Source organism: Dermacentor albipictus, chromosome 2 (assembly GCF_038994185.2).
Source record: "Dermacentor albipictus isolate Rhodes 1998 colony chromosome 2, USDA_Dalb.pri_finalv2, whole genome shotgun sequence".
Taxonomy (NCBI): Eukaryota; Metazoa; Arthropoda; class Arachnida; order Ixodida; family Ixodidae; genus Dermacentor; species Dermacentor albipictus.
In genome coordinates, this window is record NC_091822.1 from 44,135,087 (window position 1) to 44,279,265 (window position 144,179).

General features: G+C 47.8%; 4 protein-coding genes across 5 annotated transcripts; all 4 read right to left on the reverse strand.

The window, feature by feature from the left end:
- Positions 1-5,471: 5,471 nt before the first annotated feature.
- LOC135912798 (endothelin-converting enzyme 2-like) lies at positions 5,472-42,266 on the reverse strand. Its single transcript, XM_065445346.2, has 8 exons — positions 41,788-42,266; positions 36,184-36,411; positions 31,701-32,052; positions 20,683-20,799; positions 14,967-15,242; positions 9,297-9,587; positions 6,882-7,073; positions 5,472-6,169 (listed from the first exon to the last, which is right to left on the reverse strand). Exons 1-8 carry the CDS (start codon positions 42,045-42,047, stop codon positions 5,801-5,803), a joined length of 2,085 nt encoding a protein of 694 aa, XP_065301418.2. The 5' UTR covers positions 42,048-42,266; the 3' UTR covers positions 5,472-5,800.
- A 4,950-nt stretch (positions 42,267-47,216) lies between these two features.
- On the reverse strand, positions 47,217-60,715 carry LOC139055928 (neurofilament heavy polypeptide-like). 2 transcript variants are annotated; one of them, XM_070533582.1, is made up of 5 exons: positions 60,207-60,715; positions 59,944-60,061; positions 54,602-54,853; positions 48,482-49,578; positions 47,217-47,881 (listed from the first exon to the last, which is right to left on the reverse strand). In XM_070533582.1, exons 3-4 carry the CDS (start codon positions 54,777-54,779, stop codon positions 48,491-48,493), a joined length of 1,266 nt encoding a protein of 421 aa, XP_070389683.1. In that variant the 5' UTR covers positions 54,780-54,853; positions 59,944-60,061; positions 60,207-60,715; the 3' UTR covers positions 47,217-47,881; positions 48,482-48,490. The 2 variants fall into 2 exon arrangements, with proteins under 2 accessions (XP_070389683.1, XP_070389682.1); XM_070533581.1 differs by having other exon boundaries at positions 47,217-49,578.
- Positions 60,716-98,673: 37,958 nt separating this feature from the next.
- LOC135912779 (uncharacterized) lies at positions 98,674-106,689 on the reverse strand. The gene is made up of 3 exons (XM_065445325.2): positions 106,317-106,689; positions 101,362-101,592; positions 98,674-99,168 (listed from the first exon to the last, which is right to left on the reverse strand). Exons 1-3 carry the CDS (start codon positions 106,629-106,631, stop codon positions 98,800-98,802), a joined length of 915 nt encoding a protein of 304 aa, XP_065301397.2. The 5' UTR covers positions 106,632-106,689; the 3' UTR covers positions 98,674-98,799.
- Positions 106,690-112,826: 6,137 nt separating this feature from the next.
- Positions 112,827-117,723, reverse strand: LOC139055929 (uncharacterized). Its single transcript, XM_070533583.1, has one exon. The coding sequence runs from the start codon at positions 117,664-117,666 to the stop codon at positions 116,485-116,487; it is 1,182 nt and encodes a 393-aa protein (XP_070389684.1). The 5' UTR covers positions 117,667-117,723; the 3' UTR covers positions 112,827-116,484.
- Between the last annotated feature and the right edge of the window lie 26,456 nt (positions 117,724-144,179).

Here is a 144,179-nt window from a genome sequence, read left to right on the forward strand (position 1 = left end):
TTCGGCAGAACAAAGAATACAGGGCGTAAATAAAAGGGCGAAGCAAGTATCCTTTAGTGCCTTATTTACAAGTGAATGAGACATTCATGGATCAACATAGGTAGGCCCTGAGGATGTGATCGGTATCTTCAGACACCCCTTGAGCGCTCTTTTCTGGAAACAAGCGTTTAAATTTGTTCGAGCAGTTATGTTGTGTGTGAGCATATAACTTGTTACATCCATTTTTTTTCAGAGCACAGCCTGAGTGGAGATAACTCCACCTCCCCTGAATTTGTGCCTCGTCTGTGTCTGGTTATGCGAAATGTTGTGTATTCAGCCTTTCAACCAGCCTTGTTTAGTAATACTTTTTGCATAAATATTCACAAAAGTATGCTGTGACAAACGATTTGATTTTGTACGTTTGTCCCATTCAAAACAAAATAAAAAAGAAATACTTTTGCAATTCCCAAAATGTAAGAATCTTTGTTGTGTGCTGATGCGCCTATAGAATGTTGGGGTTGTACTGTAATTATACGAGATACTCACCTCTGTAATGTTGCTTTGTGTATTGAATCTCTTGCTGGTACAGCATTTTCGAATAAAACGCAAATAACGCACATTTCTCTACCTATATTTGTCCTCCCGAAACGCAATAGCCGCGCGCTATGGGGTGCTTGCTCTCTCTATATATAGAACAGAGCAGGCACGTTCCCAGGATTTTTTTTTCGGGGGGGGGGGGGGGCCCACCACCTCCATCATCATCATCATCATCAGCCTGTTTTATGTCCACTCCAGGACGAAGGCCTCTCTCCCTGCGATCTCCAATTACCCCTGTCCTGCGCCAACCGATTCCAACTAGCGCCCACGAACTTCCTAATTTCATCGCTCCACCTAGTGTTTTGTCGTCCTCGATTGCGTTTCCCTTCTCTTGGTACCCATTCTGTAACCCTAATGGTCCAACGGTTATCTAACCAGCGCATTACATGACCTGCCCAGCTACATTTTTTCCTCTTGATGTCAATTAGAATATCGTCTATACCCGTTCCCTCTCTGATCCAAACCGCTCTCTTTCTCTCTCTTAACGCTATGCCTAGCAATCTTCGTTCGATCGCTCTTTGCGCGGTCCTTAACTTGCTCTCAAGTCTCTGCCCCATATGTCAGCACTGGCAAAATGCACTGATTGCACACCTTACTTTTCAATAATAACGGTAAGCTTCCAGTCAGGAGCTGGCAATGTCTGCCGTATGCGATCCAACCTATTTTATTCTTCTGTGAATTTCCTTCTCATGATCAGGGTTCCCTGTGATTAATTGACCTAGGTAAACATACTCCTTCACAGTCTCTAGTGGCCGACTGGCGATCCTGATCTCTTGTTTCTTTGCTCAGCTATTTATCATTATCTTCATCATCTGCATATTAATATTCAGCCCCACTCTTACACTCTCTCTGTTAGGGTCTCCATTCATTTGTTGTAACTCGTCTACATTGTTGTTGAATAGAACAATGTCATCGGCCAACCGAAGGTTGCTGAGATATCTGCCGTCGATCTTTACTCCTAAGCCTTTCCAGTTTAATAGCTTGAATTCTTCTAAGCACGCAGTGAATAGCTTTGGAGAAATTGTGTCTCCCTGTCTGACCCCTTTCTGTATAGGTATCTCCATGCTTTTCTTCTGTAGAATTAAGGTAGCTGTAGAACCTCTGTAGATATTCTTACGCGAAGGACGAGTCAGTAAGACGAGAAACTATTTACAGAATATATTTACAACAACGGTTGCAGCGCTGACCGGTTAGATTCACAGCGCGAGCCCAGTTCGTTCTTCCTCCTCTTTTCTAGAGTGATGGCGCCTATGCGCCTCGTTCAAACAAACAAATACCACACGCATGTAGCAATACTTTCCAAGCTTTTTACGTAAGCGTTCTGTACTCCTTGATTACGTAGTGCCTCTATGATTGCTGGTATCTCTGCTGAATCAAATGCCTTTTCGTAATCAATATAAGCCACACAGAGAGGCTTATTGTAATCTGCTGATTTCGCGATAACCCGATTGATGACATGGATGTGATCCATTGTAAAGTATCTCTTCCTGAAGCCAGCCTGTTCCCTTGGTTGACAAAATCCAGTGTTGCCCTTATTCTATTGGAGATTATTTTGGTAAATATTTTATATAATACTGCGAGCAAGCTAATGGTCCCATAATTTTTCGATTCTTTAACGTCTCCTCTTTTGTGGATTAGTATAATGTCTGCATTCTTCCAGTTTTCTGGGACCCATGCAGTCGATAGACACTTCGTATAAAGATCCGCCAGTTTTCCAAGTATTATGAGTTCTCCATCTTTGATTAAATCAACTGTTATTCCACCTTCTCCTCCCGCTCTTCATCGTTTCATGTCTTGCAGGGCCCTTCTGACCTCATCGCTAGTTATAGGAGAATTTCTGTATCCTGTTCACTACTGTTTATAAGTGAGGTATCGTGACTCCTCTGGGTACTGTATACAGGTCAGCTTAGAATTTTTCCGCTGCTTTTACTATATCTTCAAGATTGCTGATGATATTATCCTTCTTATCTTTTAGTGCATACATCATGGTTTGTCCTATGCCAGGTTTCTTTTTTACTGATTTCAGGCTGCGTTCATTCCTTACGGCTTCTTCAGTCTTTCTCATGTTATAGTTTCGAATATCAGTTATTTTCACCATGTTGATCAGTTTTGACAGTTCCGCGAATTGCTTAACGCTGTGCGGCCGCCAGTCCCATACAACCGCGTAGAGCGCAGGACTCTGCGATTCTAGACGTACTGCGCTCACCGCGAAAGGTTAGAAAAATACCCACATAAGCAGAGCAGAGAAGTGGCTACGTGAGGCGGTTCGACCGATAACTGTAGAAGCGTCATTCAAAACAAGTAATTGTCGTCCACTTCCGGCGGTGTTTTCCCTACTTCCTTCTTAAATAAAAAGATGTTGATCCGTAAATATTCTCATAAACAACGGTTAACTTTTTTATTATTCGCTTTTGCTTGCAGTTTGGTTGTTGCCTTGGCTCTCTCCCTTAGTAGATCGCTTAATTTCTCAACTCCTCGCGATTTTTGTTTCCAGTTGCCAATTTTGCGCGAAAAGTGCTATACAGTTAGCGAAAAAACAGACGAGGTAACGGGCGACAGTCATCTTGCCTATGGGTTTAAGGGTTATTGCAGGTTTTCATGATGGACGCTTTTTCACATTATTTTATTTCCCACCTTATCTAACCCATATTACGTGTATATGGTTCCGGGCATCTGCCAGCGTCGCGGCGAGCCGTAACTCAACAAAATTATGAAGCAAAGGGATAAGTTGAACGCAATTGGCGTTTTCTCCGGTCGCAACTCGTTCCGTGAGAGTACAGACCAGCTGAGTAACAGCCGCATCCCTCTCCTGGTCCCAGGATCAGCCTAAACAAAGATGGTTGAACTAACAAAAGCAACAGCTATGCGCGTGATGGTTGAATAGATGGTGACAACTGAACGCATCTCGTGTTAATCGCGCGGGTGCGGAATCTATGAGAAAGCTGTCCTTCACATTACAAGAGATGCCGATAACTACCGCCATCTAAAAGGAGTGAAAAAGGCCGCATAATGCTGACCGATGAACAGCTGCCAAGTCTCAACATTGATCTGGCGGCGCTTTAGGAATGTGTGAGGAATGGTGGCGTGGGTGGGGAGGGGGGGGGGGTATGCCACTTGATTTCGGGGGGGGGGGGGCGGGCCCCCCCGGGCCCCCCCTTGGGTACGTGCCTGGAACAGAGTAGGGTAAGTATCTAAGAAGCATTGTTGGTGCTGCTGGCACTTAGTTAATACTTGAACAATCATACACTCAAAAGCAAATTGCTACTGCAAGAAAGTAGAGGCTGAAAATGACAGCTGTTAGAACAAGACAGACTGCAACAGCGAGCTGCAGCTCGTGTTCGCTTACTCTGGCGCCTGCCAAAAAAGTCGCGGCCTTGTCGAGCGCATAGCGGACGACCAGCGGGATTGTGCCTCCCCCCTTGCGCACCAAGAAAAGCGTTGCCAAAGAGGCGCTTTCATTTCGTTTTTTTTTCTCTCAGAAGCATGCACTACGAGGCACTTGGGGATAAAGTGATGCAATTCTAGTTTGCCTGGGGGCATGCCAGCTGACATAGCCGTGGTATGAATTTGGGCTGGTTGGTTCACGACTGCATGTGCTGAACAGCGCAAAGACAGAACACAGCAAGAGTGACAGAAAACACACCAACAGACATGTGATTTTAGTGCCGCCCCTATGACCTTACATACATGGTGTGCATCGGTTGCAGCAACCAAGAAAAAAATAAAGACGTCAAGCTATAGCAAGCTGCACGCCATTAACACATGCCCCTATTTCAGTGTTCCGTCTTCGCACTATTTAGCCGCATGTAAAAGAGCGGTTCCACGCGTTTGACGTTGTTTTGTGTGCACTCTGAACCAGGCAGCACAGCTTGAATGCCTTAAACAATAAGGTATCTCCATACTGTAGCAATATAATGGCGGACTAACCGAGCAGTTCTGAATAAAGAAACATTAGTGAGAACAGAACAGGCGAGAACAAAGAGTGAGTGGCATAGTGAGTGCAACAAATGTTCGCGACAGTAAAATAAGAATTCTGGTAGACTCTATGTCACCAAGACTGTCGATGTTAGTGCGACTGACATAAAAGCAATGTAGGGACACACCATATTGCTGAAAACGCCTTTATAGAGGATCTGCAAGGAGACAGATGACTGCAAAGCGACAGTAGGGTGACGACGTGTGTATAAGGATGATGGCGCGACGACTGTAGGATGACAGTTGTGTGACGATGCCGGCCTACAACAATGGTGGTAGGCCGAGATTTGGATGACTATGCTGGAATGACGATGATTGAATCACCACAACGGCGTCAGGACGACAGAATGGCCGCGAATGCATGAACGACCGTATACAACGACTCTATGATGAAAACTGTACGACAACGATGACATGGAAACGCGACATAATCACGATTCAATGACGACAGGATGGTTGCGATGAAATTATGGCGGGATTACGTCGATGGATTGACGAAGGCGGTAGATGACGATCGCATGATGACAGTGCAATGAGGTTTCTGAAATGATGAGATGGTACGAAGACGGCGGGACCACAATGGTGCACGACGTTAATGACGATGACGCAATGACGAGAGTCGAATGGCAAAGGTGGAATGACGACGATGGAAAGACCGCAACGGCAGCACGTCCATGAGCACAAGCCTGCTGGCCCAAGCTTGTAAACACGTTGGGCCACTGGTTTGCCGCAAGAAGGCTTTGCGGTTAATAAAGACACAGACACACATACACGAACACACACACACACGAACACACGCACACGCGCACACACGCACACAAGCACAAAACAGGTAAATATGCAACTGATCAAGCTTTTTGAAGAACGCACGTTTGGTGTCACTCAAGTACAGTTCATTACCAGATGACAGCTGGAAGGAATACCGTAAAAGAAGGCTTTAATAGCGCGCGCATTGATGTTCATTTCGCCAAAGGGAAAGCCGAATAGCCATTTCTTCCCTGTAGTAATATTTCTATGTACATATGCCCTACGTGGACAGAAACATCAGCGCACCGATGTGTCGAAATGAAACATGGCCGAAACTTGTTGGTTTTTCGCGTTAGCGTGTGACAACGTGCCATACACTTTCATGCGTCAGCACAGCCATTATGCTTACTTTGGTTTCGGTGGTGCGTACATCGGCTCTTATCGTTAACTTGGGCTCATTAGCTCTGTTCCGTCACGCGTTAAATAGATTGGGGGAGATGTATTAGTGGAAGTTGCATCGAATGATGGGATTCATTGGGGCGCCCTGGGCGCAGCCGAATGCGACCCCGAATTCGCGCGTGTTCATCACAGGCACGTTGCAGCGCAGGAACGGGGGCGGGTAGATGGCGTTCTGACTGAACGTGTAGCCTTGGCCGGAGCAGAACATTAAGCAGCCGCTGACGAAGAACAGCTGCTGCGCTGTGTAGCCCAATGAATCTGCCAGCCTTTCGCCACCCAGCTTCACCTCGGACTCTTGGCGCAGCAGCGCCTTGAATGCCAGCTGAGCCTTCTCGAGGCCCGCGTTGTCGGCGAATGCCTCCGAGATGGAGTTGTTTCCCAGGGTCTGACTGCCCGAAGCCTCGTTGATCTGCTGCAGCGATCGCGAACGCAGGGGTTTTTAGGGAAAGTGCAGGGAATGAGTGAACATGCAAATGGTAAAAAAGAAAACCAGGAGGCCGCCTAAGCTTCGCCTTTAAGCGCGGAACGGAAAGCATTCAAAGATCCCTGACTGCTACTCACGCATCTCGACAACTGCAGCTTATGCAACCGTAATGTTTACCCGGAAGCGCTGGTCGCGAACGCTATGCACGAAAGCAAGCTTTCCGTGCTTTTTTCTTTCTTCACCTCCACGTGCCGCTGCCACGGATGCGCGGAGGCGAGCGCCATCTGGCTGGTGTCGCAAGGAACCTAGCGGGGTGCGGCACTTTGTGAATGGTGTCAACACTCGAAAAGGGGCGTGTGCTTGAGTTTCCGCATCACAGAATTACGTGTTCTCGTATATTCAGATTACAATCCGACGCTATCATGTCTGTTGGTTGTATTTAGGTTGAACTTTACAACTTTTTCACGCATTTTACTTTGAGAAATTCAATTAGTTCAGTAACTCCTCTGCGCCATGCGAAGGGCCCGCGTGGTTCGGTATCCGTGGTTCCGAATAACCTTTCGCGCACAAAACGGCCGGCGCCGAGGCCGTACCCCAATATAGTATTTCCTGCAACACTTCATCTTATCGCGTTAAAAAGTGAGCCGAAGGTTTAAGGAAACGCCATTTCACTCAGGTGTTACTCGGTGAACTAAATCACCTGTTTGGCAAGGCAGGCGAGGCGGGTGAGGAACTCCTTGCGCGAGGACGGGCTGTAGAGCGTCAGCGGCTGCACGTGCTGGTCAAGTGTCGAATAGGTAGCGTCGAACGCGTGGGACAGCTCGTGCCCGATGACGCGGCCCAGGCTGCCGAAGTTGATGGCCGGCACATCAGCGTCCATCGCGAACGGCGACTGCGCCGTACGAAGAGCATGCGATACGTTCAAAGTTTCCAAACGAATTTCCACGCCAACTTTCGGTGTTGTCCTCGGAGATAATCGATTAAATTTAACGCGCAAGTTCGGTTGTGGCAAACCGCATGTAGTAGTCAGTCGAAGCCGCACCTCTCACCAGCCAGCAATATTGCTGTGTTGCTAATCACAGTTTCATATGCGAATTTTGTAGCAAACGAGAGAAAATACAGGAAGTCTAAATAGCGGCAATAAGGGAATTACTTTCGTAGAATGTAAACAGTCTTAATAAACAGAGGATATGAAAGAAATAGGGTGCGGCAGGCAACCGAGAACGAACACACGAGTAAAGGTAGAACACTCGCACTTGTTGCCATTGTGTTCGTAGCTGATTTCCTACAAGAGTCATAATGACTGCGCTACTATAGTTTATTTTATTAAGCTATCAGAGACATCAATGACGGTCATGATGCGGTTCAAGAAAGCGTTAGTAAACATTGATGTGGCGAATCGTTTGAGTGTGTGCTACTGTGTTTGCAATGGCTGCCTTGAAATAGCGCTGATGTTCGAGGTTCATTGTTTGATTCACTATCACCAAGTTTCTGCACGCAGTCCATAAGGTTTAGGCCTGGATACTTCGGCAGCACATCTTAGCAGTCAAGTCATCACGACTGCTTGTAGACGAAGGAATGTGCGCATGCGCAGACTCATACTTGAATTCGCATGCTTATTTCACAACATGTTCAGTGTTCATCTGAGTGAGTGTCTACTAACTCATTTCCTTCAACGTGCATCGAAACACTGCATCTGAGGCTTTCAGCATAAAATGTTGGTGGCATGACGTAACCCTGCTGTAGAAAACCCTAAAGCCGTCACAGACAACTGAAAGTTCGTCTGCAATTTTGTGAGAACTGACATATAGGGCTAGAACCAAGCAGGTAGTCATTTATTTTGTTGGGTTTCTGAACTCACAGACACTAATTCGCCTGCAAAACGCCCAAAGCATGGCTCGCTTTCGGAATGCTTGAACTTTTTGAGCGCGAGATTGTACATAATTGTTCGTACATAAATCATTGTACAGAATTATTTGCCAGTTTGTTGGTCAAGAATTGCCCCCTTTCAATGATTTAAGGCTAGTACCAGTTGGTTTTGTAAACGACGGGTCAGGCGGTACGCTCATCAACTTGAAGTTCTCCTCTGATTATTTGCAGTGACTTGCTGGGTTCGTCATCAAAGGTCTTCTGTACCGGTTGGGAAGTTCAGCTGCCGTAAACCTACCCGCTCGTTGGCGATGGCATTTTTTTTCGGCAACTGATTTTATGTGTCAATCTGGGTCGACCCGCTTTATTTATCCTTAATATAAATGATTACCTTTTAAGCACTCGAAAGACAGAAAGCAGTGAGAATAAACTACCTTCAACGTACTTTGCAAACACGCAATTGCCACGGCTTTTGCTGCTTTGGCCAGCAGAAACGTCCAGCAAGATCAGCATTTCATGCGTCCGCCAGCAGAGACCTGCGACCGTATCTTCGGCCTACAAGAGCTTGCGCACACCGCGGACGCGAGCCTTAGCATTCCTGCGACGAGTTGTACCTGTTCTGCATCCCCACGGTCCCGTCGATTCAGAACGAATCTACTATTCCTTTGCAGCGTCCGTCGACAAGAAGGGCAAAAAACTAGTCGCCATGAGAGTGGCGTGTACTTTGAAAGTTAGTAGCTATAAATTCATCGATGTTTCGTTAGTTTTTTTCATATCACGTGATGTTATCATCCTTTCCTCATTGAATAACGTTTTGCTTGTAGAGAAGCCGCTGACTCAATTCTTGCCAGAATTAACAATGTTACCACAATACATCATTCGCGGCGGTTGTTTCTAAAAGAAATACAACATAACCATCTCCTGCAGAACGGCCTCGTCCATGCTCTGGCGTACATTTTACGATTCTTTGACCTTACAAAAAATTAAAGAAGTATGTCATGACAGACGCGAACATGATCTCGCAAGACTGAAATGGAGTCACCTTCGAGATCAAGGTGTTTCCCATTTTAACACTCGCTTAGCTATATTGCATTGCTGCATTACAAGAACTGTTAAGTAATAAACAAATAACTGACATGTTTTCGGAAAGAGGCCGAAATATCGAATGCTTCTTTTTTTCTTTTTAGCAGCGGAAACAGCACCTAACACGTGCTGAAAACTCGTGGAGACGTCATCCGTGACTCGCCTGCAGTATTGTCCCGGAAAGGACGACCACGTTGAAGACCGGCATGTAGTAGGCGTTCACTGTCATGACCGGCAGCAGCATCTCGCTGCGGCGCTTGATCTTCTCCGGGTCGGTGTACATGAGGCGCCGGAGCTTGTGGAAGCGGCGCCGGCGAGCCTCGAGTAGCTGGTCACCGAAGGCGCCCGCGTCCCTCGAGAAGGAAGGCAGGAAGTCGTAGCTCTTGTCGGCGGCACCCGGCTGGAGCATGTGAGTCGTGATTCCGTCTACAATCAAGAGACTCGTCATCCTGTCCTGTGTGTCGACATGCGGGGACATCAGAGAGAGAGGGAGAGAAAATCCTACATAAGTTCGGAGGATTTCTAACGGTGCCAATAGTGTACTATTACACTATTATAACGATTAAATGCGGTAAGTTGATCAATTAGGCATTTATTTTGCAGATGTAAGCCGTCACGGAACGGACAAATGTTGCTGGGGTACTCACCTGAGAATAAACAGGCATTAAGTACTACTAGGCAGCGCGTGTGTTGGCTAGGGCAGCCGAACAATTTCACAACCCCATCGTAAGAATTGCTCTCGCAAACGAAAATGAAGTATAAAATGTCACCACCGTTATACCAGGACCCAGGTTATATTAGTCAGTAAAGGCTCGCGTTTTTTTTTTTTTTGCTGACTCCAACGCTTTCCTTATTGACGTGTTTGCATAGTGGTGGTCTCTTATGAACAAATATTTTCACTGCTTGGCGTTCAACTTTCTCATATCTGTTGATGAGCGGACACCCTATTGTATGCTCCCTCGGATGAAACCCCTCGAATAAGGAGCAGTTATAGCAAGGATATAACTGTTTATCAGTAAAGCTCGAATTCAACGAGACGGTAGTGGAATAGTCATGGGACGTGGCACGCAAGGTACGCATAAGTTGAAATGTAGTTTCCACTTAGTGCCATCTGTGGATACCACGGGTGCCACTTGACTCTATATTTATCGTTGTTTGCAACAGCACATGTCGAATTTTTCCCGATAATACTGCCAGCCTGCGTCTGACGTAAGAAGTATGTGCGGACTTATTTTAGCGTGTAATGTATAATGGCTGAAAACATAGAAGTGTGTGCTTTATACTATACCGACCTTTACTAAATATCTGTGCCACACCTGTCTTTGCCTATTTTTCTCGGATTTTCACACACTTGCTTTGATAGTGTAGGCAAGTGGTAGATGGCGATGCTGAACCTGTAGTCGACCAGTCGCATGCTCGTGTCTGTGGATTTCCTTTGTAGCTTCGCGTTACATTCTGGTGCACGACAATTTTTCCCTTTCACAGATTCTTGTCGAGCCTCGCTAATTCAGTGTCAACCTGCTTCCACTACAGTAAACTAGAAATAGAGTTTTCAACCATTCCAAATGTGCTAATTCATCCAATCTCTTATTGCGGACCTTTGCTGGTGGAGACTGGCTTTGTCTCTGCCTGAGGTGCGGTGGTCACATGGCGGGATCACTTAATACACCGCATGCGATATACAGGCAAGCAGGAATTATAATGGTGTCGGGAAGAGCTGCGAGTTTTCCCAAGAAGTTAGTATTGACAGGCGGGTTGAGTTAAGCTTGGGCCAAAGCCAATAAGCGTGCAGCTCATCGGATTAAGTTCAGCGTGCTGGTCCATGTGGTGCGCTCTCAAGATGGCGCTGCGTGACGTCGTTCGGTCGCGTTCAGTGTCCCCACGTTGCGCATTTGGTCAGCGGCCTCTCGTGTGCGTGTGCGGAAATATAATGACAGGAGCACCTTGTTGTCGTAATGTGTGTGTGTGCGCGTGTGTATGTGTGTTATGGTTTTTCATCTAGGAGAGCGTGATTGCACTATTTGAATTCCGGTGCAACTCACTCACTCTTTCGCCTCGTTGATGGCTTGCATACTTGGCACAACATAAGGTTTTATAAATTATTGCCCATACCATCAAATAAATTACGAATCTTGGTTTCCTAAAAGAACAGCAATTGTGCATGGTTGGTGTGATGCTCTTTTTCATGGGTCGTGACAAGTGCAACGAGTTTCTCTTCCGGGCCCCTTTTAGTTGCGTCATGTGTAAACCATTTAGTCCCGTGGGCAGTGGTAATAGAGAGGTCAAATTCAGTCTTTTGACAGTAAGTACCTATTGCCATTGGCCAGTCGGCGTCGGTGACAGCGTGTCCGACATCATGATTGGCTGACATCATATCTTATCAACAGGTTTTAGCGTAAGAACTTATTGTGAATACGGGCCAATAATCTTTAAGGGATTCCGCACGCTAAGCTAATTAAGTCTAATTTGTTCTCTCAATTCACTTGCTTTTTGACGGATTTAATCTTAAGGCAGCGGATATCGCGATAAGTTGAGTGGCTGGGGAGTGGAACTAGTGAAAACAGAAGTCAGAAGTTCCTGCGTGCGTATCTTATTCGGATGATTCTAACTACCGCAATATTGCGAACTGTTCTTATTCTCTCTCCATTACTCGCTACCTTTACATAACGTGGCACACAAGAGTGCGAGATCCAGGCAGCACAAACTTCGGCGTGGGCGCTAATCGCATCTTGTGCCAACTGCAGGACTGCGAGGAACGGGGAAGCTGCTACGCGGTTTACCGTGAGCTACGAACAGGGCGTTGACCTCGGAAGCTCCATTGCTGGTCGTAGGGAGCCTGGAAACAAGGCTACGAAAGGACCGTGCCAGCCACCAATGTGTCAGAACAGTGAGCGATCCAGGCAGAATAAACTTCGGCGTGGGCCCTAATCGCATCTTCTGCAAATTAGAGGTGAGGTGCATTTGCTTAATTGCTCGCTCTCCGCAATGACTAGTGATAAATCTCCAATCTTGATAAAAGAGCTGCTAAAATATGTGAATGACGCTTTCGCGAATCTGCGACTAGAAACTGCTGATCTGAAGCAAAGCGTAGTGTAAATAAGCGAAGCCTTTTAAGAACTTAGAACTGAACAAGAAATGACAGCACTTATATAAGTGTATGCTGCCTTTAAAAAAAAAGGACCAACTAGAAAGGTCACTTGCTGGCACGATGAATGAACTAACACAGATGAAGCAATATAGCTGAGCAACTAATAATCAAACCGAAGGAATCAAACTCCACAGGTGCCCGCGTGGCATACTTACGTCCACAGTATTAAAATACAGAAAAATTGTGCCCTCAACAGAAAGGACCTTAGGAGAGTAAGTAGTTATTTTTATCCATATAGATACCCACGGGACCATAGGCGTTGCATGCTAACCACCGAATTCATATCTGAAGTCTTTCTTGGCAAATTAAAAATGAAAACTTGAATGTTTTACAAATAGAAAACATAATGTGGTACTATGTGAGGATTTTAATGTTGACGTGGGTGACCATTCAAGCACACAGTATCGGCATCTAAATTAAATTATCGGGCTTTACGTGGCAAAATCGCGATCTGATTATGAGGCTCGCCGTAGTGGGGCATTCCGGAAATTTGGACCTTCTGGGGTTCTTTAACGTGCACCTAGATCTAAGTACACGGGCGTTTTCGCATTTCGTGCGCATATAGATGTGACCGACATGGCCGGAGTTTGATCCTGCTACCTCGTGCTTAGCAGCCCAACACCATAGCCACTAAGCAAGCACGGCGGGAAATATCGGCATCTACTCGCGTGGTATGGTATTGAAAATCCTATCAGAGATCTTATGCGCGTAACGGAAGCTACACCATCCATATTCAATGATATAGTAACAAACATTAATATAGGAAACACTCTTGCGGAATTCTGACAGGTCATGCCATTAACCATTTTCCTACATTCACTAGGGTTGAGGATTGGGCGAGTTGGTATTGCATTCTAGAACTTGTAGAGCGCAACATACAAAGGAAGACACAAGCCTGTTTATCTGGCCGGCTCGGTTTGTTTCTTCTTTTGTATGTTGCGCTGTACCATTTATAGAATTCCTACATTCATTATTATCCCTAGAAATGATGACTGTGCAAGGGTGTCAACCACATGCATTTTATATTTTTCATTCCAATATTGCAGCACGCCAGCATCAAGAAAGATGTAGCTCGAGCAGAAACGTTTACCTATCAACTCCTATACGCCGTGGAGGACGAATGTCATGTTAACAGTAATTAGCCTCAAACAGCCATTGGCTGTGGAAGATGAAACAAAATCCAGGAAACACCTACTACAAAGAACCATGCAATATAAAGAAGAATATATTGGTCTCGCTCATGCGCAAACGATAGAAAGCTGGAGTGCCGCAAGGTTCCGTACTCGGCCTTCTTGACTTTTCCTTATTGGTTGATGATTACCCTTCATATCTCGCGCATCAAAAGGCTGTACTCTATGCCGATGACACTGCATTTCTGTAACGCACCGCTCAATTGAAGCAGCCGCAGTTCTTGCGAACGAGAACCTGAATAAGGCAATGAAGAGGCTTGACAGCAATAAATTAGCGATGAGTACAAACAAAACAAAATTGATAGTTTTCACCTCAAATCGCAAGCTTTCCCTAAATAGCTGCAGTCTCGACCCTAATGGAGTTGCTACAGAAGGTGTCGATGAATAAAATAGAAGCGACACTTGACTCGGTGTTTCATTGGGTGTTCCACATCGACCTCCTATGTAAAAATTTGTCCTTAGGCTGTTTGGAATTAATCAAGGCGCGATGACATTTTAGCAAAGAAGTACTGCGACTAATGTATTGCAGCATTTTTCACTGTTATATAACCTATCGTAGAAAACCATTGGGTCACACTTACCTGTCGCATTACGCAGCTGTAGGAACTTAGAAAAAGAGAGCGCTGAGAATTTTGACTTTTACTCTATCTTCAAAGATTTGAACATTATCCAGTCAATCAAGCTCGTCATTATAAAGTTGCAGCACTAATTCACTACGTAGCATGCACTTACATTTACTTTCCGTCATCGTACTTAGTGTAGCACGAACGTAATTCAAGGCTGGTCATGAACATGAGATTAAAGTTGTCGCAAGACAACAATGTGTGTGGCCGTCATGTGATATGCTTAGCTGGCCCCAAAATCTGAAATGCAATACACCTGTGGAATAAGCATACCAAGAATTTTACAGCCGATTTAAAAAACCACTTATAGCTACAGAATTTCTTTTCTTATTAACGTTAGTCGTCAATGTATATGGCCTGTAAACTATACGTTAACTTGATTAAATTTTACATGTATCTGGGAATATCTATTATATATTTTGCATTCATTAGGCATGTATACACTTCATATTATATGTTTGTGATGCGTGTGTCTTTTCGTTTGTGTTTCGCTTCAGTGTCGTCTAGAATATTTTTATGTAATGGATCTATTACCAGCCGAATTGGCCGAGGGTCCAGATGCAGGATCACAATATTGTTGTACCATATACTTTTGTCAATAAAGGGATTTCAGTTCAATTCATTCCATCCACACTAATCAATCCTTACATTTCGTCTGTCACACTGCATCAGTTTAGATGAGACCCACTGTGGTGGCTGTGTGGTTACAACATTACCATGCTCAGCACGAGCTCACAGGTTCGGTTCAGTGTCAGCGGACTGCATTCTAATGGGGCCAGATTCGAAGTACGCTGTTGCCGCTCTCTGGCGTTAACTCGATCACTCAATTACATCGTCAGTTGACCAGCTGTAGCGCAAGAGCCGGGCCGCACCACATTCGCCTTTGAAGTGTTGGCGTCCATCCACGCGAGGCTTTGGAAGGAGCGCACGGAGGCGTTGCGGATGTGCTCGGTGAGCGCGGCAGCCTGCTTCACCATGTCCATACGCCCGATGGCCCTGAGAAGCAAGTGGCCCATGGCAGCCGGTGCCAGCTGCAGCATCGCGGAAACGCAGATCTTGGCGCTCAGCATGGGAGAGTCCCGGAGGTGTAACTTCTTGGAACAGTCGGACAGCGTTGCGGAGAAGGCGTACGCCTCGTTCATGGCAACCTTGTAGGAAAGAAGATAATTTTTTTTTGACATTGCATGGCCTTGCATTAGAATGGTTTATCTGAAATATATCTGCTTCATCGAGAGCATCATTCAATTCACTTAATTCTAAACGCGAAATTAAAGCTTTCATAATCGTCGCGGAGTCAAATTTCGTCTAGCCCATCTTGTGACTTGTGGCTCACGACATTCGCCTAGTGGCCCACGATGACACCGCGATCCGCTGGTGTTGTGCTTTATAACATACTTCATCGAAAGTAAACGAGAAGAAAGGGGGTTAAGTGAGGGTCCCGATTTTATTAGTCATATCGTAAGAAGCCAACAAACACGCGAAATGCGAAGGTTGTGGGTTCGGTTCCCACCTGCGGCAAGTTGTTTTTTCATCCACTTTAATTTCCATTATTTCTTCGTTTCTTTATTTCATTTAGAAAGCACAATTTCCCCTATGTTGTCCTTGGTGTCAATGTTTGTTGGTTTCTTATGATATTTCATCGAAAAGTAGCACTTTCGGTTCATTTAGATTTGAGAGCAGGGATGCAGTATGAGGAATTCGAAGCTAAAATGAAAGCACCCGATTACCAAGCACTACCAAGTATTGAGGCCTTGTGGGGCTTGAGAGCCCATTAAGATCAAAGACTGCATGGTGGAATGACACAATGTGAAATTAGCGGAACTCAACTTTCGAGTATGGGCGCCGCAATAATAGAGCTCAATATACCGGCAGTTTTTTTTTTCGCATTTAAGGTACCATAGGCATGGGCACCGCCATATTTGATGAAGGTGACAGCACCTTCCAGTGAGCGCATCCTGAGTTGCGTTTGTTGACTCGTTTGCAAGTGCCATGGTGGCAGCCGGCACGGCGCTTACAGCCGCTATTTCGCTCACCACTGTAAGCAGTGAGTGGGCAGATGACAAAAGACTTTGGCTAAAGCTGCCACGATAGTCGATGTGTATCTTTCATTTATGTATTCTGCCTTCGCTGCAGTCTTAATATCGTGCGAGTTTACCGCCTGAAGGCGATGAATGCAGCTTGCCTGATGTTTGCTTTAACATTGGAATTCCCTTTATATTGTGGTCTTTACAGTGATATATTTCTAGGGTTGTTACAGCCGTGCGCCGGCTGTCGTGTTTGACTGTATATGGGACAACTTCGTTCGGCAATGAATTGCTTTTTTTTGCACAGAAAATGCCTGTTTGCGACCTTCTCCGACTGTGATAGGTTCCAACCGAGTAAATGTTGTCGCGAGCGCTGATCACATAACTTGTCGAACGGTTTTATGAGGACTTAAAGCACGGCTTAAAATGTACTCGCGTACGGGTGGACAAAATGTTGTAAGCGGCCGAGGATTCGGTCACCTCCTTTTTTCATACCCGGCTCACAAAGAAAGCTCGCTGTGCCCGCTTATTATTCTACATTTGACTTCTATGCATTGCAAAGTAAGGTTTCTCGAGTAGGTCAATCGCGCTTGCACGGGAAGGACATGTCGCTGACTTCCGTATTTGTGGAAGTTTGAAACTTCGTAATTTCTTGTGCCAGTGGTGGCGGTAACGCTGTATTGTTGCAGTTCGTGTTACCTTGGAGTTCCTACCGGCAATCGGATGCCGGTGATCGCAGACAGTTAGCTGTCTAGCGCTGGCGGTAAAGCTTGTCGTGCTCGTTCGTTGAAAAGTGTGCATCACGAATAATCGTAAACATGGGCAGCCCTTGTGTAGCAGAGGCGGCCGAAGCTTGCATACAGCCTCATCCAGCACACTCAAGTCTCTGTCACAGTTCTTACAGCTTACGATAGAACACGCCTTGCCTCTGCTCCTACACATTTAAAATAAATAGTACTAAGTAACTCGTGTCGCTTCAGCGGAGCCTTGCTGGTGCGGCTGCCAGCTTACTTAAGGGCCAATTAAGCTAAGAAAGCCTGCTTGCTTTCAATTGAGAAGGCCTTCGTGTTTTTAGGCACTTAGCTAGATTGATAGCAGACACGGAGTTTTCCTCCTGGCGTCTTCTGTTCTCCAGATGCATAAAGAGAAGCACAAGAAGGGACGGCCTGGCTGTGCCATTTCTAATTTTGATATGCTTTGTTGCACGGCTAATATGCTTCACGCCAATGCATTTTTCACGCTTCTGCGCATAAGACGCTTGTACTGTGGCCTGACATAAAAACAAACAGTATTTATTGAACTCGAATATTTCGAGTAGGGAAAGTTTTTTCAAGTTGAATAGAATAATAACGAATTCGAATCGAATATTTGAAGTGGGAATTTTCGCACTAGCTTCTACTAGACCTATTTCCTTTTTGACGTGCACTTTTCTTACAAGGCGGGCGGCAGCATTGTATGAGCGGAGGCCCCTTATCTACAGTCCGATGCCGCGACGCATATGGCGTCGACGAAAGTATAAATGGAGAAGATTTATCTCCACGTAAACATGATGCCATACCCGCCGTGGTTGCTCAGTGGCTATGGTGTTGGATGGCTAAACATGAGGTCGAGGGATCGAACCCCGGCCACGGCGGCCGCATTTCGAGGGGGCGAAATGCGAAAACACCCGTGTACTTAGATTTAGGTGCACATTAAAGAACCCAAGGTGGTCAAGATTCCCGGAGTCCCCCACTACGGCGTTCCTCATAATCAATGTGGTTTTGGCACGTAAAGCCCCATAATTAAGTTTTTTGTTGCCATCAGCGTCTGACAATCCCACCGGAGTCACTAAATGTTGCTCTCGTTACGCCAGCGGGATAACCGAAAGTGGACGTGGAGGAGCCCGAATGACGAGACTATAAGTGAAATAGACTTCATACTCTGCGCTAACCCTGGCATCATACAAGATGTGGACGTGCTCGGCAAGGTGCACTGCAGTGACCATAGGATGGTAAGAACTCGAATTAGCCTAGACTTGAGGAGGGAATGGAAGAAACTGGTACATAAGAAGCCGATCAATGAGTTAGCGGTAAAACGGAAAATAGAGGATTTTCTGATCAAGCTACAGAACAGGTATTCGGCTTTAACTCATGAAGAGGACCTTAGTGTTGAAGATATGAAGGACAATCTTATGGGCATCATTAAAGAGTGCGCAATAGAAGTCGGTGGTAACTCCTTTAGACAGGATGACAGTAAGCTATCGCAGGAGACGAAATATCTGATCAAAAAACGCCAATGTATGAAAGCCTCTAACCGAACAGCTAGAGTAGAACCGGCAGAACTTCCCAAGTTAATCAACAAGCGTAAAACAGCTGACATAAGGAAGTATAATATGGATAGAATTGAACATGCTCTCAGGAATGAAGGAAGCCTAAAAGCAGCGAAGAAGAAACAAGGAATAGGCAAGAATCAGATGTATGCGTTAAGAGACCAAGCCGGCAATATCAGTACTAATATGGATGAGATAGTTTAAGAGGCTGAGGAGTTCTACAGATATTTAGACAGTACCAGTGGCACCCACGGCGCTCATGAAAGAGAGAAAAGTCTAGATTTGAAATCCCACAAGTAACGCCGGAAGAAGTAAAGAAAGCCTTGGGAGCTACGCAAAGGGTGAAGGCAGCTGGGGAGGATCAGGTAACAGCATATGTGTTGAAGGATGGTGGTCAGATTGTTCTAGAGAAACTGGCCACCCTGTATATGCAATGTCTCATGAGTTCTAGTGTACCAGAATCTTGGAAAAACGCTAACATAATCCTAATCCATAAGAAAGGGGACGCCAAAAACTTGAAAAATTATAGACCGATCAGCTTACTCTCCGTTACCTACACAGTATTTACTAAGGTAACCGCAAAGATTATCAGGAACACCTTAGACTTTTGTCAACCGAAGGACCAGGCAGGATTTGTAAAGGCTACTCAACAATAGACCATATTCACACTATGAATCAGGTGATAGAGAAATGTGCGGAATATAACCAACCCTCATGTATAGCTTTCATTGATTACGAGAAAGCGTTTGATTCAGTCGAAACCTCAGCAGTTATGGAGGTACTATGGATTCAGGGTGTAGACGGGCCGTATGCAAAAATATTAAAAGATATGAATAGCGGCTCCACAGCCACCGTAGTCCTCCATAAAGAAAGCAACAAAATCCCAATAAGGAAAGGCGTCAGGCAGGGAGATACGATCTCTCCAATGCTATTCACAGCGTGCTTACAGGAGGTATTCAGAGATCTGGATTGGGAAGAATTGGGGATAAGAGTTAATGGAGAATACCTTAGTAGCTTGCGATTCGCTGATGATATTGCCTTGCATAGTTACTCAGGGGACCAATTGCAATGCGTGTTCACTGAGCTGGAGAGGCAAAGCAGAAGGGCAGGTCTAAAAATTATTCTGCAGAAAACTAAAGTAATGTTTAACAGTCTCGGAAGAGAACAGCAGTTTACGATAGGTAGAGAGGCACTGGAAGTGGTAAGGGAATACATCTACTTGGGACAGGTAGTGACCGCGGATCCGGATAATGCGACTCAAATAATCAGAAGAAGAATAGGCTGGGGTGCGTTCGGCAGGCATTCTCAGATCATGAACAGCAGGTCACCATTATCCCTGAAGAGAAAATATATTGCGTCTTACCGCTACTTACGTACGGGCAGAAACCTGGAGGCTTATGAAAAGGGTTCTACTCAAATTGAGGACGACGCAACGAGCTATGGAAAGAAGAATGATGGGTGTATCGTAAAGGGATAAGAAAAGTTCCGATTGGGTGAGGGAACAAACGCAAGTTTGTGACACCTAGCTTAGTTGAGATCAAGAAAAAGAAATGGGGTGGTGGAGGCATGGCCAGGACATGGGCATGGCCAGGACAGATAACCGATGGTCATGAAGGGTTACGGACGGGATTCCAAGGGAAGGGAAACGTAGCAGGGGGCGGCAGAAAGTTAGGTGGGCGAATGAGATTAAGAAGTTTGCAGGGACAACATGGCCACAATAGGTACATGACCGGGGTAGTTGGAGAAGTATGGGAGAGGCCTTTGCCCTGCAGTGGGCGTAACCAGGCTGATGATGATAATGATCGAGTTGACCACAATGTTGTGAAGACTCTCAGCAGTGTCTTCGCCAGCTCTACTCAGATTTCACAGATATTCTTCCCACAACTTTTGCCATCAGTATTTGGCCATCACGAGACGTGACAGCTTCCACAGGCGATGCTGCCACTCGCCACACTTGACACGTCTGCTATAACCGATTGAATGGCAGGAGAGGGCAGGCTTTTTGCCCTTATCAGCTGCCATTAACAAATAGGTGACGTGCATTAACTGCAGACTGTCGAAAGCGTGTTAGAGGTGCTCTGTTCCGCTATCAGTGAAATGCGTCTATGTTCATAACTCGTGCCCGTCACTTTCGGAGCAGTCCAGTCAAATAGAATGGCGACAGTCTCAAGATTAGGAGCTTGCGAATACTGTTCATTTCATCACCATTAAGCACCGGTGTGACTGTGGTCGATCGCAAGATGATGGTGCGCTTACCTTCCAGCCCAAGAACAACATCAGGTCGGGCATCGAGTTTTCGTAGCGGGACATCACGTTCGACAGAAGGAAGAGCGGGCTCTGGCTGTACGCAAAGAAGACGTCACTGGGGCCCACCTGCGCAAATCACGCGTTCGGTGCGTACATCCGTGGGCCGAAATGAATGCAACTCTGTAATCTTAAAAGCGAATGGCTTTCGTTGGGTATTCCGCCCGTTCTCGCGGCGTGGGATTTTCGCCACCCATAAAAAAACACACGTGATATCACGTGACCTCGCGCCACTAGGCACAAGACACCTATGGTGTATTGAGCGGCGGAATCACGCAATGAAGCAACAAATGCTACTAAAATAACCGCACTTCAACAGACACCAGCAGTCTTCAACAGTCTTCAGGCGCACCATTCATTCAGAAATTTCGGCAGGCACACTTAAGTTGGCTCGCGTGTGGCAATGAGAAAGCGTAGTATCGTTTGTAGACCTCGGAACGTCATGGACGAGCTCTTTTTATACGCTTATGAGGTGGCGCCAGCTCCTACCCATTGGCAACGCCGTCACGTGCGCAATGGCGCACGCACTAGGCCGCACCTTTAGTGAGCGAGATGGCTGCGACGTGGCGTGCGCAATCGCGCCTGCACTAGGCGCACCTTTAGCAAGCCGGAACCTTGGAGATGCTTTGGCGTCGGGGTAGCGTGCTTCTTCCGCACCCCGAATGCCCGGGTTCGCTTACGACTTACACCAAATTTTCTTCTCGAATCCAGAACAGGAACCTGCCTTAGAAATGTGACGTCAATTCGAGCAATGTTTGATGCGTGTTTACTCTTTGCGGGATAGGCCATTTGTGGTACCATCTTTCGGCCACGAGGACGGATTTTCGCGTAATTTGCCACGTAATGCTTTCACATAATTAAAGCCAATTGCTTTCTACAAGCGTTCACAACAAGAACAGTCCTCACACGACAGCGAGGAAAATCACTGAGACCCCATACGTGGAGGTTCTCAATGTTATAGGAAACGTTTTGCACTTAGGTGGCTATCCGGCATCGTTTGGCTGCTGCAAAGCGTAACCAGAGGTTCCAACTCTTTCATGTGAGGCGAGCTATTGTTTGGCTACTTGTTGTAGAGCTATAGTTGGTTTAACTTGTTCCGCTGTGTTAACAAGCGAGCCGTGTTTAAAAAAATGGAGACAGACAGGAAAGAGTGTCACTCGCAGATAAGTTCATTTGACGCAGCCAGGTTCAATATTACGCGAAATCTGGCAGGAGAAGCCAATACGTCCGCGCAATTTGTTTTATACAGCGGGAATGAAATTAAGGAAGAAAGTATGCCTACTGAAACATAAAATCAAATAATTGAAGTTCAGTAGTGGACAGAGCCAGCGGCATATCACTTATACAAATATCGTATTTCTTACTCATGTAATAAGTCTCTAATACTTCTCGTGGCGAGGAATTTTCGTTTCTGACGAATATGAGGATGTAGGAACGACTTGGCTCACGCATGCCGGAATCACAGCGCATATGAAAATGCGCAGCGCAACGCCCTATCTTTGCGAGATACGTTGTGATCATTTTTAGGTTGTCCCGAATTTTAAATATCGCCTGTTGCATGCAACATATTTGTAGTACTTGAGCTAGATTTTTCAGAGAGACAGAGAATACTTTCACGAGAAATGAAACACGCATTTAACTAGTGTACAAACATTAACTAAATAACTTCTTACTTTATGGCCAATATTGCAATTTACAAATTGTAGCCGGTGAGTTTGCGATGCGCATTGACCTCGAATTGATTTTCAGGATGGCGCTAGTTTAGAGATGTGCGCCATCAAACTCTGTAAAAAATGCGCTGTTCCATTTATTAACGAAACGGTCTTTTATGCACTGAAGCACAAAGATAACAAGAACGCCCATGGATTTTCCAATACCGTGAGAAATAATATTTCGATACTGGTGTCATCCTGGAGATTCATATCGAACAGAGGCGTCTTGTCAATTGACCGGCTACAATTTGTAAATCGCAACACCTTGCGTGACGTGATTAATTAAGAAGGCATTTAGTGAATTTAGTGTAATTAGTTAAATATGTGTTTCGATTTCTCGTCCTAGTAACGCCCACCTCTCCGAATAATCCAGTTTAAGGCGAAAATTATGCTATCTTCCACAGGCGACATTTAAAAAATGCGGAAAGCATAAAAATTATCACCCTGCATACCCTACCGCAATTGGACGAAATTGCGTACAGCACGCCGACTGCGCAAGCTACATGCGGCTTAGCACGCTTTCTTTCTCACAGGGACAGCTTCGGCGATACTAAAATGTATGGGCACAAGCCAGCAAGCTTCCGCAGAGCCGAAAAAATATTATATTCAGATGATGATGATGATGATTTATTGGCATGACCACTGAAACGGTGCAGTGAGAAATAGTAACATAGCCTGCTTGAGTCAATCAGGTATGCTTTGCATGCTTTTCATTGTAACATATTTGCACACATCTCCTTAATCTTTTTTTTTCCTCTCCCGAACCTCTCTGTCTACGTTGTACCGTTACCCGTGCCTGTAACTGATCCGGCCGCGTCATTCTCTTCCCGGCTTTTTTTCACCAAACTCTAAACATCGCTTTCTTATCTCGACTACTGCGCGGTTGATGCTTCCACACACTTTAAACGCAAGCGCTTGTCGAAGGTGTGCGTTCCCTACAACTCTCACTGGGTGAAACGTTCGCATACCATTAGGATGTGCTCAGTTTTCTCCAGATTTCCGCTGCAGTGGACACATGGCTCATGTGCTTACGAATATTTGTTCGGCTGTGTTTTCGTACTTAGGCAACCAGCTCGAGCCTGAAGTAGCAAGGCACTGCCCTTTGTGTTACAGTACAGACTTCCCGTTCTATTTTCTTTCTTCCCATTCCTGTAATTCTCTATGGTCCCTTTTGTTTTCATTATTTGCATTCAATTCACTGTCCGTGTTTCTCCAACTATAATTTTGATGACTCTACACTTTCCATTACCTTGTACTTTGTTGCCAACTTTCTTGACGTCTTCCTCCATTCTGTGTACACGCTTTTCAGGTGCAGATACTCGTGACGTTTTGCCGCCCATCTATTTTGATCATACTGAAAATAATAGGTAATTCTACCAGCTGCCCACCTTTATTAGGTTATGGGCCACGTTGTGCATATATGTGACCACCTGCGGCTTTTTTTCAACTATCGGCTTGTCTTTCTGTTTGTCCTTCAGCTTGTGAATAAAAGTTTCGGCTACTGCGACCGTAACAGAGAGAGGTACCCGGCTGAACGATGCCGCGCCGTTAACTGATTGCGTTGATCGAACGTATTTGCACATTGCGGTACCTTTCGAATCAAACTGAACGTGTAATATATAGATAAAGTATGTGGCTTTACGTGCGAAAACCATCATTTGATTATGAGGCACGTCGTACTGAGCGACCCAGGATTAATTTCGACCACGTGAAGTTTTTACCGTGCACTCATTACAATGTACACTGATGTTTTCGCATTTCGCCTCAACGAAAATGCGTCCGCAGCGGCCGTGATTTGACGCAATTCGACCACAAGGAGACGCCCAGGCTGAGCAATTGCCTCCGAGGTCTGTCAGCCCAACTCCGTCTCTAGCCACATACCACCACCACCACTACCCCGACGACCGACACAATATTACAAAGTGACTAAATGTATTTACTGCCCTCCTAATTAGGGAAAAGAAAAAAATAAGAAAGCTGCATAATAGATAGCTTATGTGGCCTCTAGGCAAGGCAACCAGCAGCCGTTCGTTCATCGGTATATGGTATGTGATCGCGCTTCATGGGTTGCTGGTGTGGTTATAATGCGGCGTATAAGCTTGATGCGAGCTACCTCTGCAGCCGGTATCCGTCTAAAGTGCTGTTCGACGAGGCCGCGAAATGCCAACCAACGACGAAACGCGCCCTGCCTTAGCATATAATCCCTATTGAAGGCACAGAGAGCTGTGGAAGCACCCATGAAAGACAAGTGCAGAAAGAAACTGTGGCTACCGACACTTCCAAAATTAGGACAGAAAAAAATTCACTGCGTAACATCCGCACATGCAAGCTTCACTGCCTATAGCACTTCGATATATTATGAGGTTTCATCGGTTCTTGGCTCCTCCTAAGCTGATAAAGACGACCATGCCTCGCATCAAGTCAAGGGTCCATTTGCAGATTCAGGCGGCCGCATTCCGACACAGGCGAAGTGCACCAAAGCGGGTAAGCTTCAATTTTGGAGACCCGTAATAAATCATAGATTGATGGCGTCAAAACCTGCAGCCCCTAAGTGCATTGTCTATCACAGCCCAAGTGGCACCTGATATAAGTCAACGCTAATCAGAAAACACCACCTTAATTATTAGTGCCAGCGTTGCAATAATTTACCAGGCTCATGAGAACACACGTTAAAGTACACGTCACAATAATGCACAGCCAACACACGCAGCCATGACAGTTCAACAGTCTAGCTGGTTCCGAATCAAACTGGCTCAAGTTGTCGATGTTGCTGCACAGACGCACTTTGTTGGGAGCCGTCAGTGCACATACAGTACACATACAGTACAAGGACGAGCTGGCATCCAGTGGTATCTACGCGGTGAGAGAGACCATTCTGTGAACGTGTGAATGCGGCCTCGCAGTACAAAGTGAACTGCGGCTCACGAGCAACAGTACGTTAAAATTCTTGACAAATTTTGGATGCTGTAAAAAAAAGTTATAAGCGTATTTTTATGTCTACTGCAAAACAAGGCCTCTTACAGCGATTTCCAAATACCCTTGTCTTGCGCTAGCTGATTCCAACTTGCACCTAAAAAGTTTGTAATGTCATGGCGGCACCTAAATTTGAGCCGTACGCCAGTGCGATTTCCTTCCCTTGGCACTCATTCTGCAACTCTAATGGTCTACGAGATATATGCCTAACATGGCCTAGCCAGCTCTTAGGCGCTCATTCCGGCATTCAGTTTCGGCATCACGGCGTCGTCCCGCGGCGTAACCAATCGAACGAGCACAGAAAAGAATGAAAGAGCGAACGGGGAGTGCAGCGGGGAATGAAAAACGGCAATAGCGAAGAGAGCGCGAGGAGGAAAGTGGAGCAAGAGGGTTCAGCGGAGTCACGAGGCGGAAAACGGTGGAGGAGTGTATGGCGAAAGCCGGAGAAGGAAAATGTAGTGCCGCGTTACAGCCGCCGATGGCTAGGAGCTGGCAGGCGTAGCTCGCTCGGCCGTCGAATCCGACACCGGTGGCGCTTGTGACACGATCGCTTGCAGCTCGTATAACGAAGCGCCTATGTGAGTCGGCACATCGTTTGCACAGTTATGTCATGCTTAAAATGCAGCACATTTGATTTCATTGGCGCTGACGGAATCGAACGAGCATGCCAGGCGAGCTTGCGATCGCTGGGAGACGGTATAGCAGGAATAGGCCTAGCTCGCCGGCCGTCTATCCGTGGCCGCGGGCCTTGCGATGCGTCCGCAGCTCGTAATTAAGCACCGAAATTCGTCAGCACAATCTATGCCTGAACATTAATGTTTCTCTTAAGTGAAAACACGGGTAGTTTTCCCGGTGCCGTTAGTAGAGATGAGTAAACACGCTAGTCAGGCGAGCCGCTTGCTGGCGCGTCTGCGCTGACCGTGCCCGAGCAGAAATCACGCCGTCGATCTACTATTTCGCACAACGTTTTATAACTCGCACTCTTTCGAGTTCACTTTGTTCTATAAGTTATTTCGTGTCAGAAACAAATTGTAGCCGATTTATGTGCCGCCGTCAGCAGCGAAAGGGGCCCGGGTTTCGACCAGGGAGAAAAAAATCAAAACAGACATGATCGGAGCGGCGAGGCGCTCGCTCGCCGGCCCCGTCCCGTCGGGGCCACGACGTCGCCATGACGTTCACGCTACCGGCGCTGTCATCGGCTGCGGTCGTCCGACCGATGCGGCAGTCGCACGAAAATATTCAGCAAGTTGGTCGTATGCGCGGCGTGCGATTCGGCGCCGCGTGTGGAGGATTCGGTTGGGAACCTGTTGAGTGCGGCTGCCGATGGCAATGGTCGTACGACCAATCGCGCACGAAATCGCACCATGTGTCTCGGGCTTAAGACAGGCTCCGCGGAGACGACAGGCCGCCGTCGTCTGTGCACGATGGCATGCGGCGAGTGCGTCCGTCGACAGCATTTGCGAAAACGAACAGTTGCATGAGCGCAGGTCTGTCTGCGGTGGCCGCTTTGAATCGCTGCCACGCGTCATCCACGCGCTGCCTCTCGTGATCTTCCGATTAGCGAGACAGTCACGCCGCACTTTGCTACGTTTGTAATGTGCCGAACGAGAAAGATCGTGCGCGCAAGCCAATGTATCGCTAAATGAAAACAGGTTATACCTGCACTCCAATTTCGAGTTTGGGAGTACCGTAATAGTCAGTAATTTCTTTTTTTTATTTTAATGCCAACTAGACTATTGGCTAGGCGCGTTCACTTTTTAATTCAAACCACTCTCTTATCTTCTCTTAACGCCGCGCCTAACATTTCTCGTTTCATTGCTCCTGGCACGATCTTAAATTGTTCTCTAAATTATTCTCAAACTCGAATTTTCTGCCTCATTTGTTAGTACTGGCAGAGTGCAATGAATGTACCCTTTACTGTTCATCGACAGCGGTGAGCTCCTAGTCAGCATTTGGTAATGTGCGCCGTACGCACTTCAACCATTCTTTTTATTCTTCTGTGACTTTTTTTCTCATGATCAGGGTGCCCTGTGAGAAAATGACCCAGATAAACGTGCTCTTGCGCAGATTATAGAAGCTGACTGCCAATTATGAATTCTTGTTCGCTTGAGAGACTATTCAACATTACGTTTGTTTTCTGCATGCATATTAATCTTCAAACTGCTCTTACACTTGCTCAGTTACGATCCTCAATCGATTGTTTCAAAGTGTGCACAGCGTTGCTGAAAAAGACAGTGTCATTGACAAGCGGAAGGTTCTTTAGATATTCGCTTTTGATCCTGACTCTCAACAGTTCCCAATCTAGCGTTTTGAATACTCCTTGGAAGCATGCAGTGAATAGCTTGTGAGAGATTGTGTCTCCTTGCCTGACCTCATTCTCGCTAATTATTTTTCCACTCTTCTTGTTGATAGTTGAAATATGTTAAACCGGAAGTACCACTTATGCAGAGTCCAAGCGAGTCTGTGCGCTTGCAGATACATGCGCTGTGGCTGAACGTAAATATGCGAGTTCTACATAAATGAAATAATTGTTGAGTTGTCAGCCGAATGGCTGTCAGCCGAATGGTTCACAACAAGCCGAACGGCCTTGTTGTGAAGTTCGTGCAGTCCTTCCGTAATGTACTTACACCACTCTACACCGCTAAATACACACTAGTATTGTAGCTTCATCCAAACAAACTGAATTAAGTGATCCAACTGTGCATAGGGGAGAGAGCACACAGAAAAGCATAATGCGTGCGACGCAAATGCTGACCTAGCTGACGCGACGCGTTTTAGTGCGCTCAGTGTCGTATAAGCTTCAGATTGTTCACTTCTAGATACCTGGACACTATGGCCCGCTTTTTCATGTTGTGATGTTGGCTTGGCTACTGCGCAACAAGCGCGGAGTACCGTAAGAACGTCGCCAGCAGGAAGAAATTTCTCGCGATGAATTCACGAACACCTATGAAGGCTTTTTTAAGTGACAAAAGGAAAACATAAAACATCGCTGGAGAGACTGAAAGGCGTTAGCAGCGTCATTTCGCCAAGGACTGACTTTTGTCTGGAGTTTAGAATAAGCATTTCCAAGCTAATCATAAGACGACGATGCCTGTCGTCTGCTGTCGCATAGGTCGCATAGGTCCGCATAGGTCGCCGCATAGGTCGCCGGTTGTGCTCGCCATTAACAGTCACGACAATAATGGACGCTCCCAAATTTGCACCTACCCCGGCTCAACCAGCTACGCCTACTTGGTGCGTCAGCGCACCGGACCGTGAACCTAAGGTTTTTTCTGGTCTTCGCGGCGAAGACGTGGAAGACTGCCTTGACCATTACGACAGGGTGAGCGCTTACAACCATTCGAACGAGGCACACAAGCTACGCAATGTTACTTTCTACCTTAGCGAAGTCACTAAAACGTGGTTTTTCAGCCTTGAATATGACATTCCTGATTGGCCAACATTTACTGAGCAGCTGCGTCAGATATTCGGCACGGCTGCTGGGCGCTCCGAACTAACCACACAGAAGCTCGCTACCTCGCTCACACCGTAGGTCAATCATGATGAAGACCGTGGGCACAGACCCTACGTCGCTTCGACTTACCGCTGAATTGGAAGCTGTATATGAGCTGTATATAGAAGGGTGAAGCTAAAAGCACGGAAGGCGACGGCAAACTGTCCAACAGCAACAAATTTTCATGATGAGAAACATTTAGCTGTGTTTCTTCAGTTGCTTCATTGCGCATGGGGAATTAGAGCCTCAAAAACATTGGAAAAAAATCATTCGCAGCCCTACAAGCAAAGGAAAGCTAAAAATAGAAAAGCTATGGGGATCCCACGCACTGTGGGAATCGAGGTGAGCGAAGATATCTGTGCTGCTTGCTTTGATTGACGATAATTAGCGTTGATGTTGATGGCGGATGTTTAATTTCTTCAACGTTTAGACCACCAGGAGAGTCGTGAATTGATGGTAAACGTTACCTTGCGTGCGCAAGTGCTGCTGGTCTGCGTAGCGCTGAGAACATAGAAAGAGAGGTGTTTTCTAGGGGTGGAGTTGTACGCCATACTTCATAACCTCTGAGAGGGTTTAGCATTGTCATTGCCTCACATGGCACAGCGTAGCATGGCAGAAGTATTAAACGTGCCAAAACCACACTCGGAATATGAAGGATGCCGTGATAGCGGACTCGGGATTATTTTGACACCACGGTGTGCTTTATCATGTCCTGAAACCTAATTTCACGAGTGTTTTTGATTTCTGCCCCGTCGAAACGTGGCTGCCACTGTCGGAATCAAACCCGCGACCTGGAGCAAAGCCATAAATGCAAGGCTACCGGAGCGGACACAAAACTGTTGATTTCACGTGGGACCACTTCAGTAGTGTGTCGACTAGCCTCTACTGTGCGCTTTAATGCGGCTCCGCTTCTGCACGCCCTGCGTAAGTTGTCCGCTTGAGAAATTTGCATGGTGGGTATTTTTCAGACATAGCAGAAAGTTACCGTCCCTGGAATTTGAATTTATTCCGTTTACCCGCAGCCACTGTCGTGTCCTGACGTCACCTTTCCTAAATATCCCCCTTCCACGTCGTATGGTAACTGCGCGCGAAGAATGGCACTAGTTTCACTCGTTTTCCGACTAAGTAGGGAACGCATTCTCAGCCTCCTCGGCTCCTCCTCTCAAATATCCTATCTAGTTTTCCCCTGGACTCGCACATTAGATAGAAAGATAAGCGGTGCAATGTGTGTAATGCACTTGCGGGGGCGAGGGTGACGGATAATTAAAGCTGTCAATAGGCCAATGTGGCAGTGGGCAGTGGGCTCCAGAGGTAATTGTGCAAATTCGACGCCGTGCAAAAGTCCAAGCGAGTTTGTAGAGGTCGCCTGTCCTCTGTACCATGCTCCTCTCATGTATACACACGCTCTGAACCGCCCCCGACGTGGTTTGCCAGAATGCAACAGTAGCAGTAGGCAGCAGCATTGGGAAAGTCAAAGGAAGATGCAAAGAAAGCTTCGATTTGAGAAATAAACCGATAGAAGTTCTCAAAGCACACCAATGGCAAACTGAACGTTTCTCATAAACAGATATTACACTTCTATTTGCTACCGCCCGATAGAGTGTCATGACAAGTATGAAACGTCGGGCTGTTGCGCGTACAGGGAAACAGCTTATCAGACAATAAGCATAAGTACGCAGCACAGAATTAATGTTACTGCCTTTTACAACAGCGCATGCCCAATATAATTATGCACTAAAACTACTCAACGCATTTTGAAATGATTACGTTCATAAGACTTCTACTTACCTATAGTAGAAATTCCTTACGTCGGCAGCTGTGACGGTTGTTTAAATTCTGTGAATAGACTTAGACTTACTATTGGTGCAATCACTGAAGTTCGCACTTGTGCTACCACGAAATACATATATCCCATTACATACCATTATACACTGCGCTCGTATCGTCTACTTCCTTTGCCCATCATCCGGGTTGCGCAGCCCACGCATAGGAACATCTTCACTTACAAACTCGTCAAGCTTGCTGTGTTAATTCAATTACATACACGCCTTTTTTCGAATACAACGCTCGCCTTTGCAGAAGCGGGCATCGCAAGTTTGCTGATCTTACGTATAGTTTTAGCTTTGTGAATACCCTTTATTTGTAAGAGTTTTATTACGCCAAAATTCCTAAGTTCGCTTAGTGAATTCCGCCACAGCTGCGTTACAGATCTGACGCGAGCATTTGTGCGACGACAGGAGCAATACGGCGACGTCCATAGCATTACAATGACCCTGGTATTGTATGTTAATGTCATGAGGACTATTTTTTGTGTGCTCCGGCAAAAAGAAAAGCAAAAGAAAAAAGCACATTATAACCTGTTCCATTATGACCTTGGCTGATCTCGAAGGCTGTAAAACGTCGCGCAGCGTCTGCATAGCACCACGAGCAATACGAAAATGAATGAGATAGCTTGGTGATTCTGAAGGCAATGCAGTATAACACAGTGCTTCAAAGTTCTAGCTAAATGAAAAAAGAAGGGCATAAACGCACACACTCGCCCTTTTATGAAAGACTTGTTCCTACGGAAACTGAGGCACTCGGAAGACAGCGGAACATTGATTAGTATTCGCGCATTTCATTCCTGCGTTTGCCCGCAGAGAGGTCAGACTGGAACGTACGCACATTCTTCAATGTGCCTGGTATAAGGTAAAGTGCGTGTCGCATTAAAACTCGCGGCGGTGTTTTCTAATATGCCCAGGTCAAAGCACGGCGACCAGCATGCGACTTTTCTAATGCGCTACCGACCGTACCTGCGCGTCTGGCGCCAGGTAGCTGTTGAAGGCGTCCAGCCAGGTGGTCACGTTGACGCGGTGATTCGTGAGCGCGTAGAGCTGGCTAAACTCGTAATAGCGCGGCGAGTAAGGGTGTCGGGCGTGCGAGACCGCTTCGAGTGCCCGGATGTCGATGCCGACCCGCGCCATCCGCTCCATTAGTGCGCTCGGGTCCGCGACGCTGCCGAACGCGCGCAGGCAGTCTGGCCGCACGTCGGTGTCCACTGCGCGCCACGACCGACGATCGGCGTCGGCCACGGCCAGCGAGTAACCCTCGTCGGTGAGCAGGTACGGCTCCAGAGTGATCTTGACCAGCGGGTGGATGTCGTACCTGCGTGCCCAATGACGGGTTCGTGAGGCGCGCCTTTAAGAGCCGGTACACTAAGGAGAAGATAAAAAAAGACATCTTGAGCACTTCTACAATGAAGCGGATTTCTTCGTGAGCAAGCTAGCTTTGGTGGAAAACGAGGCAGCGCGAATATATCCCAGCGTACCTGTACAACCCGAGATCTCGCATGCTCGCAGCTCTGCTTTCATTTTCACCGTAGTTAACAAATTTCAGTAAGAATGGAAAATTAGGTGTCAATATGCTTTCAACTGTCTTCTTTATTTGGTGTCTTCATGATTGTAAATAACAAACAAACAAAGCTCTCGGATTCTTATATTCGAGCTCATTGCACAGCGAGAGTCTCGACTCTGACAGCATTAATGACTTCAAATATGGTACGAGGGTATAATTGCCAGTAGACCATAATTATTTATGATCGCTAAGCGCAAACCAGGAAGGACGGAAAGCGACATGAGGAGTATCCATACTTTTGAGTGTTGATTCGATTTTTTATTACATCCTATATCCTATACGCAAACGAATGCGCAACATACCGAACCACTGCAATCGCGCAACGCCCCAATCACAGCCGGCTATCAAAAAACCTTCTATCTGCACGCAAGAGTGAAACTGACGTGTCGCTAATACAACATGAGCCTCACTCTTTATTGTGAAACGCCTCTAAAAATTCACATGCCGTGGCGCACGTGCTCTTTCCAACAATCTGTAACTTGTCCATTCGTGAAGCACATACTAATGTGAATTGCAGTGCGTAGGAAAATGTGCTCCGTCGTTACATTTTAATTATGAAATCGCACTGGAATGGCGGGAGACGATGACCGAGTGTGCAGCTGTCGACTGTTCGTCCGAATGATGCCGAGCCGAGCGCCACCCCTTCTGGCTGCACGCGCCGCCCGAACGCGGAGGGTTAAGCAGCCTTCGCAGTTGAAGGCATACTATAGCTAATCCAGTCGTTGATCGTTGTGCCGCTCACACTCCACTAAAGACGTGGCATAGCTTGGGCGCCGCTTTGGAGCATGTATCTGACATATTCATTCCAGCAAATCTATAGCGTCCGAGCATTTACTGTCGGATGCTGGTTGCGTGGCCATTCAAAGGTGTCAACTTCACCCAAACATCCAAGCGAACTGGCATTCCTTCGCTCTGTAAAACAGAGCAGGTCGTTTAAAAGCCTAATCTAGTAAAGCCCCCCCGGATGGACGTGCACCTGGCGCATCTCCAGGAGGCCAAGAGGTTTGTGTTGGAGAGGTGGAAAGCCCAAAGGCTGAACCGCAGGCTTAGAAAGAAGACTGCGGAGCTTAATCGAAGCATAGACACAATGTGTGGAGTTCAACAGACAGCAGTGGAGCGAAGCTTCCTCGGCAGGAGAAGGGCGAATGCACACGGGGGGAAAATGGAATCTTAAGCACCTGCTGGATGATAAACAAACCATGAGTAATAGGCGGCTAGCCATACTTAGACTAGTGCATAAGTAAAAAGAGGGGAGGGGGCATTCCGATACGTCCCTTCTCCGAGATCTAGCACGGAAGTATCTCCCGCGAGGGAAGGTTCAGCTACCGGAATGCCCTGAATAATAGGGGGAGGATGCCCCAAAGCTTGATGATCCGTTTTCGTAGGTGGAGGTCAGGGAGGTCCTCCCAATGGCAGGTGGCCCCTGGGCCATGGCATAACCAACCGGCGCTTGAGGAACCTGGACGACCGCTCCGTTAGCGCAATTGCAAGTAAATCAACAAGGTATGGGAGGAAGGCAATGGTTCGGACTCGTTGGTGCAGGCGACTGTGGTACTGATTCTTAAGCCCGGAAAGGCCATAAGCCTGGATAATCTCCAGCCCATTTCGCTGACGTGGTGTATAGGGGTGAGGGAGGGATGCCGAGCACGTGATACACAACAGGATCTCGAAACACACAGATCACGTGGGGCTGTTCCCGTTCAATATGGTAGGGTTTCGACCAAGACTTTTCACGCAGGACGTCATGCTACCCTTTAAGAGTAAGGTTAGTGACAACAAGGCCAGAGACGTCAGGGGTATTCTGGCATTGGACTTGTCGAAAGCTTTCGACATTGTGTCGCGCGACGTTATTTTAAACGAAATTTCGGCGTTGAACTTGGGAGGTAGATGTTTCGTGTTCGTGGAGTCCTTCCTGAGGACCAGGACGGTGGTCATCAAGGCGGGGCAGACCAAATCAGAACCATTGGCACTAGGAAACAGAGGCAGGCCACAAGGGACGATAATCTCCCCCCTCCTGTTTAACATTGCAATTCACAAGTTCACAACGTGGCTGTCTGCCGTACCAAATGTGGGACACGCATTATGATCTGGTGCCCGGGAGGCTCGGAGGCGTCCGTGGAACAGGCGCTCCAGGAGGTCTTGGACGTGACCGAGTCCTGCCTGGGGTGCATGGGTCGGCGATTCTCCCCGTCCGAATCAAACAGCTCATGTTATAGAGAGCGGCAATGCGGGGCGTTCGGGGGCTCATGCCGCTAGAGCAGATCCCCATAAATGTGTACAGGCGCGATGGCCAGATGATCCTCAGGGTAAACTCGACCAGAGTTTCTGGACTGCTGCGCGATGCCAGGGGCTGTATTGCCAAAACGATAGCGCATTTGACCTGAGAAACCGACAGTATTCTCAGATTAATCATGACAGTCTCCAATAAGAGGGCGGAGGGACTAGGTGAGGACAACCTACTTAGGGCGCATCACGCTTTTCTTACGAGCCACATCAACTGTGTGGTCTCGGCCCTGTGGTGCACCACTACTGAAAGGGGCAAATTTGATGCTCTGATGCGAAAAAGCTTAAAGAAGGTACTGGGTATTCCGGTCGCGGCGAAAACGCACAGGCTAATGCAGCTCGGCGTTCACAACACCAGTCTCGTAGTAATAGAGGCGCAATGGTCGGTGCAGATCACGATACTCTCGGGCTCCAGCGGGAGTAGGTGCCACTTGGAGGCGGTGGCCTTGCGGCTGCGATAGAGTAACAGGGAGGAGTTTCAGTTGAATGAGAACTCAAGAGGGACCTACCTCGTCGGTCCCTTCCACAGAGACGTTCACCCACCACACAATGTGGGCAGGCGAGCAGCTCGTGCGTATGCGATCTTAAAGAAAGCTGTCGGCATAGAATCCTTCGTGGATGCAGTTATATATGAGCGCTCCAGTAAATTCGCGGTCATGGCGGCCAACGAGAAGCGCGAGCTCCTATCCGCGGCCTGGGTAGACGCTTTCACAGACAACGTGGCAGAGCAGGTGGCGGTGGCGCTGGTGATGCAGGATTCTAAAAGGCCGTATATCTACAGTGACTCCCGCCAGGTCGTGAGGGCTTTCGCCTAGGTAATGGTTGCGAGACACGTGGAGGCGCTTCTGAAAAGCCAGTCCAAAACCAATTCTGACCTTGTGCATAACATTATGTGGTTCTCCGCTCACATGAACGACGACGTGCGGCCAGGCCGCCCTAATCCCAATGAGATTGCCCACCCCCGTGTGCGAGAACTCACGGGGCACTAGGGCGATGGGGCTTCATTGGATCCGGAGAAGATCAGCCACAGCGACCCATTACTAACCTTCCATTACATGTCGATCTAATGGAAGGTTAGTAATGGGTCGCTGTAAAGAGGAACGTAGGCAACTTGGAGAAATGGCCGGTTCGTCCATATCTCTAAGTGGTTTCGGCTTGAACCAAAGGTCGTGGATTTTAGTGCCTTAATTACCTTTATTTGAATTAACTGCGCCTCCATTAACTTTCTCCTAATTAACACCACAGGTAGCGCTGATGCTTCTTCGCCATGGCTTCACGCGTTCTTATACCGTCATGTTCTAATTCGCCTTAATACCACAGGTCGTGGGTTCGACTCCCAATGACTTTTGCGTCATTAATGTTGGTGCCATAACCTTGGACATCGAATTTTGCGACCCAAGAGCCATATAAGGCGTTCGTCTCAAGAAGTAAATATATGGTCATGCTAGCTCAAAGGTATCTTGCTAGCACATTTTGGCCTTTCATTATAATCCACGGTAATCATTTGCCTCGAAGCGAAACCAAAGGACTGTAGCAGGTCTGGAATGGGAATCAGCTGCTGCCTTTCGCATAATTCGCCCGCGGTGTATACAACCTTACCGAAGCCCGAGGCCCAGAAGGAAGCGTAAAAAGTCGAATTCCATTCGCGGTGGGTCGAGAGAGGGCCACGCAAGGTTGAACTCGGCGAGCAGGTCGTGGAGGGCGCCTGTGTTTTCCTGCTTTTCACCCATCACGGCGAGGCAGCTCTGGTATCCGGCCATTACCCGGGAGCCGGACGTGAACGACGAGCTGTTGGGGCTCTTCTCCAGTTCTTGGAACAGGCGCAACCTGCATGTGGTAAGTGGTCACGTGGTGCATGTTTTAGCCAAGAAAAAGAACTTGTAAGGTAACGCAAGAGGAAGTGCTTTGCTTTTGAATGTCCAATCTGACTGAGAAAAACATAATTGGTTAGGCTGTATCAAGGACGCAGCCACAGTGGTCTACGTGAAACTCTTGTGTGTTCCGCAAACCGTTTATGGGTACTAGGGTGCACAAATAGGAGAGGTATCCAAATACACGAGTGATGTTTATTCGCGCATTGGAAAGCTTGCATGCCTAAGCTATGTTACATCTTGGGGGGGGGGGGGGGGAGGGAGGTCCCATGGCCTGATATTCCAGTCGTGCTCACTCCCTTTTCGTAGTATGCGCGCCCTGGTCAAATGGGGCGGGATTGAATCGGCATCCTTCTGGCTTGCTGCCCGAGTACCTTCACAACATTTCTGGACTCTACGAGCCCAACGCCGGGGCGTAATAGCCGAGCAAGCCTGAACCTTCCACAAAAAAAGTTCACTCTTGTAAGCCTTATAATTCCTGTGAACTGGTTTGAGTTTGATTGAGTATGCCTACTGTGGCTCAGTAAGCTCTCTAAAACGCGACCACTCTAGTTCGGATCTACAAACGTACTGCTGAGATATGCCTCTTTGAACACCGAGTGAGAGGTGAAATTTAGCTCGGATGGTGTCGTAGCTGCTCAACTATCCCCTCTAAAGCAGGCGAACAGAAGGCGGGCTCACGTGCAGGTAGCGCGAGAATAGAAAACGCTATCGCGCTCGACCTGAGCGGCCATGATGTCGGCCACTCCCGAGATACCGCTGTATCATGGCTGGCAGACCTAAATAAACCATGGGTATGGCGGCTAGCTCTTAGCTCCGCCTTCCACAAATTGAATTGGTGACGCATGACTGAGCCTAACCACGCCAGCGTCAGCCTACCAAGGCGCGTGACGTGGCCTCATGCAGTCCAACAGACGTTCCGTCGTTGTAGGGTGTCTGGGAATTATACATTGGCATGCCGGCCATCTGGTTCATCCAGCTAGACAGCCACTTCCTTCTCAGCAAGGTTTCAGGTTCCAACGGTGCTCCAGCTCCGTTTGCCACCCCCCGGCCCCGGCTCCTACGACGACTCGCGGGCAGCAGTCCTGGCTCACTATGTCACCTTGAGCGCTCAGTCACAACCGCCACGTGATTCCGTGTCTTGTCACAGATCGCCTGCGCCTACCCTCGCCGATTGTCAGCACGCGCTGGCCCCAGCATCAGACCTCTACTCGGTTCGTTATCCCCAGCCCAAAAGTAGCTGCGTGGCGACTCTTTCCAATCAATTCCCTGGTACGCGCTTTGGGCTATTCTACGGCCCGCCGCTCACCTTCCCTGGACGTTACCGCAGGTTGCCCGCTGTGTTGTTCGGGGGCACTTCACTCATACCAATACAGAGGCTCTCCCACTGGCTTCACTAGGCGCAAATTTTACTCTGCGCAGACACGGCGATGCCACAGGCCCAACTTTCGCGATGCGCTCAGCAGCCGCAGCAACCCTGATGATATCGGCATTCGAGATTTCACCGCAAGCAGCAGCAGGTGAGCCTTCCGATGTTATTGTGCTCACACCTTCCGCGGATGCATGGCCTACCAAAATGTGGCAGGAGAAGCTCTGCCATCTGGTTTCTTCAGCTCGAGAATCACTTCTGCAGGCACGGGCATCTAGGAGAACCTGCGGCAGGTCGCAATTTCACACTCAGGTATCATTGTGGCTGTGCCTCCCTCACAACCTACGCTGCCATTGCTGCCTGGTACATGTCCCTCGGATTGCTTGAACTCGACGCTACTAAGGACCACACCATCTGCATACTTTACCTGGACTTTATCAGTTATTTCAACTGCGCTTCGCAGTAGGACGGGGCCTCTGTAGTGGCGCGACTATCACCTCTGAAGCAGGCGAAGATGGTGGGCTCACGTGCAGGTAGCGCGAGAATAGATCACGCTAGCGCGCTTCACCTGAGCGGCCTGGGTGTCGGCCCCTCCCGGTATCCCGCTGCACCATGGCTGGCCTGCCTAGATGAACCGTGGCTAACGACGGCTATCTCTTCGCCGTGCCTCCCACAGTTTCATGCATGGTGCCGTAACGGCGCCATGTGTTCTCTAGTTATGTATTTCTTTCTCTCCACACAATGATACCAAAGTAAGGCCCATGGGGGCACGGTTGCAAAGATATTACCGATATAAGCATGATATGGCTTCATTACATGCCGTTTCAGCAAGCAGCGGCCTATTTCGACCAAACTAAAGAATGTTTCACGTAAAAAACAAAAACAAAGCACATTCTAGAGAAAATATACGCAATAGGGAGATAAATATATGTCTGCAGCACTACAAAAGCTACGAAGATGAATTAGCACATTACCGTGAAATGTCAAGACAGTTACACGCCGAAACCGTAGGAAACGGCCGCCTTGAGGAAGTACTAGTGTTCAAAGGTGAGCGTTAAGCCTTAACGTGCTCAGGGGTCGAAATAACCAAGGTGATTTTAGAGAACAAGCGGGGGAAGAAGCAGAGAAAAGATGAAGTCGTTGTCCTCAAAGGGACGGGTCACAGGAAAAGGCATATGGCTCAATTAGGATATGTAACACGTAAGTAGCTCACACAGGCCAGGTGAATATTTATCGTTAGAGATGGTAATTAATAATCACCATAGTTGTCTAAGCACATCTGAAAGAATCGTAGATAGCAAGAAGTAACTTTCCGGTATATAAGAAGAGTTCAGGTATTCTATAGTTTTTTTTTCGCAACGCTACTTCATGTGATGGAAGAGAAGCTTGACTTGACTTTGGAAGAGGAGATTGAAGTCACTACAGTATCCCGTTAGTGCCCTGTCAGTTGCCGCGAGGCTTTGGAAGCACGCTTAATAGGTAAAAAAATGGCTTCATGCTGCCTGTCTAACACTATAAGTAATGTCATTACATAGTCTTATAAATCACACCTAGAGAACGGAGTAAAGCTCGCAGAGCCTGAAAAAGGAAGCTGATAAAAGTGATACTTTTCATGTTGTATGGTTCACGACACAAAGAAAAGAGAATGAGAGAAAGAGAGAAAGGTAAATGAAAGGCCACGTGATCAAGTAAAAGAAGGCACCAAGTAGGGTACAGGACGTGCTGATTGCTCTCGTGTTTTCCTTAGGCCAGTGTTAGATTTGAACCTGTTTACAAGTACGGAGGCGGCAGCGACATTGCGAAAAATGCTCACTCGTTCCAAATTGCGTGGAAGTGGTTGAACGTCCTGTTTACCATGTGAATTTTTTTTATTTTTTATTTATTCAATACTGCCGGCCGCCTTTTGGTAACCAGGGCAGGAGTGGGTACATGATGCTTTTCATATTAATGGTCCATCAAGAAAACAACAACAGTAACAGTTACGACAGAGAACCACATAGGCACACAGTAAGGTTAATGCGAAGCAAAGCAAACAAAACAAGATGCAAACGCATTACATTCAAATAAAAAAAACGAGCTCACAAAGGTTATTGGCTAGAACTGACTGCTGCAAAAAATGCATCGGGTGATGATAAGGTGGCCACATCGTAGCGCAACTTGTTCCAGTCTGCTATCGTTCTTGGAAAGAACGACAGCTTGTATGTGTTGGTTCTGCACTGAGGCATTATAATTGTTTTGTCGTGTTTGTGTCGAGTCTGTCGGGTTCTGCTGTACTGCATGTAAGTGTGGAATTCTAATTTGGTATGATTATTAATGGTTGCAAATAGCATCTTCAGACGGTGCATTTTTCGACGAGATTCCGAGGTGGGAAGACCGGAGCGGCTAAGAAGATCAGATATCGATACCTGTCTTCCATAGGCGTGGTGTATAAATTGCAGTGCCTTTCTCTCAACCCCCTCAATACTTTTTACATTCGTTTTAGTGTGCGGATCCCAGATCACGTCAGTGATCCAATTGAAGCAAGCGGTAGATTTTAAGGAGTCAGAAAATGAGATAACGATGACTTTCACCAGTGCATTAAGTAGAATAGCAAACGTACACTTCTGAAACATTAAACCAATTTTTCAAATTTCTTGCTTTTACATTGAAGTCAAAGTTACAAAAAAAGCAACGCTTCCAGTGGGGAGGCTGAGGATTACAAGCATCGATGATGTTATGAAATTTGCACGCCTAGGCAGAAAGGAAAAGCAAGAAAAGGCAGGCAGAGATAAATAAACTTCCACATATAAAGCTATTCGACCAGCTACCCTGGAGGCAGGATAATGTACTCGTCTTGTAGGCTGCAGGTATTGGTTCGATTTTATTGAAAGGTACCCTTGGACATCGCAAGAATTTAGCGAAGGTTTTGGTGCGCAGGCATTGTGGTGATGCGAGCATATTCAACTCAAGAACAAGGAAATTGTAGGTACACCTTAACAAACCGATGCGCATGATGCACCGACGTGATACCAAAACACGAATCGCGTAAGTTTAATGCAGAACCCTGTCATGTTTATGCCCACATATGAATAACTCCGTACATAGGAGCCATAGGAGTACATAGGAGCCTTCGCCCACTTATATTTCAGTACGTTAGAACGAAGAGGGCGTTCTGTGATGCTGAAAGCCTTAAAAATGATATTACAACAAAACTCGTTTTTTTGGCAAAAAAAAAGTCTGATAATGCATATACCTGCAAAATAGCACATGCTGACAGGAAAGCTGCGTTGCAGTAGCAGGCTCTGCAGAATAGTTTGTACAGTACCACTCACTTCATCTAGAGCAGTGGCTCAGAAACATTCCTGTGTCGCAAAAGCCGTGGCCCAGTTGCTAGCTTATCAAAAAACGCTGCGGAGCTTTGTCAATCAATGTGAGAGGACGAGGAGAAAGCGATAGATTGCTTCCATTGAGCCCCACATTACTAAAATCATGCGATACACTAACATGCGCAGTTTTGTTATTATGTCGCCGACTATAGTTGCGGTAAATTACAATGTTAGTTTTCTATCTGGGAAATACAGCGCTGAAGTGAGGTTGTAAACACTCCAGGAAAAGCGCCCGAACTGCTTCAGCGCCCACCGCTACTCTGTATGAACTCAAATGGACAAATGCCGCACTCACGTTATTCGAGGGCGAGTACTCGATGCAGTTCCGTATAATTTTATCGATATACCCTTCTCCAGAAATTACAGTATCTAAAGCGATACCTTGGTCCTTCGTTCTGTTCCCATAGTATTTTGTATTACTTTAGCCTAATTACACAAGCTTACCTCCATGCATCGGTCTCTAGAACTGCTCCCGCAGACGTTCTTGCAATCTCTAGAGGGCGCTTATGTACCATGACATAGGATCGAAGTTTCAGGAACCCTGCTCTGGACAAACGTGTTGCGGGCCGTACCGTCGATGCAGGTCGTAGCCACGTACCTGGTGCGCGACGCCAGTAGTTCGAACTGATTCCTGGCGGTGCCGTGGCTGCTGTTCCACGATCCGCACACGTGGTCGTAGAAGTTGTCGCACGGGTCCACGCGGCGGTCAACGCTTGCGGCCAGCTCGGCGCCGAAGTCGAAGCAGTCCGACGGGTGGTCGCACCACGGGAAAAGCCACGCGGCTACCCACATGAATGACACGCGTAGAGCGCAGTAGACGCACGACAGCGCCAGTTGTGCGGGAAGCTTCCAGAACATGGACCGCGCGGGAAGCCTTCCAGCGCCTCCCTCGGTGAACCTCCAGAGATGTCGGCTGAGCTCTCAACAATTATCGTCGACCGATGCGAAGGTAGAGCCAGCTGTTCACCTAGAAACACACTTCGCTGCGAAGCAGGTAGTCAGAAGCTACTCAGGAGCTCTGTTGCTGCGTTGCTAGGGAGCCTGGAACGAGTGAGTGCTGATCAATGCTTGATTGCTTGATGCTTCTCCAGTGGCGCTTACCCACTACGGGTGATGGTCAAGAAGCCGAAGGTTAAAGGGACGGAGGCGAGGGAAAAACCAAAGCGAAAAAGTGAATAAAGGTGAAGTATAACGTTCCTGATAATTAGGAAATATATTTACCAGACGTATACCGAAATAAAGATAACTGTATTCATAGATTAACAGTAAATATTTAGTTTTTTTAGGTGTTCATAGAGAAAGAGAAGGGAAAGCATGGAGGTTAACCAGAGGCGACTTTACGGTTTGCTAAGCTGCACTGGGGTGGGTGATGTAGGGACTGTAAAGATGACAAAAAGCGAGAGGGCAAAAAAAAAAATGGCTGTGGCTTAGGTAAGGTTAAGCCCAGGATGCGAAGCATACTAGCCTTTATTTTAGTTGTTGAACCACTGTTTAGCCTGGTGAACTGCTGTTGCTTGGCTATATTTGGTTCGGCTAGACGAAGAAACAACTCATGCATTACTTCTTCGCCTTCAAGAGTGGAACGCGACAGCGTTCCCGTCGACCCGCCAAGGGGTGTAAGACAATGGGCTACAGGGCAGCGACTACGCGCCCCGCATTGGACGCGGTGAGCGTCGAGCAAAGCAGCGTTCGGCGCGGCAACGAAATGTGCGCCTGAGCAAGAGACGCACGCCTTAAACAGCGCGTTTCTAAGGCAACACCGCATTCACTAGAGGCGCTTTTGCACCGCTTTGAAGCGTTGTACTCGTGGCTCAGTGGTAGCGTCTCCGTCCCACACTCCGGAGACCCTGGTTCGATTCCCACCCAGCCCGTCTTGCAAGAGTTGAGCCAAAGCCACTTCTCCTCTGTCGTGACGTCACGGTGTCACGTGATTTCATGGTCACCGCCGCGCCTGAGGAGCTGGGTTGAGCCCTCGTAATATGCTTCGCATAAAAGAAAGACAGGTAAAAAAATAGCGCCCCGCTCACACGCGTTCACACAGGCCGGTCGATTTCAAGAAGCGCAGAAGGGCTTGCGCGGCCTTCTGATACGATGCTATTTTCTGGTGCTAGTAGAACGAGGTATAACACACAGTCAGCCATAAATTGAGCTATCCAATTATTGACTTCGAGAATTAACATGGTAGACTTCTTGTTTCACATCGGTTTTCCTGCGGCTAAAGCCCAATGAAGAAGCCGAGAAGGAGAGGATATTTGGAGCATATCTACCGAAATACTGGATTTTCGTAGTGAAAATTCGAAGTAATTCCTCTGATTTCTAGATCGACGGCACGCTAGTCGAAAGTGGTCCGTGGTCTCAGGGTCCTGGCAGGTAGGACACAGAGGCGGTGGTGCTAGACGAGACCTGCATAGGTAAAAATGTAGTGGTGGGATGCGGCTGCGTAATTTTGTTATTGACATTTCTAATGTACCTGTGGGACACCTTCAATGGATGTTTGAAGTAGTAGCTTAGCGCAAATAAAACGAAAATGACTAACGATTCTATCACGACGTTTCAATCTTTAGTTTTGTAAGAATATGGGAAAAGATAAAATTTTCTAAACCTAGCCGCAGTGATATAAGACTAAGTAGGCATAATTCACATAACTTGTCCATCAGAAGTTATCCGTGGGACTGCGTCAGCCATTTCGTTTAATAATATACCACGATATCCTTGAACTCCTACCAATCCCACCATACTTATGTGTAGGGGTTAATGATTTAAATATGCTGGAGGCAGTAGTGTCTGCAGATGAAATGAGTGATGTCCATACTGACGATGAATCTGCCATGACAACCACTGTTGAAAAATTTGGTGGAACTTTACGAAGAGTTAATAGTTCAGACCGAAAAATGAGCGCGAAATCCGGAAGGCGTAATGCATTTACGCCTTCCGGACCAGGGTAGCAACTCGGAATGGAATGGAATGGAATGGAAAAACTTTATTTCTCTATATCTCAGAGAGATTGGCGTTGGGCCGGTGTCTTCATGTTTTGAGTCCTGGAGAAACCCGCTTCCTTCTTCCTCATTAAGGCACCAGTCGTGATCACATTATCTATTCGAAAGTGCGTTAAATGATGTTACAACATTCCACTTACATATATAGAAGGCAGGAGTTCGGCATTCTATAAGGTCAAATTCAATCTTAATATTAGGCAACGGATTGTATGGGCAAATGATTTCGCGTACCTTAACCTTCAATGGATGTTTGAAGAAGTAGCTCAGCGCAAATAAAACCACGGACACAAGGAAGACAGACAAGGACAAACGCTACTCACAACTGTTTAATGGAAGGAAGGATAGTGCATATATATATATATATATATATATATATATATATATATATATATATATATATATATATATATATATATATATATATATATCCTCTTGTCACGCATGCGCCTACCAAGCAGAAGAGAAGCCGGTACATGCACATCAAAGGCGGTTGCGCAAGAAGTTAAATTCGGCATCCAGTAATGTGATGGAAGGCTCACTCACACATCTATCTCTATTCTTCTTGATAAAGAAGGTCTCAAGAGCGAGCCTGGAAGGCGCGTTGCCGCTCCTGCCAAGAATAGTTGTCGCAGAAAATCGAGCGTTGCAACCACACGCGGTAACATGAGCCACTAAATGTGCGCCCTTATCCTCTTTTTTCTTTAGTTTTTGCGCATGTTCCCTTAAACGGTCATTCACACAAAGCTCAGTTTGACCAATGTAGAGCTGCCCACAAGGGTGCATGGGAATTGCATAAACAACCCTTCTGGAGCACTCAACAAAGGGCTTCTCATGCCTCGTGCGGCAGCCCCGCCTGCTCTTACAGCAAACTCGAGAACACAGCTTCGAAAGCTTGTTGCGCGCAGAGAAAACCAGAGGAATACCATGACGGTTAGCAACCTTTTTAAGGTTGCGTGACACTTTGTGTACATAGGGAATAACCTCTGGTCTTACCTACGGTTTTTCGACCTCTGCGCTCGCCCTTCGTGCTCCAAGCTTTTCTTTTTGCAGAAGAGACTCTACTATAGCATTGGCGACCGCCAAAGGGAAACCAGCTGCCAAAAGGCGTCCAGCTTGGACGCTAGACCGCACTTGGTGTGGACCGCATTTGGTGTGCGCACAATTTCCGCAAAGCCGATTCCGAGCAAAGACTACCAAGTGCTCGCTTCACCACTTCAGAGCGTGCGGAATCGTACGGCAGCAATTGCTTCATGGCTCGCGGTTGATAGGACCAGCAGACGTGGCCAACTTCAAAAGACAGTTTTAAATCTAAGAACTGCAGGCCTGTGTCGTCAGGAAGTTCATGGGTAAAAACAAGCCCTAGGCCTTGGTTGTCAAAAGCTTCTAAAATAAAAGCAGGGGATGTAAATTCACCCTTATTGTTTAAAAGCACTAAAAAATCATCAACATACCTAAAAACTTTTAAAACCTGCCCCCCACTAAAAACCTGCTCTAAAGACCTATCAACAAAAGACAAAAAATATCGAACAAAATAGGAGCAACACAAGACCCAATACACACTCCCCGGCGTTGCAGATATGGCTGCTCGTTGTAAAGAATAAAAGTCACACTTAAATAAAACTCGAGCAATGATAAAAAGCCGTCCACTGAAAGGCCCGCTGAGTTCTGGAAGTCGACCACGTCGTTGTATTCAATACATTCCCTCAAGAAAACGAGAAGCTTGTCCTGTGGAATTGAGTAGAATATATCTTCTACGTCAACGGAAAAACCATACTTAATGCCGTCATTACACCTAACAAATTGCGCAGCTTTGCGGAAATTGTGCGCACACCAAATGCCGTCTAGTTTTACGAACCAAGTTGGACGCCTTTTAGCAGCTGTTTTCCCTTTGACGGTCGTCAATGCTATAGTAGAGTCTCTCCTGCAAAAAGTAAAGCTTGGAGCACGAAGGGCGAGCGCAAAGGTCGAACGACCGTAGGTAAGACCAGAGGTTATTCCCTGTGTACACAAGGTGTCACACAACCTTAAATAGGTTGCTAACCGTCATGGTATTCCTCTGGTTTTCTCTGCGCCCAACAAGCTTTCGAAGCTGTGTTCTCGAGTTTGCTGTAAGAGCAGGTGGGGCTGCCGCACGAGGCATGAGAAGCTCTTTGTTGAGTGCTCCAGAGGGGTTGTTTATGCAATTCCTTTGCACCCTTATGGGCAGCTCTACATTGGTCAAACTGAGCGTTGTGTGAATGACCGTTCAAGGGAACATGCGCAAAAACTAAAGAAAAAAGAGGATCAGGGCGCACATTTAGTGGCTCATGTTACCGCGTGTGGTTGCGACGCTCGATTTTCTGCGACAACTATTCTTGGCAGGCGCGGCAACGCGTCTTCGAGGCTCGCTCTTGAGGCCTTCTTTATCAAGAAGAATAGAGATAGATGTGTGAGTGAGCCTTCCATCACATTACTGGATGCCGAATTTAACTTCTTGCGCAACCGTCTTTGATGTGCATATACCGGCTTCTCTTCTGCTTGGTAGACGCATGCGTGACAAGAGTATATATATATATATATATATATATATATATATATATATATATATATATATATATATATATGCACTACCCTTCCTTCCATTAAACAGTTGTGAGTAGCGCTTGTCCTTGTCTGTCTTCCTTGTGTCCGTGGTTTTATTTGCGCGAAGCTACTACTTCAAATATGGACGACCAACTAGCCCAACAGTCAACTCTTCTAGAATTCAATGGATGGAGTTCAGCTTGTCAAAAAAACAAAAAAAAACCACCGGAGGTTTACGTAAGCGGGACCAAAGCTCATCGAAACAATGCTCTCGTTTCACTGGACTTGTGATCGTGTCACAGAAGAGTCATAAATGTTTAAATATATTCTCATGGTTAGAATGCGGAATCGGCAGTAAAGAGTAGGCAGTCGTGCTTCTTGATATAAAACACCGTCAGCAATAATTTTTTGTGAACAAAGAGTAAACCAAGAGCGTGACACACTATTGCAGGTATAACAGAAAGACAAAGGAAGGTAGAACTGATGCCGGTACAGCATCTCAGTTTTTCCGGATAAAGTCAATATCAGGTTAAACACTTACAAGGCTCAGAGAATGCCTGCACCATGCAAATACTTAAGTATAGCACTGCCGAACGCGAAAATAATCGAGAGTGTGGTAGCGCCAGTTCTCATGTGCGAGCCAGCAAATGGTCCTCCGCGAAGATCCATGCACTGGCAAACGACGGTGGCGCGGTCGCAGTTCATAAGTGTTCATAAGGTCGTTGCGAATCTTTGTGGCGCTGCTGCGTGTGGGAAAGCGATTTGGCACGTCAAAGCATAGGAGGCAGAGGAGGCAAGAAAAAATTGACACTATGCTTTTGCTCACCATTCGCCGTCAGTCCTTTGTCGGAGTGCACAAGCAGGCAAAGGGGATGACGGGAGACAATTCATCATTTGTTTGTTTTATTTTCACGATGCTGCCTTAAAGTTTCGGGGCCGTCACGCATGGCGCTCTGAATGGTGTGTGCACAAGCATATGAGACCTAGTGTCTGTTCGTTGAGACTGCGATGATCGTCACAGCACAATAAAGCAAAGCGCCGCAGTAGCTGAGATGCCGGCGCCTAGAGGAACTGTCGTCGTCGGAAGCGCACTGTGGTCAGTGAGCCGTGCGTACTGTTGTCTCGATAATACACCTGACAAAAAAAAACACCACCTTTCTTTGCCGGTTAATGCTATATTTCAAGGATAAGCACAAAGCCGTTATTTTAAGAAAAATGTTTGCTTTGAATGAGGAGGAATAAGATTACATAGGGTTAAAAACGATAGCCAGAAGTTAACGTAACCATGGCTACCTATTTGTCGAAGACGCCTGGACAACAGCTGCTAGCATTCAGTTTTTCTCACACGACACTGAGAAATGGGTTAAGAGGTACGTCACACCATTTGGCGCTGACTGCAGCGAATAGGGCAGTTGACTTTAGACGAATTCGGCAGCGGGATTTGATCCCGCTGCCTCAGGCTTAGCAGCACAATGCCAAAGCATATAAGCAACCACGACGGTGAGTAGCACTGTTGTTTCGTCGAATGATCTCGCTTTGTAACAGTGGAGCCTTAGACACAGCAAAAAGAATGAATTTACCTGGAGCTGAAAACACCAATCAATCGTATGATTTTAAGCCTACCTATGAGTTCTGGCGCTATATTTGACCGAGGGGCTGCTATAGAAAATACGCGCGATGGAATCCGGATGTCCACTCGCCATCACACGGCACGTGTGGACGGCGGGCACTTACTAGTCGCCATTACGTCGTCGCGCCGGCTTTCAAAAACTTGGAAACGAGTACGACGCCTATGAGCACGAACGTGAGCGTAGCCACGAGCGCAGCGGTCGAGACCAGCGCCATCGTCATACGCCTGTCGATCGAATCATCCTCGGTCGGCGGCTGCGGGAGGTTATCGGTGTCCAACATCCACAGCGAGTTAGTCTCCTCGGAGTCATCCTCATCGTCTTCGAGAATGTCGATGGCTGTCGGATAGTTAGAGCCCATTCCGCTCCAGTAGCGTGACACGCTACCGGGTGTGGAGCTGCTAACGCCCGCGCTCGCAGCCCGTGGCGGTGACCAAATTCGATAGGCTGCCGGGATGGTCGGGTACTGCGGCTGCAAGGATTTGGCTTCCCTGACGTACGCTCGGAACCTTTCAAGCACAGCCGACGAGGCCCCCCTACGGAACAGAGGATTGTCTTTCCGCGCGTCGACTCCTTCGATCGAGGTGGTCGATTCGCTTTCGTCGGACGATTCCTCCATCTGGAGATTCGCCGGAGCCTGTTTACCCTTGAGCGGTGGTCTGGGAGCCGCCTTTGCTGCAGCGACAGCATTCTGCGACCGAGCGTTATTTGCTAGTTTCGGCTTTATTTTCGCTTTTTCCGTGGCACGAACAGGAGGTTTGGTCGACGTCGGCTTCGTATTTTCAGCCAGTTTCTGAACAGGAAGTCTGGTCACAGTCGGCTTCGCTTTTCCGGGCTTTGTCTGAACAGGACGTTTGTTTATCTTTGGCGCGACCTGTTTGCCTTTTTCCTGAACGGCGGATATATTCGCCACTGGCTTCGCCTTTTCAGCCTTTGCCTCTCCCTGTGGCTTCTGCGCACGTCCGGCATCGGCTTTTATTGACTGAACGGTGTTGCGCGGAGATCGGACTCGTTGTTCGGGCGCAGGCAGACGGCGTTGCGTGTCCTTTGCTTTGTCACCTTGGTGAGCACGGAAACGCTTTGAGTCAGGAAAACTGAAAGCTGTAGCTATGCGCGCTCTCAAGTCCTCGCCTATGTTAACTGCGGAGGAGCTGTCCACGGATGGCTCTGGTTCCTGCTGTCGCCCCGTCCTTTGTGGTGCGCCTGCGACAACGTAGAGGTGAGAGCCAGCATACGGAGGCGTGCTTACTGGAAGCGCTTAGAAGTGTTCGGTTCAGTACAAGACACACGGCATATGTGGGTGAATAACGTGATGGACGACGAATGCTGCGAAAAAGTGAGTGGCTGTTCCAAAATTTCATCTATGTTTATGTGTTGCGCGGATTTATTTCTCCTCGAATCTGAGCTTACAGGAGCACTAGGACATTATGCAGCCTGCCTCACATTATTCTGGCCCTGGTGAAATATGGTTTGCTCGTACGAATATTGTTTTTTTATAATCACGGTGGAGAGTGCTGAAATCGAGACTGGAAGCGCGCAGTGACGTCATTTTCTTGACAGTTTTTGCAGCTTTTCTTCAGGGCTTAGAAGAAAGACTCACGTAAAAGAGAACGACATAAAAACAACTTCAATAGGTGTTTCAGGCCAGGCTTTACAACTTCTCAAATGACACTCATACCCTAAAACGAGTATATAGGATACGGCATGATTAAACTAATAGCCTAACTAATCGCACTTCGACAAACAGTATGAACAACGCAACGCTACAAACAAGATCCCGTTCTTCTCACTTGGGCAAATTGCGTCGCTATATTTTTAGTGTTCATCTGATTCTGGTTCCTTGAAACACCAGAGATATCGTGACTGTTAGATATAAAACTTGCAATAAGTTTAAGAGTGCTGTGAGCGAAATATGCATGCGAATATACAGATATGCGAATAGGCTTGTTCAGGACAACGCAAATAATGTTGCCCATACTTTCCTCTAATTTTTGTCCAGTTCGGGCGCTGTTTTACGTAATGTATTAACGGGATGACTCTGACATACTTATACAAGCTGTTTCATTTTACAAGAACCAAACTTTGCTATAACGTAGTACAACGCAAGCGGATAAGGCAAATGACATGGTGCTTGAAGTCATTTTTAGCTACTGAATATAATTTATTGCGACGATACGGACGTAGAGACACAATCCCGCCGTCGCCGAAGTGCTGCTCACGGCGTGACGGTGTATGCGCAGCCCACGTGACTTGTGTTGGCGGTCGCGTGAGCTGCTGAACTGTGGAGGCACGGTGCAGTTAAAATTGTAAAGCTGCAGCACGGAACGACAGCTTTACAGAAAGCATGCGCGCTTCCCGCCACCGGTACTGCTGGTCGCGCGAGCGTTGTGAAGGCTAATGTTCGTTGGATGAATTCTCGTGTGGTTCGACGTGTGTCTTTGGGCACGTGACGCCAGGCTTATTTCGTATGGCGCCAGTCGAAAGTTCACTGCAGTTTGTAATGTCCATGGTTACATTGCGCTCAGTTTTACACACACGATATTAAGGAAGGACAGGACGTGGACGGACATAGCGCAAACTATCAATTGTTTAATACTGTTAAAGAACGCGCCTATATACAAGGAGATATGGCGTGGGGGGGGGGGGGGTATAAAAGATATGACAAGTTGACGAAATGTGATCATAGTTCGGGTCAGGCATACATCGTTCACTTGCACCCCTTCGCCCTGGGAAACTCGACCTCAGCTTTGATAAGCGCGATGGACGGAGTGCTTACGCAGTGACAGTGACAAGAACTTTATTAACAGAGTGTCCTGAGGAACTCGATTGGGGGGACCGAAGGCTCCCCGATCAAGTTGGTAGCTCCACCCACGACGGGACAGGGAGGTACATTTCTTTTTCTTTAGCTATCGCAAGCGGCTCCTATAGTTCTCCCTCCGTTTTTGTTTTTGATGTGCCAATGACTGTGGTGCTTTCTAGTAGCGGAGAGCATTTACATTGTTTACAGTGTGCAGCCAAGTTGCTAGGTGCTGTCAGAAGCTGGCACGTGTATTTGTGCTCCCGTAACCTATCATTTAGACAACGTCCAGTTTGCCCAATGTATACTTTCCCGCAATCTAGTGGGATTTGGTAAACAACTGAAGTAGCACATTCCACGTACTTTTTCACGTGCTTAGTCTGACAAACCGTAGCACTAGGGCTTGCCTCTTTGGATTCTGCGTTCACCCTCTTGCACATGCCTTTTAGTTCTTGTGGGGCGAAGAACAGAACTTGAACATCCTGGCGTTGCGCTGTCTTTTTTATCTTATGTGACAAGCCATGAATGTAAGGCAACACCACGCGTTTTTTCAATTTTTCTTTTTCCTGTACTTTTTGCCTTTTCCTGTTGGTTCTGATTTCGGGCAACAAGTTTTCACAGATTTGCACCGCCATGCTATTCGGGTACCCACTGTTTCTTAAGTGGCTTACTTGCAAATCGATGCTTTCCCTCACAGCATGGCGGCATGATTTTTCAATTGCTTGACTGATGCAAGCCTTGGCGATGCCTCTCTTTATGATTTTAGAATGGCATGAGTAATACCTCAGGATTTCTTTTTCACCTCTAGTTTTGTAGCACCAGCAGATGTGGGAGCCTCTGAGCCTAATGTTTATGTCAAGGTACTGCAATCTTGTTTTAAATCTACTGCAAACTTGTTTCCCGAAATCAGAACCAACAAGAAAAGGCAGAAAGCACAGGAAAAAGAAAAATTGAAAAAACGCGTGGTGTTGCCTTACATTCATGGCTTGTCACATAGGATAAAAAAGACAGCCCAACGCCATGATGTTCAAGTTCTGTTCTCCGCCCCACAAAAACTAAAAGGCATGTACAAGAGGGTGAACGCAGGATCCAAAGAGGCAAACCCTAGTGCTACGGTCTGTCACACTAAGCACGCGAAAAAGTACGTGGAATGTGCTACCTCAGTTGTTTACCAAATCCCACTAAATTGCGAGAAAATATACATTGGGCAAACTGGACGTTGTCTAAATGATAGGTTACGGGAGCACAAATACACGTGCCAGCTTTTGACAGCACCTAGCAACCTGGCTGCGCATTCTAAACAATACAAATGCTCTCCGCTACTAGAAAGCACCACAGTCATTGGCACGTCAAAAACAAAAACGGAGCGAGAAATATGGGAGGCGCTTGCGATAGCCAAAAAAAAAAAAAGAAATGTGTGTAAGCACTCCGTCCATCGCGCTTATGAAAGATGAGGTCGAGTTTGCCAGGGCGAACGGGTGCAAGTGAACGATGTATGCCTGCCCGAACTATGATCACATTTCCCCCCCGTGCCATATCTCCTTGTATATAGGCGCGTTCTTTAACAGTAATAAACAGTTGGTAGTTTGCGCTACGTCCGTCTACGTCCAGTCCTTCCTTAATATCGTCTGTGTAAAACTGAGCGCAATATAACCATGAACGTTCACCAACTAGCCCCCTTCATGGCTTTACTAAATTGTAATGTCCCTAAAATTTGGAATTGTGCTTGCTATAGTACTCGAATATTTTGTCATCCCTGTCAATGTTGCGCCGTTCGAGCGAAACTCATATATTCATTTGCAGGACGTCTAAAGTCGCTAAATACTCGAGGCAAGTAATCTGAATATATTTTTTCAATTTTCTATAGGGCTTTGGACACACAACGGAAGGTAGAGCTGCCCAGCGTCATCCTGGCGCGTGCAAAACAGGGGAGAGCACTGATCAAGTGTGTGGGGCGAGCCAGTGATTTGCATACACCGGCGGGCAACGAGGAGCTTTGCTCATGCGCACACCACGTAGGAGTTTAAATGTGCACGTCGTTAAATTTAAGTGTACACGTCCGGTTGGTTAGCCATGATGTAGAACACGCGAAGGAGTTGGATGAATAAGTTTTTTTAATGAGAAATTCGCATATTTGTGAATGGCGAAAGAAACAAAAACGGAGCGAGAAGAAATGAACACTAAGGGAATAAACCTGTGCTTCATGTGCGATTCACATATTTTTACATTGATTTATTTGTTGACACCGTCAATACTGATCTTGGGTCATTACAGGGAGGCTTGTCTTCATAGCCAAACGCACACAGTTGAGATACGCAATGAAGTATGGAAAGAGATAAGGCTGTAAAGTACGGGGACCTCATTATCTGGTAGACTGAGTTTCAGGTACAGGGATGGACAGCATGCTTGAAGGCCCAAGAGCAGGGAGTCCTACGCAGCAGCATTTTCCAGAAAGAAGATAAACAATCTGCGTGTCACGCGTCCTCGATCGCCGCACTTCCTTTTTCCTTCTCTTTGCTCGAGCTGTTATAAGTTATAGATATTGTCTGTGTTAATACCTAAGGTGGGTAGTACATTCTACATTGCTATCGCATCATCAAAAAAGTAATAATGAAACCCACCAGTATGCCATAAATTAGTCTGAATGCTTTGCTATGAATTTGCACACTTGTCATTATAGGATATCGAATATAACTTGACTTTCGTTATACCTACGTGTTGTTGCAAAAAAAACTAATCAATGCTTTTCCCTCAACGCCTCTACTACAACACTTCTATGTGTATAAAGCTCAAGTAATTACTATGTCAGTGAAATAATCGGTCAGCGGGTATTTAGAGCAGACGAACCGTGTTGCCAGCCACCCAAAATTTTCTGTTTGCTTTCAGAACTTTCTGGTGTTGGCTTCATTACACGCAATATACTTAGAAATAGGACGAATAACTGTTCTATACAGGCAAGCAACTTAACATCCTTTCTCGGGCACATGTTTTCTTTCTCAAGACGGCAACTCTTAGTTACCCTTCGAACAAACGATGTCAGCATGTGAAATGTGTGCACGGTACAGTAATTGTATGTATTTAGGTGTCTGTGTGTGTGTGTGGGGGGGGGTTGTGTGTGTGTGTGTGTGTGTCAGTGCTCAGCGATTCAAACGCGCTACTCAGACTGCATGGCGGTCGGCGCCTTTTGCGCCACCGGTTATCGCTGGGTGATCGCTGAGTAGGCCGAATGCACTTACAACGCATTCTCGCTTTCATGTGACAAAAATATTCTAAAAGACTCTCGCTTCCATGTGACACACAAATGCATCATCTCCGTCTCGCCAGCGCCCGCCGATGGCGCAAGACAGTCCCGGCAGCCATGCTGTTCGAGTACCGCATTTAAATACTTGCGCGCTGTACGTATGGTTCCGATGAATTGATGTGTCTCACCTGTCTGTGCAGGTCTCACCAGCGGAGCCACAGGGGCTCTGACCTTTCCTCCCGGGTTGAGAGGTGTGGGTGCGCCAGGGGTTGCCGCCACCGTGCGCGGAGAGGACGCGCCCAGGCGAGGTCGGTTGAGATCTGCACCCAAAGGCCTGGCTCCCAGCACTGGCTTGCCGGCACGCATTTCCACTGGCGGGTAGTGCTTTCGTTCGGGTTCCGCACCCTTGTAAGCAGCGGCGCCTCGAGTCTGCTCGCTGTCTGCGCAGCCCCGTCAGGGTCAGGCAACTTGTGAGGCGGATCCTCTTTTGGGCCAACGGTTGCACAGTTCGGTGTTGGGTGACAGCTAAAAGTGACACGCACAGTCGTCATCAGTATGAAAGAGCACAGCGATTGTTCGCCAAGGACGGTAACTCGTGATGCACGGGTTCAAATTTAGGAGCTGGATACATAAGAATAGTGTTGCTGTCGAGCTTTTAAGCCTGCTTCGCATGATGCGATTTTAATCGCCCCGGGAGGGAGATTTCGATCATATGCGATGGAAACCGCAGTCGCGGGTGCAGAGCCCCTCTCTGCCACTGTGACCAACCGATTGGTCGCATGTCGCACCAATCGCACTAATCTGTGCGATTTTGCGTCAGAATCGCGCCAAGAACCGCGAGAACTATTTCGCAATTTGTTTTGTTAAATGACGTCTGTCCTTCAACACGCCCTGAACAGTGCAAAAATTGAGTAGGGCCGTGGATTACGGAAGCGGTACGTACCATTAGCACCGACACGTGCACAAGCCAGATAAAAACTTGGAGGTGAGATTCGGTTCTGTGATTTCTATGCTTTTGTTGACACGCTACGTTGCTTATCAAGCGACTTCTTTTATTTCTTTTTTTTGTTTCACGTTGCCTTGGCGTTCTGAAAACAGGCCCTTTTGTGTGCCTTTCGGTTATCTATATGCACTACAAGCTTTAAATATTATGAGGTGTCACTCACGAAAAGACACGGCCTTCGAATGTCGTCCGAATTTTCTGGTTTGTTGCGTACAAGCAGCTCATGGTATAAGAAATCGCCACAGTTGTAGCGCTTCATGCTCTTACGGAGGGAACATTTTAAGGACTATGCGAATACGATCAAATGGCGTATCGAGGGGATGTGACATGACGGCATAATATCCGACGTTTCAACGTCACACGATACGCGTCATAATTTAGTTGCAGTCTGTCCGTGTCGGCTTGCACGCGTATTTTTCCCGGGGAATTAACCGTTTCATTTCAATATTGGTACTTCCGCTGTGAGACGCGATTGCTTATCAAGCTCTCAAAGCGAACCTAGAGGATATGTATCGTAATGAATGTTATACAGTAGGATATTTAATGCTTTCACTAGGAATAAATAGTATCGTACGCTTTTTTTTTTGCAGCGTTACTGCACCATTAGCGTCATTTAATCTGTTCATTCACTTTTATTACCTATCATTTTTTTCCTGCATGAAAACCAATAAGCTTCCAAGAGGTTGCTGACTTTGTATCCTTAGGGCACCGGCATTAACTGTCATTTTAAAAGGTAATTTCGGATTACACTTACCAGCGTACTGAATTTCTTTTGTTTATGCTGGTCGTAAGATGATAACAGTATTTAAGAAAATGCCTTGTGGTAAACATCTCTTCCTCTCCTTACTTCTCTAGCTTTAAATTTTGCAGAACACATGCAACACTGTGGAAAATAGTCAATCACCTTGTTTTTTATAAGCAGTAGACGATACATTAAATAAAAGCAAACGGAGACCATACTGCGATTTCAGCCAGTTGCGTCCCTACCTGCGAAACATAGCATCCTTTCAATTGCAGACGATTCTTGCATCTGGAGGGCTAATAAAGTGTGCAGACGTATCACAAGGTATAAACAATGCCTAGCAAGACAGAAGCAAAGTTGTTGATAATTTTGCAATGAAATGTATTACTGCATAAACTGACATAACCATATCCTGTTAGCACTGCCCCTATAATTACGATATCATGCAACTTGAAATTTGTGCGAACACAGAATCACATTTGTGTATCTGAAACTTACTTTTGTTAGGTTGTGAGATGCAGCTACTTACTGATTTATTCCATGGTGTGGTTTAATGGCAAGTGTGCGCAGACTTCGAAAAATTCTACTCAGCCAGGCTCATACGAACTCAGCCTCATGGTCCGTTCCAAGTCTTCGTGAGATGGGTCAAGTTCACCAACTTATGTCTGCATTAGGTGACATTGAAGTTGTGACCTGTGTGGTGCGTCATTAAGCTAACATTGCATAAGAGTGCGTGTTGCAGCGGATGAAAATAAGGACAATTGGGCACAGTTAGTTTTATACAGTTTATATGGCCTCTGCAAGAAAGCTGCGCTTCATTTCGGTTCCAGCAAGTCCATGGCACTTGCATCATATTTTTGCCAATACTGTTGGCTATATTGGCCATTACTGGATGGCCGCATTTTGTAGATTTCAACAGAAAGTTTAATAAATGGCTGGTGCAATATATTACAAAAAAAAGGTTTGCATTACTGAGAGTGCAACAGTCAGGACATGAGAAAAACACATGAGCATAATAAGATGCGCACGAATGCTAGATACATGCAGAGACGGAATCTCAATTTGGTGTAGTTGGCCGCCATCTTTTGCAAGAAGAGAAGCACAGACCGACACTCTAATGAGACCACGCATAATCATACTGCTTGCCAGGTCCATGGGATATAGCAGAAAAACGCTTAGAACTTAGCAATTACCTCAAGATGGCAGCTACAGACGCTGTTGAATTACACAGCCGGCCACTCAACCCCTCAAATGTGTTCAGCCTTTGCATGTACTTAGATACACTTTTTATTGTCTACAGCTTAACATTTTATAGTGTTCATCTGAAAATTTTCACTTTGTTTGGATTCGGAAGCTTGGACAGGTAAACAGTTTTATTCAATTATTGTTCATGAAGAAAGCTCTTATAAAGACTTAGAGAAACTGTCAATGCTTCACATTTTAACTCAGAACGTACCCTATTGGCATTCAGGCAACGTCTCAACAGCAAGAAAAGAATCAGTTTCCCCCTTTTTTTGAGCACTGGGTTAATGCAGACAATTCATGCAGGCACAAAATTTTACTAATACAATCCGTTCGGGAATAGCAGATTAGACTTTAACTTGACACGTTCCTTGCACTTTCTTTTCGATTATTCTAGCTTGAAATGAGTCCTACTAGCATGCTATAACCTTGGTCTAATGGAGGTTAAGTAGATGACTAGCTTAATAGATTGAGATGCTTGCTTCAACTTCCAGTGAAGGAGCCATAACCTCTGCATGCTCCAGTGACATAGGGTTTTGGCAATCTGTGGTTTTCAGCCCCTCTTTAAGATAATGTGCTGGACCAGGTTGAAGCACACGCATGTCAACAGGATTGGCGAATGGTTGCTGTAGCTTCCTACTTTACGCTTGCCGCTGCGAATACGAAATTCTAGGGCTCCATTTTGTTATTGAATAAACAGAGATACTCCTAACAATGTATTTATTATTGGAGCTACGCCGCGGCGCTACGTACTGCAGCATGTCGATTTAGGCTTCTTGATACACATTCACAGCGTACCTAACAGGGCGAGACACAGGACGTGGAAGTAGACGACGCCCGTGTCTGTTAAAATGGTATGATGCTATGAACTCAAGTGACTCCAGCTCCTCAAAAACATTGCTCTCGACGTTTGCGCCTTTAGAAATATTCAACTAGGCCGCCTATACATAATTATCGCACACGCGCTGCGATGCAACAACCAGGGTAGCGGCAAGATTGAAGTTCACAACGCAAATTCCCCTCATCGTACCGCAATCCCCCACAGATCATTTCCGGCTTCCTTCGGGGGCAGACGTGGGCTTTCGAGTTAGTTCTTGCTGCTGCGTTTGGAGCACAAATATGGCTAAGAGTAGGCACCGCTTAGGGGCGATTACGAGTAATATACGCGCATAATTTCTTCAGAAGCTCACGCTAAGCACAGGTAGCGCGAGCGTATCTATGTGCTGACACGACGGCTTCGCTGCACCCGAATTCCTAATGCTGCGCATGCAGTGAAGATAGCTATATGGGCTCGTTGCCAGGTCCTCTTGTAATTTGTTGGAGCGCAGGCAGAACAGCAGGGACAGGGCACACGAGACCGCACAGAGCGCTGAACGACCAGCAGTGAATTGCAGTTTACGTCCGCCATGTTGTCTCCCACTGAACTTCAGGAACCAATGTTGCATAGTTGAATACAAATTTAAAACTTCGAATCATTTTCTAAATAACAAAACACGCGTAATATCTGCTCCCGCTAAAAGCAGGTCAGTAATATCAAAATGTACATGCATTCTTTATTAGATTTGAAGAATTATACGGTGTAGGGCACAAAATCTTGCCGCTAGCGGCCATGGGCGTCGCACCAGCCGAACAGTTGAAATCAAAATCACGTGAACTGAGCCCCCTAAAATCACATTGCGACGCGTGCGGCTGCACCAATATCTTTTTTTCGATGCAGTTGCAGCATGTGAAAGAGTCTTTTGTAACATTCAACGCTTTTACGGAGGGAATTCGCGTTTAGATCCTACGGGCGTCTGAAAAGTTTAGGTGTGCCTTTCCATATTCATGACTTTTATACAGTGCTCGAAATATTCCCCCGAAATGTGTTTCTTTCCCAAAAGTTGAAGTTACAGAGTCATGCCAGCTCCTTCAGCACTGGTCCAGTTGAACATGCCGACGAATGACAGAGGCAGCTGATTTTACGTGACCGTGACAGAACTACTCATTGGAGGCGTTCGGCTAAAATTAGATTGCAACAACCTCGAACGTGCTGTGCTAGTGGTGGCGAGGCAGAGTTAATTAGACGAGTCCGTATTAGACGCAATAAATTGGACGCCTGGCCGCATTTCTGCCCCTTTAAGGCGTCCGGAACCGACGAACTATACATAGGAAAAGTAAATATGCACCCCCTGTCGTCACTGAAGTTGAAACAAATGACCGAATACAACGGCTAACAAAAACGCCACGGAAGCACGTGCGAATAAGAGCACATGCTTATTGCCTATTTCCGATCTCTGTGTCGCGCCATTTGTGGCTACCTAAATTAGTGTCCTCCGACGGGCATTACGAATGTCGACGTAAACCATAACGCCATTCACTCCTACATAATGTCCTTCGGTACCTACTGTCTTCATTTGTTCATCAGCTACATCGCATCGGCCACCAACGCCAGGCCGTTATGTTTTCGTTCGGGTCTCAATAACCGTCCAGCTTGCCGACAACGCACCCCTCCCCCCTCCCCTCTTATTAAGTCCTATCTGGAGTAGTGGCCGCATGTCACTTACCTTCAATGCAGGGTAGTAGCGCTTACGTGGACGTGGCGACTGTTCTACCTTGCGGAGCTTCACTCTAGCCCAGTTTTGTTGCAGCGGCGACCACAAGCGACTAATCTTCTTCTTCATCCTACCGTACGGCGCACGAGGGAACGAAGAGATGCCCCGTGTTTCACCAAGTAATACGGTTGAGAAAGAGCTACACCACTCATGCGAACGGCATGTGTGCTAATGCAAACTAGTATTCTAGAATCAAAGTCGAGGAATCTACTTACTGCGTGTCCAAGAATCGTTTTCAGAACGTGTCATTCCAAAGCGAAGTTTTCTTCGCCTACTTTTCCGAGTATGGTATGGCTGGTGGGTGCTGCTTGGTCGATCGGAAGCTCGGCGGATGCACTGGTGGATGTTTATACGTCGGTGTTGCTGCGCACGATCGTGCGAAATCCAGCATAGCACAAACCGGCTCCGAATCTATGCGAACCGAGACGGCTCGGGGGAGTAAGTAATATGCGCAAGCTAGGACAGCAGCACCAACTGAAACGCGTCATCATCGTCATCCTTCGATCATCATTTCATCGGCTTCATTCTGTTGTGATCAGTCTTGCGTTGTTATGCCGTGGACATCAATACTCCGCCTCAATTCTCTCGTCTCTGCGCTGTGATTTCGTCGTTATCAAGCCACCGTCAGGCTGTCATGATCATTTCGTCGTCGCCATTTCATCATCATACAGTCGTTATTATGCTGTCGTAATCATGCTGTGTTCAGTACATCGTGATCTCGCCGCCGTTGCCATGCCATTGTCGTACAGTCGTCTTCATGCATTCGTGGTCCTAACGTCAGCATAATATCGTCGTTGTCAATAAATCCTCGTCACTCGAGCTTTGTCATTCGATCGCTGTCACGTGATTGTCGCCATGCTATCGTGGTAATACACACATTGTAATCCCACTGTCGTCGCAGCGCCGCCATCACGCGGTCGCTGTCATAACACCGCAATCATTTCATAATTGTCCTCCCGATGTCGTCATGCTATAGTGCCTAGAATCTACTGGCTAGTGTGCCGTCCGCGGCCTCTCGGGTGGCACCAAATGCAATGAATGCCGGCGGCTGCCACTAGGGGCGCTGCAGTGCAGGTGGGTGCCGCGGCACCATCCGGTCTTCGTAGCCCGCCGTGTTTCCACAGCATCGGCAAGCGGGCTGCTGCGCTTTTTGTTTTAAGCTGTAGCAGCAGCACAGTTCAAATGTGGGCAGCTGATTTATAAATCAGGGTTTGTTTCGATTACAACAGGCTTCTCTAGCGCTTGTCGCTTGCGTGGAAAGCGCGTTGGGGAACCTGAGGTTCGAGCGGGGAACCTGATGTGTTTCTATGCTGGCGAAGAGAAAACGTAATTTCTAAGGCAAATGCCTTGATATCTCCATGTTCCAAGGCCGTGTTGCGAGGTACAGAACATATCACACGATCCAAGGAAGGCCAGAAACGAACCAAAGCATGTCCAGCCGTGTATAGGAGATGTTAAATGATTAGCAGATTTAATTATTCAATATAGTGATTGGATTAGGGGATAAGGCTGAATTAGAGGGATTAAGGTGTATTAATTAAGGATTAGAGTGAATTAGAGTAGGCTTTACAAGGCTTTCGCTTTCGTACGTGTATATCTTCGGTGATAGCTAAGGACACTTGTTTTTTTATTCTAGCGATGATGGCAGCGTAATTTTTTAAGGGTACGTTTCAGGTTACATTTTTCATTCTAATAAAGTAAAGGAATTCTAAGGTTACGTTACTGTTCTATTGATGTTATATTAATGCATAACCATTCAAAACCACTGTAACCGATCATCTTTTGAAGTGACTTGAATTTCTGTGTTCTTTCTTTTTATTTTATTTGCTGCTATTTCTGCCTACTATCTTATTGTTGTCCTCATAGGTTTGAACGTTTTTGATTGTTTGTAAACCATGTACCCATCTCCTCATAATTCCCATTGGGTCGCGAGGATAGGATAATAAGCAAAAAAAAATGCCTGTAAAATGGACTGCACGTGGTGTTCCGTGTAGTATACATTTTTTTATACCTGGTAAATACGCGCACATTTCTTTTTATGTCTGATATACGTGAACAAAAATAGGAAACAGATATTTCATTTAGGCGTAACAAAGATTTTATTCATGCGTAACAACAGTCAATCGCAGGCATATAAGACAGCCCTAGATGAGATAATGCACACATACATGAATAGATCGCGCAGTGACGCAGTTTCAGTAGCTTCTGCCGTTGCCTTTGCGCTTCCCTCTCTTTGTTGATGCCTTTTACAAAAAAAAAAACGAAACCTCAAGAAAACAAAGAACTTTGTAACTGCTGTCAAAAGCTGGTTTTTCATGCTCTGGGCACCCTGGTTGAGGAAAGGCGAGCTGTCTGCAGCTGACCTGAAAAATCAGCTATACTCGCTACATGTAACTTGTTTTTGCTGAAGAACACAGTAAAAGCATCTTCCCCGGCCTTCACAGCGGTTGACGTCTGGCTAAGATAGACAAGCAAGGCCTCAATTGTCAAAATGGGAAGTGCAGTAATGATGCAGCGTCTGTAATAGCTTCAGCTTTACTTACGCAAAGGAAGCCTGCACAATGTGGTCAAGAATTTTGGGCAGTAATCTATCGTGCAACATAACCTGCAGTATAGTAGATCAAAGCACTACTGCTCGTTTTTTCTTCTTTTTTTTCCCTGGTACTCAGGAAATGTAAGCTGAATGCTTAGCAAACTCAGTAAATATCGTGGGTATAGCTTAGGGTTTCAGGCGTGGTCACGATGGAAGAATACTTCCATCGTGGGCGTGTTTTATCGCGGGGAATCTCGTGGACAACATCATTCACGGTGATAGACAACGCGCGCTGGACTAAGCTGTTTTCGAACTGTTTTTCACAAACTGCAGCAGTTGGTGCCGGCCTTCTGTCCGTTCTCCTGATCATTCTTGCCCATTCTGCTGCCGCTTCGTATCAGATGGTAGAGTGAACAAGGATACACGCCCTTTGCTCGAGCGGTAACCGCTTCCACACAACGGCACAAAGCAGGTCCTCTCCTTGCACTGTCTCAGCTTCGGCATTTTTTCACCGCCGCCGCATAGTTCTAGCAATGACAGGCACACGAACATAACAGCCACGCACTCAATCTTTGACAACACCAAGCACAAACACGCAACGCTGTAATAACACTGAAAACGCAAACACAGAAACCGACGCAACAACTGCGAAAGTGATATGCGAAGCAGACGAGACGCGCAGTCTGCACCCACCCATGTGGCAGCGACCTCTGTCGGCCATCGTGGGCATTCATTGCAGGCGGCGCCACGCTCGTCCATTGAAAGGAGCTGGTGCACGGCACACTAGCCAGTATATTATAGGCACTATATTCATGCCTCTGTCATCCTATCGCCTTAGTCGTTCCATTGTCGTCTTTCCCTCGTTGTCTTGCATTTGTGCACGTATCTTCATCATAAGGACGCTGCCTTCGTTCTACCATAGTAAGTTCAGCTTGGTTATCCGGCTGTCGTGAGGCCGTGGTCGGCGTAATACCCTCGCCATCTTTCCATCGTCATGGCATCGTCGTCGTGACAGCCTGGTCTTTAATTTGCCGTCACTCTGTTGTAGCCTCTGGTGTCGTCATGTTGTCATTTCATAGCCATCGCCAGGCCGTCACTGTCGGTCCGTCGTAATCGTGTCACACCGTCGTCATCTTTCCTTCGTCGTCATGCGTGAGATACAAATGTTGGAGCGCCACAGTTTTGAGCTAGACGTTTCTCCCTAAATATATCCAACTTGGTCGTGTGCTCTATGCATGCTATTGGTCATTGAAGAAAAAATGGCATCATTCGCAAACAAGAATAAAAGCTTCCCTAAATCAATTCCCACAGCGTGTGGAATATTCAATTATCTTCAGGGCGTTGTCCGACAAAATTTTAAGTACACTGGAACCATGGAGCTACAAGAACCGCCACCAGACAGTATTAGTGTTTCAATGTGTATGGAGCGGTTCGACAATCGCTTGTTCCGCTGATCTAAAAGACAGTTGCGACAGTGTACATGACGGATACCGCACTTTCTGTTAAGTAAAGTGCACCTTGCCAAAACTGCCCTGCGCTGTTGTAAAGTTAGAAAAGGTCTAGGAGTGCAGATGTTGTCACTACGCTGTTCAAATGCGAAATTCCACGCGCTACATAACGCTTGGAGAAGAAAGAAATCCGAGGAAACCTAAGCGCTTCTTATGAGTTGTGAACGCGACAGCATTAATTCCAAATTGAACGCAACTGATTGGTGTTTCGGGTTAAAAAATGGCCAGGCTTAGCTTGGTTAAGCCAAGAATGCGTTGCATATTGCGTGGTCTTTTTTTTTGAGGGCTAGGTATTGCTTGGCGGCACTCGATTTTCGCGTCACGCGCCGGCACAGCGCCCCTAGCGGGAGGAGCGGGGGTCAGGTGGTGGCTGCGGCCGCGCGTGACCGCGCGAGTTGGGGCTCAGCTTTTCCTCCGTGACGTCACGCACCGGCGCAGCGCCCCTAGCGGGAGGAGCGGGAGTCAGGTGGTGGCTGCGGCCGCGCGCGACCGCGCGAGTTGGGGCCCAGCTTTTCCTCCGGCTGTCGTGACGTCACGTCACGTGGTTGGTGGCTGTCCGGCCGCGCCCAAGGGCTGAAATGAGTGATTGCAATATGCAACGCATAAAAGGTAAGGAATGGCATAAGGATCGCAAATTCTCGCGGGGAAGCAAGCCAATTGAGACGCTTGGTGCGTTTTTATTTGGCCTAACCGAGCCACAGCTAGAACTGCCTTAAAACGCAGACGAGAGCTTGCGCAGACAAGGAACGCGCGGATAACACAAACAACCAACGAACAGCGTTTGCATGCGGCGCGGTGTCTTCTCTTTCGAGGCGAGCCGGAGAAGTGGCGCCGCGGCGAACCGCTTTCCCCTTACGCAACACCTGGCACGCTAGCCCAGTAGCAGGTTTTCTGATTCGACCGCTTTCCTCAGTCCAAGCAGTCTCGTGACGTGGCGTGGCAGCGAATGCTAAATTAGGTGTCGTTTCGATGGTACAGATGCCGCCGGCTTTTTAGCTCCACCAAGCCAGCGCCACGCTTTCATCATTCCGTCGTCGTCATTTCATAGTCATACGGACTTCATCACGCAGCCGTAATGATGCTGTCTTAAGCACATCGTGATCTCGCCGCCGTTGCCAAGCCACCGTCGTCAGTGCTCCATCGTTGTACAGCTATCGTGATGCATTCGTGGTCCAAACGGCTGCGTAATATCGTCGCTGTTAAATCTTTGTCATTCGAGCTACGTCATGCGATTGTCGTCACGCCGTCGTTTATTAATAATCAGCTTTTACGAGCCCTCGACAGGCTAACTTACAATGTTCCGGGATAATTTGGTGCAAGCCGCAAGGGAAATAGAAAAAATGAATGAAAATGTTCTAACTCTGAATCGTGCAGGAACTGCTGCAATGTGCCTTCAAGTTTCTTCTCCATTCCCCGACGAGTGTAGTTTTCAGGTGCGCACATCTCGATCTAGTTCAGGCTTTTTCTGAGATGTGGGCCCGCCTTTCCGCATTTCAGTGCACAACCAAAACACTTGTGGAGCATCTGACATTGCCATGAGAGTCGATCCCATGAGACTCGTTATTTGGTCCTTCCTTGTCAAACCCCAAGCCCAGGTAAGGAATGACATGAGGGCGACTCCTGCCCGCAGCATCCGCCGAGATGCTTTCTGCCTTCGAGTATGGTTACGGTGAGGGCAACAGACGCGGATCCCTGCGACGGTTAGATTACTCCTGCATCAAAACGCGTCCTTGAAGTGATTATGTTGCTGAGGATCCTTATTCTGAAATGCTTCATCTTCGGCAGCTGCGGAACAGCAGAAAGCCTTGCGACTACGATTGCTGTCGATTCTTCTGGAAAATTGTGTGGAACTGCGAAATTCTCACTTCGTTACGAGGTTTCGCCGACAGAACTTGTCAGCTGAAAGACAGAAAGACAGGCCAGAAACGTGCCTAGCCAGCGTGCAGATGTGAGTGACGGTGACGATATAGCGGAATACAAAATCGGGCTCCTCGGGAAATCAGGCAAGGCTCCGTAAACTTCCCTACATAAATTATTAAAAAAATTCTTGCACATCAATCGTTCGGCAACGATGGCAATGAAGGGCAGCGCACGGATATGTCTAATGTTCGTGATTGTAGTTTCAGAAGTTCTTGTGCCGTTACTTATTAGGCTTTATCTTTCTAAATTTCTAAGCCACCATATTTCTCTAAACGCATGAAAGCAACTCATTTCTGGGAGTGTGCAAGCTCAATTCAAATAGACACATTTGAAACATATATTGAGCTCGAAATATCCCTGCGAAGTCACGAAGCAGTTTAAAACCAGGAGAACGTTTAGGCAAACACACTTGCTATCCAGCATTACAATGCAGGCTGAACAATCGTGCTTCCAGATCCTTCAGCCATTAAGGTCACAATACTCTCTCATAATCTTTATACGAAACTGTGTCTAGAATAACGTTCTTGCGTAACGCATGGTTGTCGAGACGGGCAGAAGCAGCACGTTGGCTCCCTGTAAAATGCTGCGGCGTATCGTTCAGCGTCCCTGCTTACGAGTGTGCAGCAATGTCAAAGGATAGGCATTAGCTTAGGTGGGAGGAAACCATACTTTGTAGACATGTTCACTCTTGCCGCCTTTATTTTATTGTAGCAATGACGGTTTTCTGATAGTTAAGGTGAGTAGTTAGATCCTGAATGTCTTGGATGAAATGGTTGTTTCAGAACACGATGTTATTACACGTTATTCTTGATGTGGTTGCGGATGCGGCAGGACGGCGAGTTGCAGCATCGCTGGTTGCTGATTATTGATGCGTCAGTTCCCTTAAACGCCCTGATTTCAGCGTATTACGCAAGAAGTGTTGGCTACATACAGGTGATTGTAAATAGTAGTTGCCAAAAACAATCGGAAAATTTCAGAACAAAAGTATGCTAGGAGAGTTCAGTTAGTAGGAAACAATAGCTGTAACAAAGAAGCAAAATGAAAAAAAAAGAAACTAATAAGAAATAGGTAATGAATGGAAGACATTCGTATGGCGAAATTATGCAAGGCCACATAGACTACGTCATTATAGAAGTATTTAATAGCAACTCACGGGGGCAAGTAGAACACTAATAAAACGGCAACTAATTGACAACGTGTAATATGTGGACTTTTACCGGGTCAGATTCAATGGCAATATCACAGTGCAAGCTGTTGCATTGAAGGATGGGGCGAGGTTTAAAAGAGCGTGCGTATTTTAACGTGTGATATAGTACGTGCTCAACTTCAAAGTCTTGATTCCGGCGGGGAAAGTTGATGAACGGTGACTGAAACACATCAATGTGAAGAGAAACAGATCATCGTGAAGAGAAGTGCGATGATAAAGTTTGTGAAACAGGCTGTCACGCGTAGGTTAACGCCTGGTACGCTTGCTTGAGCGAGCGGAAGGAACACACGAACGCAAGGTGCACAGCACACACAACATTCATTCAAAATGGACTCTTAAGAATAGGAAAACACGGTAACATTCGACTTATCGCACACGGCTTGCGTCCTCCCTTACTAAGCTCACCGCGCACACTACCGCGTTTACAAACGTCTGTGCGGCGATTGTCTATTCACTGTAGTAGGAGCGCTTACAGTACCGGTACTGTTCGACGCGAGTATCGGCGTCCCCCGGTCTGTGGTCTGTCGATGCGATCTGGTCGTCGTCCGTCGTTGTTAGTGTCCGGCGTCACCGATGCCCCAGCCGACGTGACGACGGCACGGTCGCTGGGGGGCTGTCGCGCTCCGGCAGAGCGGGGCTCGTGCCGGCTGGCGCTCCCGGTGCGCGCCGGCCCAGCTTGCTTCTCCGGACGGGATGGTGACTGGCTGTAGCCAGCCTCCGCGCGTCTGCGTTCAGCGGCAGCAACGCTGACGTGTCCTAGCAGGTAGGTCCGGGCCAGCGGTGGTTCCAGGGACGTCGGACATCTGCTCGCCGAGCCTGGTACTCGGGCGGGACGTCGATGTGTGGCCTAAGATCTGGGGCAGGACCCAGACAGGCGATCTCCGGCCGTCTTCTTCTGGAACGCTGCGCCCGGCCACCACGTCCTTCTCTGCGCGTGCCCCCTTCTCCAAGATGGCGGCTCCACGCGCTCGCTCCGCTCTTTCTTCCTCGTCTTCTTTTCTTGTCCACGCTTGTCACTCCTGACACAGGCAAAGACGCGCTGATTGCGGCGAAGGGATAGCTCTTTTGCATTAGCACTTTCTTTTAATGCTGAAACACTGCGCAATAGTTAAAAAAAGACGAAGCGAGACGCCTGGCTTTGCATAGATTCAATGTCGTAGGATATGTATGCCTGACCTGATCCCATATTGCCTACGCTTTGGGCGCGCTGGTATGGTGTCAGCAGGTTTGCGTCTGGTAAAATAAGCGTGCCTCAGGTTCCGTTTGATGATTTTGAGGGAGTAATTAGCAGCTGCAAAGGTGGAGTAAATATGATTATTCCACGCTGTCTTGAAGCTAACGAACAACTAGATAATTATAGGCTCGGAAAAATTCCACGCAATTACTCTGTAAATTATATGAAATGAAAGGGGGTTTGGGTGGCTCGGTGGGTAAAATACAAGTTTATTTTCAGTACGATTTAGAGGAAATAGGCAGGACTTACACCATGTAGTAATTATGCCTAATAATTTGAGGAGTTACAAGATCGTTATCACAAGAAAAGTTACGAGAAAGTACACAATCATCGGCAAGAGTCTAATGCTAGACGGAACACAGTTAAGTATGTCATTAATATAAACAAGTAACATCAACGGCGTAAGCACACTCCCATAAGGCACTTCGGACGTGACGTGGCTAAAAGTGGAGACAGAGTTGTTAGCAGAGATGTGCTGTAGTCTCGATGCTAGGAAATCAGTTGTCCACCTAAAACATAGAAATGAATATTAGGTGCTGATATTAGCTTGTGCCAATAAGACACACGAATGAATGCTTTGGAGAAGTCTAGGAATAGAGCAACACTTCGAATCCTGCGTAAACACAAGAAAAGAAGCTGTGAAGAAATTGTTGCGAGAATATTGTTCAAGAAATCTCGGTTGTTTGCTGCAATGTTGGCGTCTCCCGAGAGAAGCGTAGGACAAAACCTGTACGCCAGCAATGCAATGGTCAGGGAGGACATAACCTGCACGTGGCTTGACGGGTAATTGCTACACCCGCCCCACAGTTTTCGGGTCCACGTCGGCATCCGCAGGAATAAATGAACTCCATTGCCTGCTGTGGAAACTCAGGATCCATCCCGGTCTCCAAGAGACACAGTACCGAACAGAACCTGACCAAGCGGTCGTGGTTAATGTTGCGTGCGTTTACCGCCAAAGATGTGGGCACTGATTGTTGCGATCGTAGAGGAAGAGCGGTTGCAGGTGTACACTTCCAAAATATTCCAGAAGCTGAACGATGTCGTTCATTTCGACCATGGCATGAACCATGCCGTCGGTGGTAAAAAACGGCGCTAGCAGTGGTCGAGGTGGCTAGGCACTTACGCACCGGAGCTCGAGTTCACTGGACTGCTTGGGACTCGGAAGGTTCCGCTTCGCCCACGACATGCCACAATAATGATGATGGTGATGAAGCCCCAATTAATGGCCCAAACCAACAATGGGAGATAGAGCACGAATCAGTTGGTAATATGACTGAAAAATAAATCTAATTAGTTAAATAACAAATAGCACAAAAGGAAATTAAATCTGTAATCCAAGGTGGAAAATTTACTTTTAATACAGCAAATAAAGTAGTGATAAATACGTTAGTCAGTCTTGCCTGGACAGGAAAACCAAGAAAAGCTTTCTACTGAGATACATAAAGTAAAGGATATACTTAAACATGAGCAAGTTAAATTTTGAATAGGGATATGAATAAGAATTTGTGCTTTTACTTTTTGAATTTCCTAAATTGAAGTAGAAGTAAATCAATTGTGAAAACTGCGAAATATTAATAAGGTAGTGTTTTTGTGTCACATAGGAAATCATAAATGGCTGGGCAAATGTTCCTGTGGCTGCATCCAAATACTGTTGCTCCACAGTACCCTGGCCGCATTGCGTGTGGCGCTTACCCTCTACGGGAGATTGGCCAAGAAGCTGGCGGTTAAAGGTCAAAGGGAAAGGGAGAGAGAGAATCCTAAAGGGAAAAGTAAATCAGGGTGAAGTACACCGTAAATGTTAATTAAGAAATTGATCTACTTGACAGAAACAGAAATAAAAATGTTTGCAATTATATACAAACAGCAAACTTTGAGTGTCTTCTTGGGTGGTATTAGAGAAATTTCGAACACGCAATCAGCGGTTTAATGATCTATCTAATTATTGATTTCGGCAATAAGCATGGTAGCCTTATTGTGTCCCAGAGATAGTCGCAAATGCCGCAGTCGGTTGGTTTATTGGCGGGTTTGGCTTCACTGATGGGTGGCACCCACTAAGGGGCACTGCATGGTTGCCGTCGCCCGTGATGCGTGGAGTGTGAGTTCACTTGGCGGTGTCCAAGTGAACTAAGCTTTGTGTGAATGCGACCAAGCTGTCCTCTCTCGCTGTGCGAAACGCACGTTCGAACCAGTGGAAGTATCTTCTGCCACATGGCCAAGGTGTGCACCTGCGAACGGCGCCAGCAGCGCGAAACATAGTAACGAGCTGAAAAAGCTGACGCAATAAAAATAAAATGAACACACTGCAGAACAAGCCGAGTGACATGCATTTATTACGCCGCTCACTAAACGCGTGGCACTTAGCTTCCGGCAGATGGTTCCACGAATTAGCGAAAACGCGATCATATTAGCGGTCAGAATGTTACGAATATAATGAGGAGTACATGGCATTCTCACCGGCAAATCTCACCGGCATTGTATATAATACAATGCCGGTGAGATTTGTCACCAGTGGGAAATATAGTGACATGCATTGTAGTACGCACTATCCCTAGTCGTGCGTGAAAACATGGCATTCTGTGGGATGGGCACTTTAAGATTATGCTGCTAAGTTCTTCGTTGAACCGCAGTAGTAATATAGGAGGCCGCGAGTGACGGACCGTATCCGTGCAATCAATAGGTCGCCACGACACTACCTAAACTAAGCTTTAGTAAACGGCCCTAAGGCAATGGGGTAAACCAGGCCAAATACGTGTAGCGATTAAGCGCATTCCTGAAACTTGCTGTTGATGGTCCTGCCCGAGGAGATGATTGATTTCACGAAGACTACCATCAAGTTGGCAGGAAACTCCGGGACGAATGCCGTACTGTTGAGTAGTGATGGATGCCGTTCAGGTAGGCAGTCAGTCACCTATTTCATTGCCGGTAATGCCAACGTGCGTTGGTATCTATTGACAGAGTAAGGACACACACAAGAGAGCAATCGGAATGCCAAATAGATGACTTCTGAGTTTTATTCACGTGCTCCTGTATTTACAAGTGGGAGTGGGCAGCCTATTCACTTGAAAATCAGCGGTCAATGTTAAGAATTCTTTCAAGATTTGGATGAAGGAGCAGATTTAATGCAACAAAAAATAATTGCTCACAAGAAGGTAGCAACCGCCTTGCTCAACATCAGCACAAGTCGCTCTGCAAACCTGTTCGCTCTTACCAGTCAGTGGAGAAACTGGAGTGAGAAGGCATAACGAAGTGAAGTTGCTTAACTAAACCGTTAAGAGTACCGCTGCTGTGACGCCAACTTATGCATCTGTGACTGCACAATGATTTTTTTTTAGAATAAAAAAGCATCTTGTGGGAGGCGCAGATATTTGTCGCTTTACAGGATTGCACACATCGAATAAGTGTTCAGTAGGCAGAGCACGCTTAGTTGTGCACACAGCAGTGAGTTAGCGCTTTCAGTATTGTTCTTTTTGTTCTTTTTGTGAAACTCAAGTGACGATATATCAGCCTCGTCTCCTAACGACGCGTAACTAATTCACCCAGTGTTTGGCACGTTGTCGGAAACGCCAAGATATTTGAAATTTTCTTCTGCCATGTAGGTGTCAGAAGTATTCCGGCTGTCGCTTTGTATATTTAGCCTTTCCTTCCCGCGAGAACAAAAGGCGCGGCATGGCACTAAGCTCCTTTCAGGCATAGAACGCTGTCCACAAGCTATTTGCATGCGTCACCGTTTTGTCCGTCAGAATGAGGCCCATTCAATAGCATATTCATCAAGGGAAGCGTGCGGCTCACGGGAAATGCCAACTTCGTGGCATTGTTCAACCACCTTTTCTTTCAAGTCTTCTCGCGTACCGTATAATGAAGGCACAAAAAAAAAGAACCCTGCTTTAAACTGTACCATCCTGCAAATTGAACGCGCCCTCTTTCATAGTGCGGCGCACTTACAATCCTCGCTCTACCACCGACGCTACATTTCTTAGTTGATCTTGCCCGTATCCTAACTTTTCTTCGATTTCATGCCCTCGCAGAAGCTCGTTTATCAATGCGAGTGAGCTGCGCGTGTGCGCTAATGGGCCATTGTAGTTTGAACACCTAAAATAGATTTTAAGAATTCCCTGGAAATGTGCCTGTTACATCATAGAAGAAGATGTTAGGGTCAGGCAGAAATATATATATGACGAATGAAACGGTGCGCTCAGTGCACAGCCTTGGCGAAGCTTTGTCGTAGGCGTGCATTAATTAATTAAATTAATTATGGGGTTTTACGTGCCAAAACCACTTTTTGATTATGAGACGCGCCGTGGTGGAAGACTCCGGAAACTTTGACCACCTGGGGTTCTTTAACGTGCACCTAAATGTAAGTACACGGGTGTTTTTGCATTTCGGCTCCCATCAAAATGCGGGTGCCGTGGCCGGGATTTGATCCCTCGACATCGTGCTCAGCAGCCCAACACCATAACCACTGAGCAACCAGAGGGTTGGCTAGCATTGACTCTGATTTAAATATGTTCTATAGTTTCTAATCCATAACTCCTGAATGTTTATCGCAGAATTTAGGACGATTTTTAAGGTATTTTGCACAGGATGAAGCATACACGTGCTGATGATAAGATAGATGACAAGTGAGAGGAGCCTGGTGAAAAGAGGGTGACCGCTATTTTCGTATTTACACAGAACTCCAAATGGCCCTAAAGGAGATTTTGAACATATTAAGAAAATGTTGCCGATCTGTCGCAGAGGCTGCTGTGAACATGTGAGCCAAATACCGCAGCACTGCTCGCCACAGGGAGTTTGCAAGCTACTGTCAAACGCAAGCAAAATATCGCTCGCTCTCGATTCCGCAATGTCGTCATTCAGCGTGATCAAAAGCAGCTGGTGCAGCGATGCTATTGGCTGATATCGTGATCACGAGAGCACTCTCAACAGTACGTAATTGTTGATTTCAGCCAAAAGTTGTGTGGCGAATGGGCTCGTCGCGACATCCCATGACGAGCCCTTTCGCCACACAAGTTTTGGCCGGGGCTTTGCTCTTAGATTATGCTCTGTGTAGCTTTCAGCGCACTAGCGGAGGCGAAAGGAGAGAGAAAATTGTGTATCGGTACGGTTACTCCACTTATGGTTGAAGGATTCGAAAAATGTTTGCGGCATGAGATTCGTGAGAAGGCATCCTTTAATAGTGAGGCCATTCTATGATTAGTTCGAAGAGTGTTTCGGGGCCCCTTTGGCATCATCTTAAAGAGACTGGATATAACACTGGAGTGAGAGTCGCCTTCCCTGCAAAAGACAAATCGACCAGATTCTGCAAAATGAAGCCGGCGATAGTGAAGCACGCGAAGGTGTGCATTGGAAAAACGCAAGAGCAGATTTGTTGCCTGCATTGAAGGCAACAAATCTGCATGAATAAACAGGTCAGCTCAAGCACCTTTATTCCGATCTGCGACACGAAATAGTTTTATGACCCCAAGATATAGCGTTATTTAGGACAAGAGACTATTATCAAGCGATGAAATTGTATAAAGCATTTATTATTCAGCAGCACTCGTCCTCGCGCACTGAAACCAGCTTGGCACAAACACAACCAGCGCAGTTTACAGTGTGAACCAGCGAACTGCAGCGAGAACCAACGCCTACACAGCGCAAACCAGTGCGACCCAGTGTCATGGCAGTGGAACTAGCGTCTCATCCAGTGTGGCCCAGCTCTTATCCAGCGTGTTGACTGGTGTCACAATGAGTCCCAGCGAGCGCCAGCGTACCCAGTGCGATGCAGTGCCAAAAAAAACGCGCTGGTTTCACATTGGAAGGCACTGGAAGACGCTGGTTCTTGCAATAGGGTTACGATGAAAGTTTTTGATTATTGTCTTTGCAAGAGCAGAGTCACGTGTTTCCTTGCATCCGAACTGAACAGTTGGTTTATTTGTGTTACCCGCAGATTGATCGCGGTGGCAGGCCTCTATGTCGCTCTCGTTTAAAGGCACATATATTGCTGTTTCAACTTGATTTGGCATGTCCAAGGTAGCCTCACCCAATGTATGCATCCCACATTTCCGTTCAACAATAAAGCGTCGAATGTGTTGCTCAGTTTGCGCGAGCCTGACTTCATGCGCTTTGGTTTGATCACAAAGCTTTTACAGCTTTCTTTATTTTCTTTCTCCATGTGAAGCACAGACTTTTTCATGTCCGTGAACTAGCCATCATTATAGCCAAGACCTGCCGGTCTTAATCTCTCTAAGGTCCTTTCTCAACTTTCTTTCCAGGCTTCCACGTAACTCGCGCATTTCTTGCTTGAACTGTAGTTTAACTTCAGCAAAAAACTGAGCCAAATTCATTTGAGATTTTAAAACGAACAATATAAAAAATTGTTGGCAGCAGCTCAGGGTGTTGACTAAACAGTTCAGGGAAAAGCAGATTTCTGCTCTGTCACCTACCTGTAAAATCTAAAAGGCAAACGTTGTCGCCGCCGTCGCTTCCGTTGGCACAGCAGCCAAATGAGATCAGAGTGTTTTCCGCTGTATTTATAGCCGCGGGCACTTGTCTACGTCAGGTGGAATGGCAAGCGGGAGACACCCTCCTGTTGCACCTACTTGACAGGATGCAGATGTGTAGGTGCATGGGTGCAAATGTACTCACTGCAGTGACCCAGCACAATCTTTGATTCTTGAACAGCAGAGATCAGGTGATCTTGCTACAGTGCGCCTTGATATGGGAATTCTGCAAACTATGCAAGCTGAAAGCTGTAGCGACCGTCGCTTCCAGCACCTAGCTGCCAAGAATGTGTGTCACTCTAAAATTTTGCGCTGGAAATGTGAGTGATCACCCGTGTGTATCTCGCTCAGCTTGTGTTATTTACCAAAGGTGCAATTCAGAAAGCCAACAGGCGAACATAATTTGCCACTAGAAAAGTTTTTACAAATACAGAACACTCCATTGAGTTAGCAGTACAGTGAGTGAAGGACCAGTAAATACAACTTTAAATAGATACTACGAAAGTTCACGAAAACCCACTAGTTTTCAGTAACACATCACGTAAGTAAAGAACACTCTCCAACAGGATAAAGCTAACTTATTGAAGTTAGTGGGTGGTTTCTTGCTTTGAAGTTACGTAATGGGTGGTTTCTGAGATTTCCTATTGCTACGCCAGGTGTGATTACATGCCTTACTGGTTTGGTTTGCCTCCTCATAGAGGGCGTGAACGTTTTCATGCACGGACATCGAAAAATCTATGGTATGGTAGACATATCTACAAAGCTCCCCTGTGAAAAAGAGCATTTGCAAAGATACAAACATTTCTAAGACCAAAAAGCTTGCTTAATATGCGCGAACTCTGCTAAGACGAGGGAGAGAGAGAGAGCGAGAACATTTATTTCTCATGAGATTGGGCGACTTCCTCGCAGGGTGGAGCCCTTAGTTCAGTGCCCCTTTGGCTCGCGCCACTCTGCGTGCCCGCCGGATCAGCCGTCGCTGCTCTTGCGGGTCTCAGCTGGTCAGCGCAGTCTCGCAGGAGGAAGGTAAGGTGAAGGAATAGGGGAGTAGGCCGGAGGGTGTGGGCACTCCCAGGTGCAATGATATACTGTTGGCTTTGCTCCACAATAGGGACAGTATGAGGGATATTGTGTGGGGTAGAAGAGGTGAAGATAAAAGAGGCAGGGAAATGAATTAGTTTGAAGCTGGCGACACGTAACGGCATCTTCTCGATTAAGGGAATTATGTGGTGGAGGAAAGTGTCTCCTGGTATCTGCAATATTGTAGAGCTTCAGTGTAGTTCAGTGGTTCTGTCGGTGCGTCGTCTGGATTGGGCTGTTCTTCCCATGGCGCCCGGTTAGCGAGCTCTCGGGCTACCGCATTAGCGCGTTCATTACCATGGCGAGAGGCGTGTCCAGGTGTTCAGACGATACGCACCCTGTGTAACGCTGTGGGGTGTAATGATGTACGGATGCGGTGTGTGTAGGGTGTCACCCTCCCTTGTGCCAAAGTCCTGCAGCCGGTCTGAGAATCAGTGACCACTGTTATAGGTCCATCCGGCGCCGGCATGGTTGAAGCATGTACGATGGCTAGGGCGATAGCAGCCTCTTCCGCCGTGCCACTGTCCACAGTGTTGAGCGTGGCCGAAGCCCTCAGAATGTCTGCACTATCTAGCACGACTAGACATAGGGCACGTTTCTGTGGGTAGCGGGCCACGTCGGTGTATAGGACTGGTGTTTTCGATGTATCATCGCCAAAGAGTCGAGCCAGGGCTTGTGCTCTTGCCTTTCTTCAACCTTTGTGGCGGTCAGGGTGCATATTCCGGGGAATTGGGTCCACGTGAATTTTGTTGCGAATGCTACGCGGAAGAAGTGTGCGGTTTTCCTGTTGTGGTTTTCTTGGTGTTTGGTATACTAGCCGGGATAGAATGTGGCACCCTTGCATTGTTCGTTGCAGGCGTTGCAATTGGCTGCTAAGATGACCTTCAACTAGTTCGCGGATGTTGTTGTGCACCCCCAGTCGTAGTAGGAGCGGCGTAGACGCATGTTGGGGTAGTCCTAGTGCTGCCTTTAGTGCCGTACTGAGGAGGGTGTCCATCTGGTGCATCTCAATCTGAGTCAGATTATGATAGGCGAGGTGGTAGGGTAATGAGCTAATTATGAGGGCTTGCACAATTCGGAGTACATCTTTTTCTTTCAGTCCTTGTCGGCGCTTTGTAATTTGCTTTATCATCTGCGTTATTTGGGTAAGTTGTTGGCGGAGAAGTGTAGGGTATGTTTGGCCTTCCCGTTGTGTTGTATGTGAAGGCCTAGTGCACGTAGTCTTTCTACCCTTGGAATAACGTTGCCATTGAGATGCAATGTGATAGCTGGTGGAATATCGGCCTTGTTCAGTTTTTTGAATACAAGCAGGAGCTCCGACTTCTCAGCTGGGCATGTGAGTCCTCCGGCTGTTGTATACTCTTGAACTATATTTACGGCTGCCAGTAGTGCGTCTTGAATGGCGCCGTCTGACCTTGTGGTAACCCAGATTGTAACATCATTGCGTACAGGGCGTGCTGCACGTTCGGAAGTTTGTCGAGGAGCGGTGGTAGCTTTGCCATCGCCACGTTGAACAGTGTGGGTGAGAGAACAGAACCCTGGGGAGTCCCTCTGCCGAAAAGGTTTATGATATCCGACCGAATATCAGCTATGCCGGCGGTGGCTGTGCGGTCAAATAAAAAGGCTCGGACATAATCATAGATGCGTTTTCCGCATCGGGAGAATGCAAGGTTGTTTAGAATGAGGTCATGTGAGGTGTTATCGAAGGCTCCTTTGAGGTCCAATGGCAGAATGGCTCTTGTTTGAGCTTTACTTGAACTATTCACAACATCCTCCTTAAGGTGTAGGAGTATGTCTTGCGCAGACAGACCTGGTCGATAGCCGAAGAAGGTATTGGGGAAGAATTGGTTCGCATCGAGGTGAGGCTGGAGGTGATTTAGAACAACGTGCTCGAATTGTTTGCCAATACACGAAGTCAGGGAATGGGTCTGAGATTTTGGAGGGTCAGCGGTTTCCCCGGTTTTGGAGTTAAGGTGATATCGGCGTGTCGCAATTTCTGTGCAAGTGTTCTGTTTTACCAATTGTCGTTGTAGTGTGCAGTGAGTTGCCGTATGGCTTGGTCGTCGAGGTTGCGTAGCAGTGCATAGTGAATGCTGTCTGCTCCGGACGCCGTGTTTCGTCTTATGCCGTGTAGGGCTGCCCTCACTTCCGTCTCTGTAATATCGCCGTCGAATTGGCTTTCTTCCTCGTGTGGATAGTCTTTGTACTCCAGTCTGTAGCCTGTAGCAATGTATCTCTGTTGCAGTGTTTGGAGGAGCGCGTCATCATTCATTTGTTCTTTGTGGATGATAGTGCGGACTGTGTTCGTTGTGTGCGTTTTTGTGTGCGTTGGGTCGAGTAGTGCTCTGAGGAGGGACCGCGTTTTGGAATTACTTAGTGTGCCATTGAGGCGGTTGCAGAGGTGGTGCCAATTGCTATTAGGGAGGCTGGTGGCGTGTTCTTCAGCTTCTGCTGTGATCCGGGCGATTCTTTGTTTCAGCCTACGGTTGTGCCTCTGCCTCTTCCATCGTTTGGTTAGGCCTCTTCTAGCATCCCAGAGATGGAGCAGATGTCTGTCCATATCCGGTGCCTCCATTGTTGCAGTAAGTTGCTTAGTGGCTGCTTTAAAATGTGCTTGCAGCTGTTGTGTCCACTTGTGTAGAGATGGCGGGTTGTGTTGTTGAGATTTGGTTTTGTTGCGCCAGAAAGTGCCCCAGTTCGTTATTTTAATTGGAGGTTCTGGGGTGCGTATGGCCACCAGTTGGACTTCTGTGGCTAGAATGCTGTGGTCACTGCCCAGATTCTTCATTAGGTTGTTCCAGGAGCATTGAGTCAACCCCTTGACCATTGTTAGGTCAGGGCAGGTATCCCTGCTTACGGTGTGGCCCGTTCTGGTTGGTGTGTCAGGTTCTGTCAGCAGGGTGAATTGATGAAGGCTCATGGCATGGGCTAGATGGTGGCCTTTTGGAGTTTCTGTTTGGCACCCTCAGGCTGGGTGGGCCGCATTGAAATCTCCCAGAATAATCAATTTTTTGGCTTGTTTACTGGCGGCCAAAAAAAAGTTGTCCGAAGTCGTCTCGTCGCGATTTAGGTGCACTGTAGATATTAAGTAAAAACAAGCTGGTTTCGTATCGATCCCTAGGTACAATTTCTGAGAACACATGCGGAATGTGGGAGCTGTCGAGCGTGTGCTCGATCACTGTGATTTGTTTGGACACGAGGGTGGCAGCTAGTGGTTGTTTGGAGGTGTCATGCTTGTCGGTGTATGCATTGTATCCAGTGAGTGTGGGAGTGCAATGTAGTTCTTGAAGTGCTACAACGTCTGGTGGGTGAGGACGTGTGGCTAGGAACTGTGTGAGGGAACCGCTCTTCCTTCGGTACCCTCTACAATTCCAATGCCACATCACGAAAGTGGTGGTAGTGCGCCTCTTAGGTTTGCTAGCCATGGTTGGTTGATACCACCTCGCTGGTGAGGGAAGGTGTTGTTGTACGAGCTGGACGGGTATAAGGGTGGGACCTTCTTATTTCTAGAGTGGCGTTAGTGTCATGTGGAAGTGAGTCGCTTTGATGGCTGAAAGTTGAGCTAAAAGTTTCACTGATGAATTGTTTCATTTCAGTCGTGGCTTGCTGTATGTTGTAGCATGTACTTGACATCAGCCATGATCTCTTCCTTCATTTTTGGCAGCTCCGCTCTCAAAACAGTAGCCATTTCCTCTATCATTTCGCACACTTCTTGTTTGGTGCAAGAATTGTGAGGGAGTTTCTCAGGTGCGAGTGCTTGTGTCTGGGTGAGTGAAAGCGTCGCTGTGGGAGATAGTTTGTTTTGTTTGTTTGTTTGCTGTGCGGACGGAGGTGAAGGAAGGGATAAGGACAGAGGGGGAAACTTCGCTGACCAACTCACTGCTGTCACCTTCCTGGTGTGATCGTCGGGAGTTTTCATCCACGCGGCCTGAGGTTCCTTCGGTAGCTGTTTTTGTTGCGTCAGGCTGCGGCTCCCAGATCGGCTTCGAGCACGTGGTTGCTTCTTGTCCTTGGACAACCGGCGGACCCTGGACCTACTGCGACTTTGGGACTGGCTGTGTCCCCGGCGTCGGTAGTGAGGACGACCACGTGTTGCATCAGTAGTCGCAGGTGCCGCACAGTTGAATGTCGTTACTTTGCTAGACTTCTTGTCATGCTGGAGTTGTTGCTCCGCCATTTTCGGCTGCTCTCGGAACACATGGCTCTTGTTAAAGGGTTTGCGTTGCCTTACTGGACATCGAGATTCAGTGGCGGGGTGCTCACCACCACAATGAAAGCATTTCAGCATGCAATCATGTCCTTCGGAGGGGTTGGAAGTTTCGCACGCAGCACACCGGGGTTTATCCGGGGTTGGGCAAACATCCGCTCGATGACACGTGGGGAGGCACACACTGCACAGCTGCTGTCGGGGTTTATGAATGTAGCACCAGTATTCTGCTCCGTAATAGTAGATGTACCGGGGAACCCGAATGCCAGAGAACGTGATGATGGCCGTGGCTGAATTTCCCATCATTCTTGCATGCAGGACCTGATCCATCAGTGATCAGATATTTGTCATCAGTGTTCTTGGCGTTCTGCTCTTTTCTATGCTGGAGATGACTCCTTTGCAGGAAACATCCGGAGTAGCCCTTGTCGTAGAATGTCCTTCTTACGTACGCAACTGGCAGTGGTTGTTTATTATTTAAGTTTTTTTATTCATCGAATTAGGCTTACTTCTGGCCAAATTACAGAAATTTGAACTTGTACTACTATACGTGGACGGCAGTAGCCGGCTACAGCGCTCTTCCCTCGTCTTGTCTATATGCCTGGAAAACAAGACGAGAGAAGAGCGCTCTAGCCGGCTACGGCCGTCCACGTATAGTAGCACAAGTTCAAATTTCTGTAATTTGGCCAGAAGTAAGCCAAATTCGAAGTGTAAAGAAATATAAATATTAAACAGCCACTGGCAGTTGCGTACGTAAGAAGGACATTCTACGACAAGGGGGTAGACATGTTACAACATAATGACGCCGATTTGTGCCGGTTGACTTGCCGCTGATAAGCAATCAAACGCACTGTCGCAGGAGATTGGCTGGGAGGCCAGTATTTTTACTTGAGGAAAACAGGGCTTTCTTGCTGCAGACCTGCTCTGATAGCCTATTTAAAAACCTGCTGTGCATTTTAACCGCAGGGCTCACATGTGCACGCTCTGCTGTGGAAGGCCGCTCTACTATTATCTAGGCTGCGAAGATTCCTCGTGCTTTAGCTGGCGATCAATGTTCGGCAAGTTGCTTATTCGATACACGCCGTGGTTACTTAGGGTCTTTGGTGTTGCGCTGCCTAGCACGAGGCCGCGGGATCAAATCGCTGCCACGGCGCCCACATTTCGGGGAGGGGGGGGTGAAATTCAAAGACACCCATGCATTTAGTCTTAGGTGCAAGTTGAAGAAACCAAGGTAGCCAAAATTCATCGGCAGCTTCCCACTATGAGGTGCTTCATAATCATATCGCGGTTTTTGCACGCAGGGCCCCATAATGAGATTTTATTTAAGTGGGTTTTGGTTGTTCACTCTTATGGTAGATTAGTGTTCCTTTGCTGCTCGTGATCACACAGCGGGATGCCGTAAGTGCTAGAAATCCACTAACCCTCCATGACGATCACCAAAGCTAGTCAGTGACTATAGCATTTTCCTGTGTCTCTAGCTGTGTTGTATATTCGAAGTAAGTCTGTCCGAGCTCACAGATTGTTCAACATTTTTTAAGCAGTTGTGACGTTCGGCTTTTTTATGCGAAGTGAAAGAGTAACAAGACGCCTAATTGTCTCCCATTATCAGAAAATGTTGCTGTTAGAAGACTCTTTGTCGTATTGGGCACTATCAGCCATAGTCTTCCATCATTTTACTCCATCTATGCGTTGCGAGAATTATTTATAAAGCCAATCTATTCCCCTGGCTCGTTATGTCGTTTACGAGCACCAAGTGTGAAGTGCGGTGACTGTGATGACTTCTCTGATGCTTCATACAAAGAAGGCCTAGAGATTAAAATTGCCAACCTCAAAGAAATGGTTAGAGACTGCTTATCCCACAGAGAATCAACGAAACGGTACAGTGTCGGAGTAATTGCAAACCAAAGCGTGGAAGAGGGGGCGCTATTCACACGCAGCTTGTGCTTAACTCATCCCCTTCGAGCACAAGCGAACCTGCAAGCGGGAAGAAGATAGAAAGGGAGAAGTCTACGCCATGGGTCGGCTTGCACGCGCTCCTGCGCACACAGCCTCTCAAGACACCCTACCCGCATGATGCCTGCTTCTAAGCCTACTTCGGTTGGTGATATACCAGGGTTGACCCACAGATCATTCTGATACTGCGCGTGCTAGTGAATATTACAGGAGAATTACTAGCAAATCTCGCAAATCTAATCGCTGGAAGTGGCCTGGAAGTACAGGCTACACTGAGTCCAGTCTTACCAACCGTCAAGTACAGTCATGGCTGACAGTCACCATTCGTTCCGCAAAGCGGCGGAGAAGCATTGTGCATCCAGTAGAAGGTCTGAGGACTTACACCTTGGATCTGTCTTTTTCGGCCGTACGCTTATTCTGTTTTCCAATAATCGTAATGTGCGAACTGAAGTTATGAAAACCAATCCGTCAATGCGGCTACGAATCAATCATGCCGTCAACCTTCGGCTAAAGCAGCAAGGTCGTTGTGTTCATTCATCGGAAGTATACTTCATTGTCCAGTCGGTGCCGCCTCATGATAAGAGCCATCTTTACTGTTCGAAAGAAAAAGCTTGTCTCTACGCTAGTGTGTGTGTGCGTAGCGCCCTAAACCAGGTTTGATAGCAAGAAAGTAGAAGACAATGCCAACAAACACTGGTTCATGGATTATTTTAGGAAGGCGATGGGAAGGCACTCTCGCTGAACGCGCAGCAGCTGAGAGGCCGCTGTCCTATCGACGAAGAATGTCGGCGACAGCAGCAGCGAGAACAAGTATGGCGACGGCGGGCAAATACGACCAACGGGGAGTGGGGCTTCTCTGTCGGTGTATCACAGCGACCGCAAATCTACGGCCACTATGATAACAAATGAGAGAAAATAAAAGACTGCAACGATCACGAAGTTACATGTATGTGTCTTTATTAAGTCAATGTAGCAATAATTATATAAATCAATATAGTTATTACAATAGGCATCCCAATAGAGCTTCGCTGGTTGTCCTTCACATGGTAGAAGGGCACCGAGATTTTTTTCCCTTTTTAAGTGACTCTTCCGAGAACTAAGTATATTGGTAGGCACACCCTTGCTTCTCTTTCTGGGAAACTCAACTAACTGGACATGTGCATAGCGATGACCAAATTTCGCTCTGCACAGACATTATGCATGCAGTAACTACACCATTACAACTCAGATTACGCTTGTAATTTAGGCACTCGGGAAGCAACAAAACGGAACTTGTGCTCTTATGATCAAGCTAGCGTCGTAATAGCGTGCAGAAACGCTCATAAAACGAAAGTGCACTGGGATTTACTTGTCTGTTCAGTATCCGGCATATTGAGAAGAGGCGTCAAAGAACAAAAAGAAAGTTTCACAGATTGAAGGCAGTGTCCATAGAGCGCGAACGCATTTTTTTTCCACTGTGAATGCAACGCATGCATATGCATGTCGGCGCAAATAGAGGAGTGCAGGCATTGCGCAAGGCCGGGGAGTGTTCAGACTGCGCGACTAGTGCGCACTGAGCAATAAATAAAGAAAAGGAACTTCATATACGTGCTAAACGCAGCTAGCATAAAAATCCTGTCGCATCGAAAATGAGGTAGAGGCCCACCTCGAACAAACCGACAATGGCAGCTGAAGTTCTGAGTGGCTTACCAGGCACAATTACGTCTCTATATGCAGGGACCGAAGTGAGAGGCTGGCAAATATACATACTGAATGGCGTCCGGAAAGCCGCAAGAGAATCGCAATGATTTTTTTGTCTCGGCTTATTAGGTTCCGCATAACAGGGGACGGACAAAAGGGACAAGCAGCTCCCCTTCACAAAGTGTGTATAGTATTCAGAAGTTTTCTAGGGTACTTAGAGAACGTTGGTGCTACTTGCAAATTACATTGACCGGATCTGTAGCAGCGGCCGCTGCGTTAAAACATAAAACATACGTGGCCTTGCTATGTTCGAGTGTGTAGCCAGCTGGTGCGAACACAGACCACCGTTTCTGAAAAAAAAGGAAGTAAAGGCGCAAGTGATAACAGTTATGGTGAAAACGAAATGACAAACTAAATAGTATAACGTGTATTTTCATGGCTTCTAGGTTTCTCGGAGCACCTAGTTAAGCTTTACCGACCTACCCCTGCGTCCTAGGCAGGTCTAGGTCCTCGACGTGAGCGACAGCTCCGTGGCTGTTGCGTACTGTTGGTGAGGCTGAGGTACCGGGTTATATTGCAGGCGCCGTCCTTAGCGTTGCTATGGGTGTGGAATGCACGAACACTCACCCGACTTCATTGAGTTTTTTGCAGGTTAAATAAGCTCGAATCGTCCAATTTAATCTGGATTGCACAACCAGAGATGTATTACTGCTCGCAAGTTGGTTATTCACTATGCATAGCTTCACTGTCCATATTTATTGCACCATTTATTGAAATATCATTCAATCAGGGACTTCAATACCTGCTTCAGCATATTGTAGCCGACGACACAGTAAAAGCTGGGTACGTGTCTAGGTTTGTTCATTTTCTGTACGCTTCTTTCCTGTTAGGTTCCAACTTTCGCAAAAGAGCGTGGAGAAGCGGGCGAATTTCCCGAGCACCACCCGATAAGCCAGATGTCGTGACGCCACAATCAAAGAGCCAATTCTGAGCAGCGCTTAGCTGACACTTTTACCCTCATGGTTAACTTTTCTTCGATAGGACAGTTTCTCGACGTCTTCTTTTAAAAAAGAAAGTCGGTTTCACTTGCGCTGTCGCACGTGCTTCCCCATATTAAAGCACAGTAGTTCAAGTGAGCACAGAAGAGAGGTGGATAACTAAGTCGCGTTATGCTAAGAGGCAAAAGTCTTCGAAAACAATTTAAAGCACCAACCACGCGTATCAGCTATAAGCTAATCTGATCTTTTTGCTCATTCCAGGATACATGTTCATTAAAAATTACTCCAAGCGTCTTAATTGATTTGGTTACTGCAATTTTGTATGGGCCTAGGGTGATATGGTTAAGTAACTGTTGGGATGTGACAAAGGCTCGAAAAAGGACACATTTTGTTTTTGTTTCATTTAGCGTAAAATTGTTTTTAAAGAGTACACAAATCGCGAAGCTTATAACAGGTGCTTGCTGCTAACGCCTCGAGAGTACCTAACATTTTCCAGTAAAGAATGGTGTACAACTATCAGCATAAATTATAAATTTACAATCTTCGTCAATGTTGATTATGTCATCGATGTAATATAAAAATAATGCAGGCCCTAGATTGCTGCCTTGTGGCGTCCTGGTTTTAATTGGCTGCGTGCATGATTTAAAGCCATTTATTTCAACGTACTGAGACCACGCACTCAAATACGACTGAATAGGTTTGAGTAAGATTCCTCCAAATCCATAGCTTTTTAATTAATTTAATAATAATCCATGACTTACGCGATCAAAGGCCTTCTTGAAGTCCAAATATAATGCACGTTGTCAAAAGCCTTTTTTCGATATTGTATAGTATGATTTCTTTGTGTGCTAATCGAGCACTTTCAGTTGAACGTTTCTGTCTGATTACATTCGGTAATGAGATTGTGCTTTCTCGACAAGATATCAATTCTATCGTTCAATATTTTTCCAAGGCATTTAGAGAAAATGGTCAGTATAGATATTGGGCGATAATTGCTTAAACTGTTCTTATCTCCTGTTTTGTATATTGCGGCAACTTTTGCTATTTGCATGAGCATTGGAAAAATACCTGTTGATAAGATCAAGTTGTAGTTATGCGTTAGTACTTCTGCTATGACGTCTAATACGTACATTATTGTTCGCATTTCTATGTCATGAGGATCACAGCTGCGACTAATTTTCATTCTACCGAATAGTGTAATTACTTCAGAAATGGAAGTTGGTTTAAGAAAAAGCTTGCTTGGTATCGGATTTTCGCCGGTTGTTGTTTGTGCGCTGTGGCTGGTATTTCCTATTTTCTCGAAGAAATCATTAAATTGTTCTGCAAGCTCAATCTTGCTTACCGTTTTTCCGTCTATTTCCAGGTTACCGATTTTAGTATTAGTATTCATTAGTATTATTTTATTTACCGATTCCTATATTCAGTAATTCGTTTGATTTCTTCCACATGGTATTACGTCGCTCTGGACGTTGTGGATCGAACATGTGGAAGTAGTAGTCCCTTTTCGCCCTTTATTTTTCTTTATTAAACTTATTTCTAAGTCTTGTATCCAGCACGTAAGTCCGCGTTACGTGTTTTGACGAACTGCTGGTAAAGTTTATTTTTATGCTTTATCTGTTGCATTAGACAACTTGTTATCCATGGTTTGGGTTGCCGCGCGCCGTACATGCTGTATGTGCAAGGGAAAGCGTGTCAAGGTGAGCCGGCGAACGCAGTTCAATCACGCGTGCACGATCGAGGAACGTGGCCCGGATGCGTGCCCTCTTCTATCGCGCGTGAGGTTGGGGGTCAGGCGATGGAGGAGGGACGTTCTTCCCCGGCGGCTGCTAGGATGCCCCGATGTCCTCCTCGCTTGCCACTCCGTACAGTGTGGAGGCAACCGCGGCGTCTACTACGGGGCTGGCCACGCCATCGCCTCCACGCGAATGACGAACGCCACATTAGACGCCTTTGGCGGACGCCGTAGGGACGCGTTGCCGGCACTCGTATGTCTTGAAAGCTGTCTGCGACGTGGCCAAAGTGCGGGCCCGCGCGGGCCCTATCTTCAAAGCTATCTGCGTTGTTTGAACAGGGCGCGTAGTGCCGGTAGCTTCGTATGCGCTGTGCTTTCGACGTTTCCAGGTGTGCTTGAAGTCTTCTGAGAACCATGCGTTCCATGACCTTGCCCACACAGGACGTCAAAGGTTCGTCAGAGGTTTGCCGGGTTTAGGTATGAACCGTACCTAGGCCTCTTTCCATTCTGCGGGCAACTTCGAGCTATCCCAGGTTCTGTTGATGGGACCCAGGAGCCCGCGTGCCGCCGCATCACTCATGTTATTGAGCAGCTTGTATGTAATGGCGTCCGTTCCGGGTGCGCTCGTCTCATTACTCTCGTCTATGGCTGTTAATAACTCCGTGATGGTGAACGGTTCATCCAATGCCGGATTTTCCGGACCCCGTACTCCTCCGGTATCGGAAATCGCCCTCTCTCCGTCTTGAGGTATACATCACTTTGAGGTCTTCAATGAGCCTTTGACCGTTGCCATCGTAAGCGTTCAGAACTTTGGTGAGGTTGCGGTTGGTTGCGGTCTTGCTGCTCAACGGGTCGATCAGGTGTCTGAGCAGGCACCAGGTCTTGCGCGCCGATAGCTTTCCCTGCAGCCCGTCGCACGTACTCATCCAGTTCTCTCGGCACAGCTTGGTTGCGTAGTCGGCGATCTGTTTGTTGAGCAGCGCGATGCGTTCGACGAACTTCTTGTTCCGTCGTTGACGCTTCCATCTTCGCGTGAGCGAGTGCCGCGCCTCCCACATGTGTGTTAGTTTGGCGTCGACGAAGGGCGTCTGCATCGTTGTCACAACTTCTTGAGTAAATCTGTTGAGAGCGATCTTTTGTTCTCGCGCCCATTCTGCGTACGTTTGATGTCTGCCCTCCTCCGTGTTTTCCCTGGAGGTCTCGTTTTCTTCGTCCGTGTGCTTGCGCATTCGGCCCCAGTCGGTGACTCAGAAGACTTCAAGCACACCTGGACGAGACAAATCAGATGCCGGCGACCATGTATGGATTCCGCCAGCACCTGAGCACCCAAGACGTCCTGATCCAGTTACACGAACTAGTGATTAAAAGAGCAACGAGGCACGCGCCCCGGGGTATACTGGCTTTGGACCTCAAAGGGGCCTTCGACAACGGGTCCCACGCCAGCGTGCTCGAGAACCTGCGCAAGACGGGGTGTGGCCGCAAGACCTACGGCTACATTAAAGATTTCCTAACAAATAGAACAGCATCTATCGGGATAGAAAATGAACGGTCAGAGCCTGTGGAGCTCGGAGACAGGGGTACCCAACAGGGGTCTGTCCTGTCGCCTCTGCTTTTCAACCTAGCACTCCTGCCCCTGCCCGAACTACTCAATCAGATCAAGGGCGTGGACCACGCGTTCTATGCCGACGATATAACGGTGCGGACGAAGCGCGCGGGGTCCGATGCTTGGGCGGAGGAAGCCCTGCAGAGAGCGGCAACGACCGTCCACGAGTATGCCAGGACCTGCGGCCTGAGCTGCGCTCCACAGAAATCGGAGCTGCTCATTGTACAGCCCGGAAGACCAAAGAAAGAGCCGACGCAGAACATAATCATCACCATCGACGGCACAGAGATCAAACCGACGCAGCAGATCCGGATACTGGGCCTGCTGTTGCGCAGCGACGCCAAGGCGCACGCAGCCGTCAACAAAATCAAGACCACATCAGAGCAAGTCCTGAGCATGATCCGAAGAGTCACCAACCGGAACAGAGGAATCAAAGAAGACGCACTGCGCCTGGTGCAGGCATTCGTCGTGTCACGAGTAACGTACTCCGCCCCGTACCACCAGCTTGCGAAGGTGAACCGCGAGACGCTGAACACGACGATAAGAAAAGCAGTGAAACTCGCCATGAGCATCCCTGTCTACTCGTCAACGCAGAAGCTGCTGGAAATGGGTGCCCACAACACGGTGGAAGAGCTGGTGGAAGCACACCTATCTCACCAGAGAGTAAGGCTGAGCCGGACAGAGCGCGGTCGGGCCGTCCTACGCAAGATAGATAGAGAGAGAGAATAAACTTTATTCAAGAACCCCGGTCCGGGTTCGCCCGCTTTGTTCTAATTGTCTGCCAAGCCGAGCGTCGTGATGAGCTCGATCATGGCACGTACGTAGTCGGGGGAGGAGTCCGCCAGCCACTCCTCAAGCGTCGTAGGTCTACGGATGGGTGAGAGTTTGGCAAGGCTAGCCTGAATAGCGAGACGGCTCCCGGGACAATTCCACAGAATGTGAGCATTATCCGGGAAGCCGCCACATGCCATGCAAGCAGGTTTACCAGGCAAACCTTGTATGTAGTGTTGGAAGTGTGGGGACAAGAGAGAGTGCGTCTGTGCACGCCTCCATAGTACCGCCTCTCTTCGATTCATGTGTGTATCCGCTTGTGGATACTTCATGGAGTTGTTTAGTAAATCATCAAGTTTTTCGCGCCTTTCCGCCCGCGCGAAGGCATATTGCTCATTCAGACTCAGTGGGTCCGGCCACCACAGAGGAGGGCCCGGGAGATTTGCGCGGGATGTGGCATGTGCCACTTCGTTCCCTCTGATCCCTGTGTGACTCGGAATCCACTGAATCCGCACTCTAATGTTAGGGTGTGCGTTGAGGTGCGTTGTTAATGCTGAGTATAGTGCCGCGGAAACGTTTCTGGCGGCGAGTGCCCTGCATGCAGCCTGGCTATCTGTTCGAATGAGCAGATTTCGTTCGTGTGGATTTGGCATGGTCGCGGCTTCCACGATAGCTGTAAGTTCCGCTTGATGTTGTGACGTAATATTGCAGTGTAGGCCCCATGATAAAGGTGTAGAGTCGGTTGCCACCCCTGTGCAGAAGCCTCGATTATTTGGAGAGGCGTCCGTGTATAGGATCCAGTCGTCGGTGTCGTCCTTGAGGTGTAGTGCTCGACTTTGTCGTCTTTCTGGTTGTGTGTCTGCCCCCATATTTCGAGGTATTGGGTCGACGGTAATATGGTCTAGCGTGTCCCACGGGGGATATTGTTGTTCCCTGTCTGGGCATTGTGGGACATCGTAGCCTAGATCACGCATAAATGCCCGTCCCTGTCTAGATAGCTTCAGGCGACTAAATTGTGCCTCTTGGTGGAGTTGTTTCAGCTCATCCAGTTTAGGCAGCACTGCCGTCTCATCAACTCGGTTGGATGGCGAATATGCAGGGGTGCCTAGAATAACTCTCGTTATCTGCCGGAGCATGGTTTCAAGTTTGTTTTTTTGTGTTTTGGTGACTTGTAAGTATGGGTATTGGTACATTATCCGAGGTATAGCCAGGGCCATGGTGAGTCTTCTAAGCTGGTGCTCTTTGATACCTCTCACCCTTTGTGTTGTTCTTGTAAGTAGCCTCTTGACTTCATGGAGCTGCCGAATTGTTTGCCGCACCCAAACGTCGGCCTTACCATTGTCTTGCAGCCAAAAGCCCAGGACCTTGATATACGTTTTTCTCGGGACAATATCTTGGTTCACTTGTAGTGTTATTAGTTTTCGTTCCTCTTCTGCCTGCGGTTCTCTTTGGTTGGTTACCACTATGTGCTCGCACTTTGCACTGGACAGGGCGAGACCCCTTTCTTGAAGGTATAGCGCCGTGACATTAATACCTGTTTGCAGTGTCTCTTGAATTTCAGCTGGAGATCCTCTGCTGACCCAGAGCGTAATGTCGTCCGCATAAATTGTAAAGTGAAGGTCTTCTACACGCCTCAAGAGAGTTGGCAGCTTGCTTAATGCTAGCGAGAATAGTGTGGGTGAAAGAATCGACCCTTGGGGTACACCTCTTGTCAGGTACCTTTTTTCGGACTCTTCTTCGTTTACCTTCACGGTAACTGTGCGGTTTGTAAGAAACCCTTTTACGTAGTTGTAAAGCTTTTGACCTGGTTGTATGGTTTGCAGTCCTTCGAGTACCGCTTCATGGGTAACGTTATCAAATGCTCCTTTGATATCCAACCCCACTACGGCTCTGAGTTGGCTGCTGCTCTGTGCTCTGTATATTTCTTGTATGGCAAGCATCGCATCCTGTGTGCACATGTGCTTTCGAAAACAAATGACTCGAGGATCGATAGCAGTGCAATTTTCCTGCTGCCATAGGAGTCGTGTTAGGGCCATTCGTTCCATAATCTTTCCCGGACATGATGTTAAAGAAATGGGGCGCAGGTGGCTGATGGCGCTTGGGGTCTTATTGGGCTTTGGTATTGGGATCACAGTAGCCATTTTCCAGGTCTCCGGTATGTCACCGCTTTCCCAAGCTTGGTTTATGATAGCCAGAAGCTGTTCCAGTTGTGTGTCTGGCATATTGCGTAGCATCTTGTTTGTGATGCCATCCGTGCCAGGTGTCGTGTGTCTTTTACTTGCATTGATGGCTGCTTTAAGCTCCCCAATTGTAAATGGCTGGTCTGCAGGTACCTCGCCGCAATCTTGTGTGGATGGTAGTTGTCGCTGATCTTTCTGTAAGGTGGCCGAAGGGAAGAAATGGTTGGCTATTTGTTCTGCGAGAGCGCGCGCTCCAATTTCCTCCCTTAGTTGGATTGCCTCCAGGTGGTTCTTTCTCCTGGGTTGCCCAAGAAGCACCCGAAAGAGCGACCAGGCTCGGCTTGTGTGCATGTTGTTTCCGGCTTGCTCGCATATCTGCATCCAGTTGTCAGTTGCGAGTTTGTCAGCGTATTCTTGCGCCTCCTTGGTGATGATATCTATACGGCATTTTAAGCGCTTGTTCAGCTTGTTCTTTCGCCATTTTCTAAGTAGCTTGTGCCTATTGTCCCATAGATTGAGTAAGTGTCTGTCTATTTGCGGGTGGTCTTCAGTTCTTTGTACTGTCTTGGTTGTGCCCTTGTGCACGGTGCGTAGTGTTTTCGCCCATTCTTCCGGGTTATCAGAACGCGCTCCTTGGAGAAGACTCCTGAAAGCATCCCAGTCTGTGATATTTGTGGCTGTAGTGCGATTTCCTTTAGTCGTGCATTGCTTCTGTGGTACGGGAATGATTATTTCTATGATGCTGTGATCACTACCCAACGTTTCCCCGGCGTTTTTCCACTCCACTTCCTTAGCTGTCCGGCCCCAGGTCAGGTCTGGGTTTGTGTCTCTTTCCACTGAATTTCCCATACGAGTGGGAGTTTCTATGTCATTCAGAAGCGATAGGTGGGCATCACTTGCATTTCGTAGGAGCTGCCTTCCATTTGGCGTACTATGATTGTAGCCCCACGCCTCATGGTGGCTGTTAAAGTCGCCTACCCATAGCAAGTCCTTCTTGCCATGCTCTTTGAGCAAGCTCGTCCATGCTTTGCGATAAGCCCCTCCTTTAGGAGTACGGTAGGTGTTAATAATGGTTAAGTCGTATCGTTTGAAGAAGCGGCATTTAACCAATACGCTTTCCTCTTCCCCGTTGTTCATATGACTGAGGTCCTCGTGTAAGGCCGTATGTTGATTCGCCACCAGTGTCACCGTCATTGTAGGATAACTAATCGGATCATCATTGGTTCGCCTTCGGGACCGGTGTGTAATACTTGGATTGTGGTAGGCCGTGTAACCCGGTAGGGAGATCGGTGCATTGGTCTCCTGAAGAGTTATTACGTCGGGCTTATGCGCAGTGTGTGTGAGGTATTGTATTAGAGAGTTTTTTTTTACGGCGTATTCCTCTACAATTCCATTGCCATACAGTAACAGCCATTTCGTGTAGTGAGTTACGTTTGCTGTCATTAATCGCCATAATTGCTAGAATGACCTTGTTTATAGGGGTGCGCTTCCTCCCTGGCGGGAAGTCGTTTTCTAAAGGTTCGTTGTAAAGTTTCCACGCTTTGCGTTAGCGCGGCAAGTTGTGTAATAGCAACGAGTTGTTTTTGCATTTCCGCTACTATTCTGTCGCGTTCTGCATCTTCTTTTTTGAAATCTACTTGTTCTTTTCGAATTTCTGCTATCTCATTGAGAATGTAGGCAAGCGTGCTGTCATTGGTTGTTTCGTGGGTTGCGTTTCGCTGTGTTCCTGTAGGCAGCTTTCCTGACCATGATTCTTGTCTTGCATGTGACTGAGTGGGGTTGTGGGGAGGATTAGTTTTGTTTTTGTCGTCAGTACGGCTCTGAGGAGTGGGAGCTGGCGGACTTACCTCTGCCCGTGACCTCCATGCTCCTTTGACTTCTGCACTGCCTTGTTGAGGTTTCTTGTTTGCTTTGTTCTTGGCGTTGTTCGTTGGTGGTGTAGTGCCCTTGTGTGGTTGCCGCCTACTGAGGTCAGGTAGGCTGCCGTAGTTTTCGGAACGCCTCAGGACGTTCTCAGGTGATGGTTCTCTTAGACAGTCGAAGCGATTCTGTGTCTTCAGCGGTGGGTAGTTGGTGTCGTTTTTAGGTGGTGGCTTATTGCGGTATGCTTGCGGGTGTCGATTGCTCGTGTTTTCTTTCCTTGAGGTGTGTTGCTTGCGTTTTTCGGCCGCCAATCTGGCCATGCGGTCTGCTTGTTGTTTCTTTGGACAATCGGGATCTCTTGCCCCATGAGGCCCGCCACAGTTCACGCACTTCATTTCGCACTCGTGCAGTGTTCTGTCCGGTCTTTGGTCCGGTGGGAATTGAAGCCCGCATTGTTCACACCGCACAAAATTCCGCGCGTTGGGGCAGACGTCGGCTCGATGCCCAATGGTGAAGCATGTTGTACACTGGACCGCCTTGGGACGGAATGGTTGTATTTTGGTGACTGATCTTCCAAGAAGGGCTCTCTTGGGTAGCTCTGGTCCCTTGACAGTGATGAGTATAGCTGTTGATCGGCCCAGTCTTCTCGCTGCTAGAAGTTCCCGATCTTCAAGAGTTATGACCTTTGTCAGTTCGTCGTCCGGGACGTCAAGTGGGAGCCCTTTAACTACACCCCTTGCGTTGTCCGGCTCATGCGCCACGTATGCTGTTATTTCGTGTTGTTCCCCTCCGAACTGCAACGTCTTGAGTGTGGCGAGCTTCTGCGTCGCAGATTCCCGCCGGCTTTCCGCAACTACAAGGTTCTGCAGCTGTCTAACTTGGGTAGTGACGTCCCGAGATTCGGTTGTGGTAAGTCCAGCTGCTGCCGTGATGGCAGCGCTCACATGGTAGGGCGTGGCTTCTCTTAAGTTGATTTTAGTCCCCCGCCGCAGAATGACGATCTTGGGCTTGGCGTGGCGTATCACGGTTGGAATAGTAATGAATTCTTCCTCACCGTTTTGATCGTGTGGTTCCATGGCTGCCTCGTCGTCCATGACGCTTCAGGCGTCAACGTGCCTAGCCGCCGGCGAGGCTCCGGCGGTTAGGGTTAGCGACTCCTTTACACGTCGCCTTCGGAGGAGCAGCCGTAGAGCTTCGAAAAACCATTCAACTCACCCCAAATTGCGTCCTGAGGTGCCGGTCCACTACGCGTTGCTTTGTGCCGAAAATGGCACCAATGCTGTTGATATTTCTGGTGTTTCAGGTGATTTCAACGGAGCCGTTCCGTCGCGCGTCTTATCGCCTCGAGCCGGCGTTCCCTCTCTCACGCAAGATAGGATGGCAAATTGAACAGCAAACGACAATGGAGCCGCTCCCCACAACGTGGAGAGACATTATTAAGACCAAGCCCCTCCCCCGGAACATGCAGCCGGGGAGGAACAACGAGAGACGCAGTGCGCGAGCCAAGGCACTGGGTCGACAGCTGGAAGAGGACCCCGAGGTCCTCTACGTGGACGCCTCACTTCCCAAGCACGGAACCAGAGCAACGGTAGTCGTCACCACCATCGATAAACTGGTCACAGGCGCGTCGATACGGACGACGAATACGGCCGAAGCAGAAGAAGTGGCCGTGGCCCTCGCACTCGCACAACCGGGAGTGAGGACTGTGGTCACAGACTCCCAGGCCGCCTACGCAAGCTACCGCAAGGGGAACATCTCTCCCGCGGCACTAGTGATCCTCAGCAAATGCAAATCACTGGGATGGGCCGTTGATCTCGTGTGGGTCCCAGCTCACTCGCAAGTGGAAGGCAACGCACTCGCCGACCACTATGCCCGAGAACTGTCAATCCGGGCCGACGACGAGCCAGAGCTACCGCACCCCGTGACAAGCTACAAAGAAATCACGCAAATGTACAGAAGCGGCAGATGTAGGCTTCCCCGTCCGCATCCGCAACTCAGTCGAATGCAGCAAACGATCGTGCGACGCACGCAAGCGGAGTCGCTAGCGCATCCCGTGCTCTTGCACAAAGTGTTTCCAACAGAGCATGACACTTCATGCCCTTTTTGCAGACGGTCAAAAAACACTCTAGCACACATCCTTGCAGAGTGCACTAAGCTCAAGAACCCCCCACCAACCCTACCCCCCCCCCCCCCCCTCCCCAGCCCCAACCCCCCCGAGCGATGGGAGACCTTGTTGTCCAGCCCCGACCTACTGACCCAGCTCGCGCTCGCGGCTAGGGGCCAGGAACTTCTGGACACATAAGGGACCTGAGATGAAGGTTCCACCCCATCTGGTGCCAGCGCGCACCAACCGTCACTAAGGGCTCAGTACAAAAGTTGATTCTTTCTCTCGACGTTTCCTTCGCGTTGAAGCGAGACATATATGAAGGGCAATTCACTTGCGTCTTCCGCGATTTCTCACTCCGGAATTTTGACAACGAGTTCCCGTGCTCATCAAGCGAGATGTGTTCATGCTTGCCGATGTGCGCGTGACGCCGTGCTGGTTGAATTAGTTGAAACACCTTGGCGCGCTAGTTGGCTCGAATCCATGATAGAATGTGTAAGCGGGACTGAACAAGGACGTAGAAAGAAGCACACACACAGACAGCGCTGTCTCTGTGTGTCTGTTTCTTCCCACGTACTCGTTCAGTCACGCTTACACATTCTATCATTGTTAATTTAGTTGGCAAATGAATGTTTGCAAATTTACACGGCCGCAAAAACAAAAAAAATTAATTATGGGGTTTTACGAGCCAAAACCACTTTCTGATTATGAGGGACGCCGTAGTGGAGGACTCCGGAAATTTCGACCACCTGGGGTTCTTTAACGTGCACCTAAATCTAAGTACACGGGTGTTTTCGCATTTCGCCCCCATCGAAAGGCGGCCGCCCTGGCCGGGATTCGATCCCGCGACCTCGTGCTCAGCAGCCTAACACCATAGCCACTGAGAAATCGCGGCGGGTAGGCCGCTAAAACTACTATCCTGACACCGTACAGCTATCCACTAATTTGCTATTGCAATCGGTGCTTCGCCTTTGGGGCGAAATGCGATTTTTTTCGTTCAGTATTCCTTTAAAGGCAACAAACTGAATTGAACCTGAACTAAAGCTCACGGGCTGATATCTAATTACATGGGAAAAGAGATCGTTTTTCTTGGCAGCCATAGAACCAAATTAGATCATGTATGCTGCTACTTTAAGCTGCTTATTGCTGGAGGCAGTCATGTTTACAAACACGCACGCACGCGCGCGCACTCACACACACACACACAAACACACACACACACACACACACACACAAACACACACACACACACACACACACGCGCGCGCACACACACACACACGCACACACGCACACACGCACACACACACACACACACACACACACACACACACACACACACACACACACACACACACAGAGAGAGAGTTGAAGATGGCAAAATTTCAAAAAATAGTTACGTCGAGTTTACAACTTCATAAATCAACAAAGAAAGCCGGTAGATCGCAAGCCCGGTGGGAATGGATGTTATGCAAATAAGTGTGCACGGAGCCTACCAAGTTAACCAAACGACCATGAGAGCCCCAAGATGTAGGTGGCTGTTTCATGACCTACATCAAAGATGTCATGACCTATCATTTATGTTAGTCATACACTCTTGTCATACCATGCCAAGTTTGGTGCGTACGACGACGTAGGCGGCCGTTTCATGAATTACATGAAACGGGTGTCGTGACATTCATGTCATTATCTACCATTTAAGTTCGTCATATATTCTCGTCATGCTATACTCGCCGTGGTTGCTTAGTGACCACAGTATTGGGTCGCTAAGGACGAGGTCGCTGAATCGAATCCCGGCCACGGTGGCCTCATTTCGTTGGGGGGGCGAAATGCGAAAACACGCGTGTACATAAATTTAGGTGCACGTTAAAAAACCCCAGGTGATGCGGAGTCACAAACTGCGGCGTGCGTCATAATGAGATCGTGGTTTTCGCACGTGAAACCCCATAACTTATTTTTAGTCATTCGTACATACCAAGACATAGGGCGGCTGTTCCATGAATAACATGACGCGTATGTCATGATATTCATGTGATGATCGATCATTTAGGTTAAAAACAGTGCTAAAGCCGTACAACGCACAACATAAAAGAGGATGGGACGCACATGACGCCGTGTGTATCCCAGCCTCTTTGAAGTCGTCCTGTGTGCGTCTTTAGCGCTGTTTTAAACTTTATGGAAAACCACCAACTCGCCCAATCTGCCGTTCTTCTTCAATCATTGAGGTTCATCGTATACACTCCTGTCACACTAAGTCTATGCACCAAGTTAAGCGAACTACCATGAGAGCACCAAGACGTATACGCTGCTAGATAGATAGACAGATGCTCTCAAAGTAGCAAACGTTCGCTAAGAAATGCTTCGTATTTAAAACTTGCCATTTCAGCCCTGCGAAAGTGGATGTCCAGCGAAGGTGTTGTAAACCACCACTACAAGTGCTGAAGGCTGTGCCTAGTGCCTATGGCCTTAGTGCAATGGTAGTAGCACTACGTTAGAGTAATGGTAGAAGCCGGAGTACTCGCACTTTCGACAGCATGCCGCAGACGATAATGGGGCTGCAACAACATCGAAATCAGTTGCTATAGGGTGGGCACCTTATATATGAAACGTTAAGGACGTCACACCGCTCTTCGGAAGCTGCGGCGTCGTCGGGGTAGCTTGAGCAACAGTAATCTGTACCGGGAAATGTATGCGGGGAGCGCTTCCTGCTTCGAGTCGCTATCACGAGCACCTTATCATGAATTATGTGGTCCGGATGCTTTTCTTCCAGCTTGTCCTTTATTGATACGTATGCTGTTCTGTATGTTCTACACGTGATACCGAATATATATATATATATGCACTGTTCGCTGCACTTTGCTGTGTGCTTGTAACCTCTGCCTTACGGGGCTATATATGAGTGCTTACGGAAGTATGAGCCATTGATGATAATAGTTTTCTGTCGATGGACCTAAACAATCCCTGGACCATGGCCACTCAGCTTCGCCATAAAACGATGTCACAATTATTTGAGTTGCATGTAATATAATACCTCATGGGGTCAAATACATGTGTCATACGTGGCATTTAGATGCACCACTGGAACGTATGAATTTTGCAAATCCCTTGTTTGCCAAACATTGTCGCAAGTTCACGTAACAATGCAAATTACTATATCAAATGTGTCCGCCTTGGGTGTTATAGTGGATGCACTTTACAGAACTGCGATATCTGTTATTGGTGCACAGTTACGGATTTGTAAACTTAGTGCTACTATTTTCCTCTGTAATTTACAGATTTTCGACAATATTTATCGTACTTGCATATTAGCGGTGTGCTAAACGACCATGTATGGTGAATCTATTTTATCCGCTTTAGATATACTAATAAATCGAAGATGTCGCCTTTATTTATGAGTTACGGAGTTACAGTTTCATTTTATGAAATAACGCAATTTTGAACAATTGTTATAAAAAAAGTCGACTGTCTAAATGAGAACCCCCTTCGCAACAGTCGCTAGATTTTTCCTTTGTCTTTTATATACAATAGAGATCATCAAATGTGGCGCAGTGGTTGCCAAGAGAAAAGATTTCTGCTTCCTCACGCAGTCAGAAGGGACACTTTAAGAGATTCGCTGTAAAAGCAATCCCGAAGCGATTACACATTATCAATTTTATTATAAATCTCAAAGAGCTCATTGAAAGCATGAAAACGAGGTGCACCTAAGAAGTCGGCATCAGGCAGCCAAAACAGCCAAATCGGAAATCGGAAACCGAGCAGTTCCTAAAACAGCGGCGCTACGCCGCCAACGCTCGGTTGAGACGGCGTCGCCTCGTCGGCGCTTGCGCTTTCGTTATCGCCCACTGACAAGCTGCCGACGCGAGTGACGGCCTGTCGAAGCACACCGTCGGCGGGAAGCAGACTGAGCGCCATGTGGGACACATTTTGTGCCAGGTCGTCTCCGAGGGGTTCCTGTAGAAGCTTCCACGTGAGCACCAGCAGGATTGTGCTGGTCAAGCTGAGGGTGACGCCAGACAAGAGCAAGCTGCGCTTCAAGTGGGACAGGCGTCGGACCGCGCTTAGGCGCTGGGGAGGCACGACAGTGTTGACGACAGTGTCCACCGGCAGCACGAGCCGTTCGTCGTCTTGTTCCTGCAAAAGCGATTACAAGTCTCTCTGATTTTGATGCACTACTTCTTGAAAGTGTAGCGATGGAGAAGCTCCGCCATCGGTTAGATCGGCGAAGCCTTTTACAGAAATCCACACGTAGGAAGGGGGAACTGACTTTTGTGGTCGCTATACTCTTTATTGGCGTAATAATACGTGGTGACAAAATTAATGACCGTGTGTACAATTCTTTTTTTTTGCCAGAAAACGCGTCCCACAAGAAGACGCTTCTTATGAAAGCAATTTAGCCAATTACAACTGAAGTAACTCATTGCCCTTTGAGTTACTTCCAGACTCAGTCTGGTTAACCTCCCTGCTTACCTTCTCCCTTCTCTCTCTCTCTCTCTCTCATTGTCCTTTGTTATGAGGCCGCGTATGCCATGTGGAGCTAGTTCACAATATGCGCAAACGCGCAAATATTATTGCGATAGCAATTATACTGACACTCCGGGCACATTTCTGCCGGCCGCGTCGCTGTGAGGTTCCATATTCAGTCTACGGGAGATAAAATCATCGCCGTATGTTCATGTTCAGCCGTATGCTGCCAGTTCGAGTGAAAGCGTGCGAGGGTGAGCCGGCGTTTGCGGTTCAATCTCACGCACGCAAGCAGGGAAATGGGGAGGAAGCGCGCCGTCTTTCGTCGAGCGCAAGGCTCCGGGGGGGGGGGGGGGGGGGAAGGGGGCGCCTTCTACACCAAGCGGGCCGGGCGGTCGCGTCCGCCCACCCGGGCCGCTGAATCTTGGATACCATCCGCAATGGCGACAGGGTCCGCCCGGGCGCTTTGTTTTCGCGGTTTCGTGTTGTGAGGCGCAGCCCGAATGTGAACTCGCTCACTACTGCAGCCGCGCTTCCTCATTCCAGCGTTTTGACAGCGAGTTACCGTGGCCATCTAGTGGTATGTGTTCATGCTTGCTTGTGCGCGGGTGACACCGTGCTTGTTAATTTATTTATTATGCTTATGTTTACAAGTACATGCGGCCAATAAAGCTTCTATACTTACACTTCGTATAGCTGTCCACTAATTCGCTATCGCAATCGATGCTTTGGCTTTCAGGCGAAACTGCGACTTTTTTAATCATAATTATGTCGCGTGGTGCATAACGAGCTCAAGTGTCCCAAAAGACGCGGTCACATCTCCTGCCTATATGATGGTCAGGATGTGGACCACGAGCAGCTCATCTTCGTTTTTTTTTTAACTACGGGGCTTTTGGAATTCCTGCTAGTGCAAATGGCTGACCGGCCCAAATGACATGAGCTTTTGAGAGCAACATCTGCCGATTTCGTTGTCTTTTATCCACTGCGTCGGTGCTCATAGCCCCGGTTATGCTTTTCCTGACTGTGCAGACGTCGACTGGTCACACCTCACTGTGATTGGCTGTCCATATAGGTATATATAAGGTACGCAATTGCAAAGGTGAACAAATGGCGTTTACAAAGTCAACTCTACTAATGCCTACGACTGCTAATTACACGTTAGTAACTCGAATGTTCGCTTTGTTACTGTTGTGGGTGCAGTCACAACGTGGAACTAAAGATGTCCTGCATTACGTTTTATTAAGAAGACGTTTTAGTGCGCTGCGTATTGGCAGTGTTGCCGACCTCTGCCACTCTTTCGTGACGTTTTTCGCTTCACACCGTTCCTGAAACATTAAATGCTGTGCCGCTGAATCATGGCGCAAGGATTCTGGCTATAGTCTGCCCATAATCTAGCTGTGCTTTACTATCGGCATCGCTATGACCTACGAGATGGGGCGACGAAGCCATCCATCGTCCCATGCGACCTCGCGGAGTATCGGCACGCTAGTATGTTTTCTACCGCGAGATGGCGCCACCACCTAACGAATGGCGCTATTTGTTTTAACTTGTGATAATGATACTGGTTAGTAGTGCTTTCTTAACAATTCTGGCCGATTTTTAAATCGTGAAAGCGATATTACTTGCTCCATTTTGAGCATGCAGGATTAATTTGGGGCTTTATAACGAAAAAACAAACAGAATTGCAATGCTAAAGAAAGTAGGGAGCACGTCTTTAGTGCAAACTTAAATCAAACGTTCAGGTGCATGCCAATAACTTTTTTCTGTTAATTTTTGCCATCTTTTACATAGGCAAAGAACGTACATTTTTGGATTTCACCCTCGTTAATGTCGCTATCATGCATAAAATCCAAGCCTGCTCGCCTTGCTTCGACGGTAGACCTCTGGTGCTGACGCGGGAAGGCGAAGCCTTCGGGCAGGCAACATGCGCTGCTCGTCCGATGGCGAAGCCGGTGACAGGCGCCCTGGCATCGGCGAAGGAGAAGGCGGACTCGTAGGGGAGGAGGCGCGCCTGCGAGCTTCTGCCGCCATTGCCGTGCACTCCATCGCCGAATGGCGCTTCAAGTAACTGGTCGCCAATGCAGGCACAGGAGCCTGCGTGCGTACTTCGTATGAGACTTATTTATTTTCTCTCTAAATACTATTGAACATGATTCATTTCGTCACTTTCTTTTTTCGTTACGGCCTTTTTGATGCACAGCTTCCTTCGAGCCGTCCCTGCTCTTTATAAGTAAAAGTGACTGACAGAAACCTGTCCTAGACTCCTCACATGAACCATATGAAAAAGCGACTGTCTGCCATTTGTCACCTGTTCAGGTTTCTTGCAGGAAAGAACTGGCGGGTGTGCACACAATCCATGTTACAGCTGTGCAGGGTGTTGTTTTTTTGGTTCCTCTGGTACAGCCTTTCGCAGGTGTGGTATATCCCACACCTGCGAAACCAATTTGCGTACAATTAAGAGCATTCAAGCGCAAGATCTGAGAATACGCCTTGGTTAGATTACTATGGAGTGTGTCAACGGCTGAAACCACGGCCATTGCTCAAGATTATTCAATCATGACGCACATGGCAGTCGAGACAATGCGTGCACATCTCACACACATTGCACGGATCCCTTGCCACCACCTCACTGGACTGACCTTGGAGAGACCCCGCACGTCAGCTAGCACAACTTCCATCGGGATACACACCTGCGACCAGGCCGGTATCTCCTCCATGGGTTTGTACCACCCTCAAGTACACCTTAGAATTCCAGGATTTCAGAAAAAGTCATATCTACCACCATCTGCAAAAACAATTGAGTTTACTCTTGTTGTACGAGAGATAGGGTAACCACGTTCTTATTTATACTGATGAATCGACTACGTCGACGAGTTGTGGCGGTGCTGTGTTTATACCGACGAGAGAAATAACACTGCGATTCAAGATGTCACATGTCAGGATCGTCCATGGCTGCAGAACTCACGGCTCTGCGCAGTGCGCTTTATTTTAATGACACAGAGAGTCCTGGTACAGCGGCCTATTTTTTGCGACTCGAGACTGGCATTACACAGCATGCAATCCGTTCTCCAACGTGGAGCTCACGAACAGCTACCATACGAAATTATCAAACTTCACCAGAAAGTCAAACAGAAAGGCCACAAAATTATTTTCCAGTGGCTACGGGGCCATTGCGGGATCAGTGCAAAATCAAGCAGACAAAGCTGCCCGAGAGGCACGTCAAGTACACAGCATAACCATTCCTCTTCACAGGCCGGACGCTGCAAGGCAGCTTCGTCAGCTGGCACGCTAGCTCGCTTTAACAGAGTGGAAAAATGCAAATATAAGGCGCACCAGGTTGCACGAACGGAACCTTTCGCTCCACCTCCGGCATCACCTTGGGCTGCACCGACGTTTCGCATCGCTTTTATACCGGCTGTGGTTGGGAGGGGCTTTCTCAAGGGCGTAAACTACACTTTGGTTGGAATGACCGACAGAGCTGCGTGCGACGTCTGTAGCGGCGAAGAGAATATCCAACATTTATTGTGCCATTGTCATCGATTTCAGTCGGAAAGAAACATTATTTATGGTATTGCGACAGCTGTATGGACGTTCGGCTGCTGTCTGTGCCGGTGATACTTGAAGACCGTCCCCATCGCTCGTCGGCCCACAAAGCTGTAAAGGCATTTGTATTTCTTGAAGGCAACTGGACTATCTGAACGCCTTTGACTTGCTCAGGCCCTCCGCGGCTTTGCTCCCCCCTCCTGCCGCTCTCTATCTTTCTACTTCCTCTTTCCCGTGCATCAGAGTAGGGTGGCGAACCAGACGCATTTCTGCTTAACATCCCTGCCTTACTTCCGTTTTCTCCTCGTCCTCCTCCTGCTATTGGGAAACCTGATTATTCCAGCTGGGGCAACGCCACAAGGTTGATAACGGAATAGAGCATGCTTCGCGCCGATTCCTGGCATCCCCAGGCAAAAAAAAAAAAAAAAAAGAGAGAAGGCCGCGATGAAGCCCGTTCCAGCGAAAGCTTGCGCTACTGTTGGCCTGCACACACAGTGGATAGGATAGAGAGATCGACATCACTGGTGCACTTTTTCATATTTCTTTCGGTACTGCCATACTGGGCCGCCCGCAGCACCTGAAGTACAGCAGTCCGTTTGCGCCTGTCGACGGCCGCACCTGTGAACTTAGCACCATCGCTCTGGAAGGCACGCTTAAAGGGAAGCTGAAACGGTTTTCAATGTCCATGAATTGCTGGGATTGGCAAGAACAGACCTAATAATTTACGGTTCCCAAATTTCTTTCTTCGTTTTGTTAATATAAGGGGCGGAAATCGCTTTCTAAATCACCCCCGCGGACACGCCCCCATCGCTTCCCGGAGCGCCGGGTGAGGAGGTTGCCAGAGAGAACCGGCGAGAGTGACGTCACTGGCGGGGACCGAGCTGCCGGACCGGCGTGCTGGCATGCGCTGGCATGCCTCTTTCCGTCCTGCGCTTTACTGAACGACGCTACGAGAGATTTGCCGCCGCCGCCGCTCACGTTTGTTTTGCGATTTTCGTAAACTGTTCTTCCCTTCTGTGCTGCGTGAGTGCCTACAGCCAAGGGCGCCCAACATACCCTCGTTCTGTGCAGCATTCGGCTACGCGAACACACGAGACGATGTGGTGTTTCACAGGTTCCCGAAGGACAAGAAGCTTGCAGCGCTGTGCGGTGAGGAGAGATAAGTTCGTGCCGACGAAATCAACTGTGCTGTGCTCGGACCTTTCCGCGATAGCCGGATAGCCTTACGACAAATGCAGAAACGCGTTGCTGGCGTTGCTATACTCCGTTTCATACATCAGGTGCAACGCTGTGGAGGCTTGAGATACTTCTTGCAGTGGCTGCGTTCGCACTTAGAACAAGTTCGGTGTTTCTTGACCCGATTTTTGAGAAAACTTTTCATATATAAGCTCAGTTCTGAATGAAAAAAAAAGAATTTACCCATAGAAACAATCCGTGTACTTATACGGCTGCTAACACGTTCTTTTAAATCATTTTTTTTTTCGGCATTCTTTAATTGCAGCCCGTCGCGGCAGCTTCACGTGCATGCTCGCGCGAGCAAACGCCGCTGGCACGCTGCGAACTATAGACGGAAACGCGCGCAGTAGTAAATTTTGGTAACCGGACTTCGTGCGTAGCTTCCACAGCGTTGCACCTGAGGTATGAAATGGAGTATAGGCTTGCCTAGTGATATTCGACGTACGGTTGCAATTATCATGTTTACCACACGGCGATGCTAAAACTGCCTAATATCTTTATGTCAACACTAGCATGGAGCGCGCATACCGATTCTTGATCGAGCCACAATCCCAAAGTCGTCGAACCATATTCTGAATATTGCACATATAATCCCCCTGACCATCTCGATCTGGATGTGTTTGATAAGCAACTTCCATGACTGTACCTCGCAGCACTGCATGTGCGCGCTTTGAAGCGCGGCACTTATGTTCGCGATCGTGTATCAACGCTCAGACAACCACGGGACTTTAGACAAGCAGCGGCAAGGTGCTTGACATCGCGGAATTGTACCCGTGTTTACAATCTAATGAGAAGTTAGTGCTTCGGCATTCTTCCAGCAGCAAGTTCCCAGTGACACTTTAGCGCATTTTTTCTCCCCTCATTGGAATGTGCAGCTACATGAAAAAAAAGCATACGTAACAGCTAAGATTTCCAACACCCGAGAAGGTGCACACATCGCTCTCGCTTTTGGCACACTCAACATCGTCGTTGCCGCCATCGTTTTTCGTATCGGCTGTTGGTTCGAACATGTACGGTGAAAATACAAGCTGTCCGAGACAGCGAGAACGTTCCATAATGCTTACAACTCAGCTATGAAGCCAGAACAGCGTGCTACGCTCTGAAACGGCGGCGCCGACCGGCGACTGCCGCCACTGACGTCACAGCGGCTCCGACCAATCACGGGCAACAGCGGCGTTCGCGCGATACCCTGAGGCGCTGGTGCGCGTTTTCATGAAAAAACAGCCGCTTGCGCTTGTTTCCGCCCTTTTTGAACGAGATATTCGTGTTCAGGGGACTGAAAACTGTAGAATGCCGCAGAAAACTCATTTTTTTTCGAGAAGTGTTTCAGCTTCCCTTTAACAGTAAACGCGAGCGCCGGGCACACTCGTGCCCCCCTCTCCCCACGCCCCCTTGTTACCACGCCACTGCCTCCAATGAAATTCATACAGAAATTTAGTTGAACTGCTTGGTCCGTACTATACGGCGCGCTGTCGCTCTGCATTCGGAAGAATCGATGTAGGGCAACGATTAAACTACGCCTAATTCAACTTAACCAATGATAGCACCCTAGGAGAAGCTCATGATGGGGCCATCTCCCCATGTACTGATATCGCTTTAGTAGAAATTTATGCGCCGTTGCACAAAATTACGAGATCGTCGAAAAATGCAGGTACTTTTTATGCTGGTTGCAGATGACTAAGTGGAATGCCCTGAGCATTTGCTGTACTTGTTTGCTGGCATTTCTCGAATGGTATTTGCAGACGCTGCTTGCTTGCACAAAGTAGGGCTCTGTGCTCGCACTTGCTCTGTGCAGTATGAACCGTTGGAGTACATAATAATTCGGCTATTTGGTGATGCATCCCTATAAGAAGGCGGGCGCCAATTAACACCTACACAGACGAAGGAGACAGGACGAGCGCTCCTCCCATCCCATTCATGAGCGTATGCGTTAATTTTCGCACCTCTTGAAAAAAGTACATAGATTCTCATTTGCTCTTAGATTGAAAAGGGTACTATATATTTCACAGGCGACCTAAGTTTGCGGTATTCGCGCTCACCGATGAACGGCGGCTGTGCAGGCTTCCACTGGAGCGCCGCACCGTCAGTCCCCGTCCCGTCGTGCTCGCCGCTTTCTCTGTCATGGCAGGTACCCATATTCCCGCGGGGCCAGGTATCGGTGACGTCTGTCGGGATGCTCTGTGACCTGCCTGTGCTGTCTCCTTGTTACCATCGATCAGTCTCGAGATGTCGCCATGTCTTTCACTTGAAGACAAGTCCACTTCCTCCTCTCGTTCGTTGCTCGTACTTGCCAGCAGCTGGTTCGTCGCACCTTCACCAAGGTCTTCGCCAACTGTAGACACCAAGTTTCCCATGACCAAGCAGTGGAAAATTGACTAAGCGCTTCTTCTTTCTCTTTGTCTCCTTGGAAGGCATGCACGTAATTTATTGAAGTGAAATCAAATTCCGTTTTGTTGCTGCTGCCTGAGGAAATAGCACTGACCCACTATGGAGGATTGAGCATAGTTTTTGCTTGCGAAAAAATGTAAGACTATGTTTCCTATGAACGTTTGTTGCGTATATGTTACTACCTACTGACACGCGTACTTGTTTATCTTTATCGTGGCTACTACGTGACAATATTTCGTAGGTCCTTCCATGCACGCTACGTGGATATACGTAGCTGTATATTCAGCACTGCGCATTGCCTTTCATTGTTTAAAAACAAGGACGACAGAGCATTTGTTATGTGGTATTCTTAAATCAAGCTATATATTCATAGAAGAATGAAGTGAATTGTGCACTAGAGTAGCATTTCTGTCGAGGTCGCCTGACTTCCCATTTGATTTGTTGTGTTGCTAAATTGCTGTTTCATGCATGATTTATAGAAAAGCAGAAGATTTTGCTCGTACTTTGCCTCGAGGAGCACGTGTTCTTCTTGCATGCTGATGACGTCACATAACATAGAACATACCTAATAAAGGAGAAAGCACACGTGGTTCTCCGGAAATTCCATAGAAAAAATATGCGACCGGAAAGCACGAGATTGCGCGAGAATGGGCGAGAATGCGAGCCGCTAAGCCCGGATGAGCCAGATACTCATCTAGGACAAGGTATATGATGAGCTCAGTGCCTGCGAGACGGCCACGCACTCCCCGTGCAAGGGCTTGATCCACAGCATCCCTCTTCAAAACGGCCCTGACGTCATCGATGCCAAGATTGTTAACACTAATAACCCATTCACCTTAGCAGCGAAGAGAACAGCCCAAACCGGCACGGTCATTTTCGCGTTTGACGGGCATGGTGTATCGAACTTCGTCAGGTATGGACCGTTACTCATGCAGCGCTCGCTTTACCGCAAGCAAATTGACGTGTGCTATACGTGCGGTCACCTCGGCCATCGCGCTGACGTGTGCCCCACGCGATTTGTCGTGGCTGGCTGCGATGGCCCTAGTCTCGAGGAGCAGCATCAGTGTACCCCCAAGTGTAAACTCTATGGTGGCCAGCATCTCATGGCTTATGAGGACATCGTGCGTCGTTCCCACAGTGAGCGCACCAAGATGGCCGGTGCCCCTTCATCATCCCCTCAGTGGCGCTCCGATGCTGCGAACGAGTTCCAGGCTTCGTCCACCTCGGGTGCTCAGCGCAGTGGACGCTCCCGTTCCAGCTCCCGCTCTAGATGCCATTCCGTATCCAGGGGCCACGTTCAGCGCACGTTCCGGCTCCCGCCGTCGGTCCAGAGGATGGGCCTGTTCCCGGGGGGCTCCGGTTCTCGGCCTCGCTCCAGCTCCAGGCCGGCGCACGACACGTCGCGGGGGAACAGGTCTCGCTCTCGCACGCCCACCGCCCTTAGAAGCAAGAAGTTGAAGCTCTCCTGGGTCGACAAGGCTCGAGGGGGGCATGAGGCCCCAAGAGGTGACGACCTGCCTCGCGATACGCACAACGAAAACGAGCTCGAGCAGTTGCGACGAGTTAACGAGCAGTTGAGGAAAGGAAACGTGATGAGCAGGCTAGCTGCAGAGATGGCGGAGATTAGGAAGCTTGGGCTTTCACCCTCATCTCCGTAACCTGCCTTGGTCCCGGTCGCCATGGATACGTCCGAGACATCTCACGGGGCTCGCGCGCCCAAGCGTCGAGCGGTAGAGAACGGACAGGAAGACGACAGTATAAAATTGCTCTCGGAACATGAAAATGTGTTCGCCAGCATGCAGGCTTGCTTAGTAAAGGCCCAGGAAACTGTAGCACACCCAAAATGGGCTTAGGTGAACTCAGTGAACGCATAAGCAAATTGGAGGAGATCGGTGCCAGGAGAGAACTCAGCCCGGCTCCTTCGCAGGTCGCTGCAACGCGTCATGTACTAGCAGCACCGACGGAGGGCGCGGAGGGTGCAGGGCCACTCAACCCTCCTCTCAGCCTAGACATGAATAGTGCGGACGACAACTTTAGTATCTGGCAATGGAACTGCGGAGGATTTCTCAACGAGAAGCCGCTTTTGCAGCTAAGCCCCAAATCATAGCTATTCCGGAAGTTGCAAGTAGTACCCCTATGAAACTCGCGGATTATCTGTTAGTATCATCACATTCAGGGGGGTAGGGGAGTTGCTACCCTCGTCAACAAAAGGTCCAATTGCCTCTTTCGCGACTTTGGCGCAGTTGGTGATGGAATCGAGTACGTCAAGACCGAAATCCTCATGAACCCACATAGAAAGGGCCTCAGAAGAAATAGCCTCTTTATCCTCTCCTCAAGAGGGCCGTCAGCCTGGCCGCTGGGCACCCCCTTGTCGCTGTTGGGGGTTTCAACGCCCCACATAGTGTGTGGGGGTACACCCATGACACGCCCAAGGGACGCGAGCTGTGGCAGAGTGCGATGGAAGTAGACTTGACCCTTATCACCGATAAGGATTTTCCCACTAGGAGAGGCAACTCCACATGCAGGAACACTACCCCAGACCTCTCTTTTGTCAAGAACGTAAGGAAGGTCAAGTGGGTCAACACGGCTCTAGACCTCGGAAGGAACCACTACGTCATAGAAGCCTCCCTCGCGATTGTCCGCTATAGGACGAGGAAATTCAAGTTGATAGGCTAGGACATTTTCCGCAAGATCAGAGCCGAGCATGCATCGACAGCCGAGGCAGATTTTGAAGGTTGGGCAAAGGGATAACGGATGCCGCCGGGGCGGCAACCAAGCAGGTTGTCACTGACCTCGACATTGACAGGATGGATAGCGGGTTGGCGCACCTACTGGAAGCCAAGCAAGCCCTCCTCGCGACATGGAAGAAGCAGAAGCATAACAGGAGGCTCCTCAAGAAGGTTTCCCAGGTTAACAGGGAGATCGAACAACACTGCAAGAGCCTGTGTAAACAACAATGGGAGGAGCTGTGCGAATCCGTCGAGGGTCAGCTCAGATCAGGCAAGAGCAGGGGAAGATTTCCAATCGAGAAGGTGTCTCAAATACCGGTGTCTCAAACTACGCGGGGTGTGCGGTGCCTGAGCTGGACCAGGACTTTACTGCGACCGAGATCCGAGATGTCCTTTTCTCCCTCAACGTCAAATCTGCCCCTGGCTCGGATAATGTCACTAACAGGACGCTCAGGAACATCGATGATGAGTCGACCAACTTCCTCACTGAAAGGATGAATGAAGTCTGGCGTAGTGGACAGGTCCCAACAAAATGGAAGACGGCCTGCACGGTACTCATTCCCAAACCCGGTAAAGCACCACGAATCGACAATCTAAGACCGATTTATCTGACGTCCTGTGTCGGTAAGGTCACAGAGAATGCCCTGCTCAACCGGCTCAAGGTGCGCATCGAGACCAATGACATGTACACCCACAATATGTTTGGTTTCAGAGCCGACATCTCGACACAGGATGCTATGACGCTGATAAAGCATCAGATCATCTGCTTCAGCACGGGAGATACCAGAGCCATCCTTGGATTAGACCTACAGAAGGCCTTCTACAATATCTCACACGAATTCATTCTCCAGTTTATTGCCGGCTTCGGGCTCGGGAAGAGGGCCTACGACTTCGTCTGATCCTTCCTTAGCCAGAGAACTGCCAAGTTCAAGATAGAAGGATACCCCTCGCAAGAGATCACCCTTGGTTCACGTGGGACGCCTCAAGGCTCAGTCATCTCGCCAACATTATTTAACATCGCAATGACCGGGCTTGCCAAGAAGCTCGCGAAGATTCAAGGAATAAACCATACTACCTCATCTAGTGTGTCGGTGGAAGCGACGGCCATGTTGAGGCCGCTATGCAGAGCGCCATCAATGCGACCGAGCGCTTCCTCCACCTCACTGGGATCAGATGTCCTCCATCGAAATCTGAACTATTTCTGTAGAAGAAAAGACCCAGAGGTGGCGGCCATCCATCGTGATTGGTCTAGTCTCCGGTGCCCAGAGTGGACTCGTTCCGAATATTGGGGATGCATATCGAGTCTAATGGTGCCAAGGGAACCGCACTCAAAATGATCACCACCAAGACGGAGAGTGCTTTCGGCCTCATCTGGAAGATCACCAACAGGCACCGGGGAATCAAGGAATACAATCTCATGCGCATTATACATGCTTTTGTTCTCTGCCACCTTTCATACTCGGTGGCCATGCATAACTGACATGCTGCAGAGAGGAACAAGCTCAATGCCCTCATCAGAAAGGTCTTTAAGCTTGCCCTCGGCTTACCTGTAAGCACGCACACCGAAAACCTGCTCAAGCTCAGAGTCCACAACACGCTCGAAGAGATAATCGAGGCACAATAGCGCTCACAGATACTACGGCTATCGACACCCCTGGCGGGCCGCAAGATACTCTACGAGATGGGCCTCAACCCTGTCGTCCAGTGCCCCGACGCCGTGTGGATTCCCAGCGACATCAGGTCTCAACTGCACATCGCGCCCCTTCCCTGCAATATGCAGTCCGCAAACAACGTCTGCAGACGTCTGGCCAGCGCTACAACTCTACTCAAGCATTTGAGTAGAGTTGAGAGTTGAGCATTTGAGCATCACGTGTTGTGGGAGTATGAAGCCATCGGCTCCTCCTTCAGCGATGATAGGTGGGCTGTGTTCTTGGGCAGCCCCGAACTCAACGACCAAATCCTGGCCGTCCAGAGTGCCCGCGATCGGGCGATCAAGCTCGGCTTGGCGGTCCCTACGTGGGACTAGCCGGGTGGCGCGGGGTATCCCCTGCGTCTTCTCTGGACCTAATAAAGTTATTTCACTCACTCACTCACTCACTCACTCACTCACTCACTCACTCACTCACTCACTCACTCACTCACTCACTCACTCACTCACTCACTCACTCACTCACTCACTCACTCACTCACTCACTCACTCACTCACTCACTCACTCACTCACTCACTCACTCACACACCCGAAAGCACAAGTACAAACACAAAATAAATGTCTTCTTTGTTACTTTCCATGTTGACTGAATGTAAATGTACATATTTATGCAAATATAAAGACACAAGAAGACCTTAAACCAATTGTGTACCCGAAGTACTTTATTCGCAAGGTCTTGACAACGACTTTCAAGAGTCAAATTCACTTAGGAAATCCACTGGAGTTCTCTAAGTATGCGTAAGCCTTGTGCCCCTTCATCTCCACGCAGCCCGGTGTCATTATCAATCTTACGAAACTTCATCCGACCAGTACAAACACTTATCAAGCCTTATCGGTCGTTATCAACATTACCGGACTAAATCAGACCCTTATCAACCTTGTTAGCAATATTGTTAGCACCTTATCCATCCGTGTCTAACCATTATCAACCGTGATGAGACCCGTATAACCCCTCATCACTCTTTATCATCCTTATCAACTCATTGACTGCTTTTTTGTCAGGGTTGTATGTCGCGAAACGTATGAGCCCTCAGTAATCGGTGGTATTTCGCTTGGTGAAAGAATGCCCCGACGAAGGGCACATCGCGCGACCACGGAAACGCTTCGGGGTTATGGTGTGTTGGGCAATAAATTTTGGCAAAGTCGGAATTTTGCTGATGCCCACAATGCTCGAAGTCGGCTCTACACGTTGTCCTAGATATGTCTTTTATTCCACCATCACCAAATCTTTCAAGAAAGTCTTCGAAAAAACTGTCCTCGTTTGACATTCCTTTTTTAATGCTGGTACAGCCCATTCAAGTGCTTTAGACATATCCGCCTTCTGCAAGCGTAGGTGTTTAGTCCAGTGGGTAAGACACTCGGCTTCTTAGCGTTGGGTCGTAGTTCAGAAAGTCACTGCTGCTAACGTTTTTCCGTTCGAATTTGATTTGTTTTATACTGTAATTTCTTTATACCGACTCGTCTTACGTGACGGAGGGAGAGGTTTTCTCGCCGGGTAGGCATATTAATGGTTACGCATTTAAAAGTACGCCGTGGTCGCGCCATGCGGTGCAGACAAGTGACGTGCTCGCGCGAGTTTTTTTTATGCGAAGCATATTACGAGGGCTCAACCCAGCTCCTCAGGCGCGGCGGTGACCATGAAATCACGTGACACCGTGACGTCACGACAGAGGAGAAGTGGCTTTGGCTCAACTCTTGCAAGACGGGCTGGGTGGGAATCGAACCAGGGTCTCCGGAGTGTGGGACGGAGACGCTACCACTGAGCCACGAGTATTTTTTTTTTTTTTTTTTTCTTTATTGCCTTTTCACAAACGCAAACAAAAAGATCAATTACACGACATGTACATATTCTAAAAACACCAGCCACAGCTCGGCCAGTGTAAGGTGTTTAGAAGGGCTTCACAGAAGCCAATTGGTCTAGTACAGGAAGCCATTCCGGGGGTTCACATAGTGCTCTGAACAAGTCGCGTGTGTATATAATGCTCTCAACAAAATAGTGTCTTGCTGAGTGAGCCTGTATATGACAATGTCTGATGTCCATTCTCGTCTTCCATACGCTGTGCATGCAAAGCAGCATTAGCATATCACTCGGCGCTTCCCCTGTTTCTGCACGTGGAAGAAACCGGATTCCAAAAGGGCTTATCGGCAATTCTTTTTTAAGTGTTCTTTGTAGGACGTCCCACAGAAATACGGCGTCATGGCAGTCAATAAAAATATGCTCAATTGATTCTGGCTTATTACAGATTAAGCAGTTTACCGACCAAGGTACAGAAAGACCTTTGCTTTGTAACCATGGCTTTACAGGGAGAGTGTCAGTATGTAATTGAAAAAAGAACGTTTTAGCAGAGGGTCTCACTGGCATTTTTTTAACGCGCTTTAGCACATCGCGCTCAGGACCTAGCCTGTAGGCAGCTCGGTAAACCGGTAATGGTAAAAATACATCGAGAATATCAGAATACAAACGCTTTTTCGTGACATCACACAAGTATTCATATGAGAACCTTGCCTTTAGCAGGCGTACAGAAGTAACCACTTCACGCAAGTAAGGACTGAGCGGTCCAGCTCCAAAAGAAACAGATGACACGACAAAGTCAGATAGATAATCCTGCAATCGTGCTTGGATCACAGTTCTCAAAAACACATCAGTTTGGTCCCGCACAAAGAAGAATCTGCTTACTAGCTGCTTGAAAAACAGGTGTGAGAGCCCTAGCCCACCATTTTTCACCTTGTGAAACAAATTGCACCGGCTTGTGCGCTCCCATTGCGATCCCCAAATAAAGGTCGCAAACACTCGGTGGATTTTTTGAACCGAAGTTCTTGTCATGGCCATCACTTGCAACACGTAGAACACTTTTGCAATTAAAAACATATTACAAACGGAAGCTCTTGCGAACATTGAGAAGTTATGGCCACCCCATTTATCGGTAGCATTTTTGACGCGTTTATTTTCCTCAGACCAATATTCATCAGCATTTAGGTAGTTATTTAGCGGGACACCGAGGTAATTTCCGGGGGAGACGGTCCAATTCATATTACAGTACACCTCGGGGGTGCTCTGCCAGTTGCCATGCCAAAATCCAAGGCATTTCGACCAACTGATCACGCTACCAGTTGCTGTGCAGAACGCCTTAGCAACACTGACAACTTCCTGCACGCTTCTAGCATCAGTGCAAAACACGGCTATGTCGTCCGCGTACGCTAAGACCTTAACTTCACTGCTGAAAAAAGTGAAGCCTCGAATACATGGTGTTGCAAGCAAACGTAAACAAAACGGCTCCAAGTATATCGCAAAAAGTAGAGGGGACAACGCACATCCTTGTTTCACACTCGACCGCACAGGAATTGACATACTTAATTCTTTGTTGATCACTAATTTGGCTGTGCAATCATGATACACCATTTTAACGCCTTCAGTAATTACAGATCCAACATTTACGTGCTCCAGCAATAAAAACAGAACTTCATGTACAACTTTGTCGAACGCTTTATGTAAATCTAGCTGAATCATAGCTACGCGGTCATGCATTGCGTCACAACATTCCAGAATACTTCTTGCTATGTGTATGTTTGTAAAAATTGTTCTACCTTTAATGCCACAGGTTTGATGCGGGCCAACGAGGGACTTAATAACGTTTTGGAGCCTTCTAGCTAACACTTTCATGTATATTTTATAATCTGTATTGGTCAAACTAATGGGACGGTAGGACTCAACTGAAAGTAATTTTGCAGGATCGTCAGTTTTGGGGATCATTACTACGTGCGCAGTCCTGAACGAGAGAGGCGCTTGCTTTTTTTCATAGCATTCAGCGATCACTCGGTGTAAAGCCACTGCCATTTCTGCCTTAAAAAATTTGTATACGGCTGCGCCCAGTCCATCTGGCCCAGGTGACTTGCCATTACCCAAGTCATCGATTGCCGCTTCAATTTCGGCCACGGTAATTTCAGATTCCAGTGATTCTCTAACCGTGTCCTCTAATCTTGGCATAAGAGTTAGAAAGTGGGCTTTGAAGTACTCGGGGTCATAAATTCTTCCTCCAAGAAGTTCGGTATAAAAATCAACAAATGCACGTTTTATTTCTTCGCTTTCTCGTGTAATTTTGTTGTAATAGCGAATTTCATTTATCTCCTTATTTGCAGCATGCTTCTTTTCTTCACTTAGCACACGCTTATTGGGCGTTTCGCCCAGCCACAACTTTTCAGTGCGCGCCCTTATCATTGCGCCGCGGTACTTATCTTCGTCGATCAACTCGAGTTTCGCTTTCACCTCTCGTATTTCTTTTTTAAACGCTCCAGGCACTTCATGTTCTACCCCTAACATGTACACCAGTTCACTGTGTAACTGTTCCTCTTGTTGCCTTTCCTTGTGACGCAATACGCATGCTCTATCGATGGCAGCAATTTTAAAGTCGCATTTAAACTGCTCCCACACTGATATGAAACAGTTGGTTTCCGTATGCAGGGCATTTGAAAGATACTCCTTGGCTCTCGTGACAAACAATTCATCTTGCAGCAGTTTTTCATTGAACTTCCACAGGAACCAATTAAACTTGACACTCTTTCGTTTTTCGCCAATCGTAATCGAGACCAAACTATGATCGCTAAAACTGAGATATTGTGTTTCATAAGAGGAACACAGTGGTACAAACTTCGCCGGTACGTATATTCTATCAAGCCTCGCATGGGAATCACCTTGAAAGTGCGTATACCGTGCTTGGCCATCTCGCGTCATTGCATAACCAATGTCCTCAAGCTCTCTCTCATTTACTATCGCGTTCAACAGCTCAGCGCTTCTATCGCGTACTTTGAGGCTCGTCGTTTTATCTTCAGCTGTACAGACGCAGTTGAAATCCCCAAGAAGCACAACATGTCGTTCTGTTTTCAAAAATCCTTCAGCATACTTAAAAAAAATTTCGCGTTCATGAATTTTGTTCGGTGCGTAGATGCAGACAGCGCGCCACAGTAGACCAGCAAAAATAAAATCACATGCTACAAGTCTCCCACTTTCGCAGGTGGACACTTTTTCTACAACCGATATGCTATTGCGAATAAAAATGACGCAGCCTCCTGACCGTCCAACAGCATGGCACACACATACACTGTATCTAGATCGAAAAACTTGAACCATCTGTTCTGTTTGCTCCTCACTTTCAATTTTTGTTTCTTGCACAGCCAGAAGGTCAACGTCATTCTCTAAAAGCATGCGACTAATCTGGCACTGCCGCCTGCGCGAACACATTCCTCGCACATTCAATGTCGCAACGCGTAGGCCAGATTTAAAGTTAGACGCCATCTCATAGGGTTGCTTGGCCAAGCGTCCTACTCACATCGAAGCTGTGGGGTTCTTGTAGTCATCGTTGAGGGCTACTGGAACGGGTCCTCCGCTAGGGCGGAGGCGTTTTAGGGGCCACCCTACTGCCAGGCGGCACGTTCGGCTGCGGTTTGCGCATAGACCGCCGCGTAGTCGATTCCTTCGTTGGAGGTTCGCCGGTGCCCGACGCAGTAGTTATTCCTGCATTGCCAGTGTCTTCGTGAGCACGCTTTGCAGCGATGCTTCCGGTCGTAATCATCTCGACGTCCGTTGCTTCCCGGCCGACTTCTTGCGGCAGTGACGATGACGCGCTTGCTGCGTTCACGCCTGCGTCGCATGTCGCAGTCTCTGGCTTCGTTTCCGGGGCTGCAGCCAAGGGCAGGTTCGCTTCCTGGACAGCTCCTGGGGAGGGTTCAAGGGGCTTTGCAGGAGTCTTCGCCACGTCGTTGTCCTCCCTGCTAGCTTCTTCGGCATCTGCGGCGTCCATCATGTGTTCGGATACTACGTCCCTTTGGAGTGGGCCTGTAACGCTGGCATAAGAGCGCACACATTGGGAATCATCGTGGCCGAAGCGACGACAGACCCCACATCGTGGAACGCGGCACTCTCGCCGGATGTGTCCGATGCCACGGCATCGGAGGCAGAGCGGCGCTCTGCCAGGAACGAAGACGAGCGCCATATCCTCAGCAACACGCAGTTGGTGTGGTAGGTCGTCCACAGTGAGGCCCACATTTAATTTCAGCGTCACCGAGCGGGTGGTTGATCCTTTGTCAATGCAGCCCTTGACCTTCCACTTGTCTCTGCTAATTTCCGTCACTTTTCCAAATGGCGCCAAAGCCACTCGAACGTCTTCGTCCGGTACGCCATGAAGCAGCCAGTATAGCTTCAGTCGGACACCTCGGTCGCGCGGGTCGATGACCATGCAGCGGTGGTCTTTAACGTTGAACGCTTCAGCTTCTAATATCTTCCTCTTGCCTTCCTCGTCCTTAAACGTCACTGCCCACAGGTGATTCATTTGGTATGCCCCGAGGGCCACCACTTCCGGCAGCAACGAAAGACGTGCAAGGCTATCTCGGACATGCTCCACTCGATATGGCCTGGCTTTCACATCGGCATGCAAAAAAACGGTGTTTAAAACAGAAGCACCTGTGGGCAGATGAGGCAGAACAACCTGGTAGTCTTCAGCCGGCTTTTCAGTACACCTGATACCACGGCCCACACGGGCCGCTGAAACCGCCCCTACAAGGGAGCACATGATAGCACGTCCTTCCACTTCGGTAGCCAAGACGCGTCTGACTGAGCCACGAGTACAACGCTTCAAAGCGGTACAAAAGCGCCTCTAGTGAATGCGGTGTTGCCTTAGAAACGCGCTGTTTCTAAGGCGTGCGTCTCTTGCTCAGGCGCACATTTCGTTGCCGCGCCGAACGCTGCTTTGCTCGACGCTCACCGCGTCCAATGCGGGGCGCGTAGTCGCTGCCCTGTAGCCCATTGTCTTACACCCCTTGGCGGGTCGACGGGAACGCTGTCGCGTTCCACTCTTGAAGGCGAAGAAGTAATGCATGAGTTGTTTCTTCGTCTAGCCGAACCAAATATAGCCAAGCAACAGCAGTTCACCAGGCTAAACAGTGGTTCAACAACTAAAATAAAGGCTAGTATGCTTCGCATCCTGGGCTTAACCTTACCTAAGCCACAGCCATTTTTTTTACATACCATGCATACAGAGAACGTGCTGAGTAGTAAGCTGAGACTGCATCTCGTGAACGTGAAAGACGCTCCGCCCCGATGCAAGTTTCCAGGCGTTGTGTACTAGATAATGCGCAGATTGCAAATGTCAGCATGCAGGTGAAACACGGAATCTACACAGACATTTGAAGCAGCACCACATTGACGTCAAGAAGGAAAACACGTTCAGAAACGCGTTATGGAGCACGTGTAAGCATCTGCCGAAACCATTGACTCAGACGGCGCAAGCGTGTTGACGATATGCCGAAACGTGTCATCACGGCTTCATCTAGAGTCGCTCGTTATTCAAACTGCTGATGACAGGCCTAACAGAATGGACGACACTTTCCTCACATCACGCGTGCGAAGTCACTTATTCACATATTCAAGAGTGCAGAAACTGTTTCAGCGATGGCTATTTCATTTGTGATTAGTAAATAGGGTTGTCGGACGAGCACCCATCGTCGTTTTTCGGTCAATGACAAGATTTTTAATTGCTATGGTATATATAAGTCACGTGTCTGTTTCAAACATTATTCCCTAAGGACAGCAAGCGCTTTGGGGCTTTGCGTGAGGCTGCACTGTCTTCGTGATCGTTCCATATTTTTTCGTCAGGCGAATACCTACCAAATTGGGCGAGGTCGACCTAAAGAGACTGAAAGAAAAGAGAATTGGCAGAACCCGTGGTACAAAAAAATATAGGCAATATTTCCATTATCACAGTGGCAATGTAGCGACACAACCTTTGCTGAAGACATCCCTATTTACAATTGGTAGTGGTTATTCTAAGATTTTCATTGCTGCGCGTTCGTCACCAATTGAACATATATGAGCTATCTGTGGATTGCGAAGTATGATACCTAGTTAGACGTTTTCAAGTCAGTAAGTCCCCTAAGAAACACATGGCCGGCGATCCCTCCTGCTCGCAATGCGGGTATGAAGTCCTTACAGGTCCTTTCGACACTGAACGATTCTTTCATAAATTTGGGCAACCTAGCAATTACGTGTGTGCATGTACCGACATTGAAGTGATAAGTTACAATCATGGGCATCTTCTTTTGCAGTCATTTACATTTTTCTAGCTTGGCAGCTGATAAGGCCCTCTTAAGGGGTATGTCTGAATTCTGATTCCGTTACAATAGGTGCAACATTATTACGCTATGCCATTCGGTAACGAATTTTGATGGACTGTCAATAAATGTGCCGAAGTTGAGAAATTTTGTTACTACGCATGTGCAGACAAAAGTGAAAAAACAAGTGAAGCAGTTAGGTAATCCTTAGCTAATTTTATAAACAGTAAGTCGTGTTTATTGGCGTAATTAAGACTCGATTTTCTTTGCGTAGTCAGTCACGTCGAACTAATCCATTAAATAGATTGCAACACCTGCTGAAAGCAGGCGCACAATATTTATTCGATGCAGGCATTACGAAGAAGAAAAAGTTGTTGCCTGCTCATTGCTGTCGTAGTACACGTCGAACATTCTGTTACGCATAGCAGTACTGGCTTTAGTGAAAAGTACGTGTGTAGCAGTAGTCGATAGAATCAAATGAAGCGTAGTCACATTGGGCCGGTGGGTTCATTTGAGCCGCAGTTTCTTTTCTGTGGCTTTATCCACTGCTCAATGCAACTGGTAAACTGAAGTTGCTTATATATATGTGTGCGCCATTTATAGCTCAGACACATCACAAGCTAAACGATGAGAAACAAACTGTAATGGTGAAGGGCGCAACCAACAAGAGAGGCGTGAATGAAGGTAAAGTTCATTTAGAGCGCGCATAAAGTCAGACATGTGACAAATACATTTGTATTCCTTCGTTAGGGCTAGTTGGGATCCCCAGCAAACTTTTTGTATCGGAAAAAACACAAAATACAAGCAGCGCAGGTACACGTACTTGACACTAAGCAGGTACAGCCGCCGTCATATATTTGGAGACCATAGAAACACCTGGTCACACTGACAATCCTAGCAGCTGTCAAACAGTGACATTTTGACGTCCCTTATTATCGTAAACGTGCATCTTTCTTTTCTACATACGTTTCTGCCGTAGCTGTCGCGTGTTCTGCGTAGCGGCCCGCTCCCTGCACAAACCGCTGTCACTGGACGAACGCCATTGAAATCATTAAGGCGCTCTATTCAATGTCTCTCTTTCTAAGCGCCAGCGTTTCCAAGTGTGGTACAAAGCCTAAACGAAAGATTGCACGCATGATAACTGGACGACAGCCTTCGTTTTGCGGCCAACCGTTGTTTGCTTTAGGGCCATTGCGTTCCGCGGAAAGCCCCAGAGGTGTTTGTCGCCCAGAGAGTCGTAGCAGAAGCAGCAGCATTGCGAGCCGGCACTCGCATAATTCGGAAACGGCACCGAGCTTGGCCTTCGAGAATGGTGGTTTTTTTTTTAGCTGAAGCTGCCACGAATTCTGATGACGGCCCGCAGGTCGCACAGAGTGAACGAACGAGCAGGACAGCGAGTAAGGAGGGACGCGCATGCGCAGTGCTGCACTCTAGACAGCCTGCATCACGTCGCCAGGCAGCGTGCACGTGCCATTTGCCACACGCTCCCGTGGTCTCTGAACTCGTGAGTGCGACTGTACATTTACTCCTGACGAGTTAAACAATACAATAGAAAAAAATATTCGCAATGCAGGATCCAAAAATACTGAACCGCGAATACTCCACGTATAATAGTCAGGCAGCATATTGCACTCTTGTGACAGGTGAAGGCGAAAGCCTGCTGAACTACGTCGTAACGCATTCGGTCACACGATCGGAGGGGCAAACTTCTTGCAAGTCATAACGAGCCATAGGTTGAGGTAAACCTATGGCGCTGTAGGTCGACCTCCTAAACGACATATGCCAGCACCTAATGCACTACCCAAAGGGTATTTCTTCCTTTCTTTCTTTCTTCCTTTCTTTCTTTCTTTCTTTCTTTCTTTCTTTCTTTCTTTCTTTCTTTCTTTCTTTCTTTCTTTCTTTCTTTCTTTCTTTCTTTCTTTCTTTCTTTCTTTCTTTCTTTCTTTCTTTCTTTCTTTCTTTCGTTTCTCCATTCAAATTCTGCCATTACATCTTTGCTTGCTTACGGGGCTATTATCGATTCCTGATATTTTTTGCTCTACTGGACTACACGCCGTTTTTTTCGGGTATGAACCATTGCAACTAGCCACTTAAGCCTTTTGCCTTTGTAACGAGAATGCAGCAGAAAATCCTGCAGCGAATATAACGTTAGACAAAGGAAAGAAGGTAATGATATTACAGGTTTAATGATGCATTTTTCCCTTCAATGCAGCTTTCACGGGAGCTCCAGCATCAACATGAGCTGAGCAAGGGCGATCCTTTACATCACGCCACGAGCTCCCTACATGCATGACTGCACGAGAGTGAGGACGAAATAGTGACGTCACTCACGGTGACTGCGAGGCGCGCGACATTATAGCTTTCCCGCATTTCGCTTTCGTTTCTTCTTTTTGTGTGTGTGGGAGGGGGGAGTGTCGAGACAGAACATTTATTTCTACTGAGATGAGTGACTTGCTCGTAGGGTGGAGCCCTTAGTTCAGGGCCTCAATTAGCTCGCGCCGCTCCGCGTGCCCGCCGGATCAGCCACCGCTGCTCCCTTGCGGGTCTAAGCTGGTCAGCGCAGTCTCCCAGGAGGAAGGTGAAGGTGAAGGAATAGGGGAGTGGCCCAGAAGGTATGGGCATTCCCAGATGCAATGATATAATGTGGGCTGTGGTCCACAGTAGGGAGACTATGAGGGATATTGTGTGGGGTGGAAGAGGTTAAGATAAGAGAGGCAGGGAAATGAATGAGTTTGAAGCTGTCTCCACGCGACGGCATCTACTCGGTTAAAGGGCCCCTAAACGGTTCGGACAAATTTTGTAGGCGCGTAGGATACAGCTTAAGTGGAACATTCGCACCACAATTTAAGTGAAGCGTTACGTATTAATGGAGCTGCAAGCGATTAGAAGTTACCCTCCTCCCTAGCTATGCTTTTCCTCCTCAACTCACTCGCCGAGCGAGCGGCGCTAAGCTCCGCCTTCACTGATTCAGCCTCACGATGCGACGTCCCATCGTTCACTTCCGGTTGTTTTGGAGCACGCCCCCACCCGCGCGAGACCTCTCCGCTAGCCGCTTGGCCGTCGACCGAGAGCTATCGAAGCCGCGTGCGTTGCGAGCATTCTGTCGTAGCGCCGAACGTGTCCGGTATTCCGGTAACCACAGGCAAGCTGGTCATTTCGGCAAATTACTGGAGGCATAAACTCAAGCTGATGAAGGAACTTTAGCGTAGACGTACGTGAGCAGCCTGATCGGTCTGCACGTTCCAGACACTTGCTGGCGCAGCGCTTACCCAGTCAAACAAAGCGCTAATATTGCTCTAACAAAGTGTAAAACATTTTCAACATTTATAAAAACAACGTGTGGATGATTACACTCCTGTGAAAAATACACACCAGCAGCAAAGAAGAATACACTTTGTTGCTGCTACTGTGTATGGTTGAGCTCTGTGCCACCAGGTGGCTGCACCGTGCAGACCATTCACATTTGCCCTTCTGCTCATCTCGTGGCTCATCCCGGCACAGTCAAGCGGTCAGACCATGCCCCCTTGCGCTTGCGTTTGCCCTAATACCGGACTCGCGAAACGCTATTTCGTTAGTAATATTCCGGTGTAAAGTGACGGCCACAAACGCGCAAAATCCTGGCACCGATCGGATACCGGCAGTCCGATGCGCAGCAGCCAGTTCGCTTGTATACAGCCTTGCAGAGGGACACGATGTCGCAGCTTGACATATTGCCTGTGGCTAGGTTTGCAGTCCACAAGGCAACAAAGTCGAATCATAGTGCTCGCGAAAAGACTGAGACCGACTCTGACCGCGGAGCTCTCGTCAAAGTGGAGTACGTTGTAACACAAGCAGACGACACTTGCTGTGCGCCGGAAGTGCTGAAGTGTACTGAAAAATTGTTCTTGCGCATTCTCTTTATGTTACTTTCTTTTTATAAAAACAAATGAACTAACATTCCAACTATTACGAAGATTATTTGTTCACCATAAAGTTGGAAAAATTATCAATCACGCGGCTTGGTCAGCCAATCGGATAGCTCACCCCACTGACGTCATATGGGTGATTTCCGTCATATGGGTAGGGGCGGCTTAAAATTCCGCCGAGCAGCGTGCTGCGATCGGCAGCGATGCGCATTTTTAAAACCTTGTAATAAATTACACGCTTTACGCATAGCACTTAGATGTGTCAATTAATGATCAGAAGGACCTACTCTAACGACTCAGTACGTTTGTAGAAAATCGTAAAAATCGTTTCAGGGTCCCTTTAAGAGAACTATGTGGTCAAGGGAAGTGACCCCTGCTATCTCTGTAATGTTGTCGAGTCTCAATGTAGTCCAGTGGTTCTGTCGGTGCATCGTCTGAGTTGGACAGCTCTTCCAATGGCGCCCGGTTAGCGAGCGCTCGCGCTACCCCATTAGCGCGTTCATTACCATGGAGAGAGTCGTGTCCAGGTGCCCAGACGATACGCACGCTGTGTGACGCTGTGGGGTGTAATGATTTAAGGATGCGGTGTGTGAGGGGCGTGATTAGCCGAAATTTGATACTACACAAAATTAAGCAACGTTATTTGTTCAAAGCTGTTAGGCGGTTATGCAGGTGACCGGATTTCTGTGTCGCATTATACATGAATGCCTCATTCGTTCAGTTAGAGCGCTGATCGGTAGAATTTGAGGGTTGTTTTACTGACTCGAGTCACGCAATATGCCTGCTACCGTACAGTGACGGCATTCCCGAGCAATTTGCTCAACTAGGTCACCTTTCCCCTCGATGAAAAAATCCGTATATACTTTGCGCTGGTGCATGCGGTCGCACACTAGTGTAATGCAGGCTCAGTGCCAACATGAGTGTCAGGAGACTATTTTACATGTCGAACTTCTCTTTGGCACGCACGACCAGCCCCGGTATGTAGCACCTGGGTGTGCGCTGATGACATTCACCGCTATGCGGATTGAGACGTGCACTTCCGAGTTGACCTAGGTTGAATGCGCAATTGTTATCGTAGTCATCATCATCATCATCAGCCTGGTTACGCCCACTGCAGGACTAAGGCCTCTCCCATACTTCTCCAACTACCCCGGTCATGTACTAATTGTGGCCATGTTGTCCCTGCAAACTTCTTAATCTCATCCGTCCCCCTGACTTTCTGCCCTCCACTACTATGCTTCCCTTCCCTTGGAATCCAGTTCCTAACCCTTAATGACCATCGGTTATCTCCCCTCCACATTACATGTCCTGCCCATGCCCATTTCTTTTTCTTGATTTCAAATAAGATGTCATTAACCCGTGTTTGTTCCCTCACCCAATCTGCTCTTTTCTTATCCCTTAACGTTACAACCATCATTCTTCTTTCCATCGCTCGTTGTGTCGTCCTCAATTTAAGTAGAACCCTTTTCGTAAGCCTCCAGGTTTCTGCCCCGTACGTGAGTACTGGTAAGACACAGCTCTTATAAACTTTTCTCTTGAGGGATAATGACGGTTTGCTGTTCATGATCTGAGAATGCCTGCCAAACCCACCCCAGCCCATTCTTATTCTTCTGATTATTTCCGTCTCATGATCGGGATCCTCGGTCACTACCTGCCCTAAGTAGATGTATTCCCTTACCACTGCCAGTGCGTCTCTTCCTATCGTTAACTGCTGTTCTCTTCGGAGACTGTTAAAGATTACTTTAGTTTTCTTAAGATTAATTTTTAGACCCACCCTTCTGCTTTGCCTCTCCAGATCCGTGAGCATGCATTCCAATTGGTCCCCTGAGTTACTAAGCAAGGCAATATCATCAGCGAGTCGCAAGTTACTAACATATTCTCCATTAACTCTTATCGCCAATTCTTCCCAATCCAGGCCTCTGAACACCTCCTGTGAACACACTGTGAATACCATTGGCGAGATCGTATCTCCCTGCCTGACTCCATTCTTTATTGGGGTTTTGTTGGTTTCTTTGTGAAGGGATACGGTGACTGTGGAGCCGCTATATATATCTTTCAGTATTTTTACATATGGCTCCTCTACACCCTGATTCCGTAATGGCTCCATGACTGCTGAGGTTTCGGCAAAATCAAACGCTTTCTCGTAATCAATGAAAGCTATATATAATTGTTGGTTATATTCCGCACATTTTCTATCACCAGATTGATAGTGTGAATATTGTCTATTGTTGAGTAGCTTTTACGGAATCCTGCCTGGTCCCTTGGTTGACAGAAGTTTAAGGTGTTTCTGATTCTATTTGCGATTACCTTAGTAAATACTGTGTAAGCAACGGACTTTGTAAGCTGATCGATCAACAATTTTTCAAGTCTTTGGCGTCCCCTTTCTTATGGATTAGGATTATGTTAGCGCTCTTCCGATATTATAGTGTGCTCGAAGTCATGAGGTATTGCGTATACAGGGTGGCCAGTTTTTCTAGAACAATCTGCCCACCATCCTTCAACAAATCGGCTATTACCTGATCCTCCCCTGCTGTTTTCCCCCTTTGCATAGCTCCCAAAGCTTTCTTTACTTCTTGCGGTGTGACTTGTGGGATTTCGAATTCCTCTAGACTATTTTCGCTTCGGTAATAGTCGTGGGTGCCACTGGTACAGTATAAATCTCTATAGAACTCCTCAGCCACATATACTATCTTATCCGTATTAGTAATGATATTACCGGCTTTGTCTCTTAACGCATACATCTGATTCTTGCCAATTCCTAGTTTCTGCTTCACTGCTTTTAGGCTTCCTCGGTTCCTGAGAGCGAGTTCAATTCTATTCATATTATACTTCTTTATGTCAGCTGTTTTGCGCTTGTTGATTAACTTCGAAAGTTCTGCCAGTTCTATTCTAGCTCGATCTAGCGTCCCGTTCCCGCTGCCTTGGTAATCCAGGTGTTTCATTGTGGGGGTGGTCGGTAGGTACTTGGCGTCCAAGCGCCCCTTGACCTCGTCCTCCCCCTGTTCACAGATTGCCTTGTGTAGGATTCTGGCCAGGTTGTTGTGTTGGTGGGACATCCAGACATCCAGACATGGGAAGTCAGAGTTGCCCTGCAGGATCTCAATGGCAGGCCTGCCGCGGGTCCCGATCGAGTGACCAACAGAGTGCTCAAGAACCTCAACGAAGCGGCCATCGAAACGCTCACGAACTTCTACAACAAGTGCTGGCAAGAAGGAAGGCTGCCCAAGCAATGGAAAGCAGCCAAGACGATCCTCATCCCCAAGCCTGGCAAGCCGCCCAACATAAAGAACCTCAGGCCGATCTCGCTCACTTCGTGCGTGGGAAAGGTCCTCGAGCATGTTCTCATGAACAGATGGCAGCATTACCTGGAAGAATTGGAGCTTTACCCAAATTCCATCATCGGATTTCGGAAGAAGCTCGGGACGCAAGATGCCATGATCTTACTGAAGAACGAGATCATCGACGATACGACGGGCACCAAGGACAACAGAGCTATACTCGGGCTAGACTTGCAGAGCGCCTTCGATAAAGTGAGGCACTCGGCTATCCTGGCCCAAGTATCCAGACTAAACATGGGCAGAAGGACATACCAGTACATCAAAGATTTCCTGACGGAACGGACCACCGAAATCTGCGCGGGTGACCTGCAGCTCGAAGAGAAGAAGCTGGGCAGCGTCGGAACTCCGCAGGGCTCGGTGATCTCCCCGCTTCTCTTCAACCTCGTGATGACCGGGGTGGCCAACCGGCTAGAAAGAGTAGCGGGAGTCTGGCACACCATCTACGCCGACGACGTTACGCTATGGGTACCGGGAGGAAGCGACGGACACATCGAGACAATGCTGCAAGAAGCGGTCAACGCCATCGAGGAGCAGCTGGGCGGGTCTGGACTCGTTTGCTCTCAGGCCAAGTCAGAACTGCTGGTGATTCCACCGACAGGAGTGGGCAGGAAAAGAAAGAATATGGAAGTCAAGTACGAGTGGTTTAAGATCACGGTCAAGACAGCGGGAGGACAGGTAATACCGGAGGTCGAGAAGATTCGAGTGCTCGGGCTGCTCATCCAGCGAAACCGAGTCAACGGTGAAACGGTCAACAAGCCCGCGGGCAAAGCGGCCGCGGCAATGAGACTCATCAAGAGGGTGTCCAACAGAAGAGCGGGGATGAAGGAGGAGAGCCTGACTAGGCTCGTTCAATCCTTCGCAGTTAGCCACATAACGTACGTGGCCGCCTTCCACAACTGGAGGCCCAGTGAACGTAACAAGATAGACGCCACCATACGCAAGGCGTATAAGGGGGCTAGAATCAGGAATAGAATAGAATAGAATCAGGAACACCTTAGACTTCCGTCAACCAAAGGACCAGGCAGGATTCCGTAAAGGCTGTTCAACAACAGACCATATTCACACTATCAATCAGGTGATAGAAAAATGCACTGAATATAACCAACCTTTATATTGTTGCGTGTGGAAAGACACAGACAAACGAGGCTATTTACAGGCTATTTACACTGGAGCCAGGCAGCCAGGCTGACACTCGCTCGTGCCAAGCACACCGACCAACTTCGTCGTCGTTCTCGCGGCGGCTCGTTTCTTGAGCATCGCTTGAGCATATCGTAATACTACCCACCGGCGGCAAAAGCACCGTCACGGTGCTGTTAAATATCCAAGGCGCGTGGAGAGTTGTAGGGCTTGAGTCGGCCGACGTGGACGATGTCACTGGTTGTGACAGTGGAGGACGTAGTGGGCATGGCTAAAACAATTTCATAGGTAACATCGGTCACTTTGCGGAGCACGCGATATGGGCCTGTGTAACAAGAAAGGAGTTTTTCACATAGGCCAATTTTACGCGAAGGTGACCAAAGCAACACGAGGCTGCCGGGCACAAAATGGACATCACGGTGACGGAGGTCGTAGCGTTGCTTCTGCTTGTCTTGAGACACTTGTAGACGACTGCGCGCAAGTTGGCGAGCGCGGTCAGCATGCGCGATTGCATCACGGGCATAAGCGCTAGTTGAAGCTGTGGCGGACGGAAGCACAGTGTCCAGTGGTAGCGTTGCTTCGCGGCCATACAAGAGGTAAAACGGGGAAAAGCCAGCAGTTTCGAGACGGGCAGAGTTATATGCAAAGGTAATGTAAGGTAGAGCCAGGTCCCAGTCACGGTGGTCGTCGGAAACGTATTTGCATAGCATGTCTGTAAGGGTGCGGTTCAAGCGCTCAGTGAGGGCGTTCGTTTGGGGATGGTAGGAGGTGGTAAATTTGTGCCGTATTGAGCAGGCATGCATGATGTCGTCGATGACTTTGGCCAAAAGCGTACGGCCATGGTCTGTTAGCAATTGACGCGGAGCACCATGCATCAAAATAATATCAAGTAGGAGGAAGTCCGCAACATCCGTTGCGCAACTGGTCGGAAGAGCACGGGTTACGGCGTGGCGGGTCGCGTAGTCCATCGCGACTGCAACCCACTTGTTTACTGATGTAGATTCCGGAAATGGGCCGAGGAGGTCTCAGCCGACACGATGAAAGGGCTCGGCAGGAATGTGGAGTGGCTGCAGGTAACCAGCGGGGAGCTGGGAAGGCTTCTTGCGTCGTTGGCAAACTTCACAAGCGGCGACGTAACGTCGTACGGAACGGGCAAGACCAGGCCAGAAAAAACGGCGACGTACACGGTCATAGGTTCGAGATACGCCGAGATGTCCTGCCGTTGGTGCGTCGTGGAGCTCTTCTATAACGGTGGAGTGGAGGTGTTTAGGCATTACAAGTAGGAACTCAGAGCCGTCCGGATGAAGGTTACGACGGTACAGAGTACCGTCGCGGAGGACGAAGAGCCGTAGAGTAGCATCGGCCGGAGAGTGCTCAAAACGGTCGATGAGTGCTTTGATGTAGGCGTCACGGCGTTGCTCGTCGGCGAAATGAAGCAGCTGTGATACAGAGAATATGCAAGCGGCACTGGCAATATTAGAGGAGTAAGAGTCGTCAACAGGGTAACGCGACAAGCTGTCAGCGTCTTGGTGCAGGCGGCTACTCTTGTACACCACGGAATATGAAAATTCTTGTAGCCTCAAAGCCCATTGACCGAGCCGCCCCGTAGGATCTTTGAGCGAGGGGAGCCAGCAGAGAGCATGATGGTCAGTGACTACGGAGAAAGGGCGACCGTAAAGGTATGGACGGAACTTCGCAACTGCCCAGATTACAGCAAGGCATTCTCGTTCCGTAATGGAATAGTTGCGCTCCGATGGTGTGAGGAGACGGCTCGCATAAGCAATTATGCGATCCTGGCCACGCTGACGCTGGGCTAAGACGGCACCTACGCCATGAACGCTGGCATCTGTACGCAATTCTGTAGGGGCATCAGGGTCGAAGTGGGCGAGAATGGGTGGTGAGGAGAGAAGAGTAACGAGACGAGAGAAGGCGGTGGCTTCTGCAGTTCCCCACGAGAATTGTACGTCTTTCTTCAAAAGATTAGCGAGGGGTCTAGCAATTGCCGCAAAATCTTGAATAAAACGACGAAAGTACGAGCACAGCCCTACAAAACTTCGAACGTCTGCGGCTGTCTTCGGAACCGGAAACTCTCCGACAGCGCGAGTTTTGTCGGGATCAGGCTGTACTCCGGAAGCATCAACGAGATGGCCCAGAAGAGTCATTTGCCGATGGCCAAAACGACATTTGGACGAGTTAAGTTGCAGCTTCGCCTTTCGAAATACATCAAGTATAGTTGTGAGACGTTCAAGGTGAGTGTCGAACGTTGGCGAGAAGACGATGACGTCGTCGAGGTAGCAGAGGCATGTGGACCATTTGAAACCTTGGAGCAAGGAGTCCATCATACGCTCGAAGGTGGCAGGGGCATTGCATAATCCAACGGCATAACTTTAAATTGGTGTAGGTCTTCAGGTGTGATGAACGCGGTTTTTTCTCGGTCCATATCGTCAACAGCAATCTGCAAGTATCCCGAACGAATATCAATAGACGAGAAATAGCTGGAACCGTGCGGGCAGTCCAGGGCGTCGTCTATACGTGGGAGCGGGTAGACGTCCTTTTTTGTAATTCTGTTCAGGTGACGGTAGTCTACACAGAAGCACCACGTGCCGTCCTTCTTAACCAACACCACAGGTGACGGCCAGGGACTCGAAGAAGGCTCACTGATGTTTTTATCGAGCATTTTGTTGAATTCGTTTTGAATTACTCGGCGTTCTGACGCAGAAACTCGATACGGTCGTCGGTGTATAGGCGTAGCATCACCAGTAAGAATACGATGCTTGACCGCGAGCGTCTGGCCTAAAGGGCGATCGTCGATGTCGAAAATATCTCGGTAGGACGATAATACTTGGCAAAGCTCTTCAGCCTGCGCCGAGGACAAGTCCGTCGCAACCATTTTCTTTATATTAGGATCGGCACCCGAGGCTGGCGCGAGGGGCCTGCTAAGCTCGCGAGAATCATCGGTCGATAACGCTGCCACGCATTGGTCGCCGAGACAATCAACGGTGGCAAGGCAAATACCTTGCGGTAGAATTTGCTTTGCCAATCCAAAGTTACAGACAGGCATTCCTGTGCGGTTCCCAGTAATATTAAGTATACTGTGAGGCACTGCAACGTCATACCTTATTGGAATGTCGGGCAGAGGATTGACGAGGTACTCGCCATCAGGAACTGGTGGGAAAGACAACAGTTCAATGTAGGCTATTGACTTTGGCTGCAGGCGAAGAAAACCGGTGGGACGTAAGCGGCAGTGGGGTGCGTCAGAAGGTTCTGCGAGCATCGGCAATTCAAGGCGAAGGGTACCGGAAGAGCAGTCAATAAGAGCAGAATGTGCGGAGAGAAAATCGAGGCCGAGAATGAGGTCGTGGGGTCAATGAGCAATTACGGTGAAGAGGACAGGTGTGTGGCGGCCGGCGATGCTGACGCGTGCCGTACACATGCCGATGATAGGCACAGTACTGCCATCCGCAACGCGTATGACGCGGCCCGACGCTGGCTGAGGAGCTTTTTGAGTCGTCGTCAGAGGGCAGCACTCATAATTTAAAGATGTGCTCCTGTATCGATGAGTGCCGTGACAGGATAGCCGTCAACGTCAAGAAGGTTTCGGTTCGTGGGTAACGTGAGCAAAGGATTTGAGGGCAGGGTCGATTATGCAGCTTCACCTCCAGAAGCTGCAGTGCCTAGTTTTCCGGCTGGGCCCGGGAAGCGATAGGCGGCGAAGAGAAGCGACGGGGTTGGTGCGAACGAGACTGATGGCGTCGAGGTGAGGGCGAGCGGGTGTACCGAAGGTTCGGAGCAGGAGCATCAGCAGCAGTGGATTCATGGCGGCTGGTATAGGAAACGGAAGGTCCAAAGGTGCGGGAATAAGCAGCGGTGTATGTCCCGGAGTTGGTGGCCATCGGTTGCGACAATGACGAGTGACGTGGCCGATGCGACAGCAGTGGAAGCAGATCGGCCTGTCATGAGAGGTACGCCAATCAGACGGGTTGCGGCGAGATGTGGCGGAAAAGGACTGCCGAGGACGAGGAGGGCCGCTAGAGAACTGGGAAACGCTGGGTTGAGACGTGGAACACAGAGTTCAGACCCATGTTCTGGAATTCATGTCGGACGACGGCCTGGATCATCACAATGGTGGTTGCTGGTGGATAGGGAGGCGTCGTGGAGAAAGCTGGCGAACAGGTGGCCTCGAGTTCGCGGCGAACAATACTGGTGACGTCATCACAGGTGGTGGTCTGGCGTGGTCGACCCTCACATGTCGACGTAGCAGCAGTGTTGGGTAGCCGTATGATGTGGTGTGTAATACGGCGGCTCTTAGCTTGCTCAAGGCGACGGCATTCTTTGATGATGCTGTCAATAGTCGAGACGTTGCCGAAAACAAGCAAATTGAAAGCGTCGTCGGCGATGTCTTTTAGAATATGTGACACTTTATCGGCTTCGGACATACCATCGTCAGCTTTGCGGCATAGAGCAAAGACGTCGAGGATGTAGGGAACGTACGGCTCCGTAGATGACTGTACACGAGATGCAAGAGCCTTTCTCGCGGCAGCCTTGCGCCCAATGGAGTCGCCGAACAGTTCCCGTAGCTTCTGTTTGAAATTGTCCCAACTGGTTATGTCGTCGTCATGCGTTTGGTGCCACAAGCGTGGGGTGCCGCCGAGATAAAAGATGACATTGGCGAGCATAATCGTTGGGTCCCACTTGTTATTAGCACTGGCGTGTTCATAGAGTTTGATCCAGTCGTCAATATCCTGGCCCTCCAGGCCAGTGAACACACCTGGGTCGCGATGTGGGGCGACCGTGATGATTGGAGCAGTGGAACGTGCCGAAGCCGTTGCAGAGATGGGTGCGTCACCGGGAGGCATGGTGAAAAGCTCGGTGTGCCCACCACTTCTGATTTCCATGGTGAGGACTGGGATCGCTGACCTCCACCAGAATGTTGCGTGTGGAGCACAACGTATCCGAGCACATCGTATTTCCGAGCACAACAAGGAGCGGAGGTTGGCGAGGGCCAGGGCCCTCGTTCACCTCCACGGCAGAGAAGAAGGTGCCATCTACGTGGACGCGGCGGAGTATCGAGGGAGCAGAGACGCATACGTGGTGGTGGCTGTCGTGGCATCGATGGGTACAACGAAGACTGCGGCGAGCATCCGGACTCGAGAGGCGCACCGGGCGGAGGACGTGGCCATCGCTTTGGCCGTCTCCGATCCCGGATGCACTGCAGTGTTGTGTGACTGTAGAACAGCAGTGATGAACTACGCCAAGGGTAGGGTATGTAGTGAGGCTGCGCGCATACTGCGCAAGGCCGAAGACATCGGACTCAAAAGCGCTGTGGTGATCAAATGGTTTCCGGCCCACATGGGCAGTGACGAGTCGGAACGCGGGAACCTGAACCACAACGAGACTGCCAACTCAGCTGCGCGAGGACTAACCAACCGCGCAGCTGCAAGCACGGCCGACTCGGAGTGTTGGTCGCGGTGCAGTGCCAAGGACAAGATGACCACCTTCAACGAAATAGTGAAGTGGTACAGACTTAAAGGGAAGCTGAAAGGTTTTTCAGAAAAAATGAGTGAACATGTGTACATAATGGTTTTCAACCCTCCGAATTCGAATATCGTATCGAAATTGAGCGAAAGAAAGCGCAAATATATTTTATTTCGACGAAAAGTGCAGCGGCGGACACGCCCAGCTCGCGCGTCTCGTTTCCGCCTGTGATTGGTCGGGCGACCCGTGACGTCAACTTTAGCGACCGACCGCTGCCGCTCCACATGAAGCGCGGTGCCAGGTAGTTTGGTGCCGTAATGGAAAATTAGGAGGTAATAGAAAATTTAGAGAGACTGCGTTTTTCTGAAGAGTTCGGCGTTGCTCCCTACATGTACGAGCCGATTGCAAAGAGCCGGCCTCTCGAAGAAGCAAACGATGCTGGTGCGAGCAGTGCTTTCGACGAGAACGAAAGCGAATCTTGGGATCTCCTCGGGTTGGAAATGCTCTTTGGTGAGTATGTTTTTTGCAAAGCGATCTAGTGATCTCGCCGATCTTTCGCCGATCTAGTGAGCTCGTTTCCGGTCAAACAACTGTAGTGTTGTGTTCCTGCATGCCTCCTCGTGGAACGTAAGCGGGGACGCGATCGTCGGCATTTGTGCGCTGTCCAAAGCTGTCGGCAACCTACAAAGACGGTTCAAACGCGTGAAAAGCTTCCCGGTTCATGCAGTACGTGTAGTGACCTTCATCTGTGCGCCATCCGCACACTACTCGTAACCGAAGTCGTAAAGGCGGCGAATTCCGTCGGCTACGTGAGACGGTTGGTTTCTCGCTATGCGCGAGAGACGAGGGGAGCGTAGCGTCCTGGCGTGCGCCGGCTTTCCAGCACATGCAAACTCTACATTTGCACTGCGTTATGGTAGCTGCGTGCAGGCTGTTTTACAACACACGTGCAAATAGAAAATTCGCGGCGCTTTGGGACGAAACCTACGTCGAGGGCGGGAAATAAACATGCACCTTCCGTTCAGCGTGCTAACATGAAGGAGCTCGCAGTAAATCAAAATCCAGGTTTGGGCGAGTTCGTGTATTCATAAGGCCTTCCAACACCAGTTATCATCAGTCAGTCCGCACTCGTGCCGTCTTTGTTTTCGTTGCTCCGATCTTTTCGCGCTGCGTTTAGAAAGCCTGCTAGTGGAAATTCTGGTGATAATCGTCATCACGGAAGGGGTTGGAGCACAGCAGTGTTGTTCTTGAGGGCTTGAAATTATTTCGCTTTACAGCAGCCTCCCACTTCCTTAAAAGCTTCTTGTCTTGTGCGAAGCAATGGAAGACAACATCGTCGCGGCCGCTGGTGTTCGTGCAACCGTAGGCTGCACAGAAAGACGGCATGATCGGCCCACCACATCTGTTGATGCTGCGCACGTTGACCACCACTCTACATACACACAGACGCACCAACAAAGAAATGCAGGGTCGATCGAAGCAGATTACGACGGCACGCACGCAGAAACAAGCATGGTCAGGCACGGTCGCGCAGGCTGCGAAGGAGCAAAACACTAAAGTTGACGTCACAACACGGCGGTTTCCGGCCTCCGCTCGCATCGTCAGCGTCAGCAGCAGCGCGCGGCATTCGACGGGGGGCGGAGCTACAGCGCAATTTCAACCGACGATTACGTCGCTCCTATTTGAAAAAAAAAAAACAACAACCCAAATTTGACCTACATGGTTTATAAGGTTCCCGCATCCGTATATGAGCGTCTTATTGAATTCGACAGACTCTACAGCTTCCCTTTAACAGACAGACTATGCCGCCACCTCACCCGGGGCTTACCCGGAAGGAGACAGCGTTATACAGGCAATTACAGACGGGGTCCCTGCTCACCCCGGTGCTAGCTACGCACGTGTGTCCGAGCGTGTACGCGAGTGATGTGTGTAGACTATGCGCTTAGGAGAGAGCCACGGCGGCTCACATCCTTTGGAACTGTAGTATAAATCCACGAGAAGCCAGCGAGAAGAAGACGATCCCGCCGCAGCTAGAGGCTTCAACGAGGAGCTATGACCAAGATACACAACTAAAGGCCGTCCAGCAGGTCTCGGCAGCTCTAGAGAGGCAGCGACCTCGCGAAACCGAGGAGAAGGGGGGCAGCACCCCCAGGAAGGGGGCGGCGGCCCTCTCGGATCCGCGGATGTAGCGAGGAACCAAGACCTCGAGGAGCACAATGCACGAGACTGACGTAGTGGCCGCGTCGCGGTAAAAGGTTGTCCTCCCTGCGCGGAGGGAGCCTAACCAATTCTGCAGGCATTTTCACTAAAGTTGTTCTCTCTCTCTCTCTCTATTCTAGCTGTAGGGTTGGAAGCTTTCATACATTGCCGTTTCTTGATTAGATCTATTTTCTCCGGCGATAGCTTACTCGTATCCTGTCTATTGGAGTTACCACCGACTTCTATTGCGCACTCCTTAATAATGCCCGTAAGATAGACGTTCATTGTATCAACACTAAGGTCCTCGTCCTGAGTTTAACCCGAATACCAGTTCTGTAGCTTTATTCGGAATTCCTCTGTTTTCCCTCTTACCGCTAACTCATTGATCGGCTTCTTATGTACCAGTTTCTTCCGTTCCCTCCTCAAGTCTAGGCTAATTAGAGTTATTACCATCCTATGGTCACTGCAGCGCACCTTGCCGAGCACGTCCACATCTTGTATGATGCAGGGTTAGCGCAGAGTATGAAGTCTATTTCATTTCTAGTCTCGTCATTCGGGCTCCTCCACGTCCACGTTTGGCTATACCGCTTGCGGAGGAAGGTATTCATTATATTCTTTATCCTAGCTTTATGTGGTTCCAAAATATTCTGGCTACGGCTTTCTTTTATCTCACGTATTTCTGGCAACCATAGTTCAGTTTCACCTTTTTTTGCGTGAACGAGCGCTTGAACCATGTATTTTTTCTACTGGTGTATTTCCCCTTCTCTGACTACTGCATCCTGCAGCAAGTGCGCTTTTTTTTACCTGTCTGTGCTCTCGTGATATTTCATGTCATTCGGGGATCGTTTCTCGTATCTCCTTGTTTCACCAGCTTTTGGCTTTCTTTTTTTTTCCTTACCGACTATTATGCTGCTTCTCTTTCCATATTTCTCTCGTTATTACACTCAGAAGCTCACTATTTTCCCACTCTTTTCTTGACATTTGCCAAGTTCTTCCTCGGCACGTGTCGCTATATCTGTTACTTGTTCAGCATTCAAATTTGGATTGGCCATTTTGCGTTCTTTGCTGTCTTCGGAAGTGCATATCACATCTTCAAAATGATGCGTTTATGGTAACTCCCTATGGTGTTATGCCCCTTTTCGTCAATCACTATTACTCACAAATTATCATGAATTATTTCTGTCATCAGTCGGTAATTGATGGTCAATCGCTGGTTTTTCCCTTCCCACATGGTCTGCCCGTCTCACCTAGGCGCTGTATTCACGATAACGAGGTTATGTTGCTCACAGAGATCTAGCATTGACTTCCATTGTTGTTGGTATAGCCATCTAGATCCTGTAAGCGGGCACTCATGTCACTTAACACGATAATTTCGGCAGCATTGACGAAACCGTTAATATCAGCACTGAGGCATTTCACTAAATCTTGATTAATTTATTTAATTTTATTCTATTTGGGCCGATTTCCAGGCAAATGGAGGGGGCCAAGGTAAAAGCTGCTTATTGGCCGCTTGAGTGGTCCCTGGCCTCTTTTACATATTGTCAGACTGGTGGTAAAGAAGACTTTCAGAAATTAAAAGCAAATATCAGTGGGTTACATCGTTACATCAATTAAAGAGAGCAATTACATTGCTTCCACTGTGAATACAGATGGTTTCACTTTGCCATGATGATTTAAATCATAGCTTTCACCAGACAGATGAGCTCCGATGATGTCAAGGCATAGATGTGAATGCCGGCTTCTAGATAAGAAATTAGTAGCCGTGGCTAGGCCGTAATTTGTTCTCGAACAAGGTATGAGGTATTTTTCATGGATGCGAGTGTCATATGTGGGTGTATTCTTTTTTAAGTTTGCTATACTTGTTATTAAGTTGCTTCTATCGTTTACCTGAAAGTAGTAGGTGCATAGGAGTGCTTGTAGAGATGATGACTTTATGGTATGTTGTACTCGGTGAAAATACCTTCAGTGTGTGAGTTGTACGGCACATTTGCAATGGCGCGTATTATTATTAATTTTTGCATCAGCAGTATTTTAGAGAGATTGGAAGCTGATGTTGTGCCCCATACAAGGTGGCAATAATTTACATGCGAGGCAAACAGTGCATTATAGATGATCAATTTAGCTTACGTTGGTAAATTGTACCGATTTCGATGTAGTATGCCTGTTTGCATCTTAGTTTCTGGAGTATAAAACCCACGTGAGCGTCCCATTGCAATGTGTCGGTAAAGTATACGCCAAGTGCTTTTATCGCGTCAACAACCTCTATATTCTGAGAGTTGGAAAATATATTGTGGGTCAATGGAGTACACCTTCCTCTTGTTTTAAAGATGACTGCTTGTGTTTTAACGGAGTTTACTTTTAAAATCTTGTCGTGGCTCTATTTTGAAAACTAGATTAAAAGATTTTTCGCTGCGCCAATGTGACCTATATAAGAGTTGTTTGATAAAAAGACACTTTAAGATCTGCTTAGTTTATCGGTTTTGCTTCTGAGTGGATAAGAACTATGCCATTTATGTAGATGTTAAATAGAAATGGACTAAGGATACTTCCCTGAGGGGTACCTTTTTGTATTTGTCGTGTAGATGATATGTTAATGTTTATAGACACATATTGCTGCCGATTTCTCAGGTAGGATGTCAGGGACAGAAGCGGAAGGCCCCTAATGCCATATATTTTAAGCTTAAGTATAAGGAGGCGATGCTTTATGCAGCCGAATGCTTTTGCGAACTCTATGAATAGACCAATTACAAGTAACTTATTTTCGAGGTTTTGCAGTATATATTCTTTCTGTACTACAAGTGCCAGTTCTGTTGATTTACCTTGTGAAAACCGTATTAAGCGTCTGTCATTATTTCATGTTTCTTGCTGAAAGATGTTAATTGGTTAAGAATGACTTTTTCAAGACCTTTAGTAAACCGCGGGAGAATAGATATCGGGCGGTAATTTTCTATATCGAGCTTGTCACCTGTCATATAAAAGAATAACTTTTGCGATTTTCATTTTTTCTCAGGAAAGTACCTGATGTTATGCATAAGTTATAGATGTAAGCTAACACAGGTGCAATTTCGCAAATGACATGTTTGGCAGGTCTTATTTGGAGGCCATCCGCATCTCAGCTACATGATTTTTTCAGTTTGAGAAAAAGTGAACAAACCTCGGTAGGGGTTGTTGCTTGGTGTCTATAGTTGCAGGGAACTGAAATGTATATGGTGGGCTTTGTGATGAATAGAAATCAGTGTCTGTAAAGTAATCATTAAATGCGTTCAGTATATGGTCTCCGGTTAAAAGGCATCCGTTTACAGAAACTTTCTTCACAGGTTCAGTGTTTTGTTTGCGTCCCATTATCTCATTTAACTTCTTCCACATCTTTGTATGTCACTCGCATGAAGGAAATGTATGAAAATAATAGCGATTTCTTGTATTTCTTGGCTCTTAAACATATTTCGAAAATTTTTGAAGCATTTTAGATACTCGCCGTTCCAAGATATTATAAACCTGGCATAAAGCTTGTCTATTCTCTTTATTTTGTTTAGAAGCTCGTTGGTTATCCAAGGTTTCCGGTAAGCTTCGTGGTTTCTTTCCTGCGTATGAAATCTTGCGCATAAATAGTTGAGAATTTCTTTAAGAAAACGTTGTATGCTGGCTCAACGTCGTTTTGTTGGAAAACCTCCTCGCAAGGTACTTGTCTCAAGACATCTTGAAATGCAGGTAATGTAATGCAGGTAATGCAGGTAACACAACACTGAAATGTTTTTCCAGTGTTGTGTTTTTCGGTTTAGTTTGCTCTTGTGTGGGTAAACATGATATTGGCATGTGCTCGCTATAAGTACAGTTCAAGACTCCACTAGTTACTAAGAATGGATTATTGATCGTTATAAAAAGATCAAGAGTAGTTCTCATTGTTTCTGTTATTCTAGTCAAGGTTTCACGTGCATTTATACATCCGCTTGACACAAAAATTCTTTGAAATATTATTTTCCTAGCACCACCGGAACGCATACGAATGATGAAATCTCCTCCTAAGACCACTTTATATTTGTTTTCTGGCGCAAATTCTAGCATGCGCTCTAAAAATAGCATGTGCTCTAAAGATAAGAAGGCTCCAATAAACCATCCGGTGGGCGGTAACATACTGCAAAGAGTAGGGTCATTTACCTTTTCAGCAAGGCCATTTACCTTTTCGCGTAGGTTTTCACCGTCGGCCTTACGTACACTGTGTATTTCAATGTTAAGACGTCTGCTATGCCACTCAAGTGCATCTATGTTAGCCTAAATCTGACCGAGCTCCCTAGGGGAACGCACTTCTCTATTTTTTCTACTTTCCGTTTGACAGTCTGTAATTCCATTTGGTCCCCTTACCCAGGGGACCAATTGCAACGCATGCTCACTGATCTGGAGAGGCAAAGCAGAAGAGTCGGTCTAAAAATTAATCTGCAGAAAACTTAAGTAATGTTTAACAGTCTCGGAAGAGAACAACAATTTACAATAGGTAGCGAGGCACTGGAAGTGGTAAGGGAATACATCTACTTAGGGCAGGTAGTGACCACGGATCCGGACCATGGGGCGGAAATAATCAGAAGAATAACAATGGACTGGGGTGTGTTTGGGAGGCATTCTCAGATCGTGAACAGCAGGTTGCCATTATCCCTCAAGAGAAAAGTGTATAATAGCTGTGTCTTACCAGTACTAACCTACGGGGCAGAAACCTGGAGGCTTACGAAAAGGGTTCTACTTAAATTGAGGATGACGCAACGAGCTATGGAAAGAAGAATGATGGGTGTAACGTTAAGGGATAAGAAAAGAGCAGATTGGGTGAGGAAACAAACGCGAGTTAATGACATCTTAGTTGAAATCAAGAAAAGAAATGGGCATGGACAGGACATGTAAAGAGGATGAAGGTAACCGATGGTCATTAAGGGCTACGGGCTGGATTCCACGGGAAGGGAAGTGTAGCAGGGGGTGGCAGAAAGTTAGGTGGGTGAATGAGATTACGAAGTTTGCAGGGACGACACGGCCACAATTAGTACATGACCGGGGTTGTTGGAGAAGTATGGGAGAGACCTTTGCCCTGCAGTGGGCGTAACCAGGCTGATGCTGATGATGATGAATTCATTTTCGTGGCTGTCGAGCCTTCTTTGAATTTTGTCAAAGTGACCGGAAAGTGTTTGGATGGACTGTTCGATTTCGTCTACCTTGTTTGGCAGACTAACAAGCAAGTAAGCTTTTGGTCCATTTCATCAAGTTTTTTTATTATTTCATTTTCATTCTTACACACTTTCGTAGACGAGAAGCTTTTACTTCTTGTAGGTTTGCCAGACTCGCACATCCAAGACTTTTTCAATTGATCTCTTTTGCCCTTAATGGCACTTTCGGCAACGCCGGGCAGGTACCGCTAGGATACAAAAATTCACATTGCGAACTAGTCAGAAACTATTCAACTTCATCTATCACAGAGCGACATTCACAGCAACGCAACATATTTGCAACTGTACAGGTCTATGGCTTTTCAATATAGGATAATAAAAACAACAAAAGAGCACAAATTTGTAGATTGGCAGTAGCGGAAAGAGCGCGTTGCAAGAGGAGTAACGTAGAGAAGCAAACAACCTGAAAAACACAGAAAGAGCGGTAAGTGCCGTGTGCTTTGCGTTCCACCGCCACAGCCAATAGGCTGTTTTAGCAGAGCGTTTTTGACGGTCCGCTCCGCTCAGCGGGCTAGCGGAAGCGCAAGTGCGCATGCGCGACCCGTTCAGCAGTGAGCGGGCGAGCGGACGGGAGCCCCCTCTCCGCTAGAAAGCTTTCTCAGCGGAGCGCGGCGAGCGCGTCAAGCGGGTCTAGCGAAGCAAAATGGCTGCCCCCAGTGCTGCTGGCCCGTCCACGAGGTCGTTTGAATCGGGATTTGTAAAGCGCAAACCTACAGTACACTTTAGGAGACACGAAGATCTTCTTCTATTCGGGAGGTTGTGGCCATGAACCCGTTTCAGAACCATGCCATGTGTGCACGTTTGTTTATGCGGACCACGTTTTAGGTGTAATGAAAGAGCAAAAAACCTTGTCTTGGCTACAACACAGCACAACGGCTTTGTTAATGTAAGGATTATATATATAGATATATATATATATATATATATATATATATATATATATATATATATATATATATATTTATATATATATATATATAAATGAAAATGCAATGTATTGCGTGAAATGCCTTCAGACACTTGAGCAATTCCAAATATATTATTTTATTGCGGCGATTCTTACAACTTGAATATTATGTTCATAGCGGTTTTACCTTCTGCGGCAAGGTGGCGTGTCAGGCAAGCACATGCCTTTCGGACGCAGCCGGGCGCTCCGCTAAAACTGATTCTTCGTCGCCGCTCCGCTAACTGTGAGCGGGTACGCGAGAGCGGACCGGACCGTCAAAAACGTTCTGCTAAAACACTCTAATATGATAGGAAACGCCCCAGGCTCACCTACGAGCTGCGCTTCGTCGACGACGATGGCAGCACACGTGGTCCGACTTGCGAACAGATGGCGCAGAGTTCAAATGTCCAGATTAGGAGAGGCGATGAAACTGCTTTTCGCAAGTAGCATAGTACTGAAGATGGAAGCAGCTGGGCAGGTCCAAGAAAAGTTGTACTACAGGTCTGTTGTAGTAGTGTTGGGTCCCCAGCCAACTTGAGAAACGCAGAAAGAGCAATAAGTGAAGTGTCCTTTGCGCTCCACCGCCATAGCCAATCTACAATTGCCTCTTTACAATCTCCCTACAATTATTTCCGCTCCACAAATTCGTTACGCCTAGCCATGTTTTCTTGCTGCTCATTGTACATGATAACAAAAGATGCTCTTGATATTTTGAATTTATTCTTTTCCACTTGGCTCCCTGATGCTCAGTGATGCTCACTCCCGGTCCACCGTCCGACTACCCTTCTCTTTCTTTCCAATTTAGTTCTGTTGTACTCTTTCCAAACATAATCATGAACCAGTGGAGGCTGTTCCGAGTCTCTAAAGCGTGTTTCTGCAATCGCATACACCCCTATTAGTTCTTTATTTACCTTCTCCTTAATTTCTACTCACTTTTCCTTTCTTTTTCCACCCTTCATGTTTCTGTAGACTATTGCATGGCGAGCTCTCTTTTTTGTTTTCCTGCTTTTCATGCTATTGACAGCGATGCTATTTTGAGGTTGAAGTAGGAGGCCTTCTTCATTACTACCTATACTGACCTCCTGAGCGCTCGGCCCCCTCGCCCTCCCCCACCACAAAGTAACCGCGTGACCAGCAAATCACCAGCCCACTTCTCGTCCAAGGCTTCGGGCTGCTACAGCACCGCCGTGCCAATATGCACGTGGTGCCATCGCCCGTGCCTATCGCGCTCGTCAGATATCCCACACTAAGCTGTGAGTCTTGCAAGCGACCCATAAGCGCCTCTATGACAGCCGGCATAGCGAAGTTCGTTTCTGATCCGCTGCCTTAGTTTTTTCTTTTTTATTATTTGAAAATTACTGTGTTATTGAAGACCAGGTACGTGGTGAGGGGAACAACTAGTCAATTGAGAGCTTATCAAAATAAAAAACGCAGTAATGAAATTCTCCTCTGGTGTCTATTCCGCCGCATTGGCTTGTCAGCAATGCTGCCTCTGTACACGGACCATTACCGGATCGTCCGCCAGGTGACGGACATCATCTACGACATTGTTCCCGTCTCGCCGACTGTGCCACCTACGATCGCTCCCAGAGACATAGTTCACGTCAGCAGACTGTAACCATGCCGCCCTCATTCAGTGGTCAAGATTTAAAATGCACCGAGACGGCACTCCTACCGCCAGAGGTTATATTCCGAAGCCAAGACAATCCGAGAGAGACATTCGGCCTAGAGCAGATGACGAAGAAGACGGATTGACTTTTGAATATGACCTCCCACGTTAAGAGGTATAAACCAGAAGGGCCTTTCCGAACGGTCAATAGTGACATAGCATTAAAATTCGAAGCTTCAGGCTGGTCGCTTGCTGCATAAACATAATAAATAAACTTTCTTGTGAAGATCCGTTCGCCACAAAGGTTCAGCCACTGTGAAGGACTTTCTCAGTAGTGGCAGTGGTTTTGCCTATGTGTCCTCAAATGATGTGTCCTCAAATGATGGGGAGGACCTGTTGTATTCAGTAATCCATAATGAACTTGGATGTGGCGTTAGATAATGCATTGAGGACAATGCAAGCATTGATTTTATGAATTCTTGTGGTATGTTAATTGATAATTTCGACTTTGCTGGAATTCCCCTAAACAACACCTTTGTTTATTTCAGTGACAAGCTATATGTCCAGCGTATACGTGTTGGGTCATATGTAATTCCTGACTTGTGTAATATCCTTCTTTCATGCGTTGACCAGGTTCTAGATAGATGCCTTGACTCGGACCTTGTTCCCAATATGTTTAGATATATGGGCGATTTTCCCGTGTTATTAAAGAGTTATAATCTCTAGGCATTCTCTGACGACATGAACTTAGTTCGGTCAGTGTTCAGGCAGCATATTAAGGCGTTACTTTCACCCTTGAGCTGCCTAATGAGAATACTTTGCATTTCTAATGCCAAAGCATTATATTCCCCGCAACACAAAAATCCGTCGTAGCCGGCGGGGCCGAGAGATGGATGGATGGATGAAAAACTTTATTAGGGTCCTTAGGGGCGCGCCTTAGCGCGCACCGGGCCGCTGCCGCGTCGGGACAGAGAGGCCGCGCCTCTCCACCGCGTCGCGGGCCCGTTGGACAGCCCATAACTGTTCTTCGAGGTTGGGACTGCGTAGGACAGCATCCCAGCGTGAAGTGTTACTTTCATCGACGCGTAACGCGGGACATCGCCAGAGCATGTGAGGTAAGTTCGCTAAGTCACTGCATAGTGCACATGCATTTGTCGTCTGAA

What these genes read in the sequence shown, in the direction of transcription:
- LOC135912798 (XM_065445346.2), bottom strand. Translation starts at nt 42,047, where the DNA reads ATGTTCTGGAAGCTTCCCGCACAACTGGCGCTGTCGTGCGTCTACTGC. An exon ending in CTACTGGCGTCGCGCACCAG is followed by an intron (nt 36,412 to 41,787) that starts GTACGTGGCTAC and finishes TACCACATGCAG; the next exon opens with GTTGCGCCTGTTCCAAGAAC. An exon ending in TCGCCTGCCTTGCCAAACAG is followed by an intron (nt 6,170 to 6,881) that starts GTGATTTAGTTC and finishes CGATCGCTGCAG; the next exon opens with CAGATCAACGAGGCTTCGGG.
- LOC139055929 (XM_070533583.1), bottom strand. Translation starts at nt 117,666, where the DNA reads ATGTGCTCCCTTGTAGGGGCGGTTTCAGCGGCCCGTGTGGGCCGTGGT.
- LOC139055928 (XM_070533582.1), bottom strand. Translation starts at nt 54,779, where the DNA reads ATGCGTGCCGGCAAGCCAGTGCTGGGAGCCAGGCCTTTGGGTGCAGAT. An exon ending in GGTGAGACCTGCACAGACAG is followed by an intron (nt 49,579 to 54,601) that starts GTGAGACACATC and finishes ACGTTGTCGCAG; the next exon opens with GCGCACCACAAAGGACGGGG.
- LOC135912779 (XM_065445325.2), bottom strand. Translation starts at nt 106,631, where the DNA reads ATGGGAAACTTGGTGTCTACAGTTGGCGAAGACCTTGGTGAAGGTGCG. An exon ending in TGCACAGCCGCCGTTCATCG is followed by an intron (nt 101,593 to 106,316) that starts GTGAGCGCGAAT and finishes GTACGCACGCAG; the next exon opens with GCTCCTGTGCCTGCATTGGC. An exon ending in AGGTCTACCGTCGAAGCAAG is followed by an intron (nt 99,169 to 101,361) that starts GCGAGCAGGCTT and finishes TCGCTTTTGCAG; the next exon opens with GAACAAGACGACGAACGGCT.